Source organism: Brassica rapa, chromosome A03 (genome assembly GCF_000309985.2).
Source record: "Brassica rapa cultivar Chiifu-401-42 chromosome A03, CAAS_Brap_v3.01, whole genome shotgun sequence".
Classification (NCBI taxonomy): Eukaryota; Viridiplantae; Streptophyta; class Magnoliopsida; order Brassicales; family Brassicaceae; genus Brassica; species Brassica rapa.
This window is the reverse complement of record NC_024797.2, coordinates 34936415-35079875: the sequence shown is the minus strand read 5'-3', so window position 1 is coordinate 35079875 and position 143461 is coordinate 34936415. Positions and strand designations below refer to the sequence as shown.

General features: G+C 37.2%; 6 protein-coding genes, 5 long non-coding RNA genes, 2 other non-coding genes and 1 pseudogene across 21 annotated transcripts; 6 read left to right on the top strand and 8 right to left on the bottom strand.

Moving 5' to 3' along the window:
• Positions 1-1125: 1125 nt before the first annotated feature.
• On the bottom strand, positions 1126-8162 carry LOC103848270. Its single transcript, XR_004456533.1, has 2 exons — positions 3352-8162; positions 1126-3120 (listed from the first exon to the last, which is right to left on the bottom strand). It is a non-coding gene; the product is annotated as an uncharacterized LOC103848270 (long non-coding RNA).
• Positions 8163-18283: 10121 nt separating this feature from the next.
• LOC103848272 lies at positions 18284-20367 on the top strand. Of its 5 annotated transcripts, none has more exons than XR_001956930.2 (9): positions 18286-18531; positions 18610-18674; positions 18765-18889; positions 18999-19080; positions 19158-19276; positions 19388-19523; positions 19607-19723; positions 19805-19967; positions 20038-20367. It is a non-coding gene; the product is annotated as an uncharacterized LOC103848272 (long non-coding RNA). The 5 variants fall into 5 exon arrangements; XR_001956929.2 differs by having other exon boundaries at positions 18287-18531; positions 19364-19523; XR_004456517.1 differs by having other exon boundaries at positions 18284-18531; positions 18793-18889; positions 19158-19523.
• Positions 20368-23617: 3250 nt separating this feature from the next.
• LOC103848274 (F-box protein At1g55000) lies at positions 23618-25862 on the bottom strand. Its single transcript, XM_009125213.3, has 2 exons — positions 24935-25862; positions 23618-24297 (listed from the first exon to the last, which is right to left on the bottom strand). Exons 1-2 carry the CDS (start codon positions 25331-25333, stop codon positions 23914-23916), a joined length of 783 nt encoding a protein of 260 aa, XP_009123461.1. The 5' UTR covers positions 25334-25862; the 3' UTR covers positions 23618-23913.
• A 3875-nt stretch (positions 25863-29737) lies between these two features.
• On the top strand, positions 29738-33475 carry LOC117132694. The gene is made up of 3 exons (XM_033287509.1): positions 29738-31370; positions 31431-31507; positions 31658-33475. The coding sequence occupies exons 1-3, from the start codon at positions 29738-29740 to the stop codon at positions 33473-33475; spliced, it is 3528 nt and encodes a 1175-aa protein (XP_033143400.1).
• Positions 33476-34948: 1473 nt separating this feature from the next.
• On the bottom strand, positions 34949-42862 carry LOC117132861. The gene is made up of 2 exons (XR_004456543.1): positions 35940-42862; positions 34949-35805 (listed from the first exon to the last, which is right to left on the bottom strand). It is a non-coding gene; the product is annotated as an uncharacterized LOC117132861 (long non-coding RNA).
• Positions 42863-62015: 19153 nt separating this feature from the next.
• LOC108870391 (serine/arginine repetitive matrix protein 1-like) lies at positions 62016-74422 on the top strand. Of its 3 annotated transcripts, none has more exons than XR_004456506.1 (3): positions 62016-67042; positions 67560-67689; positions 67775-74216. XR_004456506.1 is itself a non-coding variant. In XM_018655874.2 (3 exons), the coding sequence occupies exons 1-3, from the start codon at positions 66453-66455 to the stop codon at positions 68165-68167; spliced, it is 1113 nt and encodes a 370-aa protein (XP_018511390.2). In that variant the 5' UTR covers positions 66396-66452; the 3' UTR covers positions 68168-74422. The 3 variants fall into 3 exon arrangements, 1 of the variants encoding a protein (XP_018511390.2); XM_018655874.2 differs by having other exon boundaries at positions 66396-67042; positions 67775-74422; XR_004456505.1 differs by having other exon boundaries at positions 67560-74216.
• A 1109-nt stretch (positions 74423-75531) lies between these two features.
• LOC103848277 lies at positions 75532-114459 on the bottom strand. Its single transcript, XM_033288221.1, has 14 exons — positions 114169-114459; positions 97930-98028; positions 97283-97391; positions 96761-96833; positions 89634-93967; positions 89216-89555; positions 89099-89149; positions 88754-88835; positions 83276-88674; positions 83107-83205; positions 82890-82962; positions 76089-82800; positions 75730-75845; positions 75532-75628 (listed from the first exon to the last, which is right to left on the bottom strand). Exons 3-5 carry the CDS (start codon positions 97297-97299, stop codon positions 92810-92812), a joined length of 1248 nt encoding a protein of 415 aa, XP_033144112.1. The 5' UTR covers positions 97300-97391; positions 97930-98028; positions 114169-114459; the 3' UTR covers positions 75532-75628; positions 75730-75845; positions 76089-82800; positions 82890-82962; positions 83107-83205; positions 83276-88674; positions 88754-88835; positions 89099-89149; positions 89216-89555; positions 89634-92809.
• LOC103849472 (protein FAR-RED ELONGATED HYPOCOTYL 3-like) lies at positions 91389-92567 on the bottom strand. The gene has a single exon (XM_009126225.2). It carries the CDS (start codon positions 92565-92567, stop codon positions 91389-91391), a length of 1179 nt encoding a protein of 392 aa, XP_009124473.2.
• On the top strand, positions 95431-96309 carry LOC117132860. The gene is made up of 2 exons (XR_004456542.1): positions 95431-95966; positions 96049-96309. It is a non-coding gene; the product is annotated as an uncharacterized LOC117132860 (long non-coding RNA).
• Positions 98018-125652, top strand: LOC117132693 (annotated as a pseudogene).
• LOC117133164 lies at positions 105141-105247 on the bottom strand. Its single transcript, XR_004457005.1, has one exon. It is a non-coding gene; the product is annotated as a small nucleolar RNA R71 (small nucleolar RNA).
• Positions 114350-126705, bottom strand: LOC103848275. 3 transcript variants are annotated; one of them, XM_033288232.1, is made up of 5 exons: positions 126446-126698; positions 125905-126135; positions 125664-125743; positions 122324-122459; positions 114350-115870 (listed from the first exon to the last, which is right to left on the bottom strand). In XM_033288232.1, the coding sequence occupies exon 5, from the start codon at positions 115526-115528 to the stop codon at positions 114467-114469; it is 1062 nt and encodes a 353-aa protein (XP_033144123.1). In that variant the 5' UTR covers positions 115529-115870; positions 122324-122459; positions 125664-125743; positions 125905-126135; positions 126446-126698; the 3' UTR covers positions 114350-114466. The 3 variants fall into 3 exon arrangements, with proteins under 3 accessions (XP_033144123.1, XP_033144125.1, XP_033144124.1); XM_033288234.1 differs by lacking the exon at positions 122324-122459 and having other exon boundaries at positions 125883-126135; positions 126446-126705; XM_033288233.1 differs by lacking the exon at positions 122324-122459.
• A 2635-nt stretch (positions 126706-129340) lies between these two features.
• LOC117132858 lies at positions 129341-131547 on the top strand. The gene is made up of 2 exons (XR_004456538.1): positions 129341-129477; positions 129582-131547. It is a non-coding gene; the product is annotated as an uncharacterized LOC117132858 (long non-coding RNA).
• A 5585-nt stretch (positions 131548-137132) lies between these two features.
• Positions 137133-137239, bottom strand: LOC117133163. The gene has a single exon (XR_004457004.1). It is a non-coding gene; the product is annotated as a small nucleolar RNA R71 (small nucleolar RNA).
• Positions 137240-143461: the final 6222 nt, after the last annotated feature.

The window sequence follows — 143461 nt, the reverse complement described above, 5'->3', positions numbered from 1 at the left end:
GCCTAGCGGGGAAATAAATATAACCATCGTCTCCATTAGATATTCCAAGATCAAACATCTGCATGCAGTTACACGGCCTCCAGGGTGCGGTCCCATCATCGTGTCTTCATAATCTTGTTCTGTATCGCAGGAAAAATTCACGGTAATGCAGAAACTTTCGGGAGATTGAGTATACAATAAGACTTCACATGATTTATACTTACATATTCAATACTATACATATGTATTAGTACTTGAGAACAAGTACTAAGGTTTGGAATAAACCTCTATGATCATTCATAAATATTTATTAAGTGTTTACACTAAGTAAACACCTCACCGATTAAATATTGATCAAGAGACAAAGCCTATAAATCATCTACATCCAGTACGTTCAATCAAGAAATATTTATTCACTACTCATTACTCATCTATCTAGACTCACCTTTGATTCCATGAGATTGGCTAGGAAAGACTAGACTCGAGCTCAACTAATAACACTCCATTTCACTCCTGATTCAGAATGTGTGGATACAAGATCAGTCATGTTGATTTCAACAGAAACTCTACTCAGATTAGTTCAAAGCAGTTCAGTTCGGTTGAAGGATAATTCAGTTTAGCTAAGCCTTTAAAAAAAATATCTAAGAGACATAACTGAACCAAAATCAATCTACATACAAGTTTAAAAACAAATCAGAACAGGAAGCTTAACAAATCAGTCCACTTGTTCCAAACAAAACTTCTCTGAACTAGTAGCTATGGCTTACCGATTTCCTCAAGCTTTAAGATGAACTAGGTTGATATAAACTTCAAGCTGAACACACGTCTAACCTGATCAGGACAATATACCCATGATAGGTTCAAGATCAGAAACAGACCAAATCGTTTTGGTTACCTAACAAGAACTGAATGTCAAGCAAAACTGATCTCATCAAACCCATATGTTCTTACCGATAAAATCCAAGGCTAAAGAACTTGGGTGATTCTAAACTCTTGGACACCAAACTTTCAGCTCTTAACCACACCAGAACACACTGGATAAAGTCACAGGATGGTGAGAAAGGATCGTCCAAGCTCACCTCTCTTCCCTGATTTTTTTCTAAATTTTTCAACTAATTTTTCTCACAGATTTTTATCTCTTCTTTCTCTCTTTCTCTCTGAATTTTTCTCTGGTTTTTCTTGCAGTAACAGGACGTCCAGAGGAGAGAAGAAGATGTTTTATACCATATGGGGTTGCTTCAGCTCAGGGTTTTCTCTTTACACAAAGTGGTAGTTTGGAGAAACATGTGGCAACCAGCTTCAGCACAAGCAGTTCACCTTTCCCTTACTAGAAGAAAGCTGCAAGCAGCTGAAGCAAACAGCTTGTGACCAGCATGTGACTTCTAATGAGCAAGCAGGTAAGCAAGTAGGTACATGTCATGTGACCTAATTACTGAGAAAGCAAGTAGGCTAGAAGGGGCAAGGCATGTGACTGTTCAGAAATAATTTTAAGTTTTGTCGATATTTTTATGACTGTTTCGACTAAATATTTTTTATCATTCGAATCTCATCCTGCTCTGAATAAACTCGCCTAGCATGAATAAAAATCGACAATAATAATTAACACTCGACCAGAACCTTCAAGAGATGGTTTTTCGACCAAAAGACAGCCCGTCGAGAGATTAATTCACCGTGTCGATTTTTATTTAAATTCTGATCGATCAATCTTCAAATTGATCTGAAAGAATTTTCTCGACCAATATTCTATCTGCTCGTGAGGGTTATTATACTGTGTCTCACGACACACATGGAAATTCAATGCCCTTCAAACAACATGGCATATAAATTTCTCAGGATCCCTCGTCTTCTTCAGTTTAATCCTCCGCTTCATCTTTTCTCTAACCTGGTTGAATATCCTATATATGTCATGTTCAGTCTCCTTGATTTCTCTGAAGAACATCTACAACCTGTGGGTAAAGTAAGCCTCCTCAAATGGCTTTGTGAAGCTTTCCATCTCCATCTCATTTACTCCTCTTTTGAGATGCTTAGGAACCTTTTCCTTTCTTCTCCTCAAGGTTCTCCTCTCAGAAGTCTGATAAACTTGCATAGGCTCTGGTGCATCATCTGAATGTTGATCAAAGTTGTCTGCAATATGTTCTGAAGGTTGAAATGTATTTCTTAGTGCATTCAGGCGTGCTACATCTATCTTTGGTAACTGCACTCGGTAGGTCAGAGGTGGTCATCGATTTACGCTGGGTGAGTTGTATCAATCGTCAGTTGAGTCTGGCTGTCGATCGCGGCTGACTCTTGGTGTCGATAGATGTCCGACTTCTTGATGCGTAAGGATTTTCGTGGATGAGGGTGTTTAGCTGCGAACTCCTCGTGAGTCATAATTCTCACGGTTGCACATGATGCAACTTCCTCAATCGATCGATGTGGAGAACCTGATGTCAATCGATGTTTGTCTGTCTCCGTCAGTCGATGTTTGTAGCTTGGCATCGGCTTACACCAATGTGAACCGCCGAAACTCATGGAGCTTTCAACCTGGAAATCTCCCTCTTGAAGCTTCTCCTCCTTAACCACTTGCCAGAAATCATCATCCATGATGGCATTCACGTGGTGCTTCAAGATTCCTCCCCTTTACCTTTCATGAAAGCCTCCTGCCTTTTAATAGTGTCTCCTATCTGAACCACTTGTGTAACACCCCCGAACCATTTTAAACATTGGTCAGTCAGTCGGGCAACAATCAAATAAGAACATGCCCGAACGACCTTCCTCTGCTAAGTCCGGAAGTGTCACAACGGGTTTAGAATAGACTTTCCAAGTCACAAAACATAATTCTGTAACCCAGAATATCCATTCAAAACTCGTTTCCTCTAATCTTCGGCATGAGGCTTTGCAACCCGTACCGAGTCATAGAGTTGTGTTAGGTTGGAGTAACCTAATATCAGACTCAACACGTCACGAATATTAAACATACTTTATTCCATATATATAAAACATGAAGTTCACGAGCCCAAAATATTATACATATGGTCCATGGACGCAGTCGAAAGTAAAACATACATTCATATATCTTGAAAACGAGTCTTTAGCAAAAGATGTCCAATCTACACCAGCTCCTACAGTTCCGCGAGTGCTACGGTCTTTTCTACTGGTCACCTGCAAAAGGATGTGAGGAGTGAGTGAACTAGTTTCACTCAGTGAGCCAGGGTTCCCTATCTAGCATATATAACTACCCGTCATTCTAAACCCAACCCCAAACACAAGCAAGACGGGTAGTTCAACAATCAGTATTCAAGATCATAAAGCAATACTGATTTAAGCAATAAAGCTTTAAACCATATTAAATGAAAACACTCTTTATGAGTGTCATTTCAATAAACCATATACATGTACTCCTAGGGCCCAACAGAATCATTCTTCCTCCACATAAGGGACACCGGCAATCCCTTTACTATTACACCACACAGGCGTAGGCGCTCGGGAATCGCCTGGTCACGGTCCTCAATCGGAATCGCCGTGCCCCGGTCCTCTATCGGACTCACCGGGGGCTGTCACATCCACATGTGACACTCGGCCTTGGTGATCAAGCCAAGTTAAACCGAGCCCACCACTGTCCGGACCACGACCGGCTTAGTGGTACCATTTGAGGAAGCAATGACCTGCAAACTACTACTAGAACCACCACGAGGTTCTCACACAACAGTACCAACACGAGGTACCCACTATAATAACATATAATAATTACACAATCGTAATAATCCGGGTGCTTAGACTAGTCTTGCTATCCACTTAGCCTAGACATCGTCTCAAGCCTCGGATCCACAAACTGACACCTAGCCCGGTCCAACTATCCTAGCTCGGAAACCGTCTCTGATGTCAGGAACCTGCATTAAAAATTTGTTAACAAACAATTAACCGTGACTCACAGTGATTAACCGATGTGGCTTGACTTTCTGATTCCGGAAGCTGACCAAACCCTTTTTATTCTTCCAAATCCTCGTCTTGATTCTGTACCGTTAATTCCGCAATTTTGTAACACGTCTTGCCTTTCCAAGCAGCTCCTTAAATTATTTATTATTATTATTATTTTTAACTAAGTAGTTGAGCTTTACATTATCATGCATGCAACTCATTGGGAATCTGTAGGATTATAATCCCAAGTTTCCTGAATCAAAATCATAAGTCTAACTATTTCCTTTTTAAGCACCAAAACCTCAATCAATCTATTGAACAAACACTTGTTCAATATAAAACTGCAATTTACTTTTAAATCTCTTAAACCATCTAGCTTAACAAATCATATTAGACTTCTTAGGTTCCATAGCTTCCTGTGAATTCGATCCTTAAGTACTACAACTCGACCTCTTATTTGAGATAGTATAAATCACTCCTTAGGGTAATTTGAGTTGTATCACCTTCCTCTTGTGCTCTGTCACAAAGACCCGAGAGCACTTCACTACACAAGATAATTATATAGGGAGAGAGGGGGTCGCCTTGGTGGATCCCTCTGCTCGGTGTAACCAATCCTCTAGGCGAACCATTAATGAGGAAGGTGTATGTAACTGTTGAGATACACTGCATGATCAAGCCAATCCAGGTATGGCTAAATCCGAGTCTCTCAAGCACATGAGAAATAAAGTCTCATTCAAGTCTATCGTAGGCTTTACTCATATTCGTCTTTACCGCCATCGACACTCTTTGCTCAGCCTTTGACGTCTTTAGAGTGTGGAGAACTTCGTGGGGGATAAGGATATTATCCCTGATCGCTCTTCCTGGGACGAAGGAGGATTGATTTTCAGAAATAATCTTCTCCAGAAGTGGTTGTAGGCAATGTTGGAGAATCTTGGAATATATCTTGTAGTAGACATTGCACAAGGCAATTGGTCTATACTCTGAGATACTGATAGACCATGGATTTTACCCACTTTTAGCCATGGTCTATAAGTGTTTTAATATATATATTTACTACTATATAAAAAGTATATTTAGAGTATTTACAGGTTCAGGTACGTTCTGGGGAAATATGGTTATTTTGGAGTCTTTTGAGGTGCAGAACTGCACAAACGTGTCCGATGTCTAGCCATGGATGGAGCCTTCCGACCGTTAGATTGAGCTCAAATTTTGACACAAAATATATATTTGAGTTAGCTTTCCAATGCCACCGGTTTGAGGTCAATCCGCATCATGTAGCAAACGTTATGTCCATTTTACTGAAGAGTGGTCAGTCTGCCTCGCAAGAGAAAGCTGTCGAGAAGAGGAACATATGTCGATCGATGCAGATCTCTTGACATCGATCGGTATGGATGCCAGAATGCGGGCCGAGCATATTTTATGACCGACTGAAGCACATAAGAAATCCCAAATTACCAGAATACCCTTGGACGACCAGAAACCCTATTTATGTTATTTCTAAGCCATTGTTGACGGCTACACCCTATCTAAGCTTTCTTTGATTCTTGTTCTTAGTTAGGAGAGAAAGGATGAACTCCTTCAGAGTCCTCCTGGAACTCCATTGTTTTGGTTTTATTTATATTTTATGTTATTCATCTATGATTTCTGTGACAAACTTTATGTCTGAATAGATCCACCTGTTAGGTTTAGGGTTCAAATAGATTAGAGGGATTAGCCCCAACTATAAATTTGCTAAGTTGTGGTATTCATTATTAGATTTTTTTTTTACTGCTTGTTTTAGCCTTGTTAACTAGAACATGAACCTAGGAATTTGCATGTGTCAAGCATCCTTGATCATCCTGTCCTGAATCTAGTCAATCATACTAGGAGTGCTAGAAAAAGGCTAACCGCTGATCTAGGAGACTAGTGAGCATTATCAGCCTGCGCCTAGGGCTTAGCTAAAAGCATCGATCAATATTGTCTTCTAATAATCGATCGTTATTGCAAAAGGTGTATCGATCGATATCTCTGTAGGATCATCGATCGACACTTTCTTGTGATCAAAAGACTAACCGTTGAGATCCAAGATCTAGTTAGTTTACCAGTGAAACATTGCCATCGCTGATCACTGTGATTAAGGAATTGAGCTCTAATATATCATGCATGTAAATGTTAGGCATCTATAGGATTATAATCTCCAACACCTGAATAAAAACCCTAGATCTAGCAACCATCATTCCATCAAACAAATGCCTGCCAATCTGAACAATTGTATTGTTCAACTTGTTTACTGTTTACTGCTTTAAACTTATTAACCTTACTTAATCAAACTGATTAGATCTAGCTCCCTGTGAATTTGATTCCTAAGTACTACAACTCGACCTCTTATTTGAGAGAGTATAAATCACTCCTTAGGGTAATTTGAGTGATATCAAATTTGGCCCCGTTGCCGGGGAGTTTTGATCGCCATTAGATCTTGTTTAGTTAGATTTAATTTAGGTTTTACTATTGTTCAAAAAAACTGATAAAAAATTTTCTCTTGTTTCAGGTACATCCATATGAGCACCAGAAGAAATAAAGGGGATAGAGCTCTTACTAGCAGAGCTACTGGATTTGGAACGCGTAATCCATAAGTCTAAGAGGGCAGTCGACACCCTCCAAGAAATCGATTGGCAGCGTAGAAATCCTAACGTCGATCGACATTGCTCACCTGACGTCGATCGACATTGCTCACCTGACGTCGATCGACATTGCTCACCTGACGTCGATCGACACTGCTTAGATGAATGGTATCGTGAACCAAGTATCGTACGACACTATTCAACTTGTGTCGGACAACATTGTTCATCACGATACTGTTCACTCCAGTACTATTCATCACGGTACTGTCCACTCCGGTACTGTTCATCGAAGTACTGTTCGTCGAGGTATTGTTCATCTCGACACTATTCATCCCACGTCGATCAACGTTGTTCATCTCCCGTCGATCGACACTATTCATCCTGTGTTGATCGATACTAATCATTCCGCGTCGATCGATACTGTTCATGTGAACACTGTTCATCATGACACTGTTCATCCGGGCACTGTTCATTCGAACACTGTTCACCTCGACACTGTTCATCCAGTGAAAAACAACACCACCCACTTAATATCGATCGATTCTCAATGCTAGACGTTCCGCCAGGTTGCATAATTGAGATGGAACCAATTGAGGAAAGGATGTACATGTCTAAGGCCTCACACCTTGATGTCCCTAAACATCAAAGACCACCTATCTGGACAGAAGAAGCTGTTCATATGGTTTCGTTCTCATTTTCATCCGGACTAAATCAGATCTCCAAAGTCAAGCTAAATGACTATAACAAAGCGCTGAGTGGGAGGCAACCCACTATTAGGTTTGTTTTAAATTTAATTTTTTTTTCATTTATTATTGATTCTTTGTTTTCTAATGATTTCATGTTTTAAAAAAAAAAACCATATGAACAGTCACAACGGTACTGTAGCAACCGCACTGTAGAAAAGGCACTGTAGCATCGATCGACACTATAGCAAATAAATCGATCGACACTGTAGCAGAAAATCGGGAGTTACTGTAGCAGCGGCACTGCAGCTAGACATGTCCAATATGGTAAAACCAAACCGTACCAAACCAAACCAGATCCAAATAGACAATATCGTGTGGTTTTGGTATATACCATATAAACCGAATGGATATGATTTTATAAAAACCGTAGGATTTGAATATGGTTTGGTTTATAACCGATTAAACCGAATAAACCGAATAAAACCGATCAAAAGTAAAAACATGTAAATATGTACATATTTTAAAACATCACATGAAAATCTATTTGTTATATAAGTTATTATTTTGTTAATAATTATTACCATATTTTTTATATTAATAAAGAATCATAATTTGAAAAACACTTAAAATATAATTAAATAACAATTCATACCAACTGAGGCTTTTTATTTTCTAGTCTTCTTCTTTCAATCATTTTGCTTTCTTTTAGTATTGATTAAATTGAAGTGAAAGTTATAAATTTGATGGATAATAACTAGAAAAAAATCTTCACAACTTTTTTCTTATTTATAAACGAACAAAGTTTCACTCGAAGAAGCATGACTTTGATGAACACTAAATATGAAAGAGTGGAAAAACTTTTCGTTCATACTTCTATTTTGTTTTTTATTTTTATTTTCAAAATTTTGAGTTTTGATTTTAATTATATATTTGATTATTTCATCCGAAGGTATAAGCGTTTTTATTTTTTTTTGTTTTATTTAAAAATATAATATCTTTTTAATAAATGACTGCGATGACAATATGACTCTAAAATTTATATAATATGTTCTCAAACTAAATAATTATGTTTTGGTATAAAACCGAATAAACCAAAAACCGATGGCATATAAACCGAACCGAACCAAAGTAAATATGGATTTAGAATGCTAGTTATATTTTATTAACCGAAATACCAAAAAACCAAAAATACCGAACCGATATCTGGATTGAACACCCCTAACTGCAGCAGTCACTGTTCATCGGAAAAAATATTGAATTGGTTTTATTAGTTATCTATTACTAACTGTAGTGTTTTATTTATGTTAGGTAAAAGGAAAAGATCCGAGGAAGATGAGTTTGCAAGAGGATCGACGATGGTTGCGCAACATCGATCGACAAAGCATCACTAGCATCGATCGATCGCCACTTAAATGTGTCCATTGACAGAGCTTCAACAGTATTGATCGCCACTTAAATGTGTTGGTCGACACTTATATCAAAATTAGGTATACTGTTTTTCCTTGCTAAATATTATCTTTATGATTTATTTCCCCACCAATCTTAGACTGTGTAACACTGGAGATAGTGTTATTTAAGTCTAGGAGAGGTTCAACTAATATTGTGTTTCAGGTAGATATATATATATTAAAAAAAAACAGATCCCAGTGGACGAATGCTCAGTACATCGACCGATGAGACCAGCTCGATATCGATCGACATCACTTCAGATCCAACGATCGATTGTCTCTTCATTGTGTCGAATGATTGCTTTAGCCATCGACCAATGAGACCATGTCGCTATCAGTCGACAGCGCTTCATCAACAACGATCGATTGTCACTTCGTTGTCTCGATCGACACTGAGCAGGTCATCGTTCTTACTTGTTAAAATATGTACTTATGATTAATTATTACCATAACTCCGACTAGATATACACTCAGGACAGTGTAATTTAAGTTTGGGGGGATGTTTACTGATATTAGTGTGTTCATGAGTCTTATCAAAATGTTTTCAAAAGATTTTATTAAGTCAAGAAGGGGATAATGAACTTATTAGATTTTTACTTATTAGCTAACCACTTTTTAGCATCATTCTAGACATATTGATTGCAGATAGTACTAAATATACTAAAGTGGATCAACCTGTCAACTATTCACACTTGCTGAGATTGTTTGAAGGAACCAAAGCTAACCTCCAACACTACACCTGACACAACTGCTTGTCTTGGGACTTGGTATACATGGGATCGGATTCTTCAAACAAGTCTGGAAGGTAAAGCCTTGTGTAGATTTATCACCTTTTCTCTCTCTAGTTCGACCCTAGATTTATAGGTAGAGATATTTATTTTCAAAAAAAAAACAAAAAAAAAAAAAAAAAAAAGAAAAAAAGAAAAGAAAAGAAAAAAATATATATATATAATATGTGTTAGTTAAGTGGAATCCGAACATGATTTGGTGGCTACAACCATTAAGGCTTGGTTCATAAGGATTCCAACAAAAAAGAATTCGAACGGGACTTGGTGGCGGCAATCATGAAGGTTCGATTCATATGAATTTTTGGATATAGGTAAAAAAGAAGTGAACATGATTTGGTGACAACCACCATTAAGGCTTGATTCATGGAAGCCTGTCCAATCTTGGTCAATGATCTTGCAATATAACCAGACTATGACTAAAGAGAGAAATTAATAGAGAGAAAAGATAGGAACTAACTTTTACCTGCAGATCCATATACTTGTTTGAAAATCCTAGCATCATGTGATCGATATTTCCAAGGTAAAGCATGCACTTTTATTTATGTTAAGAAATAAGGTTGGTAGAGGGGAATGTCAGACAAGATTTGCTAAGTTGTTGGCTAGGTGAATTTGGTTGCTAAGCTAGGATATAGTATAATGTGCTTTTATGATTAGGAATTTTTAGATGTAAATCGCAATATTGTAGAGATGATGATTCTAAGTTTTAAATCATGTGATTCTCTGCTGTTTTCAAACCTCTTTCAGAGAGACTGCCCGTTTGTTTTGCTTGAGGACAAGCAAAAGGTTAAGTCTGGGGAGTTGATAGACTATGTATTTAACCAACTTTTAGCCATGGTCTATAAGTGTTTTAATATATATATACTACTATATAGAGTCTATCTAGAGTATTTACAGGTTCAGGTACGTTCTGGAGATATATGGTGATTTTGGAGTCTTTTGAGGTGCAAAACTGTACAGACGCGTCCGATGTCTAACTATGGATGGAGATCTTCCGACCATTAAATTGAGCTCATCTTTTGACACAACATATAGTTTTTCGTTAGCTTTCTAATGCCACTGGTTTGAGGTCAATCAGCATCCTGTAACAGAGGTTATGCCCGTTTTACTGAAGAGTGGTCAGTCTACCTCGCGAGAGAAAGCTGTTGAGAAGAGGAACGTTTGTCGATCGATGCAGAACTCTTGAAATCGATCGATATGGATTCCAGAATGCGGGCCGAGCATATTTTATGACCGACTGAAGCCCAGAAGCAACCTCAAATTACCAGAATACCCTTGGACGACCAGAAATCCTATTTATGTTATTTCTAAGCCATTGTTGACGGCTACACGCTATCTAAGCTTTCTTTGATTCTTGTTCTTAGTTAGGAGAGAGAGGAGGAACTCCTTCAGAGTTCTCCTGGAACTCCATTGTTTTGGTTTTATTTATATTTTATGTTATCCATCTATGATTTCTGTGACAAACTTCATGTCTGAATAGATCCATCTGTTAGGTTTAGGGTTCAAATAGGTTAGAGGAATTAGCCCCAACTATAGATTTGCTAAGTTGTGGTATTCGTTGATAGATTTTTCTTTCTGCTTGTTTTAGCCTTGCTAACTAGAACATGAACCTAGGAATTTGCATGTGTCAAGCATCCTTGAACATTCTGTCTTGAATCTAGTCTATCATACTAGGACTGCTAGAAAAAGGCTAATCGCTGATCTAGGAGACTAGTGAGCATTATCAACCTGCGCCTAGGGCTTAGCTAGAAGCATCGATCGATATTGTCTTCTGATAATCGATCGATATTGCGAAAAGTGTATCGATCGATATCCCTATAGGATCATCGATCAACACTTTCTTGTGATCAAAAGACTAACCGTTGAGATTCAAGATCTACTTAGTTAACCAGTGAAATATTGCCATCGCTGATCACTATGATTAAGGAGTTGAGCTCTAATATATCATGCATGCAACTGTTAGGCATCTATAAGATTATAATCTCCAACACCTGAATAGAAACCCTAGATCTAGCAACCATCTTTCCATCAAACAAATCTCTGCCAAGCTGAACAATTGTATTGTTCAACTTGTTTACTGTTTACTGCTTTCCATATATTTATTTACTGCTTTAAACCTATTAGCCTTGCTTAATCAAACTGGTTAGATTTAATTGGTTCCCTAGCTCCCAGTGAATTCAATCACTAAGTACTACAACTCGAACTCTTATTTGAGAGATATCAGATATGTTGCGGGCTCTTGAGCTTTGGTATGAGGCAGACATGAGTCGCGTTAATTCCTCTAGGGAGAATCCTTGTCCGAAAAGAGTTCTGTACCAATCCGGCCCCGGTGCTTTCTCCCCCTTTACTGCCATTACTGCTTCCTTTATCTCAAAGGCTGAGGGGATTGCTATTAATGTTTCATTATTCTCCGGAGTGATGATCGGGCATAAGGCGTATCGGACCGTGTCCTCTCTATCTCCAGGCTCAGTGGAATAAATCTTTTTCGAAGTAGTCGACCACGGTCGTTGAAATCTCCTCTTCCTTATACACCACATTCCCCTCACTATTTTCTAGAACCGAAAACGGGTTTGCCCGGCGTCTATTCTTTGTTGTCGCATGGAAGAAACCTGAGTTCATGTCCCCAAGTTGAAGCCAGAGCAAGCGACTCCGTTGTTTCCAAAAAGCTTCCTCCGCCAGATATGCACAGTTGAGTTTGCCGTTAATATCATGGATCAACGCCGTATCATTGCGAGTACTGATCATCGCATCTTTTAGTTCACCCTTCAGCTGTTTGATGAGAACTTTGCTGTTATGTTGTTGCGATCTATTCCATTCTGATATTGCTCGCCTTGTGGACGCTAATTTTTCCATGACGAGCGCATCTGAACCTTGTGCCCAAGAGTCCCGGATGACTTGCTTAGCTTCGTCCCTTACGTTTCATTATTGTCGGGTCTATGAAGGACATTAATGGTTTATGATCTGATCCTTCATACTCAAGATATTGGCATCGTGCCGGTAGTTTTCCGCCCAAGAACTATTTGCCACAGCCCGATCCAGTCTACACCGAACAAGATGGGTTCCTCTCTGTCCTCTCCATGACAGTGGATCACCCTTGTGGTGAAGATCATAGAGGTCACCTTCCGAGAAGAAAGTACGAAGGTCAGAAAAAGATCCTTCTGATCTGTCCGTACCTCCTGTCTTCTCTTCGCTGTTAAGTATATCATTGAAATCCGCAGTCACAAACCATGGCTCATATCTAGTCTCTGCGGTCACAAGGAGAGAGTCCCACAGTTGGTTTTGTTTAGTTTTGTTTGTGCTGGCATTTACGAAACTACCATAAAATGAATTTCCTTCATGCTCAATCATTGTATCTATTACATCTGCGTTAGAAGACAACACCGAGAGTTTCAAAGGTTGATTCCAAAAAAGAGCCAGCCCTCCCACTCTTTGGCCTGTCGGAGTGACGAGGTGATGATCCTCGTATCTAAGCTGATCACACTTTTGACGTACCACTTCATCAGGATTTTTGGTCTCACATAGGAACAAAATGTCAGGCCGAAAATTATTAGAGAATTCCTTGAGACGACGAACTGTCCGGGGATTCCCCCGGACGGGATTCGAAAATCCGTATTCCTCATACTAGGCTTAGGAACGTTCTGCTGAGGGGTACATGATCTGGTGAATGTGAATTTCTCCCTGAGGCCATTGGCCTTGACGTTTCCCCCCTTCGCATTTCTTGAGGCTTTTTTGTTGCTGCTCGAACTTCCTCCGTATTCAATTGCTTCCTGCAAGAATGAGCAGTTTCAGATTTCCTCTTCTTTGCTCCCGTGCTCCGGACTGGTTTCGGGCTAGCTGTTACCTTTCTCCTTCCCGGTGGACGTTCAGGTCTCCTCTTAACAATCGCAGCTTCCTCTACGGGTGTAGCATTAACCAGACTTTCCACTGGTCCTAATCTTGACGTTACTGGCCCTCTTGGCAGGCTTGTAGGAGACTTCCTTTCTCCCAGTCGGGATGAATCAGGGAGTCTTTCTCGGGAGTTCGAGTTATGTTCAGAAATGCTATGTTCTGGCCTAACAGTTTCATCATGGGTGATGGGGCCTAGCCTTTGGGAAGCTGGAACTCTCTTAGGGGTACCCTTAGGAGCTACCTCCTGCTCTACAACGTTCATCAATAGGGAGGATCTAGCTAGTTGCAGAGCCGCATCTTCTATCTAACCCCTTTCCTCAACCTGTCTCACTCGTTCTTTACGCGCTTCTCGCTCAGTAGGGTCAGCACACTTGGTATATTGGAGCATGACATCACCCACTTCTACTCTAGCTTCATTTAGTGTCTCATGTGGAATTGTTGGGAAATCATCTTCGAGAAGGGGAGCCCCTTTTATCATTTTCCGGATTGTTCTTAGAGATACTAGACCCATAATCTCTCACCTCTGGTATCCGTCCTTGAACTTCTCGATAGTTGCTTCTTGCAGGGGGGCCTGGGAGATTTCTTTGATACGGGTGAGAGTGCTCGCGAGAGGGACGAGATGATCTTATGTTATCATGTCTCGATTTCTCACTAGAATTGTATGTCCTACGCATTGTTCCTCTTTCTTGCCAAGTTTTGGACTGCGGTTTATACTCTCTGTGTTGCTGCCTATGTTGAGGTTCGTTGTTGTATCTTCTAGGTTGTTCAGGCGCATTTTTTATTGCTGAGAATTGGAAAGCCCCCGGCTTCTCATCTCCCCTTCTCCTCTCCTCTGATTGTAAGGGGCCGATGCTAAAGATGCTCCTCTAATGGACCCAGATTCCTGAACTGATTTGTAAGCGGGTCTGTCTTCAATGGCTTCTTGGGAAGCCTTTAGCGCTTTTGCTTCCGCTCTTACCACCAGGCATTCCTTCAGCTCGTGGTCTAGCCGTAAGCATTTTGTACAATGCTTATCCAAGCGTTCGTAGGCCAACCTTGTTATGACCTCATCACCATTATGATACTCAACAATTGAGGTAATGATCCATGGTAGTAAGCCATTGACATGAACACGCATCCTAGCTGAGAGACTGGTGATTTCCGCTTTCTCATATAGACTGTGAAGAAAGGGATTAGTGACCATACTTTTTGGACTGATTTATTTGTGACTCTCCCTATAAGAGTCAAAGAGTGTTTGCGCAGTAGTTCCGTATTGTCTGCTTGTGGGACTCTGACGCGGGCTGTACGGGGAGGTTGGTGCTCTCCCAGTTCCATGCCCTTTCCTTTCTCAGCAGCCGAAAGTCTTCGGTGTGCCATAACTGAGAGGACCTTATCTTCTTACTAGGCGGTCAAGTTGTTATAGCTTTTGGTTTCCCCTTTTACCTTCCGTTGAGGGATTCCCCTGAGAAACGTGGTAAATGATGCCTAAGTGTGACTTGTGAAAAACTCCCTAAGCATAGTACAAGGAACCAGTTATCTGATACAAGGATTCCCAAGTATACAGATTTGACGATGTGGTGGATTGCTTCGGTGTAGTTATTTCCCCTGTTGCCCGAACAACCCGAACGCAAGAGATCCAACACCAGCTTCAATATGCGACGGCAAAGCAGCTCCGGTGTGAAGTTGAGGCAGAACGGCGGTCCCTCCGACCATAGTCGGAGGAAGAACCCGGTGGATTTTCCGGCAAGGCTATGTTCGGACCAGCAGATACTCCCAAACAGGAATGGGCCGTTTTTCGACTTAAACATTTTTACGAGTTCTTCAAAAGAAAGTTTCTTGATACGATGTCGATTTAACGAGGAAGTTCACACTTCTCGTATAGTTTAGACAATTGTGGTGGTAAGTTAACCGTTTCCGTTTATATGATAACCATGAACTTCATTTGGGAAAAACGAGTCTTCGCGGTTCTTATTGTAAAGCTCCAATGGTAACTCCGATAGAGACGAAACGAGGGATTGATCCGTTGAGGTTCAACGGAAGGCATAAGGTCCGGTCCACGTCGCCTTACGGCGAGTCGGGAGGAGTTGGTCCAACTAGCCCATTCAGCGAGTTGGACGGCGCGTTAGGTCCAACTCGCCCGTTCAGCGCGGTCGGTCCAACTCCCCCGTTCGACGAGTTGGACAGTGTGTTCAGTGTGTTTGGTGAGTTGAACAGCATGTTCGGCGAGTTGGAATGCTTGTTTGGTTCTGTTATCCATTTCTCTCGAGTCTTTTGCTCGGGAACTTTTGTCGAGAGTGTGTCGAGAAATCTTTCGTACAAAAACGAAACTTTTGGACGTCGATTTCGAGATAATTGTTTTCGACCCCATCATAGCGCGTGCGACTCACATCCTCGTTATCTTCCCTTGGTTCTCTGCATGATTAAGAAGGCTAACAAGCGCTTCCGTGCATAGAATTAATATGAAAGGAGACAGAGGATCTTCTTGACGTAAACCTCTTCATGGACAGTATTTTTTCTTGGTTCTCCATTCATGAGAAATTTGTACTTGACCGAGGTGATGCATCTTATAATCCAGTCAATCCATATCTCTGAAAAACCCATCTTCCGCATGACAGCCTTAATGAATGATCATTCCATCCTATCATATGTTTTACTCATATCCGTTTTTATGGTCATTCTATTAACTCTTCCACCTGGCTTGGTTCTCAGTGCGTGGAACATCTCCTGAGCTATCACGATGTTATCTATGATCTGTCTTCCAACAACAAAGGTTGACTGGATTTCAGATATCCATTGTGGAAGAACCTTCTTCAATCTTTGTCATAAGACCTTAGATATTATTTAATAGGTGACATTGCATAGACTGATAGGTCTAAACTGTGTCATCTCATTTGGCTTACTCGTCTTAGGGATTAAGCAGATACTGGTCTCATTTACCACATGCGCAAGTGTTCCTTCAAAAAGAAACTGATTAGGCATACGAGTTAAGTCTTTTTTGACAATATCCCAAAACTTCGTGTAGAATAGGGCTGTTATTCCATCTGGCCCTGAGGCTTTTCCTGGGTACATAGCGAACAGCTAGTTTAACCTCCCATTCAGTTACTGATGCTGTAAGATCCTCATTTATTTCCCCAGTAATCGTTGTTCAGACCTCTGCTAATCCATCAGCTATAGCCTCCGGGTTGGAAGACTCAAATATTTGCCTAAAATAGCTAGTAGCAATGGCTACTAGTCCTTCCTCGTCCTCCACCACATTTCCATTTTCATCTTTGAGTTGTGTGATCCTATTCCTTGCCCTTCTTTGCTTCACTAGCGCGTGGAAGTATTTTGAGTTCCTATCATCTTCCCTTAACCATATAACCCTACTTTTCTTTTTCCAAAACATCTATTCTGCCTTAAGAGCAGTAGATAGTTCCGTTATAACATCTTTTATTTTCTCGAAAGTAGCATCATCATTCGAATATATATCCTCCACCTTCATCTTAAGCTACTCCCCTAGCTTTTCTGAATTCACATTGTTTTGTCTCCTCCATTGGCTCAAAGCTTTTCGACAACTAGCAATATGTTCCATTATATTTGCATCAGAAGGCAGATCATCCATAAATAAAAGATCAAGTGGCTCAACACTAAAAAAGTGATCAAATCCTAAGTCGGACTGAATGTTTTGCAACAGCAGCATCCTGTTTTTCGTATCAGAAAGAAACACAAATCCTAGACGATGCTTCTGACACATCTCTGTAAGGCATCGAATTGTGAGGTCGTTTCTAATACACAATAAATGGAAATTCATCCATGTCAATCCTCATTACCCATTGCTTTATCCAATCGGCATCTAACAGTTGTCCCTCCTTATCTTTTCCCAATCCAAGAAAGCATATTCCTAGTAAATGGAAATTCCAGCATGCCACAATCACTCAGCATCTGCTTAAAATGCAAGAAGGAGCTATCAGAACGCCTTATGCCTCCCTCCTTTTCGCTATGATCAGTAATTTCAGTAAAATCACCTATCATGAACAAAGATCAATTTCGTGTTGTTGCGAAACGCAAGACGTTCTCAAACCTAATCCCTATGTTTTATATTCAACCTTCCTTGAAAACTTTAATGGCCGTCTTAAGTCAACATCTATGAGCATACGGCCCTCTGTTAACTCCATAGTGTCAATATGGCCAATTCTTCTGCCTATAGTTTTCAGGTTTGTGTTTCTCCACAGATGAAGAGGAAAACCAATCAACTGGACCAAAATGGAATAATCCATGGGTAATCATCATGAACGATGGGTTCCCAGCGAACCAACACAAACATGCAAAAGTTAAAGTGGAATGGGCCCTGCCTCAGAACATAGTTTAGATCCTCCTCAGTCGTGAAGTTGAACAAGAACTTCTCATTCCTTAGATCATTAGTCGTGATTCAGTCTGCCATACCCCATTGAGAAGGCATCATTTAAAGTAGCTTTTCCACGTTCTGTTTTTTCGGGTTAAGGATCTTGGCGATCAAAGTGAGACCAAATTCGTTAATGACAGAAGAATCATCCTGATCTACCAGCTTAATTGGCTCATCATCATCTTTGTATAGAATCCCCTTGCCTTCAACATCCGCTTGATGAGCAGATTTCATACGGAACGATGACCCCATACAAAGATATGGAGCCAAATCACAGTAACAAAAGATATGAACAACTTGAAATGTTAACAATGACTAAGATCTGAGAATTGAAATCACCAATAAAGAATGTGATGGTAGATGGATAATACATCCGATGCACCAAAGAGTGTAATTGTATATGATCGGTCTCGAGCGAGAAGCTTGTATAGAGAATTCAATAGCTTCTGTTGATTATACATCAAGGAATCTATACTATATTAAAAGGGATATATGAGCTACATACAGCATGTCCACGTAGGACAATTAAATCGACCTATCATAATACAATATTTTGCCACGTAATCAGTGGTTGCCTAAGTTGGGCTTTCCGATTTTTTTTATCTGTCGTGTTATATTATTGGCCCATGTAGCCCATCAGATTCGTGAGATGGACATCGGATACCTCGCCTCTTCATCTCTCCCTTTCTCATTTCTACGAACCCTAATTTCCAGATCGATTCGTTACCCCTTTTGCTCTTCGTCTTCTTTGTTCTGTTCCTTTGCTCTTCCTCTTCTTTGTTTCGTTTCACGATCTGACACACGAACAATCCCCTTCCTCCATCAGAACATGCTTGGAAGTTCGACCATCTCCAATCTCTTGAACAAACACTAACTTAGAACTCTCTGGTATTTTTAAGATTTACTATTCCAGCTTAATGTCTTTATATTTGGTTTAGAATCGTAAAGCTCTTCATCAACTTTCAGATGTTGTTGGCCAAGGGTCTGACCTGAACAACGTGTAGGATTGTGGTCAGTTTTTTCATTACCCCGTAAGCCAAAAAAACTCACCCATTTTTTTCCAAGTGCTTATCTGTAGTTCATCATCTATATGATATAACTTTTCAAATCTCATGTAACAGTACGGTGGTGGGGTATGTGCCTTTATAGGATGACGCAGCAGCAATGTTTAGGAGTCTCCTAAACTCAGATGATAAGACCCAGTCTGTCATGGTGGTCATAACTGTCAATACAAATATATTTGGAGGTCTGGTCATCTTTATCTATAATTATTCACCACAGTACTTTTCATACATATATATTTCACTTATATTTTACTTAATACCATAGTCTATGAAACCCACTTGATTCTGCAGATAACCTCTATCTGATCTCCATACTAGCAATCAAGTTTTATTTTGACACTGGCCTTCCCGCCATTAAGGAGTTCACAACAAGGTTACAACTCATTCTGAGTTGTGCTTAAACTCAAATATAAATGTCACTAATCGTTTGATAATATATGTTGTCTACAGCTTGGGAGGTGCTGCAGGAGAAGTTTTCCAGTGTGCTGATACTATGGACGAGATCAAAAAAGAACGAACATGTCTCAATTCAAGATCTACACCCTTTCATTTCCATCTCTAACGAGCAGGTAACACAGGATTCCAACATATTTTGAAATTTCTTTTTCAGCTTGAAAATATCATTAGTAAATGGTTACTCTTTTATTGTCGTTAAGACACAAGCTGATTTTATTTGCAAGCTCGGTTTGTCGAGGTCCTCCACCAAACTGGCTGGTCGTTCGTCTCATGGACCGGATGCAGCAGTAAGTCGGACAAATCTGGCACTTCTCTCTGTCACAACAAAAATGTTTCTCCCAATGATACCGGGGTGATCAGGTATAAAGATACCATACTCAACCCATATATAAGGGAACACCCTATAGTTAGATATACGTTAACATTTTCCACCTTTTTAACAGGTACCGTCTCGAACTATCAATTGACAATGACAACGGCATAGTGCTACGTTTGTGGTCTTCGACGGGGAGATGACCAAGCTCACTAAGCAACATGGAACGGCTCTGGCTCTTGAGGAGGTTCGTTTTTAGTTTTACACTTCATTTCACCTACATTAGAATTGTAGAAAACACTCTAAATATCTCTCAAACCTACTACAGATAAATGGCGGTGGGGGCGGGAACTACCAAGATGTCTTGAAGAGCTTGCTAGCAAGGAGTACGTTTTTCAGAGCTGTGTTACTCTATACAATTTCACCCGAACTACCGTACCTTCACAGTGTCTATTGTCAGTGACAATAGCTTCTTAGACCCCCACTCCGAGGTTGATTAATTTAGGATTTCCAAAAAAATTTCTTCTAACTAATTTAAATTGACACGTACAACTGTCTCAGAGTTGCTTCATCAACCAAACTCCAGTTGTTGAAGTGGAAGGTCGACAACCAACAACTTCTGTAAGCAACACAGTTGCAGCAGCGAAGATAGAAATTGGAGGCGATGAATCAAGTCCAACAGGTTTTGAAGGCAAAGAGAAAAGCTGCAAACGCCCAGTGAGTGATCGTCTCAAGTCCATCAACCGTCCAGCATGTCCCCCTTTTAAATTTTCTAAATTCCTATGTTTTACCTATTTTGAACTTTGTTTATTTTCCTTTTATTTTTGAAAACTACTTCTCAATAGGAAGACGACCAATATCTTATATAATAAAGGCATTATTTACAGAATATTGCATATTATGAAAGTTCAACCTAAATGCATCAGTTCATGGTTACGTAGAAACATTGAAGTCACGTAAACATTGCATAAACTTCAAATTAGGAACACCAATTACACAACACATGGATTCCTCCTTCTCAAATATAGACAACGCAACAACACCGTGAAAGATACCCCACGAAAATTAGGTTTTGTCTTAATGGGGTATGATCCCATTTATATTGCTTTATACCATGGTTAAGGAAACAATTAAGTAATCAGACTAACTTAATTGTAACGACAAATCCATTTATACACAACTGTAATATTTCTAACTACATAAATTGTTTTTATATTTCAATGTAACTTTATATTTATTAGATATTGTGTAGCCAATTAAATTATGTAAATTATTGTGTAATTGATTAAATTTATATATTAAATTACAGTTTTCTAAAGTAATAACTTTTAAATATTACAGATTTTAATTAAAATTGGAGGATATATGCCTAAGATAGAGTGTCCACATAGGCGAAAATAATCGGCCAATGAGAAACTATATTTTGCCATGTCACCTCCTCTATTTGTTTTTACAAAATGATTCTTTAACTTTTTACTTAAACAATTATAACCAAAAATATTTTTTAGTAAAATATATTATTTATATAAATATAATTATATTTTTTATTTACATAATAGTTTGCAAAACAATATTTAGTGTAAATAATATCATAATTTTATAAAATACTAAAATAATTTGGACTGGTTCAACTTTCACAAATAAAAAATATTTAAACTTAGAAAAGAATATATCAAGAATATTCTTTTTAGGAGAGAAAAAAATACATCGGAGACAAATCCATCTCTATTATGAAATCCCTCTATTTTAGAGAAAAAATAGAGGAGTACATTAGAGATGGTCTAAGGCATTGTCGGCGTAAATGATCGACGTTGAAATTTCAGCTTTTCTTATTTTTATATTCTAATGTTTCAATATAATTTGAATATTCCCTTTGTTTTATAATATAATGGTTTAAAAGTATTTTTTGTTTCACTATATAAATTGTTTTTATATTTCAGTGTAACTTTATATTTATTGGATATTGTGTGGCCAGTTGAATTATGTAAATTACTGTGTAATTGATTAAATTTATATATTAAATGACAGTTTTATAAAGTAATAACTTTTAAATATTACAGATTTTAATTAAAACTGATTACATTTTGAAACAAATAGAGTAATATATAAACTAACTCTACATAGATATGAGGACAAAATTGTAAAATGGTCTCACCTTGAAATTTTCTCATTCAGTGCATTCCTAATTGGAAGGAGATAATCAACATCTAATATTATGTTATTCTCAGTATATTAGAAATGGTTGAACCGGAGAACAACAAATTAATTATGCCAAGCATAGAACAACAGAGAAGAGTTTTCATACCATTTAATATTATAATATTTCACTATATTAGTGGCTAAATAAGTTTTTTCTAGCACAAATACTCACTCAATTCTTAGAGTTTAAGCTTTTCTATCTGGTGATATTAGTAGTTTTATCCCAAAAAAAAAAGAAACGGTCGAACTGTACATTGTAATTGGAGAAAGAAAACAAACAAAAATCAACCGAAGACTTTTAAGGTATATGAAACAAAAATTAGAAATATCAATTCTCTGCAATTAAAGAATAAGGCAATAAAATTGTAAAAATACAAAATAAAACAAAAAATATACACAGAAAGAAAGATTTAGTAAAATAAAATCATAATATAATTTCCATAATTGATAGTGCTCAGTTACAGTAAAAAGTCTAAATTTACAAATACACAGTTGTCATACGCTTATTCTGAGTAATCTCTGGCTACAAGGTTCTGAAATCGTAACTCGAAACTCCATGGTATAGACCCAAAACAATGTGTACGTCAAAAGCTAATGTGTCACATAATTTTTTTTGTTATGTTTGGTGTAAAACACACTTTTTTTCTTACTTACATTATCTCTAAATTTGTCTGGTTGATACATAGCTTACATAGTTTCTCAAAATTTGGCATTCGTTTTACTACTTATATGAATGATATGTAACTCGCTAAAAGCATATATTATTGCAACAAAAAAACCCACATATTCATATATTTTACCCCGAAAATAACCGAATTAGCAATGTATCTTAAACATGTTCAGATATTTGTACTAAAAGTAACCATATTATCCAATTTAGTTCAAGTATTTTGTACTAAACTATCCAAATGTACCAATAATAACCAAAAAAAATTCATTATATACACTTTTTGAGCATTTTTATTCACACTATCCTATTTTAAATGAGAACACACAAAATATTGAAATTAACTAATATAATTAACTTATGATTTTAAATTAAATTATTAAAATACTTATATGTACAATTGTAACTTATATTTTTAGATATATATATATATATATATATATATAAATTTTGGATTTTTTCGGTTACTCATTTGGTTCTTGGTTTAGACCATATTGGGTTCTGGATCTTCGGATACATCAATTTAGGACCCATTCGGTTATTTACCACAGATCGGATCGAGTTCGGAAGTCTGATTTTCGGGTTGATTTAGGTCGGATCTTTAGGTCTGGATATTTTGCGTAGCCCTAATTTTACTATTAAAATATTTGAGTTATGACTTCATATAATTCATTTTCTTTCAAATGTTAAAAATTTGAATTATTTTGCTTAATAATTCATTATTTTTCAAATAAATATATTTTTTTACATAACTCTAAAATCTCGGACTTGATTCTTCATATTTTATTAGTTAATTGTGTTACATATAATATAAATACTTACTTCAAGTTAAAGATAAAAAAAAATCAAATTTAAAAATTAGTTATATATAATTTAATATACAAAAATTTACTTACAAATAAAAATGATAAATGTAACAAATTTAAATATATTATCAAGGATCTAGTGTAAGTAATAAGAGAAGGATTGATATTTCGAAGAAAATAATCAATCTAGGAAGCCAGAATCTCAAACAGGGGGTTGGTACTTGTAGAAGAAGACGCCAGCGAAACTGCTTCTCCGTTGCTGCAAATCCAAGGAGGCCACAAGGAGTGTGAGGTAGTCTCCCTTGTACAGAAGAGAAAGCTGTCGAGGGTGAGTGAAGACTGGATCGACATCGAGATCAATCAGATCTTAAAATCGCCATATCTGTCGCCGAAAGCTCTAGCCACTCTATCAATGGTTACTACCAATTGACTTCTCAACTCAATGGTTACCGATAAGACTTCTATCAAATACCAAACATAAAATATATTCTTCTTTCTTGGAAAAACATTATATTGATAGGCTCATGCTTATATACGAACATAATTGAATGTATATATGTACTTATTAGTACTAACATGGTTTAATGTATCTTGTTTATAGGAAGACAAAGTATTTCAAGGTACCAAACAGCTACTATATATCTGGACTTGAGTGAGGTTCGGAACTGATCTAAGTCACCAAACCCACAAATGACGAAATTATATCAATCTTCTTTTGACTCTCACCCTATATACTGGAGCTACAAGAGCTTTACTTTGCCAAGCCTAGTTGAGACCTGCTTGCCTCTCCCACGTGAGATCAGCCGAGAACTCAGACAATGCGGATCTTGGATTTCCTTCAGCGATAGCCAAGTAATACAGGGCAGTTTCATCATCGACTTGCATGCTTCTCCTTAGAGATTCAATTAGCTTCCGCTTTCCATGGGCTGATACAGTGGACAGATGATTCATACCAGATGCAGATTGTTCTCTTTTTGGTCCACCTTCGAGGTAAAGTACGGCTACTTCACGTTTGGCGTACTTGTCTACCTCAATGTAGCAAGTGGTGTCAACGAGAATTTCAGAATTGCTTATTGGAATAAGCAGTCTGTCTCTTGAGTAAATCCCATGGTCGCTCATCATGTTGTTTAGTCGCTTTATGTCCATAACCTACATTGTTCAAGGAAAATCTCAACTTATGCTCATAATTCTAGCCATGGTAGACAAAAGTTTTAGAGCCAGAACCATATGAGATAAAATCCCTACAGGTCAGATAGGGGAACTTTAATGTGCTCAGAAAACTTATAAAGAAGGACAAAGTAATGAGATGGTAAAAAGCTTTTCAGGCCTAATAAATCCATATAATATAATATAGCACTTTATGTTACAAACTTCCTTCAACGTGAAAGCCTAAACGTGCCTGCAAGGTAAAAAGGGTTGATGACAAACTTCTTAATATGAGAGCAGATATTCAAAATGAACTGTTTGTATAAGTGTTACCTGTATTACAGCAGCAGAGTAGCCTTAAACTAAATCAGTCAAAAACAATTCATGTAGCTCAAATTTCTAAATAATCTTTTTTGTCACAAAAAAAAACAAAAAAAAAAGTACAGATACATTGTAAATTCACAAGAAATTTCCACAGGGTAAGAATACAAGATTGAAATTACATCTTATTAATTCATGCAATTATCCAAGGGGAAGATTGGATTCAGCAGAAAAGTGGCGAAATCTAAGAGATTCGAAAGTATTATCAAGAAGACAAAATTGAGATTCTCACTTACGCAATCGAAGACGAAAGAGATACCTGAACGGAATACTTAACGGCGAGGCTAGTCACGCTATCACCACGAGAGATGCGATGAGAGATGGCGAATTTCCAGATTCCGTTATCTCTCCAGAACGCACCTGAAGCCGGTTTTCCCACAAGGTCCTTGATCCGCCATGGCGCCGTGAAAGCAGACGCCACCAGATCGTTCTCTGTGGCAACGGAGTTCCAAACTCTGCAAACGCAGCTCGCACGCGCTAGATCGGCGACGGTGAGCCTCTGGAAGATAAGGCGTAGTGTGTCACGGCATGTAAGTGCCATGAAGTGAGAATTCAATGGCGAGATGGTGGTTGTTGATTGATCGGAAGATCCGACGACAATGAGAGATTCGGTGAGGAAATCGTTTCCGTCGCTTTGATCGCAGCAACAGCAAACCATAGAGAGCAAACGTGGAAGGATGTATGTCCACCGTCTACTAACTCAATCTCCCGGACCAGGTCTATTTTTTTAATAAATTAATTTATTTTTAATGTCAAAATTAAAACATTTACTGTTTTTTTCTCTTTTATTTTATAACTAGATTTTGTGAAAGAACGGATATATTTTTTATTTTTATTTTTTTAGAAATTTAATTTTTATATTTATATTTTTTTTTGTAATCATATTTGTGTTTTTCTTTCTAATCATATTTTTTTTATAAAATTTTTAATCAAAATATATTTTATAAGATAATAGCAATTTAAAAGTTGATTTGGCATAAGTTCAGTTCTTTGTAATCATATGCTTGTATACCCGTTTTTTGGTAATTATATTTGTCTGTTTTATCTCGATCCGCAGGTATAATGTTGGTTTGTAATTTTTTTGTATTTTATGTTTCTATAAATAAGTAACAAAATTTTTCTGTAATTTAAAAGATACCCATGCTATATCACCTATTTAAAAGATTAAGGAGTCGACTATATATTTAAATTACTGAAAACTAGGTGTTTTGTCCGCGATGCAGGCTTAAACATTTTCATAATTTTTGAAAAGTTTTTTGTACACTATATTCATAATATATTAAAATAAATCATAAAATAACTTAATATTATATTTTTAAGTATATAATTAAAAAAATATGTTGTTCAAAAAAAATTAAAAAAAATTAAAAAAATATTTGATTATAATTTAATTATGTAATTTATGTTTTTAACTTTTTACTAAAATAATTTTTCAGATAACAATACAATATATATAGAGAAATTATTTTTTTTTTTAATTTTATTTTTAGATTTCAGATAATTTAATATTCTATTTTCAATTATATAATTAAGAATTTAATTTGATTAATATTTAGGTATATAATTCATGTTTTTAAATTTTTACTAAAATAATTTTTCAGATAACAGTACAATATATACATAAATTATCTCTTTTTTAAATTATATTTTCAGATTTTGGATAATTCTTACTATTATTAATTTTAATCAATTATCTAATCAAATAAATTAAAATTTCGTTTTTATTTTTTAATTTAGTTATAAATTTTATTTGATTAATATTTAGTTATATAATTCATGCTTTTAACTTTTTACTACAAGACTTTTTCAGATAACAATACAATATATACAGAAACTATCTTTTTTTTTTTAAATCATATTTTCAGATTTTGGATAATTCTTACTATTATTAATTTTTAATCTATTATCTAATCAAATAAATTAAAATTTCGTTTTTATTTTTTTAATTTAGTTATACATTTTATTCATTAAGGGTATAAACATTATTAACCACTCTAACTTTTAACGTGAGAGCTCGATTCCAAAAATTTACTTAAATTATCTTTTTTTAATTATATTTTTAAATTTTGGATAATTCAATATTCTATTTTTAATTATATAATTAAGAATTTTATTTGTTTAATATTTAGTTATATAATTCATGTTTTTAACTTTTAACTAAAAGACATTTTGGGATAACAATACAATATATACAGAAATTATCTCTTTTTTAAATCATATTTTCAAATTTTAGATAATTTTTACTATTATTAATTTTAATCAACTACCTAATCAAATAAATTAAAATTTTGTTTTTATTTTTTAATTTAGTTATATATTTTATTCATTAAGGGTATAAACGTTATTAACCACTCTAACTTTTAACGTGAGAGCTCGATTCCAAAAATTTACTTAGCAAATAATAGTATAGATCTTGAATTTTTAAGTAGCACGTATCAGTTTAATAATACTTTGATTTTATCAAGTTTTTGGATATTTTTTTGTTGCCAACTCGATGTTTTAGTTATGTATATATTCTAAAAGTTATTAGTAGTTTTCACTAAACATAAAAACTGCTATGTTTATATCGAAGATTCGATATGTAATAGATATTGGTGATTTTCATTAATAATCTGATTACATATATATATATATATATACTTAAACCTACTAAGCTCAATTAATCCACACAAAAAAAAACCCTAGCCGCTCTAAGGCGATCTGAAGGCGACGGCGAGACCTAAGGTCGAGACCTTCTTTGGGTGTCGATCTCCCTCTGATCTATACGTTCTTTGACGTTAGATTGGCCATCATCTTCTTCTCTCTCGTCTGTGGAAGCTTTTCATTCGAAGTGGAGCTGTTTTCATCGTGACGTCTTTCGCAAGGTAGCTGCTCTGGTTTCATACGAACCTGGATCCTGCACTCGCCGGGCTCTGCATCGTCACTTCCGATATATAAATCGTTTTCACGATCATTTGAATCAAATCTGATCATTTGAATCACGGATCTCTTTTAGACCTGTGAACCAACCTCCATATCATCGTATGGGGTCATCTTACATAACGCGTTCTAGCCATAAGGCGGCCATGAAAGGCAAGGGTATCCTCTACGAGGATGACGACGCACCGATCAAACTGATGGACCAGGATGATACACTGATTGCTAGCGAATTTAGTTTATCACTTATTGGGAAGGTGCTCAATCCAAAGAAACAAAATGTCGAGAAGTTACTTCGGAAAATGCCATCACAATCGGGTATGGAAGATCGCATTACGGCCAATGATTTGGGCAATGGGAAGTTCCTGCTTAATTTTACGTCGGAAGAGGATCTCAACTCTGTTCTTCGACAGGGCCCTTTTCATTTCAACTTTTGTATGTTTGTGCTGGTAAGATGGGAACCCATTGTTCATGATGATTATCCGTGGATTGTTCCTTTTATGGTTCAAGTGATTGGTATCCCTTTGCATCTCTGGACGGACATAAATCTCAAAAACATTGGTGCGTGATTAGGCCATGTTCATGTTGATACTCTGGAAGTAGCTGAGGGCCGTATGCTTGTTGATGTGGATTCTCGAAAACCACTAAAATTTTCAAGGAAAGTGGAGTCGAAAGATGGAGATGAAGTCACTATCGAGATCAAATATGAGAAGTTATTTAAACAGTGCTCTACATGTGGTATGCTTACGCATGAGAAGGATCATTGTCCTTCTGTGGATATGCGATCGCGCCTTCAGCCTCAATCAGACCGTCCTGGTATCTTTACGAGAATGCAAGCTCCACAGGAGATAGCACAGCATCATACCTTCCACAGAGAGCAGGGGCTAAAGCTACATGAACGCCAGCCCTATGCTCCACGTCTGGAGTCCTCCGCCAGACAAGCTGCTCCTTCAAGGTATTATGAGGACGAGAGGAAATATGCGCAGCGGAGACATCATCCTGCTGATCTTCATGCTACACATTCAGATAGGATAATGCGACGTCGCAATGATCCTACTCGGGGTGATCGATATGGAGGTTCGAGAGCTTCTAAGGGTCCATATGACCGCAACAAGAGGCAGACGTGGCGAGAGAAAGCTGAGACTAATATGCGTCTAGTTACAACGTCACAACCCTCAGCGGCAACTGCAACAAGTTCTCGTCAGATTGTTCCATGTGAGCAATCTTCCAGTATGAGTAACAATGATATAAATGGGATGGTGGAACAGACTGCGAGGGTAGGAGAGAGCAACAGCGCTAGAGGCGCTAAGAGATTGGCTAGCACCATCGTAACGCCGTCCCGAATTAACCTTAGTGATCATAACGATATGGAGGAGAATGTCACAAAGCGGGCAAAGGAGCTTACTCGTTCTCTCTCTTTCACGGACCTTAGTGACCATGAACCGGTAACCGCTGCTGGGGATAATCAGATTATTGGTGCACTGAATGATATGGAGATTGAGGATAATCAGGATGATGGAATGATGGAATGTGAAGGGATGGATGAGGACTTACTTGGTATAGACCTCAAAGATATGGAGGAGAGAGAGGCGCTCCAGGTTGTGAGCAAGGCAACGTCGGGGCATGTAACCTCAGGGACTGACACTAAAGTGTTGAAGAGCAGTCGACAAGGTACTAAGGTGAATGTCCCATTGGGCCTTCAGAATAAGAAGTTTGAGATTCTCCGTCGGGGATCTCCTCGGAAGCCTTCCTCTTCGTCTCAAGGAGCTCATACGGCTAGAGACTCGACTAGATCAAGGAAACATAGTCAGAGCTCGAAGAAACAGAGAGGTAGTGTGTCCAAAGGTGATGGGTTGATGGGTACCAAAAACTCATCACAGGATTATAGATGAGGACGCTCAGTTGGAACTGTCGGGGGATTGGAAACGACCTCACAGTTCGACGCCTTACGGAGATGTGTCAGAAGCATCGCCCAGGATTTGTGTTTCTTTCTGAGACGAAGAATAAAAGGCCGCTGTTGCAGAACATTCAGGCCAATTTAGGATTTGATCATTTATTTACTGTTGAGCCACTTGGTCTCAGCGGAGGTTTAGCTTTATTTTTTATGGATGAATTTCAAGTTAATGTTTTATTTTCGAATAACCGAATGATTGACATTGAGGCAGTCATTGATGGAATAAAAGTTTTTATGACGTTTGTTTATGGTGACCCTGTTTTGGAACGAAGAGATCAAGTTTGGGAACGTCTTACGCGTTTCTCAACAACTAGGACTGGACCTTGGTTCATGATTGGAGACTTTAATGAAATCACGGGGCATAATGAGAAGGAAGGAGGGAGACAGCGTTCAGATAGCTCGTTCCTATCCTTTAAGCAAATGCTTACAGATTGTGGGATGTTAGAGTTTTCTTTTACGGGGGACATGCTTTCATGGGTAGGGAAGAGAGCAGGACGTGTAACTGTTCGATGTCGTCTAGACAGAGCAGTAGGCAATGCTGATTGGCATGAGAAGTTCCCGCACTCTAATGTCAAGTACTTGAGACTATGGGGATCGGATCATCGTCCGATTCTTGCAGACATACTGACAAAGCCAACGAGAAGATCAAAGAAATTCAAATTTGATAGGAGATGGCTAGACAATGAGGAACTGAGGCAAGTCATTCTTGAGGGATGGAAATCTCCTGATTTACCCCCCGATGCGAATATAATGGAACATATCTCTAGTTGTCGAAAAGCTTTGAGTGAGTGGAGGAGACAACACAATATCAATTCGGCAAAGCTAGTGGAGGAGTTAAAGGAGAAAGTTGAGGGTTTATATGCAGACGACAATGCGACGACGGAGGAAATTGCAGCAGCGTTGAAGGAACTATCTGATGCTCTTAAGGCAGAAGAAATGTTCTGGAAACAAAAGAGTAGAGTATTCTGGCTGAGAGAGGGAGATAAAAATACCAAATTTTTTCATGCCTTAACGAAGCAAAGGAGAGCAAGGAACAAAATCACGCAGCTTCTGGATGCTAATGGTAATATAGTTGAGGATGAGGAAGGACTGGTAGCCATTGCTACTAGTTATTTTCGACAAATCTTTGAGTCATCTATACCAGAAGGCATTGAAGAGGCGTTATCTGAAGTTCCTACGACGATCACAGGAACAATGAATGACAGTCTCACAGCTCCTGTTTCAGAATGGGAGATTAAATTAGCTCTCTTTGCTATGCATCCAGATAAGGCACCAGGACCTGATGGGATGACTGCGCTTTTTTACCAACAGTTTTGGGATATAGTCAAACAGGATTTAACTCTTATGGTGAATAAATTCCTGTTTGAAGGACATGTCGCCAATGGTCTGAATGATACAAACATATGCCTTATCCCAAAAACAACTAAGCCTAATGATATGGCTCAGTTCCGACCCATAAGCTTGTGCAATGTTAGCTACAAGATCGTCTCCAAGGTCTTATGCCAGAGACTAAAGAAAGTCTTGCCAGGTTTGATATCAGAAACCCAGTCAGCCTTTGTTGCTGGAAGACAGATTTCAGATAATATCATGATTGCTCAAGAGATGTTTCATGCCCTACGAACAAAACCGAGTGGACATAATAGGAGGATGGCCATCAAGACAGATATGAGTAAGGCATATGATAGGATGGAATGGTCGTTTATCGAAGCTGTGATGCGTAAGATGGGATTCTCTGAGACATGGATCACCTGGATTATGAGGTGCATTACGTCGGTCAGATACAAAGTTCTCATGAATGGGCAGCCGAGAGGAAATATTGTTCCAGGTAGAGGCCTGCGTCAAGGAGATCCTTTGTCTCCTTTCATTTTTATTCTGTGCACGGAAGCGCTCGTTAGCCTTCTCAATCATGCAGAGAACCAAGGGAAGATAACGGGGATGCGTATTACACGCGCATGTCCTTCGGTATCCCACCTTCTCTTTGCTGATGATAGCCTTTTCTTCTGTAAGGCGGAGCCCCGTGAATGTGAAGAAGTAATGAAAGTGGTCAGGAAATATGGTAAAGCATCTGGCCAATGTATAAACTTTGATAAGTCTTCCTTACTCTTTGGTAAGAGGATTAATGCAGCGACCCGGCAAGAGGTTAAAGATACACTTGGAATACACAATGATGGAGGGATGGGAAAGTATTTAGGGATCTCAGAGGATATTAGTGGCTCTAAATGTAAACTTTTTGCATTTCTAAAGGAAAATCTGATGCACAGAGTCAATGGATGGACTGGTCGATGGCTCTCAAAAGGAGGAAAGGAAGTAATGATCAAATCCATTTTACTAGCTCTTCCGACATACGTTATGTCAACGTTTCTGCTCCCACTGGAGATCTGTGAAAACCTCGCTAGTGCCATTGCACAATTTTGGTGGAGCTCGAATCCTCCAAAAAGAGGAATACACTGGGCAAAATGGGACAAGGTTTGTTTACCCAAAGAAGAGGGCGGTATTGGCTTCCGGCTAATTCATGAGTTCAATCTAGCACTACTGGCAAAGCAATTATGGAGACTGGTCCAATACCCTGATTCACTGGTTGCCCGAGTATTAAGGGGGCGATATTATAGGATGACCTCGCCATTGAGAGCGACCTCTACTAGCAGCCCATCATATGTGTGGACAAGTATCTCCGCAGCAAGGAAGCTCTTACTGCTAGGGATCAGACAGAAGATTCACTCTGGTTACGATGTCAGGGTGTGGGAGGATCCGTGGATTCCGACGACACCTGCTAGACCGGCTAGACCTATAGCCCCAGTGATGAACCTAAACATGAGAGTCAGTGACATCATTAATCAGGAATCAAAGGAGTGGGCTGTAGGACTACTAGATGATTATGTCCATCCTGATGATATACCTCTCATCCGCAGTATGGCTATAAACTCTACTCACCGTCGAGATACTTTTTGTTGGAACTACACGAGAAATGGCCAATACACAGTCAAGTCTGGATACTGGGTTGCTCAGAACCTATTGGAGCAAGAAGAGGAAAAGGAAATATTAGAGCCAAGTATCACTAAACTTCAAGCCTTTGCTTGGAAGTTGAAAGCGCCAGGGAAGATATGCCATCTTATATGGCAATTGATCACGGGTCAGGTAGCAGTAACGAGGAATCTAGTAAGGCGTAATATGAGGTGCGATAATTATTGCCCAAGGTGTGGGGAAATAGAGGAATCTGTAACTCATGCAATATTTGAATGCCCTCCAGCCTTGCAAGTATGGTCTTTATCGGTAACTCCTACATGTCCAGGTACATTCCCAGTGGCGAGCGTCTACACAAACATGGACTATCTTTTTTGGAGGAAAAATAATATCATTGTACCAGACCAAGACAGGGATCCTTATCCCTGGATAATATGGTATATTTTGAAGGCTCGCAATGATAAGCTTTTCACGGGTATAGATAGAGATCCTTTGGAACTCGTCCGATACACAGAGAGTGAATGCCAAGCCTGGTTTAACGCAAATGAGATGATACCACAACAAGTCCGGGCCAGCAATAATGATGTAAACCAAGTCTTAAGCTTGGGTAATATCTGCTTGCTCGATGGATCTTGGACAGCTTCTGATCGTTTTAGTGGATGTGGATGGATCTGGATGGATAGTAGGGAGGACATACAACTTATGGGAACACGAAACTTCACTCGATGTGAATCAGCGTTGCATTCGGAGGTAGAAGCGCTGCAATGGGCGATGGAGAACATGCTTCAACACTCGCCGTGCCAGAGCTTTGGGACGGACTGCAAAGAGCTGATCGCAATGATAAATGAACCCCAGAAGTGGCCAAGATTTGCGACAGAGCTGGAGAAGATAGAGACGCTGCAGATTTTTTTCCGGACTTCAAAATCACCCATGTACCACGTCTGCGCAATCAGTTTCCTGACTTTTTAGCTAAGACTGCTAGGAGCTTTCATAGGGAGTTACTTTTTACCCATCGGACGTCCGCTTCCCGCTTCGGAACCGGAATCGGAATCAGAACCTTGTGGAAGCTTGCGGAATCTCGCTTCCAAAACGTTTCTAAAATATTCTCTTTAAAAACTTGTTGGAAGCTTACGATTCCGTTTTGGAATCACGCTTCCGTTTTAAAAAAAAAATGTAATGTATATCAATAAAATATAAAACCATAGTTTTAATCTATATAAAATAAAAAAAATTAATAGTAACGAATATTGAGTTATAAATATACAAATATTAAAAATAATACTATAAATCATCTTTATGCATTGAGATTTTTTATTAAAGATATAGCACAAATTGAAATATATTGTGTCAATTATTTATGAAATAATAAAAATAATTAATATAATATTTTTTGTAAACTTCATTTATGTGTATTTTTACAGTTTTAATATAAAATCATTTCAAAATTACTATAAATGAATAAATGCATTATTTCAAATTTAAATCATATAATTTTTAGTCCTATTTTTTTAAAAATTAATATATATATTTATATATATATATTTATATATGGATATACGCATCCAACACGTACCCGCTTCCTAATATTTTAAAAAATCTCGTTTCTACGCTTCCTTATGTTTCCGCTTCCACGTACCCGCTTCCGTTTCCATGTAACATAGCTCAGGTCTTTTCTCATGTCTTCTGACATCGTGTGTGCATGGTCAAGAAATGGACCTTTGCTGTCGACTATTCATAATTTGGTCGGACAAACTAAACATACTTATGGACAATATATACTGAGCATGGTACCATGAACTTATAATCTCAAGTCATAAACCTATGTTCCGGTGTATCTTCTACACGGATGTGTACCAATGTCTTTGTCCATAGACCTTTCTTTATTATCATCATCAACCATATTCTAATTTGATCGATTCATGTTGAGTCATGGACTTCTTCTATACATGTTCATAATTTGTCTCATGAGTTTCTAAGATCATGACATGATCAATGATCATTGTTGTAATGAGTTTTATAATCTCTATCAAGCTATGGCTCTTCGGCCAAATACACTCATGGATCTCACATGTGGTCATCGATCTCTCTTGCCTTAGGCAATGCCATATTCGTTATTCATTTTAGTCGTATCCTTATATTGATGGCGCCCCATGACCTCTGTTGCCGTGTGTCATACCATGCATATTAGGTCATGGACCTCGGCCACATGTGTTTATGGACTACAATCATGATGGCTGATCTTTCTTTTTCACTAGCCATGAGGCCGGACACCCACACAGATTTTAATAGATAATCTGTATCAACCAATTAACCTTTCTTTAGGCTGGTCTAGTATAAAGTAAACACAAGGAATTCAAATTTCTTTTATAAGTATATGGACTGAATTGGATTGTTCTTATACAAATCCTTTACATAATATATGCAGCTGCTTTGTTTCAGTCCATGAACAGCTTAGGAACAATGATGTTCTTTATCCAGTGATCCATATGCTGCTTACTACATCATTATATGTCAATCTAATTTCTTTCTTATGACCAGACCTTTGTCAATTTCAAAAATATGCAGCAGCACCCACCACATAGGAGTTTATCTCCATATAATCTGTTCCATGGTCTCTGTGAGTATCCTTGTGTAACAAGCTATGATCTAATGCTGTTAGTAGGAAACATGAACACCTTTAGACCACGTGATCATGTATCATATCTCACGGTTTCTTTTCCCTCACAAGACCCATCTATTTCACTGGTTTATATCAGATGGCGTTTCTATGGCCAATACGCCTATCTCTTCTATAGATACTTTAAACCCCACGTTTATCTTTTCTTTAATCTTTATAAGTACTCTTTCGTGGGCTCATGATCCTCGCTTATATCTTTAAACTCAAGTCCTACTTTCTTATGTATCTTTATACAAATATATCTTTTATGTGTCAACACTTATGTATATATATATATATATATATATATATATGTGTGGTTCCATTTTGTTCCAGACATGATCTAATCGATTTGAGATCTTATTATCCAGGACCTTTATTACCTAGCAGCTTGGCGTCCCAAGCTAAATGGTTTGGTACCTTAGATGTTCAGCTGCGCAGCCTTATCTCAATGTCTGGTCTGGTTTCCTTATGACCTCGGATTTGTCTTATCTTTCTATGCATATTTTCTTTCCGAGGTTCCTTATCTTATGGAACACTTTGGTCTATCTTGTATAGACTCTGTAGCAACTTGATTGTGTCTCTAGGACATCAGATTTCGTTTGGTGCTAAGCTGGTTATGACTTAGTCATTCTTTTCTTTTCTTTTCGGGTCAGTATGTCTGGCATCTCGATTAGCTAGCTTTGTATAATTTTCTTTTCTTTGGACGTCATAAATCATATTCTCTAGTCCGAGGATCTTGCCAAGACAATGATGGTTAATACCATTCTATTTTACTTATCATTCTTTACCAGCTTATTACTTTCTCCTTCTAATGTTGGATAGTCGGATTTATTGACTCATGCAATCCGGGTACCTGGCCTCAATCTGATCACCCATATTTGGCTCAAGGTCTCTTAAAACTCGTGGGAGAAAGTCATACTTTTATCCAACATATATTCCCAATCCTCTTCTGAGGTTCCATCTTAGACGGCACATATATGTCTGTGGTGGTTATTTCAAAGTCTCTTAAGATGGTATATGTCTGGCTCATGACCCGAATTCAATTTGAGATGGGAATATCTATGCTCACTTATATGGCCTGATGCAGCTTAACTTTATATACATGTAAAACTCGTGATGTTCCCAAGCTTATAGACTTTAGAGTCTGAACCTTATAGGTAATATCCTGTATGGCCAAGCTGTTATCAAGCTGTTATATCTGTGTTTATAGTATGGTCATGGACCACGGGTTTTGTCCTCACTCCCCCTCATGATCATACTATAATCTGCAGATGCTTGGGACATTATCGCCTAATGATTTTCCCTTGTGTACATGTTACACAACGTGAGATACTATGGGATAACTCTGTGTGCCCTTTTAATATCAATCTTTGCATCAAGTTTAGAGTAGGATGGCTAATCCGGTCATGCCATAAAGTGTATAATTTCATGGGTAAACCATTGTGGTTACCATGGCTTTTGCCTCTTATCATACTGATCTTTGCATAGTCTAGATCAGTAGAGAATGCATGTATAGTTTTGACCACTCTTTGTTTCCTTTGCCCATTGTTTCTATATGGAAACCATTCTTATATCATATATCTTATAAACTCAATGGGCTTCTATGGGTGGATATAGAGCATTAGATCTTTCAAGCCTGTGTGCTTTTTCTTTAGGCACCAATGTTCCTAGCCTCTTTAGGCGCCAATGTACTTAGTCTAGCTGTAGCCCTTTCGGCAATTCTTTACTGGTCGCAGGCCCTTATCTGACTGACTATACCCGCAACATTGTCTTCTATATTGGCATTTTCTGAGTCATATCTAAAATCATTCATTCATCTTATAATATAAGTTCTTAATTCAAGAAAATCACAAACATAAAGCAAAGCAAACACAGAAGTCAAAATCAACATTATTCTTTTAGTCAATCAGATGTTTTAGCCTAATGATTCCCCATTACATTTCTTATGGCACACTGACTTGGTCGAGTGTGGTGGCTTAGAAATGCCACGGCCTCCTCTCCCTTAACCATGGCCAAAACTGGGTCCACAACCATGGTTATAGTGATTCCCATGTCAATGGTCGTATAAGGTAGTTTGGCTATGCCCACGTCCTTTCCATCCATCACGGTTACAGCCGTATGGTTTATCATGATGGACGTGGTTGCTTTCTTTAGATTTTTTTTCTTCTGCAGCCTCATTGGCTTGGGGTTGGCAAGTAATCATTATTTCCCTGTTTCTATTACTTTCACTTGCATTATTGTCCTCGATGATACATTCACAGAGGCCCTTTGATTTCAGGACAATCTCTGTGTCTAATGCCCATTGTAAATAATTACCTCCAAAGAGATTTAGGGTAGCATAATCTAGATTGCTGATTTTTGACAACTGTAATCATATATCACTCAATCTTTATAAGAAAATAAATCGTGTTACCAAGCAAACAATCGAGTTAATGCATTCCTAATAAACAAGCCACACGGCTATAGGGTTTAATGCAATACAATCAAGGCCACATGACCATACAGTCATGATGCAAGCAAAGAGGCCACACGGCTAGATAGATATATGATGCATACGATCCTAGCTTTCGGATTCTATATATGATCAAGGTGATATGATGTATGCAAGCCAGACGGCTATGATAGTAAGGTGCAATAAAGGCCACGCGGCCAAGCCATGATCCAAACAATCTATGTTGATCCAATTAGGGTTTATCATCTTAGCAATACAAAATGTGGCTAGGGTTTCCGATTTTATAAGAATCAAAATAATCTAGCACCTTAGCTTTCAAGATATCAATTAGATCAGTCAAAATAACAAGAATCAAACCTAAACTCAATTTGGATCAATATCATGCGATTTAGGGTTTCGAGGACCTTAGGGATTCAAATTCGAGATTTAGGGCTTCAGATTCAATATGCAATCAATCTAGCTGACTTAACTCACAATCAATAGAATCAATCAAGCAAGCAAACCTTATGACTAAGGTTTATGCCTCACGGCCAAGAAGAAGCCACATGTCATGAGGAAGTCACACGGCCAAAACAGGAAAACAAGCCACACGGCTAATGATTCAATTCAGGATCAATGCATATAGTTTGTTGTGTAATTGCAATCCTAGCATAGATGCATTCTATCAGTTTATACAATGTACTCAACACAAGCAAGCTAATCGGCCAAGCAAAGAACAATCATACTTGATTTCAATTTCAATTTCAATACCTTCCTAACATGAGATTCTAAGTGCAATTGCAATCAATTAATGTGATTAGGTTTAGGTATGAATGCAACAAGGCCACACGGCCACAAGTATGATTATGTCTAGAACAGTTTATCCTAATGATATAGTTTCAGATTTCGATTTTAAACAATCAGATCATTAGCGTTTTGATTTAAACAAGCCAATTAATTCATATTCAAGATTCAAGTTTAAACAATCCTAATCATAGTTCTAGGAGATCAATCAATCAAATACCATTCAATTTCAAATAATCAAAATCGATTTTTAATTTAGGGTTTTAGGGTTTCGATTTTATTAATCAAATAATTTTGATTTCAAGGTGATCAATTTCAATCTCAATCAATCAATAAGTTTTAATAGTTTTCGAATTAGGGTTTTAGGGATTTCGAAAACTTTGATCTTTGATCAAAGGGATTTGATTTGAGATTCAAAACCTTTAAAGTTCTGATTTTATTTGATCAATGGATCAATCTCGTTTTAGGGTTTAGATCGAACCTATAGAGCTTCGATTTACTCATAGGGGATTGATCTATTATCCTATTGCTTTAGTTTTAGAGATTATATTTTAGGGTTTTAATCTTTACAAAACAACCAGATTCGATTCATGTTTTCAGAATTCGAATTACCTTTAGGTTTTGAAGATTGTAGTACCGGACCACCAAGAGAACCTCGAGCTGGACGGGACGCAAGCTGTAGCTGTCCGGGATGCAAGCTGAGAACGGATGGAGCTGAGGCTGAGTTCGTCTAGTATCAGAACCCCTTAGGGCTGGGGCTGATCGGATGAACACGAGCTGGAACACTTGTAAGAACAGATTAGGGTTCGTCGGGTTCGGATTAGGGTTCTAAAGCAAATTGGCACGCACTGTATCGGTGCGTGACGGCGCGTCGGTGGTCAGATCGACAAACGGTTGCACTGACTGATTCGTCTTGGCAAGAGCTTCGATTTGATATCTTGATCGTTTTCTGGGTCCTAACGGTTTGGGAGAACGACCTCTTTGAAGTTCCGAGGTAGATTCCTTTCGTTTAGCGTTTTAGGGGTTTGGTTTTAAGCTCAAGGTGTTAGAGGCTATCGTGCTGATAACGTGTTGTAAATAGAAGGTTTGAGAACTGAATGTTTCTGTGTATTATTAATGATCAATGGAGGTTCCTTTATATAAGGATTACAAGATAGAGATAAATGGAAAGTATACAAATCTTAATACATCTAGATTTAGGATACAAATATAAGGAAAATGAAATAAAGTTTTCTTTTCTCCTAATCTAGTAGCCGCCTCTCTCTCTCTCTCCAAAGTCGGCCGTCTCTCTCTTCTAGGGTTTGGGCCGGTTATGGACATCCACCAATGGATTTATAACAGAAATTAAAATGAAACTGTCGACCGTGTTAGTTAATTGAGAGAAATGGGTCCCTAGAATCATGGAATTAAGATGGAGATTAATAGTAAAATGATAAGAGGGCTTTTAAATAAAAAGTTAGATAGTTGGACTACACATATATCAATAGGTCATGTTCCTAATTTAATAGTATTGATCTAATTTAATAATATAAAGCCACCGACAGTTTTTCTTTTCATTTTCTTATCTCCTCTTTTTTCTTTTGGTCCTTCTCTTTCTTTTCTCTGCGTTTTTCTTGTTCTTCTATGCGAAAATCACTTCTCTTCCTTCTTCTTTTTCATAACCTATTGTCCCTCCATGGATACCGAACAAAACCTTCACTTTTTCATAGATACCGAGCAGAAGATATCAAGAACGGCGATGGCTCAACCTGATTTTATGAGAGATTCTGAGGTTTTTTCGATTTAGGGTTGTAAATTAAGATTCTGGATTTTGTATGATTAGGGTTCTTCTTGTTCTCTATAGATCTGAGTTTTAATTTTGGGATTTTATTGTTCTTTTTTCCCTTTGCAAAGTATGTTTCGTGTTTTTTATTTATTTTCTTCAGATCTGGATCCAGTATAACTCGGTATTACTAATTCAGTCAAATTTGGTATAACTAACCCAGTAGTACTTACTATTATGCAGTATAACAAGTAGAACTTAGTCGAACTCACTTAGTCGAACTCGGTATAACTAACTTATTAGTAGTACTAGTAATACTTAGTAGTACTCAGTACAATCGGTATAACTCGGTATAACTACACTCGGTAGTACTTAGTATAACTAATTATAATCTGGTATAATTACACTCGGCAGTATTCAGTATAACTAAATATAACTCGGTATAACTACATTCAGTAGTACTCAATATAACTTAACATCAATATTACCCAGTAGAACGAAGTATAACCCGCTACAACAAAGTAAAACTATAAAGTATAATGTAGTATCCGAAATTTGGAAAATTTTGAAAATTTGATAATATGATAATTTTAAAATTTTAAAATTTGAAAATTTTAAAATTTGAAAATTTAAAAATATGAAAATTTCAAAATTTCAAAATTTCAAAATTTCAAAATTTCAAAATTTCAAAATTTCAATTTCAAATTTTTTATGATTTAAATTAATCATTTCGAAAATGCAAATGAGCAAAATCGGATATTCATATTTCATTAAAGCAATAGAGGTGTATAAGGAATTTGAGAAGCCCATAGGAGATTGGCTCACCACAAATAGGGGCATGAGAGGAGTTGGCTTGTAAAATGGTTTAACTTCAATTAAATTACTTCAAAAATAAATTAAACTAGACATTGATTCGTGCGGATGTTTTTTATATTTTTTATAAATAATATTTAATTTTATAAATAATAATATATATTTTTATAATTTATCCATATAAAATAATTGATTAATAAAATATTTTAAAACACATTAATTTATTATTTACATTGAGTAATTTTATTTTGTCTTGTAAACCATCATATCATCTACATTTTAGAATGTAATCCGTGCATTGACACAAATATATTTTTATTTTTATGAATCAAAATTTATGATTATTTATGATAAATTTTTTATATACTGTTTAAAATATTGGGCTATATATTTTTATTTTTCAACATTTATCAATTTACATTGGGTTATTATTTATATGAAAATTTACGTAAAAAATATATATATTAATATATATATATATATATTATATATTGTATAAATGATTCTTTTTAAATTTAAGTATGTTTAATATTTTTAATTTGATAAAAAAATGTTAATTGTTAGAATTATGTAGTTTTTTAGTTGACCAAAATGCCATTAAATAGTTGTTTTAGGTTAGGAAATTTAGTAAATGATTTATTAAATTAGGAAAATATAAATCATACTTAAATATATGTTTAATAATTACTCAGTGGCGTTATAATATAAATAATTTAGAAAATTAAGAGACATTTCTATTTTGTACTTTTGTTTTAATAATATAGACAGATGAAATAGTATTTCTGAAATGAGGTAAAACTATAAAAAAGATTTGCAAAGTATGCTAATTGATTTACTGTGAAGTGACGACAAAAAAAAAGTGCTGTCAAGTTTAATAATAATCCATTACAGATACATTAATTTAAACTAGATCTTAAACCCGCACAATCATGGAGTGATTATTTTTAATTTTATACATATAAATATCAGATTTACATGATTACTGGTATATAATTTTAAAAGTTATCATATTACTAATATTTAAATATAATATTTTCAAACACAAAAATTTTACAGTATGCATGTAGTAATTTAATTTATTGTTTCAAATTATTAGTGCTATCTCTCTTATTAAAAAAATGAACATTAACTAAAACTCTATATTATGTGATTTTTATGACAAATTTTGTTCAGTTTAATATTAACTTAGATATTAATTTCCTTACGATTGTATTTGTATTTTAGGTTTTGGTCATGGATATATGTTTAATCGAATTAATTGTATGAATTAAATCTTTGACTAAATAACCTATATTAAGTGTAATTTTTAAATCGTCCGCTTCATTTAAATTATTAAAACTGGAAATTATAATGCAATGTGTTTGTTTCTGTTCCTTTAAAACTGATTTTTTTATTATTATCTATGTTTTTATGTTTCTTATGCTGTCTATTTGTGATTTAAAATTTTCAACCCAAAAACGTTTTGATTATTTACAGTGAATCTTTCAATGTTAAACTTGTATTTGCTTCTTCATGTATCATACATTTGATAATAACCACACTGAAAATAAAAATATTCACATGAAGTATATTTTTTCAATCAATCATCTGTCATTTATGTTAATGCCATAAATTGGTACAATACATATTGGGAAATTGTCACAAATAACACATTTATAGTACGACTTTTCATGTTTACACTAACCATTTTTACTATCACTTTTAATGAAGGGTAAAAGACGATTATACCCTTAGGGTTAACTAATCTAGACTTAGGGTTTAGAGTTGTGGGGTGGGGTATGGTTTTTGAAATGTGAAATTTAGGATTCTAATAAATATATATATAAATACTTTAAAAATATATAAAAAATAGTTTCAAACATAATTTTTGTTTTTCAAAAAGAAATTTGAAAAAAAATAAAAAAAAAATCAAAAAAAAAATTTCCAAAAAAAAAAATTTATAAAAAAGTTTGAATTTGAAAAAGTATAATTCGAAAACATAAAAAATTTTACTTTTTATTTTTTTTTATTTTTTTATTTTTCTTATTTAAATAATAATTTTTTATATATATAAATAACAAGAGCATAAGAGTCTTTTGTCACTTAATGAAGAATATATTTTTGAAAATGTTTCTTTAATGGTGGTAAAAATGAAAAGTGGTACCATGCAAATGGTAAACATGTAATTTCCCCATACCTATTGCACATTCAAAATTGCACAAGATAAAAAAAAATTACATTAATGAATAATATATGAATATAGTCTATATAAAAAAAATAAGCTTGATTATCTTTTTGTAAACAAAGATGACATATACTTCTATTATTGAAAAATAAAATTTAATAACTAAATTGAATACATTTTCAAAATAGCTTTTGTAGATAGATAATTTCTATTGATAACATATTTTCAACAGTATGGTACAAAATTTTAAATTAGCAAATCCTAAATGTTAGAGATGAAAGATTTAATTGAAATATATTATGTTAAATTAATATCACAAATTTAATACAAAAGTGTACATGAGTTTAATATAATTACAAAATTAATTAGGTACTTAAAAATTTTTTTAATAAAAATGAAATATACATTTATATTTTAATAATAAAAATGAAATGTAAATTTATATTTTAAATAAATACGAAAGTAATTAAATATTTTAAAATGTTTTCTTTAATTAAAAATAAAATATATATTTATATTGTAAAAAAAAGATATGACAATGTTTTATTCAGATGTATTTGAGGGAAAATATAGTAATATCTATTTGACTTTTTAAGAATATTTAAAATAATTCAAACATGTATATAAAAAGGGGAAATTGCCACAAATACCACATTCATAGTACCATTTTTCATGTTTACACTAATCACTTTTACCCTCACTTTTAGTGAAGGGTAAAAAACACTTATACTCCTAGGGTTAACTAATTTAGACTTAGGGTTTAAAGTTGAGGGGTGGGGTAGGGTTTTTCGAATGTGAAATTTAGGATTCTAACAAATATATAAATAAATACTAAAAATATATATAAATAAATACTAAAAATATATAAAAATATTTTTTTAAAATAGTTTCAAACATAATTTTAGAATTCAAAAAGAAATTTTGAAAAAAAATAAAAACAAAATTCGAAAAAACAAAAATTAAAAAACAAATTAAAAAAAAATCGAATTTGAAAAAGTATAATTCGAAATCATAAAAAATTATTTATTTATTTATTTTTATTTATTTTTTATTTTTATTTATTTAAATAATAATTTATTATATATATAGATAACAAGTGTATAAGAGTCTTTTGCCACTTAATAAAAAATGTATTTTTGAAAATGTCTTTTTAGTGGTGGGTAAAGATGAAAAGTGGTACCATAAAAGTGGTAAACATAAAATTTCGCCTACAAAAAATCATTTATGTGATTTTCTAATTTCTAAGGATAGTCCTAACTTAAAAAATCACACATGAGGCTGCGACTTCTATTTTAATAGAATAGGTATGAACAAAATGAAAGTATTACTTTTTTGATATAGGCAATAATATTATTATTGTTCGTGATGCATAGGAAAGTGAGTGAGATGAATACGATAGAATTTTTACTTACTGTAAAATGAGTGAAGAGTATAGAAAAAATAGCTGGTGTTATTTAAAGAAAATAATTAAATAATTTTCAATTAATTTAATTAACAAAACTTTATTTTTTGTACTTATAAATGACAAATATATTATATCTCAATAGTAAATATTTTTTTTTGGTAAAATAGAATAGTAAATAATTGACAGTAATAGTATATAATCTTTCATTCAATACGCACCCGTGATAGTTTATATACATCGATCAATGTTTAATGATACAGATTTTTTCATTTGTCGAAATGTTTGTGAACTCCCGTTGCAAACCTCACAATAAAAATAAAATAAAGTAAGAATATATTTTGTAAAAATTACAATGAAGATAAGAAATATTTTTGTTTTCGAGAATATGAAAATATATCTTTTGAAAAAATATTATTATATTTTATAAATACTTTTGTTTTCGTCAACTATAAATACTTATTTAATTTTTTTTTTATTGTAAGAGGATCTACAATTTTAACAAACAGGAGTTTATTTAATTGTATACCTTTTGAATGTTTGTTTCGGACAAACTCAACACCATGTTTGTACGGCTTAAACTTTAAAGAAATTATTTACGTAGAAGTCATCGCAACACGTTTCCATCTTATCTGAATAAGAAATAAAATCATTGTATCCAACATGCAAAACAGATTAAGAAAATAAGTTAGTTCTGAAAATACAATATTTAAAAGAGATATGGATGAAGAAGAGAAAAGAAAATAATAATGGATTTACCTTTTAGGGATCGGATGAAGTGTTACTTTCGGAAATCACCATCTTCTTCAGTTCTTCTCTTTAACCAAGAGGAACCGACAGCTGAGAGAGTGAAATGTTTTTAATGAAACCTGAAAAAACACATGTTTGTCGGTTCCTTTAATGGGCTTTAGATTAAAAAAATCTCAAGGCCCAAACTAAAAACACATCTTTAATATATAACCACTACATTATATTTATAATAATTATTTTAATTGAATTTATCTAATTTTTTAATTTATTTAAAATAAATATTTAATTGAAATGATCGAATTTTATTTAGTTAATTAATTAAATATCATAAAAACTAAGTGTAAATATATTACTAACATTATATTTAAAACACAAACAAGCCTATTAACCGAAAACAAAAATAACTATATTTGAAGAAAATATAATTTTATAAACTAACATAATATTTTTTCTTGATATCGAATATTAGTAAACAAAATTAAAATTTTCTAAGTTCCTTAACAAGAAAAAAAAGGATCCAAATCGCTGAAGGTACCAAATGGATGTACAAGCAAATGAACACAAACCTTTGGAGTTTTTGTCTATTGAATCACCAAATCGAATGAGCTCACCAAGGTCTTTCTTTCAATGCATCCGACCAACTTCTATTTCATCGGATCTATTATATTATTTAAGTCATCGGAGGGACATGCAAAACAAATAAAATAAGCTTTGTGTAAGAATTGATTTGAGTTCAACTCTCTACCGAGGATGAAGAAAATAGATAAAAGGTTTACCTTGGAGATGAGTTCGATTCGTGGAAAACACAACTCATTGCTTGCTTCAATCGCCTTTTGAGAGTTTGATTTTTTTTTTGTAACCTTCGCAACTCATTGCTTGCTTCAATCGCCTTTTGAGAGTTTGATTTTATTTTTGTAACCCGAAAGTTGTCTGAAAATGGCAAAAATATCTGGAGTCTATCGGGTAGAAGCTACAATTAGTGTGAGCTTGGGCCGATTTTGATGAAATCCTTATGTAAAAGAATTTGCTTAAGAAAAAAAAAACATTACAGCACATCTTGATAATTTTATGAGCTAAATTATAATCAAGCCATATTCTGGCCCATTTTAAAAAAATAACAATCACATATCAAATAAAAAGAATTAAATTATAATTAATTCAACATTTATAATGTACTAATAATATAAACATTCAAAGTTTTTTTTTTAAAAAAAACTATAACATTTTTTCAATTTTATTGTAATTAATAGTTAAGATAAATATATGTTATCCTATATCCTACAAAGGAATATTGATCAAACTCTATTCCCAAGTAAAACTTTACCACAAATAAATATTATATGTGAACAATATAATTTATTCATAATTTAAAATCTGAAAGGCATAGAAATCATAATTTACCTTGACTTTAAGTAAACAAATAAAAAATCAATACTATTATAGTAGATTGATATATTGTTATTATGTGAAAAATTTAGACAACTTTCTCAATTGTGTAGTTCGAAATAACATTAAACATGTAGAAATTTAATCTCTTATAAAATACAAGCAAAATATACATATTTGGATATGTTAATATAACTGAAACAATCGTCGCACTTTCATAATATATATGCTATTGTTTGCTATCTTATTATACCCTATTTAAAGAAAAAAAATGAAAAACAAAATTCAAAATGTTTTATTTTACTTTATTGGAAACAATAAATCTGAAGAGAAATGTAACCAGAACCAAAATACTCGAAACCATATCAGCTTCATATTATATCCAGATCCAAACGTAAAACTAAACAATTCAAACACTCTAACCAAACACAACTTTATACATAAACAAATGGTTCATATATTTTAAACGACAAAACCCAAAACAACAATTAAAACTAAAATTAAAAATCAATATAAATAGATCAGAATTATACTGAAAACCGAATGTCTTGCCAAAACATATGAATCAACAAACATTCATGTTAATAAAATTGTCAAAAAAAGTTCTCCCGCGCTTTGAAAGCGCGGGTCACTATCTAGTGAATATATTTAAAATGTTCTAACAAAATCTTTTTAAAATCTTCTTAGAATCTTTTTAAATTTATTTTCAAAAATTAGTTAGTTTTAATTTAAATTATCATAAAATATAATTAGAAATTAAATTAGAATATAGTTTTGGTTTATAAACAAAAATTTAAATAAAATGAAATTAATTAATTTCACAAATACATTTATTAATAATTTTTAAAGATTTTGTTAGAAATAAATATTTATTTTTATTTTAATTTAATTTTTTTCAAATTTGTTTTCTAATTAAATAAAAATCATAATTTTTTGATGAGTGATATTTTTATTTGGACCATCATTTAAATCTAATATATTAAAACAAAAGTCATGACTTCTTTTCATGTGTGATTTTGTTTTAGTTTGGACAATTCCTAAAAAATATCATATTTTACATAAGTATATTATTATATCTTTTAATATCTATATATTTTTATTTGAAATACAAATGAATATATTTAAAATATTCTAAAAAAATCTTTTTAAAATCTTTCTAGAATCTTTTTAAATTAACTTTCAAAAATTAGTTAGTTTTAATTTAAATTATCATAAAATATAATTAGAAATTAAAATTGAATATAGTTTTGGTTTATAAACGAAAATTTAAATAAAATGAAATTAATTAATTTCAAAAATACATTTACTAATAATTTTTAAAGATTTTGTTAGAAATAAATATTTATTTCTATTTTATTTTTTTTCAAAAAAAATTTCAAATAAAATAAAAATAATGATTTTTTGATGAGTGATATTTTTATTTGGACCATCATTTAAATTTTCTTTTAAATGAAAATCACTAATGCTAATATATATAATATTTTTTAATACTTTAATCATAATATCTTTTATATCTTTTAATTTTTTAAATTTTTAAAAAATTCTAACAAATCTTCTTGAAAAATATTATAATAAGATCTTAATTGTCATATATTGAATATAAATATTTTCAACTAATTTTGTAATTAGTAATGAAATGTTACTAAAAGAATAAAATTATATCCTATTTTATCAATTTTATAATAATATCTATCATTTTAAAATAAAAACGTTATATTGAACAAAATATGATAAAATTATTTTAAATTGATAAGTTAACATATCTTATTTTCATAAATATAAATTATTTATGCTAAAAATATAATTTGTTGGTAGAACGGATTAATATTAGTAAACTATATAATACATATATAAAAATTAAATTATCTTAAACTTTTTAATATACAGTAATTTATTATATAAAATTAATAAACATTAAAAAAATTACTAAAAAAAATCTAGCGATTTGAATTACGGATCATGATTATAATAAATTAAATAAAAAATTGTTTTCATATATGTTATTTCATGCATTAAAAAATTTAGTTTAGTAATCAAACGCAAATTCAATAAGACAAATATATAATAAGTAACATATATATGTGATGATCTTAATTTACAGCATGAAAACTATAAAATTATTATATTTGGCATAATTATACAAACATTTAAATATGTGAGTAACACTAAAAATATATAATAATTATGTAAAACAAATATCTATATATATAAATGCGAAAATATATACCCGCACGGTTGTGCGGGTGGAAATCTAGTTGTGTCTTAAAACTCTAACATCCCTTAACATATCTGAACTATACCAAACTTCACTTTCTCTTTCTTCTTATCTTCTAATTCATTACAATACCTAACGAGTTTATCTTCTCTCCAAACTCAATTTTTTTTGTCAACTCAATTATACTTCTCAAATACTCAAACCTTAATACTAAACGTTTCAAACAAAATCAAGAGAGGAACGATGGGTGTGATGAAACTATAGCTTGTAATGAAATTGATATTTTCATGTGGTTATGGATGGTGTGTTAGGTTTTTATAGTTTAATCATTGTTGTCATCATCAGTATTATCTTGTCCTTCATCTCCTTCGTCCAAGTCATCTCAGTCGTGGATGAGCTCGGGATCCGTTGTGGGTGAGAAGGTTCAGAGAGTGGGTAATATCGGGATTGTCCATGGATAAGCTCAGGATCCGCCGTGGGTGAGCTCGGGGTAGCTGCGGTGGAGTTTCAGAGAGTGGACGAGCTTGGGATCCGCCGTGGGTGAGCTCGGGGTAGCTGCGGTGGAGTTTCAGAGAGTGTGTGAGCTTGGGATCCACCGTGGATGAGCTAGAGATCCTCTGTGTATGAGCTCGGGAAAGCTGCGATGGGGGTTCAGAGAGTGTTTGAGCTCGGAATTTACCGTGGGTGAGCTCGGGATCCACCGTGTGTAAGCTTAAGGTAGCTACGATTGAGTTTAAGAGTGGATGGGTTTCGGGATTTTCCATGGGTGACCTCAGGGTAGCTGCAGTGGAGTTTCAGAGAGTGGATGGGCTCAGAATCCGCAGTGGGTGAGCTCGGGATCCGCCGTGGATGAGCTCGATGTAGCTGCTGTTGACTTTCAGAGTGGATGAGCTTGGGGTTCGCCGTGGGTGAGCTCAAAACCCGCTGTGGGTGAGTTTGGAGTAGCTGCGGTGGAGTTTCAGAGAGTGGATGAGCTCAGAATTCGCTATGATCTCCTATCCACGATTTCACCATCCATAAATATCAATATATATAAACATTATAATTTTTATAAAAAAATATACATTATAAATATCAAAGTGTAGAAGAGAAAAAATTATAATTTGTTTTACACATAAATATAAAAACATTTATACATTAGAATTTGCAATAATGACCAACAAAATATGTTGGGGAATACAAAACCAATTAAGAGACCAACTAAACTAATAAACATCTAAGTAACTATTACTTAATTAGCTGCCCCAACGTCAGCAAAATTGTTTTTTCAGCAGAAGGTTATTCTGTTCTCAATACTGCATCGAAACCAACAATTGTGTCCCACCAGAAAAAAAAGTGTCTAACTGAGTAAGAAAAAGACAAAAATGTCTATCACTCTAAAGCCTATAATCAAATCTAGAGACAACTTAACAATAAAGTAATAGAGAAGTGGTTAGAGATTAAATTTAATAAATTATTACATAAATTATTATACATGTTTGAATTCTAGAGATTAAAAGAACATGTAGTAACTGAGCTAAGAACTAGTAGTCAAATAATACAAGGATAAATCAAATAACATGTTTCAGTTAACAAATTCAAGCACATTCATGGCTCAACAACTTATCATTCATCGACATCACATAACATGTTCATCTTTAACATCCTAACACATTCTAGGTTCTTTCAATTAACATGCCTTTCATCACATCAACACAACTCAACAACTAGATCTAGGTCAACATTAAAAATGATTAAGCCCCCATGTATTATACAACATGAGAGCAGTTCACGAATGGGTTCTCACCTTAACCTTTCTCGACGTAACAGATCCAGATCCAAAAGAAGAAGAACGCAGCAACACAACCACAAATATGTACTCTCACGCTCAATAGACGATGAGAAATTGAATTAGAAATCAGATCTATCACACCCAATGACAAACCATAGGGAGAAAGAAGGGGATGAAGGAGATCTGAGGCTTACCTTTCAGATCTAACTAACAAAGGAGAACGATGACGAAGAAGAAGGACATCAGCGGTGGTAACTAATCAGAGATGGCGGTCGACGACTCAAGCAAGGATTAAGGCAACTCAGGTCTTGACACCTCAGGTGTTCGGAATCTCTACAGGGCTTCCCTTCTATTCTCTCTGAAGAGAAATAGAGGAGAAGGCCCCTCCTCTTATAGGAAAACATGGAGTACCCTAGGGTTTTAATTCTAATGTACTTTATTATACATAATGGGCTTCATTTTATAAAAATGAGAAATTTTAAGGATTGGGTTTGGGGATTTTACAATTCTCACTCACTTACTAGGAATTCGTCTCCGAATTCTGCATCTCGAAACTTCAAAATAAAACATATCAAACCCGAATTCTCATAAACAACTTGGCATAATTCACAGGTTTTTGTAACCAACTCGGTTCACTAATCCTAATAAAGACCCAAATGTCCTCTTGGATCCCATCCCTTTCTCATTAACTACTGCTTTCTTGCAGTCTTCAACTACATATGCTTGATGTACATTGATACACTATGACACATAACAACCAATGGTCTTTAAAAAATTATCTTATGTCTTTATCAACTCTGCATAAAACTGACACATTAACATTTAATAAAATGAGACCTCCGTTATGGCATTCCAACCGACATGCCACCACGTCAGTCTTCTCATAATCAGGAACGATCCCATGTACAATAACCTTAATGTCTTTAACTTACATTCCAGATCACTTTTCTCAACATTATCATCTTAGGATACTTTATTGTTCATGAAAATTCTAGATAATTATGGTGCTTATCGACACAATCTTATGGTCATGTACTCCTTTTAGCATTTCATAAAGAAACTCCTCTTCAAGCAATTTCACTTACTTAGCGGTTTCTAGGATCATCCTCGACTTTAGATCCTTGTTCTCCCCCACTTTGATCCAGCATAAGGGGTTATATACCATAGATCTTACCACTTTTTGACCATGGTATATGATATATTTAGAGTCTATTATATATGTTTGGAGTCTGTTTTAGAGTATTTTGAGGTCCAAGTTCGTTTTGGAGAACTATGGTGATTCTGGAGCTTTTAAGGTACATAACTGCACAAACGCGTCAGAAGTTTAGCTATGAATGAAGACCTTCCCATGGTGCATTATGCCCATCTTTTAACAATTGATGTGTCTTCTTGTAAAGTAGAGAAAGAGATGGAGCTTCTCCTTCCTCAGCGGCCTATACAAAATTTTTTAAAATTTATCATGCGCGTTCATTAATAAACCATTTATTAATTATCTAAAAATAAATAAAAAATTAACACTTACCATATTTAGGGAAACCCCGGCGTGTGAAATTTTTTCGGAAGTATGGGTAATGGTAAATTGCCTTCGGCATCCGACGTCAACTGGGCTACCGAGCAATTGTAGGACCTGCGAACCGAGCGAGGAAAATTCCAATAGGCCTTCAGGCCTATCCAAGTCGTCTCGCTGATGAAGGTGGATTTTGCAGCATCCCCTTGATACCTCCACTTCTCTTTCCAAACCGTTTCACTACGAGCACACTTGGTATTCTTGCACATACGACAGGGACATAACATTTTACTTGTTTCCTACGCGAGAGGTGTGTTCCCGGCTTGGTACATGAATATCTCTGCCCTGTTGAGAATTTTGTTTCTGAAAACTTCCGCAGAATCTTTATGTTCATACATCCAACTCCGAACCTCATAGATGTTGCCACCATGAGACATTTTTTAGTTCTTTTTCGTTTTTGTGCATCTTTGAAAGGGAGAGGAAATCATATTTATAGGAAAATTTCGATTTTGGTAGGTGGGAATATTGCAGCGAATTTACTGCATCATCAAATTTACTACTACTTAACAACTACATTGCTCGTATTTTAGTCTTTATTTAGATGCAAAGTTTTCGATGTAAATTAGTTGTAATTTAACGACTACTTTATGACAACATGTACAAATCGTCGTATTTTTTTTGTAAATTTACAACTTATTTACGACAAAATAATATCGTTGTAATTTTACGTCTACGTTACGACGATTGGTAATTTTGTTGTAACGTAGTTGTAACATCGTCATAAAATTACGACTACACTTTTGTAGTCATAACATAACGTGCAGTCGTTATGAACACGTTTTCTTGTAGTGTGAAAACCAACATTGGAAACACCTTATGGAGCGTTCAATGGGTTAACTAGATCTGGATTTGGATGATACAAAAATATAAAACAGTATTAACACAAGGATGGAAGAGAGAGATTGTCTGAGAAAGAAACATATGCTCATTTGGAATATGATTTGGAGGAAAATAATTGTTAGGTTAATGAACACCAACAGGAACTAGATCATGATCTTGTATTTGCTTAGGGATGGCAAACATAGATCTGGATCGCGAGCCTGGCCCGTAAAGAACTGTCGTGGGACGGTATTGGGCCGGGATATTCTAGGCTCGCAAATTAGCGGGACAGGTTGTTATGGGACTGGGTTTTTTGGGATGGGCCGAAGGGGGCTATGTGGGATTACAAGGACCTGCTTTTTTTTCTTCTTCATTTTTTTTTTGTTTTACCTTAAGAAAAAGAGAGAGGGAGTGAGAAGAAGGTGATTCGTGTGACTTCCCCCAGAGAAAATGAAAGGAGATCCGACGGTGACAATTTGAGCTTCGGCGATGATGATTCGAGTTCCGATGATGACAATTTGAGCTCTGGTGGTGTTTTAGTTTGGTGTTCTTTTTAATTTATTTTTTGGATTCATCAAACTAAAAACATTGGTTATGAAGTTATGAGTTATAAGCTAATGAAAAACATCATATGCAATATCTTTAATTGGTATGTTAATATGTTTGGAGTGTGAAAACATTAACTACAACCATTTTTTGAATAACAAATACGCAAATAAATGAATGATGAATCATGTAGAGTTCAATCGACGACATGAATCATGTTCTAGAGTGGCCTAAAGGGTCCTGGAGTGGCCTGAAGCATCCTATTGCATGTATTATCATATGTCCTGCGGGCCGGCCCGCAAAGGCTTGTACATATAGCGGGACGGGTTTGGGCAGCTATTCCAGAGACCGCCCACGTGGACCTGACCCGCCATGACTCGCTTGAAGAAAATCCCACTGCGGTCTGGGACGGATGGGACAGGACAACCTGTTTGCCATCTCTATATTTTCTGATCTGGTTGGGACCTTATGGAGTGTTCCTTGGGTTAACTAGGATCTGGATTTGGAAGAAACAAAATTATAGAAACAGTATTAACACAAGGATGGATGAAAGAGATTGACTGAGAAAGAAACACAAGCTCACTCGGAATATGATTTGGAAGAAAAGTATTGCTAGGTTGAGGAACACCAACAAGAACTTTTGGATCGTTCACTGGGTTACTGGATCTGGATTTGGAAGAAACGCGAACAGCTCTGAGATTGATCACGATTCCATGGTCTTCGATGTAGAATCCGGAAAACCGGACTGACATAAACGATATAATAAAACAATGTTAAGGAAATAAACGATTGTAAAAACAAATACAAGAACGATAAGAAATTGTATTCGCAAACGGACATGGAGTCAAGATATAAGCTCTTTCCTTAACTCTAAATATTCGCTCCGTCAGTGAGACAGTAATGTATGAATATCGAGTCCCAGGATACAACCATGGCAGAGGAATCACACTTCACTCGTGATCGTCCTATCGAACTATAAACTCTATGAAAAACTCTCTCGTATTTAAGACTTACGCTAAGGAAATTTTTGCTGTTGGTTTCGATGTGAAACAGTTTAGAAATGAATGAAGAGGAGAGGCGATATTTAAAGGGACGGAGAAGACCCACTTCCCGCAACAGCTGCTGCACATGGCGGAGAATCTCACGGAGATCGAGGGAAGTTGAGTTGCGAAACTTATTCCCCAAAACTCTCTCTTTCTTATCTCTTATCTCGTTTAACAATTTCGAGAGGATAAAATGCATGACGTTTTTATTTTCTAGACAAACTACTTGTCGTTTTAAATAAAATTGCATGCTGTTTTTTCCCGAATTGAATGGCAAAACGATGAGCTTAACTTGGTACAAAAAGAATCTAATTGGGCGGTGGCCCTCCACCAAGACCCAAGATCCAAGACCCAAGACCCAAGCCCAAGTCCAAGCCCACGCTCAAGCCCACGCCCACAACGAGCCGAGTCGAGCCGGCCAGGCGGTGGCGCGCGCATGGAGAGCCTTTCTCTCTCTCCAAGCCGTTTACACCTCATGTCATTAACACATATATAAACATCTATTATTTTCTCTTCTTCCCCGATGTGGGACATTTCTGATACACAAGATGACTTGATTTTTGGGCTTAATAACATTTAGCCCAAGTTTTATATTCACATTTTAAATAAAAGCCATTGGACTATTTATTTGATCCAACAATCCTCCACATTAATAGAAATGACTCTAAACATATGCAGACTTGATAGACTCTAAAAACTATACTTATTTTAATCATGACTAGACTAGACAGACTTATCGAGAATGTTTGCGAAAATTCACTGTGTTTGAGTTGGTGGCATTTTTAAGCCTTGAACCACTCATAGTCAATATATGTTGGGTTTACTTTACCAGAGGGTGAACATGATGTCTTGAATCAACCGGTATTTTATGTAGACCGAGACAACATGCATAATGCAGGTTCATTTTCTCGTAGAACTTAGTTCTCTATTGTGTTCATTGTGGCCCTGAACGATTCCTGGTTTTCATGAGTGAACTTATAGAATATAGCCTTGCATTCATTCTCCTAGAAACTGCCCCATTTCACACTCATTAGGTGATTGACCATGCAAAGTATTGAGTAATACTCCGCTTTGGAAGCTATGGAATCATTAAAAGCTTATGCTTATCCTTCTCACATTTTGTTTGCACTTTTATCATCTTAGGGGCTGGGAAGAGACTAGTTTGTCTAAAGTGCTTTGGTTAGATTCAGTTTGATTTTGTTTTTCCTTTGAACCTACATCTTGGGATCTCCAGTCATGATAGGTAGGGTTGCAATCAAGCATCCTCATTCATTATAGACTTTAAACCCATTCTTTTTGATGATTTAGCAACAACATCTCGTGGCAAACCTTTAGTAAATGGATCCGCTAGGTTGTCAGCAGATTTGATGTAGTCTATTATGATTACACCAGTTGAGATAAGTAGTCTAATGGTTTTATGTCGTCTTCTGGTGTGATGAGATTTACCATTGTAAAGATTACTCTGAGGCCGAGCTATAGCTGATTGACTATCACAATGTATACGTATAGCTGGCACAGGTTTCTCCCACATAAGAATATCTTCCAAAAAATTTCTAAGCCATTCAGCTTCTTCTGCTGTTTTGTCTAAGGCTATGAACTCATATTTGATGGTGGATCTGGCTAGCACTGTTTGTTTGGTAGATTCCCATGATATTGCTTTTCCTAGTATTAATACATATCCACTTGTGGATTTTGAGTTTTTAGAATCTGATATCCAGTTAGCATCATTGTATCCTTCTAAAACTGATGGTTCTTTACCATAGTGAAGGCCAAAATCTTTGGTGTAGCGCAAGTAATTAAATACTCTCGTTATAACTTTCTAGTGTGTATGACATGGATTACTTGTATATCGACCAAGTAAATTTACTACATGCGCTAGATCTGGTCTCGTACAATTACTCAAATACATGAGACTTCCGATCACACGTGCATACTCGTTTTGTGAAACCGCTTCACTTGAATTCTTTGTCAAGTGCATTTGGGGATCTAACAGAGTTTTTGTCGTACTTTTAGAGTAATTTTTAAATCTCTCCAATATTGTTTGAGGATAATGAGATTGTGTTTTGGTAATTAATTCCATTTGAATTTCTTGTAACTTTAACCCCGAAAATTACATCTGCTAATCTCAAGTCTTTCATCTCAAATGTCCCTTTGAGCATGTTATTTGTTTGATTGATAATGTCTTTATTACTTCCAATAATGAGCATATCATCTACATATAGACATAGCAAAACATACGCATTTTTTGTTGTTTTGTAGTATATGCATTTGTCACATTCATTTATTTTTAAACCATTTGACATCATTGTATTGTCAAATTTTTTCGTGCCATTGTTTAGGAGCTTCTTTAAGCCCATAAAGTGACTTCACAAGTCGGCATACATTTTCTTCCTGTCCGGGAAGGACAAAACCTTCAGGTTGTTTTATGTAAATTTCATCTTCTAAATCACCATTTAGAAAAGCGGTTTTTACATCCATTTGATGGATTTCTAGGTCTCTTAAGGCTGCGATTGCTATCATCAGTCTTATTGATGTTATTCTAGTCAATGAAGAATATGTATCAAAATATTTAAAGCCTTCATTTTGTCGGAATCCTTTAACTACAAGCCTAGATTTGTATTTTCCACTAGGTTTTCGTGTCATTATCCATTTATTTCCTAATGCTTTGCAGCCAGGTGGTAAATATGTTATGTACCATGTATAATTTTGCATGATAGAATTAAATTCACTCCTGACAGGTTCGTTTCAAAATGGAGCTTCTGGTGAAGCCATGGTTTCTGCCAAAGTTTTTGGAACATTTTCGACTAAAAATACCATTAGGAAATCTTTACCAAAAGATTTTTCCTTTTGAGCTCTTTTGCTTCTTCGAGGTTCATCTTTTTTCTTCATTTTCTGAAATATCATTTATAGAAATCTGGATGTTTGTCTCAGTTTTTGAGTTCTTGTCATTGTCTCTTTTTTCCCGAGTTCATCCATGACTGTTTTTTCATGAATCTCTGATATTTCACATTTATGTACCAAAAATCGATACGCATTACTATTATGTGCATATCCGATGAAAATGCAATCCACAATTTTAAGTCCAATACTGACCATTTTTGGTGGCGGTACCGCAACTTTTGCCAAGCATCCCCACCCTTTAAGGTATTTATACGAGGGTAAATTACCTTTCCATGAATTTTGTTGAGGACATAAATAGTGGTAACCACGCTTCCCCACCCCCCCCCCCCCACATGTTTTGGGGTAACCCAGATTCCTGTAACATTGCGTTCAGCATCTCTTTTAGAGTTTGACTGTTGCGTTCAGCAACTCCATTAGATTCTGGTGAGTAAGGAGATGTAGTTTGATGGATTATTCGATGTTCTTTACAGAATGCATTGAATGGACCATCATACTCGCCTCCTCTGTCGCTTCTAACTACTTTAATAGTTGTTTTAAGCTGATTTTCAACCTCGAGTTTAAATTCTTTGAATTTTTCTAAGGTTTCATCCTTGCTATGTAACAACTATACATAACAATATTTTGTGCAGTTATCTGTGAAGGTCACAAAGTACTTTTACCACCTCTAGTTTGTATGTATTTTAAATCACATAAATCAGTGTGAATTAAATCTAACGGTTTCTTTGTTCTTTCAACACGAGATGATGGCATTTTTGTGAGCTTAGCCTGTACGCATACATAACATTTTTGTTTACTTATTTTGCATTTAGGAATTAGATTTAAATTCATTAATCTTTGTATAGATTTGTAGTTTACATGGCCTAATCTTTCATGTCATGCATTAAAAGACTCAACCAAATAAGCAACTGAATTCTTATTCATTGAAACATTTGGAACTACAACTTTCGGAGGGACTGTCATTACATTCATCTTGACAAGTCCATCATTACCCCTTTCCCAAATACATTCTTACTGAACAAGATTCCCGAGACCAAGTTCTTCCTCATATCAGGCAGATGCTGCACATTTCGTCAGAGTGACTTCAAGTCAAGATGGCATCTTAAAAACCACATTGTCGCGGCCTTCAATCTTGGAGACTGCAGTGTTTCCCATGAACAACTTCTCCCGAGTCTTGCTTTTCTGCTAAGTGCTGAACATCGCCCTATCAGTGCAAATGTTGGTGGTTGCTCCTGTTTCATACCACCATTCCTTGGGGTTGCTGCCTTCAACCATGTTGACCTCAGTCACCATTTCAACGAGATCCTCCTCAGTGAGATTTGCTTGATGCTTCTCATCTCTGATCTTGCTGTGACACTCAACAGTCTTATGTCCCATTTTGTGGTAGTAGTGACACTTCCCCTTGAAATTCTCCACATTCGCATTGGTTTCAATTCCTTTGTTCTTGAAGTTTTTTTCAGAAGCCTTCAGGGCTGCAGCAGTTTTGTAAGGCTTGGCAGGAGAATGGGCGTGTGCCTTTCCTTTTCCTTTGTGCTCAGCCATGTTGACACTATGCGCCTTAGCAGTGACCTTGTCAGCTGTTCAGTTTATGGATTCCATCTGACGCCTCATGATGAGGTCCTCGAGCCCCATCTTCTTCTCCTTGTGCTTCAAGTAGTTCTTGAAATCTGCATAGCTTGGAGGAAGCTTTTCAATGAAGTTGAGAGTTGTGAATGTCTCGCAGATGGACATTCCTTCAGTAGCGATTTCATTGCAAATGAGCTGAAACGCTTCCACCTGATCCATGATGGGTTTTGAATCCACCATTTTGAAGTCGTGGAATTTTGAAACCACATACTTCTGGCAGCCAGCGTCCTCACCTCTGTACTTCTTGTCTAGGGATCTCCACAGCTCTTTCGCAGTGGGAATCTCACAGTAGACTCGGTACAATGGGTCAATGAGGCGACCCAAGATGTATCATTTGCAGACAAAGTCGGAATGCACCCAGATGTCAAAACTTGCGAGAGTGTGCACATCATCAATCCCGTAAGGGACAAGGGGCTTGTCCTCCTAGATGAATTTGTTAAGCTTCAGTGTTGTGAGGAAGAACAACATCTTCTTCTGCCATGTTTTGAAGCCTTTGCTATCAACCTTGTTTAGCATCAGTCCTTGAGTGAACACGCTAGGTACAGACGGAGGAGTTTGAACTGCCATTGGACCACTTGTGGTTCCTGAAACTGAACCTGTCTGATAAAGACCAGCACCGAATAGGCTACGGTGCGTGGTTTCATTAGCAGCATTACTGATGGAGAGCAGAAGCTATGAATCTTCAAGATCAAGGGTTTGACCGAGAAGATGGTAATGTGTTCCCGAAGGTATCTTTGAAAACGCTAGAAAGATGGTGCGAATACTCTTTGCAGTGTTCGTGAGAACTCTTAGGATCGCAAATACTCTTTGCAGTGCTCAAACGCTCTTTAAAACAAAATCAATAACTTTATTAATCAAATCGTGTCTTTCAAAGCTTGGATGAGGTCTCCTTATATACCAGCTAAGAAAACCATAAACCTAAAGGATTTAGTAAAAAAAGTCCTATCTCTAAAAGGAAAACACAAACACTTAAAAGGAAAGCAAAGCCCTTTGACTAAAATGAAAATCCTATACGGGAGAGGAGTTGTGATTGTCTGTAACCTCGTGTTGCTTGTCAACCACAGGTGTAGTTGCATCAGGTCCCGACGGGTTAGAAGGATTCGACCACGAATCCGAAGTGTCATTTTCGCCATGATAAGGAAATATATGTTTTAACGTTAAAGACATTCGACGTACGCAAGTGTGAAGGAAGTTGAACCCGGTAGGAATTAGGATTAGTACACTCGAGAACTGCAACCGGCCCTATCTTGCGAGATTTAAGCTTGTTGTACTCTCTAATGGGAAAACGATCCTTGGTGAGGACGACCCAAACCAAATCCCCCGGCTGAAAAATAAGCTTGCGCCGCTTCTTATCGGCATCACGCTTGTAACGAGCTGTGGAGGTGGTCAAATTTTCATTAGCACGACGATGAACATCGTGTAGATCAGCAACAAAGTCCTCTGCTTCACCATGAACGCGTGTCCTATCTGGGAGTGTTGCAAGGTCCAGCGGAGCACGAGGAATGACGCCAAACACTACTTGAAAGGGACAAAAACCTAGACTTCGGTCGAAAGCATGGTTATGGGCGAACTCTGGCTGACATAGCTTGTTATCCCAACTCTTGATGTTATCACCAACCAAACAGCGCAGCAAATTGCCAAGGGACCTATTAGTTACTTCATTTTGACCATCCGTCTGCGGATGATATGCCAAACTCATATCCAAACTAGTTCCAAGCAATTTCCAAAGAGAACGCCAGAAGTGACCTATGGAATCACGGTAAGACACAATAGACAGAGGTACTCCGTGCAATTTATAGATCTCACGGAAGAAGAGGACGGCAATATTAACAGCATCCGAGGTCTTCTTACAAGGGACAAAATGAGCCATCTTGGAGAATCTGTCAACAACGACGAAGATAGAGTCGTGTCCTCGTTGAGTTCGCGGGAGGCGAAGAACAAAATCCATGCTAATGTCCGTCCAAGGCTGAGTAGGGATAGGCAAAGGAAGATATAAACCCGCATTAGAAACTTTGCCTTTAGACAGTTGACAAACATGACACCTCTCCACCAACCGTTCCACATCTCGTCGAATTGTCGGCCAAAAATAGGATCTAGTGGCGAGCTCGAGAGAATGGTCACGTCCTGCATGACCCTGTTGTGTAACTCTTGAATTATCTTTATACGCAGACTGCATGCAGTAATGCAGAGTCGTAACCCGCGAAAAAGGAACCCATCATGTAACGTATAATCCTTAGATACACCGTTAGTAGCTTCCACAAACGCCCGACCGAAAAAACTGTCTGTGGGGTACAGGTCAGCCAAAACAGAGAAACCAGTGACGGACGTGTGCATGACCGAGAGGAGGCTATCACTACAAGAACACCTGCATTTTCCGACTGCATTTTTCGACTAAAATAGTAGTCACAAAAAAAACCGACTAATTTCCGACTACCATGCGACAGAATAGCGACGACAAAAAATTAATCGTACATCAGTCGAAAAATAGGGACTCAGATGTTTAGTCGGATAATAGTCGCTAAGTTTACGAAAACTTAGCGACTGATTTCTGACCAGAGACTCGGTCGCACAATAGTCGCTAAATTTACGACTAATATACGACTATTACGCAGTCGGGGAACATTAGTCGTTGATCAGTCATAAATGTAGCGACTAATTTGCGACTGAATCTCTGGTCATAAATCAGTCGCTAAGTAGTCGGGAAAAACCGGTACAACACGTGGTAAACATTTTTCGCCGGTGTACCTAATTTTTATCTGCAGTCGGAATTTAGTCGCTAATTAGTCAGAATATTTTCTATATATAGGCTCTTACCGTTTTCTTCTCCTCACTCGTACAAAGCACAAAAAAAAGTAGCAAGAAAAAAACGAAAGTTAAAAAAAAACTAACGTTTGTCGTATAATGTCTGGAAATTACAATTATTCAAATTTCCGAGAGTGGATGTACAAGAGGATCGATGAGGAGACAGGAAAACTTTCGGAAGAGTTCATAGCGGGGGTGGAACAATTTATGACATTCGCAAACAGTCAGTCTCTAACACAAAGTAATAGTGGTAAGTTTTTATGCCCGTGTACTGTTTGTCAGAACGATAAATTTCTCGCGGGAACAAAAATTTGGAGACATATATATAATAGAGGATTTATGCCAGACTATTATGTTTGGTATAAACATGGAGAAGAAATTGATATTGCATTAGTAAAGAGTTATGTTGACCCGACGCATTTAAGTGGTAGTGATCAAGAAGTTGGTAATGAGGATAATTATATAGATATGGTGAATGATGCATTTCGTGATAATGTGAGTTTTGATAACTATCAACATGATGATAGTTATCAAAATGTAGTAGACCCGCAATGCAACCATTCGAAGAAGTTCTACGATTTGTTAGAAGGAGCACAAAATCCTTTGTATGATGGTTGTCGTGAAGGGCAGTCACGGTTATCCTTAGCTGCTCGGGTCTTGCAAAACAAGGCAGATTATAATCTGAGCGAAAAATGTGTGGATTCAGTATGTCAAATGTTGACAGACTATTTACCTGAAGGAAACACAGCAATCGATTCACACTACGAGACCAAGAAGTTGATGCGCAATTTAGGGCTCCCATATCATACAATTGATGTTTGTATTAACAATTGTATGATCTTCTGGAAAGAAAATGAAAGGTGGGAAGAGTGCCAATTTTGTGGTGCAGCAAGATGGAAGCCTAGGGACAAAAGACGCAGAACCAAAGTACCATATAGTTGTATGTGGTATCTACCTATAGCTGACAGGCTGAAAAGAATGTATCAGAGCAAGAAGACAGCAGCGGCAATGAGATGGCATGCTGAGCACCAAGCAAAGGAGGGGGAAATGTGTCATCCATCTGATGCGGCGGAATGGAAACATTTTCAAGATATATATCCCCAGTTTGCCGAAGAACCTCGTAACGTTTATCTTGGATTATGTACTGATGGGTTCAATCCGTTTGGGATGTCTCGTAATCATTCATTGTGGCCCGTGATCCTGACTCCATATAATCTACCTCCTCATATGTGCATGAGTACAGAGTATTTGTTTCTTACAATTCTGAATTCTGGGCCAAATCATCCGCGAGCTAGTTTTGATATCTTCCTCAAACCTTTGATCGAGGAGTTAAAAGAATTGTGGTCAACTGGGGTTGAAGCGTACGATGTGTCCTTAAATCAAAATTTTAATCTAAAAGCTGTGTTACTATGGACGATAAGCGATTTTCCAGCGTATGGCATGTTATCAGGATGGACGACCCATGGTAAATTGGCTTGTCCAATTTGCATGGAAGATACGAACGCTTTTTATCTACATAATGGAAGAAAGACGTGTTGGTTTGATTGTCACTGCAGATTTCTTCCTCGTGATCATCCACTGAGGAAGAATAGAAAGGACTTCTTGAAGGGAAAAAGCGCGGTAAATGAATTTCCACCTAAATCTTTGACTGGTGAGCAAGTTTACTCAGAGCTATCGGGTGTCAATCCACTGAAAACGTCTGTTTGCGGTGGAAATGGCAATGAAAAGAAGAACCCTGGTTATGAGAAATATCATGACTGGCACAAGGAAAGCATTTTTTGGGAGTTGCCATACTGGAAGGACCTGATACTCCGACATAATCTTGATGTGATGCATATAGGGAAGAATTTTTTTGACAACATCATCAATACTCTTATGAATGTCAAAGGCAAATCGAAAGACACAATCAATTCAAGATTGGATATGGCAATATTCTGTGATCGGCCACACTTACATGTTGATACTGCTGGTCAAGCTCCATTTCCTCCTTACATGCTGGACGAAGATGAAAAAAACGTTATTGGAATGTGTGAAACACGCTGTTAAATTCCCAGACGGATATGCTTCAGACTTAGCTAATTGTGTCGATTTAGAGAACAACAAATTTTCTGGTATGAAGAGTCATGACTGCCATGTTTTTATGGAGCGGCTACTTCCATTTATATTTTCAGAACTCCTAGACCAAAACGTCCATCTTGCGCTATCAGGTACTAATTAGCTACTGTTTTATTTATTTTGAAATGATAAACCTTTATAATTATAGTAAATATTACTAAGAAATGCATTTTGAATATTGTAGTGGTTGGTGTATCTTCCGAGACCTTTGCTCGAGAACCTTACAGAAAAATCACGTCCAAATGCTTAAACGGAATATTGTTTTGATCATCTGCAATTTGGAGAAGAATTTTCCACCATCGTTTTTCGACGTCATGTAGCACTTGCCTATACATCTCCCCTACGAAGCTGAGCTAGAAGGATCTGTGCAATATAGGTGGATGTATGTTTTTGAAAGGAATTTTAAAAAATTGAAAACGAAAGCATAGAACAAAAGATTTGCGGCCGGCTCGATTGTTGAATCATATATCAACGATGAGATAGCTTACTTCTCAGAGCACTACTTTGCTGACCATATACAAACGAAATCAAGGTAAACGCTATCATTATTCCTCGGTTTCAGTTTTTATGTCTATGTGCATGCTTTTTATTTAAAAATGTGCATTAATAATTTTCATAATCTTTTGGACAGGTTCACAAGATTTCATGAAGGTGAAGTTGCCGTATATCATGTTCCTGGAGTGCCAGATATATTTACACATGTAGGTAGTCCAAGTGGAGAAATGCAAGAAATATGGCTTTCCGAGAAAGACTACAGATGCGCACATGCATATGTTTTACGAATTGTGATTATTTTCAGTCATTTGAGAGGTATAATTTGATAATATTATCATCTTCCTTATTGATTTACCCAGCTATAATTGCCCATATTAATATTTGTTTGACTAATTTAGGATGTTTGAAGATTTCTTTACTGCCAAATAGACAGACCTCTCTAAAAAAGACCTCTCTGCGAAGAGAGCTGACGAATATCATATATGGGTGAAAGATTATGTACGTCTGACTAATACTTTTATTTAACTATGTGTATATAATAATATATAAATATATATTGATTTAATTATATATATATGTTGCAGGTTAGCTATTGGAGCAACACACATCATTTTCCTCAGTGGGTTAAAGATATTGCGAATGGACCCATGAATAAGGCCAGAACATGGCCCATCTATTTCACAAGAGGCTTTTTGTTCCATACACAGAAGCATGGCGAGGGAAGAAAGACATGTAATTACGGTGTGAGTGTTAAAGGGGAGAGCTACACAAATGCATCCGATGAAGCTGATTACTATGGGATCTTGACTGATATCATACAAATTCAGTATGAGGGGTCGGTCGATTTGAAAATCACACTTTTTAAATGTAAGTGGTATGATCCGTTAGTTGGTAGAGGCACTCGGCGGAGAAATGGTGGCATCGTCGATGTTCTTTCATTGAGGAAATACCATAAATACGAACCATTTATTCTAGGTACGTATTTTATATTGAAATTATACTTTTATGATTTGATACTTAATTTAATTATACTTTTATTATTTGATATTGCATGCACAGCATCTCAAGCAGATCAAGTTTGTTATATCCCGTATCCGTACGTTAAGAAACCAAAGCAGTCGTGGCTCAATGTTTTGAAAGTGAATCCGAGGGGAATCATTTCTGGAGAATATGAAAATAAAGAACCGACATTGTTGCAACAAGAAAATGATGATGCTGTTTTAATGACTACGGTTGAAGATCTAGAATTTGATCATTTGGTTCATGCTCGGGTACAACCTATAAATCTCGATGTTGATGTGGAAGATGTTGAACAAGATGATGAATTTCAATGTAATATATCGTCATCCGACGAAGATGGAGAAGTACCCTACTAAAATATAGTATAATTTTCTAAACTTTGTTTAAATATGTATTGTAATATAATTTTGTAAACTTTGTTTTAATGTGTATTGTAATATAATTTTGCAACTTTGTTTGTTGTGTATTGTAATATATTTTTGTTTAAAAAAATATTTAATCAACTCATAAACAAAGTAAAATTATTTCTTTGAACCCTAAACCAACACATTCTAGATCACTACCCTATACCCTAAATTATATTAACCTTAAACTAAAACCAAAAAGACCCGGCCAAATTTTCATTTGGTGATTGCGTTGTTAATTTTCATTTGGTGACTTATGTAAATTCGGTGAAATTTTCACTCCCCGCCAAGCCTAAATTAATTCCCACCCAAATTAATTTAACCCTCCAAGGCCCAAAATAATTACTCTTATAATCGAAAAAGAACAGAAACCCTAATCACTTGTGTTCTCTCTGCCTTCGACACATCTCACCCCTTTCTATCTATCTAAACTCTCTGTTAATCACTGAAGACGATGTCGGGAAAGAAGAAACAGAAGAAGATGCTCACCTCCAGTGCGAAAACACCATCTCCCCTTCCCTCGCAGTACGAATTCGTTCCAAGAACTCAAGCGCCTCCGCCTGTCCCGAACCGCCAACCTCCACCATCTGTGTCTGACTATCCACCTCCGGCACAGCTTTTCCAGGACTCGATGGTCCAATCCCGAAGAGCTTCAACTCCATCGCCAAAACCTCGAGGGTCTCAGACTTCACAGCCTCGAGGGTCTCAGACTTCACAGCCTCGAGGGTCTCAGACTTCACAGCCTCGAGCGTCTCAGACTTCACAGCCTCGAGCGTCTCAGACTTCACAACCTCGAGCATCTCAGACTTCCTTACCTCGAGGATCTCAGACTTCAGCGACTCGACAACCACAATCGCCACAATCTCAGAGCACTTCTGAAGCTCAGAACTCACAGACTGCAGAAGATTCAGAAGATGAAGAATTTCCTCATGTAGAACCGACTCTCTCCAAAGACCAGATGGATGTTGTCAATGCTCTTCTCTCCCAGCCAGGCAGGGAGCGCTTAACTACCCTTTCTCCCTACTTGGAGCCTGGAACCACTTGGTACTTTCTTATCTTGAAGCTTAATTTTGATTGGGTTTGGAAATGATGAGCTTTCTTGTACTGGTGAATATATTTTTTCCTCTAAATGTTTCGTCTTTTATTCATTACGGTTTAAAGGGTAAGTACTTGTTTCTTTTGTCTTGTAAATGAGTTGTTTGTTTTGTCTTGTAAAGGTTTAGTCTTTTGCTCATTATGGGTCTTGTAAAGGTTTAGTCTTTTGACTAAAGCTTAAAGCTGCAAGCTGTAATGAACAAAAAGACTAAAGCTTAAACCTTCAATGACTTGTTCATAACGAGTTGTTTGTCTGTCTTGTGAATGAGTAGTCTTTTTTGTTCTTTACGGGTTTTAGCTTTAGGACTTGTGATTGTTTTCAGTTTTATCATTTACGGGTTTAAACTTTAGTCCTTTGAATGTTTGTAAATTTTATTTGATTACTAATTGTGATTAATGTTTGTTAAATATCGATGAATGTATTTTATATCACTCTCAGCCTAATATGATGTTTCTGTGTTTCTAGGTTTGGTTCGGACAAGGGTAAACTGACTCGGAAGATCACTAAGATCTTTAAAAACAAGTTTAACGGTCAATACTACAGCGGGACTGTTGTGCCTCGGCGAAGACAAGAAAGATGGTTTGTAGAGTTTGCAGTTGAGTTCTTTTCTTCTAGACTTCGCATTTCTACTTTCTTTAGTTTAATTTGCTTTTTAATATCAACTTTCTCTTCTGTTGTAGAAAACTCATACATGGCGTTCTACACTAACCGGTTTAGTTCAGGAGAAGTTTGAGAGGATAGGTCAGCGCCGTCTCAAAGACATTGTTAGCAATCGCAGGACTTCTCGAAAGAGACCAAACTGGATTAAGAAAACTTTGTGGAGAAAAATATGTGCTTTTTGGGACACTGCTGAAGCCAAAGAAAAGAGTTTGACGACTTCAGCTGCTCGGATGTCTGACCGTAAATGTCTTGGTCCTCAAAAGCACAACTCAGGGCAGAAGTCTTTCCAACAAATCGAACAAGAAATGGTAACTTCCTTTTCTTTGACCAAACTAAAAAAAAATTATGTCTTAATACCCTTTACTTTGTTTACCATTTCGGGTAGAGGAATCGGGCAGACCGGTGACTCTTAGTGAAGTCTTCATTAGGACTAATACAAAAAGGATGGGACCTTTGTGGATATGAAAGCACAGGAGGTTGTTGAGGTGTATCGGCGGAACAAACAGTCAAAGTTGGATGACCTTGAGGCTGAAAACGCAGACCCTTCAGAGTCTAGTTCACAAGCTCCAGAGCTCTCTATAGATGATGCTAATGAGATATTCCTCCTGGTAATTTTTTTCTCTTAAGTTTAGTTTGTTTTTGATATATAATCTGTTTTCTTTGGTTTTATATTTTATCTTTTATACTTGATGCTTGTTTCTTCTCGTTTTTGGTAGATGATACATACTGTTTCCTCTGCTTTTATTATTTATTTTTCCTTATGGGATACTTGTTTCTATGGGTTTATACTTGTTTCTCTTGTTTCTCTGATACATGATACTTTTTTCTTCTTGTTTTTGATACATCATACTTGGTTCTTCTCTTTTTTTTGTAGTCCACTTACACAGACAAAAGAGGAAAACATTATGGAATTGGAAGCGTGGAGAGTACTCTCGTCAATGGAAAGCGGAAGTACAGTGCATCCTCTTCAATCCTGGACCTGCAAACACAGCTTGATGAAGCTCACCGCATGATCGAGGAGCAGGCTGCCCAGAATGCAATCGCTCTCCGCAAAATCGAGGAGCAGGCTGCCCAAAACGCAAACAATCTCCGCATAATCAAGGAGCAGGCTGCTCATAGCGCAGAGCAAGGAAAACAGCTCAAGGAGTTATCTAGAGTGGACAAGTTTTTGACTGCAACAAATCCTCAGTACGTTGAATACGTTGCAGCTAACAAGTCGGATGATTAGGTTCTCTTATGATCAGGTGTTAAAATATTTTGTGTACCTTGAAACTTATGATCAGGTGTTAAAATATTTTCAGCTTGTTAAACTCCTATAAGAGGAGTTCTTTTGTATCAAACTTGTTAAACTCCTATAAGAGGAATTATTTTGTATCAAATGTTTTAGCTTGTTAACATTTTCAGTTTTTTATTATCAATTGTTCCAAACAATAAAAAAAACAGGAAATCAAGCAAAATAAAATTAAAATCACAAAATTTGGAAATAAATCTCGTTGTATAGCCGCTTATCAGTCAGTATTTAGTGCATAAATAAACCATTTGGCCCAAAAAACAGTAGCAATGTAGTCGCTAACTAGTAGCAAAATCGTAAAATTTAACGACTGATGACCGACTAAATATAACGACTGATTCCCGACTAATGTTTTACGACTGATTCCCGACCACTATATTACGACTGATTTTACGACTGATATTTTCCAACTGATCTGCGGCGACAATACATGACCTTATGACAGCAAAAATGTCGCAGACTGGTCGTAAGAGATGTCGCAGACTGGTCGTAAGAGATGTCGCAAAATCGTCGCCAAAAGTTACGACTGAATTAAGACTGTTCTATGACTATGTACTGTACTCGTAAAACAGTCGTAAATCAGTCGCTCATTTCCGATTGATTTACGACCGTTTGTTTTTTGCGACGCGTTGGTTTCCGACCTCATGTTCAGTCGCTAATCAGTCGTAAAGTGTGATTTTGTGACTAATTTGCTACCAATTGTGTAGTCGGAAGATACATGTTTTCTTGTAGTGTATGGCGGCGGCTTAAAGCATCAGCCACCCGATATTTTTTACCAGACTGATGCTTAATAGCGAAAGTAAACTGCTGGAGAAAGGTGATCCAGGACGCATGTCGAGCCGAAACTTTGGCTTGACTATCGAGATGGCGCAATGCATCATGATTGGTGAATAAAATAAATTATTGATGAACAAGGTAATGGCGCCAGTGTTTGATAGCTTGGACGATGGCATAAAATTCCACATTATAAGTGCTATAACGAGACCTTGCACCGGCCAGCTTCTCGCTATAATAGGCTATAGGACGTCCCCGTTGACTGAGCACTGCACCGATCCCTAATTTAGATGCATCACTATGTAACTCGAAGGTTTCAAAGAAATCTGGCAAAACGAGAACGGGTGCAGTGGTGAGTTTAGTTTTGATCAGCTCAAACGCGGCTGTAGCCTCCGGAGTGCAATTAAATCTACCCTCCTTCATGCAACTGGTGATCGGAGCCAAACCATGGAAGCTTCGAACCTCCGTATCTGTCGTAGGAAGTGGCCTAGAATGCACCGCTTCTACTTTGTTTTGGTCCATCGCCAGCCCTTTTCCAGACACAATGTAACCGAGGAACAAAACCTCAGGCACGCCGAACTCGCACTTATGTTTGGCTGCAAAAAGTTGATCTCTCTGAAGCATACTCAGAACATCATGAATGTGAGACAGATGATCGGTAATGGAAGAGCTGAATATCAGGATATCGTGAAAGTATACGAGGACAAACTTTCCAATGAAAGGGTTAACTGACTGATTCATAATACGCATGAAGGTGCTAGGCGCATTGGACAGCCCGAAAGGCATTACTAACCACTCAAATAAACCTTCACGGGTTTTAAATGCTGTCTTCCACCATCACCCGGTCTGATTCGTATCTGATGATAACCGCTCTTAAGATCAATTTTAGAAAAAATAAAAGCAGAACCCACTTGGTCTAAGAGGTCATCAAGATGCGGAATCGGGAATTGGTAGCACACCGTAATTTTATTTTTTGTTCTACTATCAACGCACATACGCCATGTTTTGGAATAAGGAGAGCGGGACCGCAACGGGGAAAGGCTTTCGCGAATATGAGCATTGCGTAACAAATCCTCCACTTGTCTGCGCAGTTTCTCATGCTCGTCCGGGCTCATACGGTAATGCAGACAGTTGGGGAGCGTTGCACCTGGCATGAGGTCAATCTGGTGTTGAATATCTCTCAGTGGCGGTAATGAAGTTGGTAAGTCTGTTGGGCAGACACCGCGGAATTCTTCAAGGATGGCTTCAATGTTGTTGTGTAAAGGTGATGGAAGAGACGGAGGAGTCGGTGCTGTAACTAACGCAAACGCTATACCCTCTTCATGAAGTTCGGTTTTAAATGTCCTATAAGAACATATGAGTGATGGTTGTTTTGCTGGTAAAACAGAACTAGGCTGAGCTTCTAGTACCAGAGGTGGATCTTTTGAAGGACGCAGGAGGATCTTGTGTGTATCCCAAGTAAATTGATACGTATCGACGCCATAATGTATGATCTAACGATCATACTCCCACGGTCTTCCTAGCAAAAGATGGCTGATATCCATAGGAGCTATATCACAGTAAATTCGATCTTTGTAATATGGCCCAACGGAAAACGGAATGAGGGCACGTTGAGAGACACGTAAGTTGACGCTGTCGTTAAGCCATCCTAGAGTGTATGGCACAGTATGGGCTTCACGAGTAAAGCCAAGTTTGTCGACTGCTTCTTCAGAGATCATGTTCTTACTGCTACCCGAATCAATAACAAAAGTGCAAACTCGTCCCTTGATGGTACAAGTAGACAAAATATATTAGTGCGAAGCCACTTGTCGTCTTGAAGGTGTGGTGGGAGGCAGGTTTGTCGCACAACCATAAGATGCCATGTATCGCCCGTGGGGGGAAAAATGTCCTCCGTTTCCTGGTCATCCTCTTGCAAATCATAGACATCAAGCCCGTTTGCTGTCTCCTCCATAATTAACCCGCGTTTCGTAGCATGAGGACAGGCTGTCTGTCTATGCCCTAGTTCGCCACAAGTGTAGCATCTCAGCACGTTAGGATGTGTAGATCATCGTAGTTGTTGTTCTTCTTGGTTTGCCGGTTTGGTTGTAGAGTTTGCGGTTTCACTGGCTTCTTTTGCCGACGTCGCAGGAGCATTGCTTCCTGTGTGTTCTTGACTGCGTGCGCGATTGGACGGTGTAGACCAATTTGACGCTTTTGATTGTTGTTCAAAGGACGCTGCACGTCTATGAGCTCCTCAATTGTAGACGAATCGAAATGAGCCATAGCCATTTGTAGTTGGGGACGTAGGCCTCCAGTAAAACGAGATACTATTTTAACTTACCTGTCATTAATCTCATTACGAGTCAATAACAGTGAAAATTCTTCTGCATACTCGTCGACGGTGCCGTTGCCTTGACGCAAATTCTTCAGTTTTGTGTACATGGTGTGTTCGTAGTTATATGGGAGGAAGGTTTGACGTAGATGTTTGGTCAGTTTCTCCAATGAGTTGATAGGCTCTTTACCCGTACGAGAACGTGTTGTTTTTAATTGTTTCCACCATGTAGCAGCATGACCACGGAAGCGCATAACCACGAGAGGAACACGATGATTAGGTGAGACTTCCTTGAACTCCATGATTTCCTCAACGGATATTAACCAATCGATAAGGTCACCGCCTTTCAGCCCTCCTTGGAATTCGGGTATATCCACTTTAAAACTCTGCTCCCATCGATTATTAATAAAATCTCGCTACCGCAGGTCCTCCCGATAAACCCTTCGATGATCTTCTTCTTCTTCTTCCTCGTATAAGTCATGTGCCCGAGCATCATTAAATTGGTGACGATGTTGCTGTTGTTGCTGGTGATGATGAGGAGGTTGATGGATAGGTGGAATCTGTTGTTGTGGTTGATGAGGTTGTGGTCGTGGTGGTAGTGGCTGATTATGTGTGGCCTGGCGTTGAGGATCAACGACCGGTTGGGCCTGTGGGTCCACGCGAATTGTCAAGGCCGTCGTTAGGGCGTTAAGACGATCTGTTACAGCCGCGAATGCTGTGGTGAACGCCTCACTTTGCTGTTGGATGGTTTTTTGAGTCATTGTCTGCATCCCTACGAGGAGGTCTCGTAGATCCGTCATATCAATACCAGTTCCTTCTGCCGTCTTTTTTGTCATGATAACGCAAGAAGAAATCCAGAAACGTACTGGCTCTGATACCAACTAATGGAGAGCGGAAGCTATGAATCTTCAAGATCAAGGGTTTGAATGAGAAGATGGTAATGTTTCCCGAAGGTATCTTCGAAAACGCTAGAAAGATGGTGCAAATACTCTTTGCAGTGTTCGTGAGAACTCTTAGGACCACGAATACTCTTCGCAGTGCTCGAAAGCTCTTTAAAACCAAATCAATAACTTTATTAATCAAATCGTGTCTTACAAAGCTTTGATGTAACCGAGAAAACCATAAACCTGAAGGATTTAGTAAAAAAACTCATATCTCTAAAAGGAAACCACAAACACTTAAAAGGAAAGCAAAGCCCTTTGACTAAAAAAGGAAATCCTATATGGGAGAGGAGTTGTGATCGTCTGTAACCTTGTGTTGCTTGTCAACCACGGGTTTAGCTGCATCAATTACCCACTGGAAGGGTAGTTGTTGTTGTTGCTGCAATCATGTCCGTTTATACCACAAACGGAAGAACAAAAGGAACAACGATCAACTTCAACCAATCTCACACCTAAAGTTCTTGGCGCCGTCATATATTAATGCAGAGCTGATGCAAACAGCCGACTCTACATTAATCACCTACTGGCTTTATTTAAATCTATTTTTTCAGAAAACATCGATATGCCGTTTGGTTCATCTTAATTTACTGATTATTAATGACTAGAAACTTTTTCCGGGCTACGCCCGGGTTCTCGTATAATCGTATAAGTGTTTAATTTAACTAAATTTTTTTGGATCAATTTATTTTAACTTAATTATTTTTTTTTGCACTTATATATGATAAAAATTGTGTATATATATTGCAATCGATTTTAAACTATCAAATTGGTAGAATAATAAAATTGGTTTTTATCTATTCATTATCTTGTGACTACCGAATTAAACATAATTAAAACTCACAATTTTTTTGAAATCAAATATAGGATATACATAAGATGGATTAATAACTAATTAAACTTAGTTAGGATTTAAATACTTTTATCTTATGTTTTAGGTTTGGAATAAAGCAATACTAAAATTTACAAACTAATTTGAACTTTGTTTTTACTTTAGAATCATTGAGTTTGAACACCATAAAATGAATCAAAATCAATTCATACCTAAAATAATATTATTTCCAAACCAGCTCATGAAAACATATTATAGATAAAAAAATAAATAAAACAGACCAAGCCAAATTAAATAAAAAACTTTTTAAACAAACCATCACCAAAACTTGAAATTTAAATCATACAAACCAAAAATGACTCTCCAATTAATAATTTTGGCTTTGTCTCGAAAACATTACTCTTTTCTTTATGTTAGTTTGTAATTTTAATGATTCCTTTTCATAAAAACTCTAATGATTAAATTAATATGTTATTTTAGAGTTGAGTGGGATTAATAGATCTGAGAACGTTACAAACCAAACAAAAACATATGACCAACTAAATTAAATTAAGCTGTTTTCCAACTAAACACCAAGTTGCTTGCAGCCTCATAGTATAAATAACACCGTTTATACGTTACAATCCCTGAACGAATTACTACGATTAGACTATGCAAACAAATATTCTCACACAATATATAAGTTTTAAATAGGTTTTTTTGAGTGCACATTCAAGAAGGAAACCATAAAAAAAAGAACAGCATATAAAATCAACAGGGAGAGTATCCCTACTTAGGAATAATGTGAATACAACTCTTGTTTGTAGGAACTACTTAGGAATAATGTGTTCATTACTTATGAAAAATGCAAGACGAATATAGCCTTAGTGGTTTTTCTTGTGTGACATTAGGTCATGGTTTCATTATCCAGATTGAAAAAAAAATTAGAATCTATAATCACAATAGTAAGATTGCAGCATTTACGAACATAAACCTTCAGTCATTCATTGCAGAGATGCTTGGCTGTTTTGCCCTTACTTCTCTTGCTTGATTTCAAAGAAACCGGCCGGATTCATGCACGTCCATGAATTTTAAGCAGACATCCTATGACATCGATGAAGCAGAACATGAGATAGCTAAGTCTACTCAGAGATTCTTTTAAACTTGAACACCTGGATTTGAGCTTCTTGGTTATGGAACAATGAAATGATAGGTGAAAAGATTAAATCTTCATGCATCAAACTTTATACTCCAAAGATTTGGCGAAAGATGTAAGAGGCATCATATCATCAAATCCGAAGTATCCATCATCTCATCATCTCGTAATGGCTCCATTTCAATGGATTTGGTATAATCCGAAGACACAAACTGAAAAACTTTTTTCCATGGTGGAGCGATCTCCTCTTGTGCCGAAAATTAGTTTCTCCGGAATGACTCAATGCCTCAGGTTGATCTGTTACACCGCCTGTGTATACGTTGTGCCATTCAGATAAAACAAATAAACCATTAATGTCACAAAACCTAATGCTTATGTTTTTTTTTCTAAGGTAAATGGCAAACCTGGCTTACTGTGCCATTCTTCTGGTTCTTTCTCGTCATATTTTTCTTCATGATCAAGACTGTTCCTGATCTTAGATTTTTCTCTCACTTTCTTGAACACTTTATTTGCTCCAATATCTTGATCCTCTTCTTCTTCTTCTTTCCATGACTCTTGTCCTAATTTCTGCATGAACCTTGCGTGATTCGCACCTGTTTCTATCACATTGACTAAACTCCAGTCCAATTCACGTTTTTTTAACTCTTTAAGATAGAATATAGATACATGATGAAGAGATTAGTTAAGAAATTACCTAATAGCATCTTCACGATGGGTTTCACTCTGAAAGTATCAAGATTCGTGTGTCTTTGTTATTGTTCTTTTTGAAACACAGTTGTCCTTGTCTCCAAAACTATCATGCATTGAACCCTGATAAACAATTACACATTACCAATTAGATACTTAACTCTAATGTTTCTTAAACAAACGTAAAAAATATATTTTATGCAAACGGGTATACCTTTCATGAGATGACGTAGAACAATTTGCTAGCTTTGGGTGTGAATCAGACTGTCAAAAGATAGAAGAAGATATATTTAGTGTTTTCTCAAGAGAGAAAAATATGAGAAGAAAATCCTTTTCATTATAAAAACTATTTTGGTTCTATGTAACCTCATAACAGACAATGACTTTCTCCTTATTGAGATGTAGCAATGCCTTCCTACCTGATTCACGTTCTCAGATATTGGTTAAACTGTACGATCAAGGGCCAAGAGGCAAACACAATCTTAGATATTGGCATCTAAAAAACATTGAATCATTATAGTATACCAATCAACGTATATATAAAAATCAAAGTTCACTTACAACAGTTAATGCCTACTCAAAGTTGTTTGGATGCCAATTGCTTCCTTAATCTGCATGATCTCTCTGTTTATAAAGTGTAAACACGTTCAAAGAAGTCTGGATTGCTCAGAAATCAAACAACCTAATGAGTAATGATATCAAAGAAGAGGAAAAGGTCTCAGTTTCGATCATGGTATCCAACCCCAAAAGTTCCGTTTTAAGACAATTTCTTTTGGTATAAAACCTCTGAATTTATGAAAGACTATATTGAAAGCAGTGTATACATCAACATTGAGTTCCATTCTCGGCAGCTCAAAGAAAGAGCAGCAAGAGACAATAGGTTGTTTGCTAAGTTTATGTTTAGCAAACAAAAAATATAGATAAATAGCAAAGACAGTAGTTTATAGTGTGAAGAGAGAAGAGAAAGAGACGGTTACTACCTCCACTATAGGTGACTCTGCTTGAATCTTGGTCAACAGCCATACCACTAAAATTTTTTTGATCATATAAAAGACAGAACAAAACACTATCAGAAGACAAAAGCACCCTAAATCAAGAACACTAATGTACGCTAAACCCTATATCAAGAACACACAAAGACACGTTAAACCATAAATCAAAAACAGAAAGATACGCTAAACCGTAAATGAAGAAACGATGACCTAGCAGAAGGAGGGCTCCCGATTCTGACATTCGTCGAGGTATTACGAAACGGCGGCACTTTACTGAAGACGTCATGCATCGTATCGGCCGATCCTTCATTCCCTTAGAACCCGTGCAGATACCACGGCTCAGTATGACTACCATCGTGTGATAATGGCACCGGCTTCGACTTCTTCTCAGGTTTATCATAGCGGTGTTCACAGAAAGCACGGGCGGCGTGCTCTAGTCTCCAATTGTTGTCGCTGAGGTACTTTGTTGACGATCCATGAGAAAGTTCTATGAATCTCACGATCTTCTCGTTTCTTCTTTGTTCCTCCGCCGCGGTTCTCTGGTTCCAGACAGAGGTTGAGCCGGCGACGGCAAGGTTTTCTGCGGCAAGCCTCCATCGCTGCGTTTAGATCTCATCGGAATCTTTCGAGATAGAATAACACTTCTTTCAGGATCACCGGATAACGTGGATTAAGAGAGGAAAAGCAAAGGGTTTCACGATTGGATCTAGCAAAACGGGATCTGGAGAAATGAAAAAAAGAAACGTCGAATCTATCGCCTCTCGGATCGCGAAAGGCGTGAAGAAGAACCAAAGCAACGGAGCTGGGCTTGATGACGTGTCAAAAAGGGATCTCTTGATTGGATGATTTTAATGTCCTACGTGGACAGTCTCCCTGTTGATTATATATCCCTTTTAATATAGTATATATATTATATTATATTTAAGTTATTTTGGCTAGACTACGTGAACCAATGTAATACTTTATTAATTTATAACACTTTTTTTCTATAAAAGTATTTTCAAATAGCATGAGCAAAATTTCCTACAAATAATTTTGTTATAAAACAAAGTTCGACAAATGTTATAATAATTTACAAACATAATTAGTAAAACACTAAAAATTAAAGAAAAAATTATTATCAATTGAAAATATAATATAAACTGAAACAAACATATATTATAAAACATCATTCATTGTTAAACAATATATATATTAACTATTATTTTTGACGTCATTGAAATTATTTACATATTACTGTAAAATATAACTTTTTTATGATTTTATCACATTATATTGTATTTTCAACTGATTTAGCTTGGATTTGGATTAATTTATTATCGTGATGAAATTAATTATTGTAATAGTATTTAAATTTTGCTCTTAAAAATAAAATAAAAATATTAATTGCTCTTACTTTAGATTTTTCTTAGCTTTTTAATTTCATAATTTTGTATTACGTAACAAAAGAAATATTAGTGGTCCTTTCAAATCAAACTTAAAAAATTAATAAAATTTACAATTTGATTTAAGAATAAAAACATATTATATTTACTATTATGATTTAAAGTAAATTTTCAAAAAACAATTAGTGTAAACTCTCCCGTCTGTAGGGTGGGCCAACCACTAATTTGAATATAAAAATAAGCTTGGTTAAATATATATATTTATATATAATATAACATATTTAAAGAATATATTTTAATGATTGTATATAAATAAAGAAACATATTAATCGACAAAATGGGCCAAGTCCTTCATGTGTTGGTTGGAAGAATGTTTAACCCGTATAACAAAAAAGTTAAATGGGCCAAGTCCTTCAAAAGTGATTTGTACGATTAAAAAAGACATAAGTATCCTGAAGTATTAATAACATTTTTTTTATTTTGGAAACTTAACAATTCAATTTTACTAGGGGCATAATTCCCGCGCAAGCGTGGAGACGGGTAAGTTGTGTAGTTTTGTGTACGAAATTTTGTTGTTTTTTTAATTTTTGTTTTTCCATGTTGTCTATAATGGTGACGAATGGAACATTGAAAGTCACACAGCAAGATTAGGTTAATTTATGAATAACCGACGAATTCATATGTGTTGATATTTTCATATCTTATCTTCGTAATGATTTGATCGACCATTAGCATTATTAGCGTTTTCATATACAAAAGATGAGGTTTATGGAGTTGGTTAGTGTTTACTTAGGTCGTTGTTAGTATATAGATAAAATAGGGAAAGGAAAAAGATATAAAATTTGGATTTAAAAATTTAACAATTTATATGAATAATAAATTAAATTATTTTTCTTATTTTACCAAAAATTAATTTCAAAAATATAGAATTGTCATAAAATATTTTTTTTTAAAAAATTAATAACTCAAAAAATTTTTAAAATTATATAGTTACAAAATTATTTATTTTTAGTTTTTTTACTGGACTTTGTTAAAAATGATTTGTGGTAAAAAAAATCTGAAAGAGATCAATCAAAAAATAGAATTTGATATAGTTTTATGGCCCAATATAATGATAAAGTAAAAGCTGGGTTTTAAATGTTTGGGATTCAAAAAACCAGGCCTTGAATCTAAAGTTTTGTCTGATTCTTAGTTAAACTGTTAGGTCGTAAACTCCTGTTTTTTTTTTCGTTGTCGGGAAAGTCTACACAGTTTCCTCTGATTTCGGTCGGTATTTAACATTTTTCGTTTTGTGAGATTGAATGACGAAAATTGTTTTTAAGTGTGATTGATGAGAGATTTGCTTACATCAGCTTCGTCTGTCTCGGATGTAGTCATTGATCTTGGGCGGTTTCATCGGCGTCAGATGTTAGACTTGCAAGAGAGAAGGTTTGAATATGTTAATTTGGTTGTTCAGTTTTGTTTTTCGTCTGGGTTAGTTAAATGTCAACTGAAACCGTGGCTTTCGATTTATGATTTGATGTTGTATTTGTTAATTTGCTTGGTTTCGTTTTTCTAAGCTTAAATTTTGAGAGTTATGATTTGTTTGCAGTTAGATTGTTTCAGGCGGACTTCCTAGGTTTCTGATTTCTTTTAAAGTTCAAAACCAATAGAATTTTGTCATACGCTTAGCTGGAAATAGTAGATAACATACTCATTGATTGTGGCAGACAATCATAGGCCCTCTTTGTACATGTTGTTGGCTATCGTCCTTCTTCGCTCCCCATTTCTGCTCATGTCTAAAATCTTGAGGCCCTTGGGTGTAGTGAATCTTGACAGTGCCACGTATAGCTGATCATGGCTGAAGACTGATTTAGGCAAGTATAGAGCAACGTTTGACAAAGTCTATCCTTGGATTTTATTTACTATCATTGCATAACAAACCCGGATTGGAAACTGTCGTCGTGTCAAGGTGAATGGATGGTTGGATTTTGGTGGTGACAGTATAATCCATGGTTGCATGATAGGATCCGTCTTGGTTGTAGTTGTAAGCAGTTAGGTTTTAATAACTAATTGTTTTGTTCCATTTTATTTTAGTTTAACATTTGTTCTTAGCTTAAATGATTTTAATTTATGTATAAAATGTTTTTTTTTTGTTTGTTATGGAGTCATTTTACATTATTTCTTTTATTGGAATATACAAGTATATTTTTTTTTTTTTTTATATCAATATTAAAATTATGGTTGAGATTTTTATTTTAATATTTTATTAAAAAACAAAATAACTTAACGTTTTATGTTCACAATACTTACAAAATATACTTATTTTATCATTAAAAACAAAAGTAATTTTTTTCTTAAAAAAATAATTTATTCTCAGTTATATGTGACATTAATTTTAAACTATTATATATGATAGTATTTTGGGTTTTTTTGGATATTTGAGTTTATAAATTGTATTTTAAAAATTTTTATTGTTCAAAAACCTGATATAATTAATATTTATAAATATATTAATTATATTATTGAAATTGGATATCCATTCGGTTGTTGATTCAGTTTCAATTCAATTCCCGTTCTATTCCAATTTTTTTGGTTCTACAAGTGTTTTGGTTACACCCGGACCAATTCTCTTTTTCGGTTCTGTTTGGATAAATGTGCCCTGAGTGATTTTATCTATGAGAAAACTTATTAGGCCTTTTTGAATGTATGTAAAACATCATTCAAGTGACGATGAAGTTTTCTATTGTCACTTCAAACTAAAACAACCCAATAATTAAAAATATAAGAAGTGTTATGGAGTGATTTGTTTGTTTAATTATGAAGCTACCAGAGGAGATTTAGATTCGAAGGATTTATATAGGTGGAGTCAAGGGGGAAGATGAACAGTATGGATGAACAGTCACGGTGGTGGACGATGTTACACAATCGAAGTCTCGGCTCTTTGGTTTTGTTTTATGTTGAAGAAACAAAATTACTGTTGGACACGTGAATACAGTTTTAGTTAATTTGACTAACTGTATTTAAAGGGAAAACCATATATGAACATGTTTCTTGCGGATAGATTGGAAGTATATAACTAAATGAGAGAAAATTCTTTTATATATACACGTTACAACTCATACTAACGGTAGAAACTTGATATTGGCTTGTTAATTATGTTTGTTTCTTACGTCCTACTCTTGAAGAAAATTGAAGGTTATATATAACACTTGCATCGCCTTTTAATATTTCCTAAAGCTCATATAACTTTTTAAAATATCGCTTGATGCATGTTTACTTGATTATACAGTCTACATATGTATTGTCCAACTCATAGAATCTTAGTTTCAATACATGTTCATGTTGTAAATAGGCGCCAACGTTCCCTTGAATGTGGCTGCATCTTTTTTTTGGTGAATACTGTCATGTTCCCTTTAGTTTGGATCATATCAGTGTCGAAAACCACATACGGAGCACTGTCATGTCCATTGTCAACAATCAACTCAACTCGATACTTGAGACATGGTGTGTGTTGTGTGAATTGTGATTTGAACTTAGATATTTCTTGAGTTGTGATTAGTTATGACTATTGGTGCCTTATGATACCAGTGACGTTTAGTGATACACATTTGCTGCAGCACAATGCAATCCTGGATTTATTTAAACCGGTGCAAGAAACGTAAGACCACCCATTTTGGTACAGGACGCAGACGAGCTAAGCTTTATAGTTTACACAGGAAGTCCGCTTTTTGGTTCTCACACAGGAGGTTAAAAGAAAAATTAGTAAGGACATGATTAATTTAAACATTTTGGCCGTAATAGGAATAAAGAGTTATGGACACCTGGTCACTGGACTTAGATAGGTTGGTGTGAAGATCTGCAATCAACACCAATTATTTCTTCTGAATTGCCACCCATTCTCTCAACATGTGTAAAGGCCACATCGCTGTAACTCCCAGGCTGCGTCCAAACCCACTCTACTTGAAGAATCTCAATTGGTTTTGAAAAATTTTGTGGCAATGCGTAGAGCTTTGTGATGCAACCAGACTGCACTCCCCAGTTCTCAAGAACTTCCATTACTTTCTTCTTCCCTGGGTAAAGCTAAACGGCAAGACAAGCGCGGGGGCCCTGGAAAACTTAAACACATGCTTAGTATGGATGTTTTTGGGACACTAATTGGATGAGGCTACTCAGACTTATTATTTGGCAATAAGACATTATGGACTTTACTTTTCTGATGATGCAATACAATATTTCCTCTATGAAGAAGCAGGAATAAGTTCTTTTATGACAAAGTCTTCACACGGCAAAGCTAAAAAATCAATGAACATCAAATTTTAAATGATAGGCAATTTGACACATAATGTCTTATTGCCAAATAGCAACATTGTTGAGTGATAGGCAATTTGACACAGGCAACCTAATCCACGTAGCAACATTGTTGAGTGTTTTCACTTCTCTTAGTTTTATTTCTTTAATCTAATTTCACAGGTGAGGCGGTTTTGTTAAACCATGAACCACATATTATTCACTACTGTAGCTTTTATGTACCTGTCCTCCTTGCTGTTTTTTCAACTTGACCTCTGTTTCTTTCTCTGATCTCTTTGGTTTCTCTTGGCGAAGTTGTTGGCAACGTCTCTCGCATCTCTATTTATCTCTATTCACCTGAATTATTGGCGTCTAATTTTTGGATTTTGATTTCCATGTGGATCCACTCGCTCTCCAATCCAGCATTCTAGCCTGACAACCAAAACCAGAAGAAAATATTAAACCAACCTAAATTATATTCAAGGACGTAAAAATATAAAGATCACATTCACTTTAGATACCATCTTCCGTATCTTGATTCTCAGTCATGTCTCCTCTTAGTTCCCTCAACAATTTCCAATCCGGTGTTCTACCCTGAGAAACAAAATCGACAGAAAACGTTAAACCAAACTAAAATGGTCATGACTTCTAACACTCAAATCTGAGATGATAATAACAGAAATCTAAGAAAAATAACATAAACCTTTGACCAAACCAAATTAAGGTTTTTTTTTTTACCTCATCTTTTTCTAGAAGCATAACTCTATTCTATGGTTTCTCTTAAGTCCCATCTCAGTATCTCCTAGAGTCTGTTCTTGCAAATTATCTCACATGTATCTAAATTTTTTTTGAAAAACTTACTTATATTTGTTCCAAAAAGAGACAAAGGAGATCAATCTAAACTTACTTGTACTCCTTTGTCTTCACAATATAGACTTGTGGCTAAAGAAAAAAGTGAATTGGTGATAGCTGACTTATGTCCTTGTTCTTTGTTGCCAAGAAGTTTGTGAGGCTGTAGGTGAAGCGATACTTCAGGAGAAGCTCATATCAGCAGCCTTCACAGTTTGGATCGATAAATCTTGAAAAACATAACAATATCGGGAGATGTGGTTGATGTGTAGAGTATGTACCTTTTCGTCGACAAATCCGATACCTTTTCTGTATCAACAATTGCTGACGGCCGATGAGCATCGAAGAATACAGAGGGGTAACGTCAGTGGAGGTGAAACCCAGTACTATGGTGGTATTTGATTCGTATTGAGTGTCGCCATCAGCGTATAAATGGAGAAGCAGAAGCCGAAGCAGCAGCGTTTGATTTCGATATCTGGCTCGCAGGAATGTTAACAGTCAAAGAATGGTCTCTAATAGAAGAACAAACGGGCCGAAATGAAAACCTAAAGCCCATGCAAAACACAAAACTTCAGGCAGGAAGAAAACGTCACGCGAGGTAACAAAAAACGGCACGCAAGTTGAGAAAAAACGGAGATGGGTCCCACAAAATGATGATGTGTTGCTTCAGGAAAGAATGAACTGAACTAAAAACATTTAATCAGTTATGGTTTGTTAATATAAGAGATTTAAATCGGTAACTAGAAAATATCATACAGCTATGATGTTGTTTTAAAAAGGAATATCCGTATATTTAGTCAAATGTGATTTACACATTTTGAAAGGTGAATACTCATATTTTGAAGTAACACTGAGAAATGTATTTTTACATTTCCATATTTATTTAAATTGCATTTGAAAGTTTGAAAGTAGTATGCAAAGTGTGTTAGTAAGACATATATCGATTTGTTTAATGTGATAGCTTAAAAATAGGAATCGTATTTGGAATGTCCTTGATTTTAAGATTCTGCAAAATTAATGATTTAGATTGTGTGCATCGTAAATTTTGTGAGTATAACATTCCAAAAGTAGTATTTAAAAATATTTTGTTCAGCTAAATAATATTAATAACATGTTTTTTTTTGTCATTTTAAGAACGTGGTTATACAAAATATGTATGTATGAAGTTTGTTATGAAAATCTTTTACGAAATCCGGATACAAATTCCACAGATTAAAATACATGGTTGAATATTTACATTTTGTGTGGAATATCAAAAACATTGTTATACAAACCAAATGTTTTTTTTTGACAGCAAACATTCACAGACTCATGTTGACTCTGTAAACCAAAGTGGTAACTCTGCATCCATATGTATGACGAAAGACGGTTGTTTCCTAGCACTGCGTGCTAAGCTATCCGCCTTGAGGTTCGCCATTCGAGAAACATGAATGATTTCTGAGTTGAGGAAACTTCTTCTGATAAGCTTAATGTCTTCCAGGTAGCCTTCAAATACTGGCCATTCTTCAGGTTCCGAAACCATCTTCACCAATTGAGAACAATCCGTAGCAAACGTGACCTGGAACTGTCTTAAATTCTTCATGCATTCCATTGCCCATATTAATGCCTCTAACTCCGAATGGAGAGGAGATAGACATGCCCGTACATTTCTTGCCCCTAACAAACCATCAAAACCCGGGAGAGTACTATACCAGCCTTGCCCTGAAAAATGGTCATTATCCTTCCATGAACCATCTGTAAAACACCATCTTCCTGCAGTTACTTGAGTGGATATGGTCTGTATTTCCTGTACCAAACTCTGATTCCTTGATACATGCGCCTCAGCCTAAAGTGTTGATTCCAATTCTGCTAATTTAAGAGTGTCCCTCGGATCAACATCAATGTTGCTAAACACTTTGTTATTCCGACTTTTCCAGATATACCATATTATCCATGCAAACGGATGATCCTCCATTTTTGGATTAACTCTCTAAAAGAGATGATCCATATTGGCATAAAAAGAACTTGTAGGAAAGAAATTTGGATTTGATGGTATCTTTGATAGCGCCCACACTTGTCGTGCTGGGAGACATTCAAAGAAAACATGGTTAATTGATTCCTCCTGATTTCCACACCGTACACAACAAGTGTCTCCATGTATACCTCTTGCCTTTAAATTTTTCATCACCGCTATACATCCTGAAATTAATTTCCGTTAAAAATGCTTTACCTTTGGAGGACACTTTATTTTCCAGCAATAGGCTTTAAGTATATCCACTGTTGGTCCATAAAATTCCAGTGGTTTTTCCTTGTCTGGATAGACTCTTTCCACTTGATACCCAGATTGTACAATATATCTGCCGTTGTTAGTGAAGTGCCAACCATTCCTATCTGATATCTGATTCCTACTTAAAGGAATACTTTCAATAATTTTGACATCATCAGGGTCCACCAAAGTCCTAATTACCGATAAGTTCCATGTTCGAGATTCCACATTAATGAGAGAATCCATAGTAATATCCGGGTAACAGTGAAGAGGGTTTTTGTTTGCTTGTCTCGGGCGAGTGGATGGGATCCAAGGGTCATTCCACACAGAACCCTGTTCCCATCCTTTTAATTAGTCCTTTACAAACCAAAGATCTAGCAGAAGTAATACTCCTCCAGCCATATGACGGGGAGTATGATCGGATCGGTTCCAGAGGTGAAGCATTCCTGTAATACCGTCCTTTAAAGACTCGAGAAAAAAAAGTATTCGGCTTCTCGATCAGCCACGACAATTGCTTTTCAAGCATCGCCGTATTAAAGTCTGTGAGGTTTTTAAACCCTAATCCACCATTATCTTTACGAACACATAATTTATCCCATGATTTTCAGTGCATACCTCTTGTACTTCCACCTGGGCTCCACCAAAATTGAGCTACTGTGCTCGTCAGCTTTTTTACCGTAGCATTTGGTAACTTATAAACAGACATCACATGGTTTGGTAAAGCCGTAACCACCGATATTATAATCACCTCTTCCCTCCCCCCCCCCCTAGTAAAAAATCTAAACGTCCATCCATTAACTGTTATTTAACATGGATTGTACGAAACCAAATACTTGTACCTTAGATCCTCTCAGACTTTCCGGCAATCCCAAATAAGATTCTATTCCTCCTAAATTTTGAATTCCTAAAGCATCCCTCCATTCTTGACGACTAGATTCTTCAATCTTATGCCCAGATTGAATTGAAGATTTCTGAAAGTTAATTTGTTGTCCTGAGACAATCTTGTATTCCTTTAGAATCCTGAGAATAGTTTGACATTCTTCTTTCTTTGCCTGACAAAAGAAAAGACTATCATCCGCAAACAACAGATGAGGTATTGCCGGACAAGCTCTTGCTACCTTCATACCCGTTAATTGTTTCAGTCTCTCTGCCTTCTTTATACTCACTATTAAAGCCTCAGTACACATAATAAATAGGTAAGGGGATAAAGGATCCCCTTGACGTAATCCACGCTGAGGAATTATCAGTCCTCTTGGCTGACCATTAAGAAGTATCCTATATTGAACCGAAAATATACACTCCCGCATTAATTTGATCCAACGAGGGTCAAAACCCATTTTGTGAAGAAGAGCCTCAATAAAATTCCTTTCTATTCGGTCATACGCTTTACTCATATCCATTTTGATCGCCATAAATTTATTTTGACCAAATGTATGTATGCAGTTTTATATGAAAACTAGGATAAACCTGCCCTACGGGCGGGTGAGTAAAAGACAAATAATATAAATTTATGTTACATGTTTAATTTACTTTTAACTAAAAAATAGTACTAACCTTCATAATTTATATAACAATTTAAACTATTCATTTTAGAAATTATATACTTGTCTAATTATTATAAAATTGTAAAAATAAACTTTTTTCTTTATACGTTTTTTAAAAAATTAATGATTTTCACGATATAAAAAATAACTTATTCATATAACTAAAAATATATAAAGATAAATAAATAGATAATATCATAATGTTAAACTATTGCTACTCTATACATATACATGATCTTTTTTGAGAAACATAATACATATGCATTTTTGTTAGAATCGTATATGTACTATATATATGAAAATGAAGTTAGCCATTTTATAAAAATAATTGAATAGATTTTTTGAAATAAATATTCTTGGCTAACTTAAAATGATAAACAAAAAATTGATTATAGCTTATTATGTGTTGACTATATTGATTGTATTTTGTTATTGGATACAATTATTTCTTTTGTTTATAAGAAGTTTGCAATTCAGGTTTGAAATATTTGTTATTTTTTTTTATTCTCAATCTAAATTTTAAATTTTTTTTGTTTGATCATATTTGTTGGTTGTGGTTTTCATTTTTTTTAATGACATACATGCACTTGTTACATAATTAAAGGTTTATCAGGACTTCCCTCCTTAAGGTTAAAAGTTCAAAAAATTACAATATTTCCCTCAGGGGATCTACACAAAATGCAAACAGTAAGTGGGTAATTTATAGCATACCTACAGTGTGTGTACAAAATTTCATATATTTTATTTATTTTATTTTATTTTCAGAAAAATTAATATATTTGGGTTTAAATATTGTTCTTTGTTAATTTTTATTCAACATTAATTTTTTGCAATTTTTTATTTATTTCGTTACATTTCTATAATTACAACACTTTGAAACGTAATATGATTCTAATTAAACTTTTAGATGAGCTAAAATGAAGTGTTAAGTCTTAAATCGTACGAAACAAACTATTGCTTACGGTTGTTAAATAATGTATGATATGAATTATTTTAACAGTAATTTTATTTGGTAGTTTAAAAGGTAGTTTAAATTTGGCTAATGGACGCATAAATCATCGTTTGTAAAAAATAATTGAGTATTTTTTTAAAAAAAATGCCTTTGATTGGTCTACCAGATCAAACATGTTTTATTACGTTGAGACATATATGCATTGAGAAAAAAGGACATATTATGGTTTTGTAATTGCAAAACAAATTCAAATTGTTTACAGGAAAATTCAACAGAGATGATAATATAACGGCTTCAGCAAAGGTGTGAAAAAGAGACTCAATATTATGTTAAAATGATTCACTTCGAGGTCATACTGAACGGTACTGAACCACCGGTTCTCCAGCTATAATAACAAACCTCAATTTCTTTCCACACGCTAACTCCATCATTGCATTGACCGAACACAACAACCGTTCAGTGCTGAAACATAGGAAGCGTTCAGAGGACCCGGAAAATGGATCTGCTTTCTATAACGTAAGCAAACACTTTCCACGATTCCGGAACGTCATGGTGGAGCTGGGCTCCCGGATCGAGAGCAAATTCGAGGAACAGTGTTGGTGTACAAAACAGGGATTGAATTCCCATTGGTTCCCCTGCGATGACCAACTTGGACACCATTTTCTTTTGCTTTTGGTACGTCAACAACCAGCAGTTTTTGGTAGTTTGTTTATTTTCTGTCAGATTCATAACCAAAGTAGTCAACATTCCTGTTTAGAAACTTAAAAATGTGGATTTAGTAAATGGGTTTGTTACATTTTCTCGTCAGATGGAAGATTGATCCAAAGTTGTAAACCTTTGTTCAGATCTTCTTCAAGCATGTCAGAATGAATGATAACTGTTCATGCAAAAGTATACACTGTAAACCAAACATTTAGAAGCTTCTATGGTAAACATGAATCAGATACTAATAGTAAAAGATGTTTATTTTAGAAAAAAAAAAAAGGTATTTCTTTTACTTCTAGTACGTATTTTAACAGTTTCAAAACCTGATCATTGTATTTTCACCAAATGTTTGAGAAAAAGTACATAAAACAGGTTTTCTAATCATCTATGTAAAAATGTAACGTTTATATATTTATGCTACTTCAAAAAACTTACCAGAGAATTCATCTTAGCATCAACAAAGAATCAAACAACTTCCGCTGACTCCTGAATTTATAAAAGACTTTAATAAGCGAAGTATAAGAATTGGGTGTCAAAGAAAAGAGAACTTACATGTGTAGCATCAGGTCCTTTCTCAGATCCGTCAAGATGAAGTGCGTGTTCTTGCCTCATTATTCTCAGTCTAGCAGCTTCTCTCTCTCTCTCACTGCAGCTTGACGCTCTGTTCTCTCTCGGGCCTTCTTATTCTTCTATGTGATTCCTTTCTGTCTCAGCAGCCTCCCTTTTTAAACGCTTCACCTCGTCCCGTTTTACACCAGGAGATTGTAAGGGTTTGGTGATTTGCTTTGAAGTTGTAGGAACTAACTCTCACCTGGAATATGTAGGTTTTACCTTCCATTGCTGCAACAAAGGGAGGAGCCTGAGTTTCTTCCAGTTTCACTCCTTCGCCAGCCTGAGTAAATAAGAGATGAATGCATTATCATGACAAAATAAGGTAAAAGGGAGCATGGAAGGTGAACCGAAGACATACCAGAAGATGGCCAGCTTCATTGGCTCTAATTAGGGATGTTAAGGTAGGGTAAAATAACCCAGCCCAGCCCAACCCACAGATAACCCAACCCAGTTTATACCCAACCCGCAAAAACTCATAAATATCAATCTTGAAATCCAGACCCAAAAAATAACCCAATATGGTATAGGTTTACCCATGGGTACCCAAAGTATTATCTTATTTATTTTTAAAAAATCATGTAAAATATTAATATCATTAATGTGAGCTTTAATATATAAACAAGATTTCGCAATTTTATAGAAAAACTTGTTTAACCGTAAAAACTCGTTCACGATTTTGGCGGAAAAACCTGTTTTCGATTTTGGCGGAAAAAGTCGGTTTTGCGATTTCGGCAGAAAATTTTGATTTTCCAGTTTTGGCGGAAAAACTCGATTTTTTGGTTTCGGCGGGAAAACTTGATTTTTCGGTTTCGGCGGGAAAACTCGGTTTTTCGGTTTCGGCGGGAAAACTCGGTTTTTCGGTTTCGGCGGGAAAACTCGATTTTTCGGTTTCGGCGGGAAAACTCGGTTTTTTCGGTTTCGGCGAAAAAACTTGCTTGCAGTTTTGGCGAGAAAACTCTGTCTTACGGTTTCGGCGGGAAAACTCGGTTTTTTGGTTTCGGCGAGAACACGATTTTTCGATTTCGGCGGAAATTTGAGTTTTGCAATTTTGGCGGGAAAATTGGATTTTGCGGTTTTTGCCGTGAAAATTGGGATTTGCGGTTTTGGCGAAAAAACTTGGTTTTGCGGTTTTGGCGGGAAAACTCGGTTTTACGGTTTTCAATCGGAAACTCGGTTTTGCGGTTTTGACGGGAACACTCGGTTTTGCGGTGTTGACGGGAAAACTTGGTTTTATGGTTTTGGCGGAAAAAGTCAGTTATGCGATTTCGGCAAAAAAACTCGATTTTTCGGTTTTGCCGTGAAAACTCGATTTTTCGGTTTTGACGGAAAACTCGATTTTTCGGTTTTGGCGGAAAACTCGATTTTTCGGTTTTGGCGTGAAAACTCATATTTTGGTTTCTGTGAGATAATTTATTTGTACGGTTTTGGCGGAAATTTTTTTTTTTTGATTTTGACGGAAAAAATGTTTTTGCAAATTTTATATAATTTAATTAAAAAATGGTGAAAATATAATAATATAATTGAAAACCCATGGGTACACCATTACCCTTTTATATTTACCCAACATAAATATGAGTTTTAAAATTAATACCCATGATTGACCCACTAAATCTTAGACGGGTAAAAACCCAACCCATAGGTAATTACCCATGTTAACATCCCTATTAGTGCTCATGTAGAATAAAATTTGATTTCGTGACATATGTAACTTTTCTAATCCCACGAGGTAGTGTATACAAAAAATATAGCTAACAATGATGTATTCCCTTCCCATTCGACAGAAAATGTATTCCAGATTATAATTTTTTCACTCGAAGTTTTTCGGATTTCACAACATGTTGAATACGTCACGTCATCATCCTAGAACATGGATAAGTTATGTCATCGCAACTGTAATAAAAATCATCAACTAACGAAAGGTTACATAACGAAAGTTTCACCAAGTTTTACAAACATAAAACGAAATCACTTTACTCAGGTTTCACTAAGGTTCACATTCATATAACACTTCAGTTCCTTCTGTTCCTTCAGGTCCTTCAGTTCCTTGAGTGCTTTGTGTTCCTTGAGTCCCTTCAGGTCCTTCAGTTCCTTCTATTCCTTCAGTTCCTTCAGTTCATTCAGCTCCTTCAGTTCCTTCAGCTCCTTCAGTTCCTTCAGCTCCTTCAGTTCCTTCAGCTCCTTCAGTTCCTTCAGTTCCCTGCGAGCAGTTGAAATAGCTAGCCAGACCCCTATTCGGGATATACTTATTAGGACGGGGACGGGGCCAACTTTCTCCCGCCGAAGGATGCCTTTTTTCCTGATGTCTTTCCTTTCTTTTCTTGTAGTCTGGAGGTAGAGGACACTTCGCCGCCGCGACTTCTTTTGGAACCATCCAATGAGTTATATGAGGGAGTGGATATATAGTCCTTCGATACGCTTTGGCCCACAGTGTAATGAAGTAATATTTCGAAATGAAATCGTACATGTCACTCAACTGTAATGGTCTATCATGCTTCAAACACTTAATGATAGCGCCTATTGCATGTCTACATGGGTATTTATCTATATCAAACTTCCTGCAACTGCACGTTTTATGTTGCAAATCCACGGAATAAGTCATTCCGTCTGCTCCAATAACACTGTATTCAAGCTGAAAAATGTTCAGCGGAGTCACTGTAAGTTTAGAACCTTTCGGTGTTCTGTTATGCAATTTGTTCTCCACCAAAGGAACCAATTTTCGAGATGATGGTCCTTCTGCTGCATCATTCCTATGTCTGTTGAACCACTCAGACATTTTCTCAATAACTGTATCAATCATAGGCAATAAAGACATCCTTCGCGCCTTTTCAAATACCGCATTCAAAGACTCCGCACAATTAGAGGTGTCTATGTTGTACCTAGCACCGGGGAAATGACACTTCGCCCACCGTTCGACTTCGACACTTTTATCAAGATACCTAGCACACGATGGATACCTCTCCCTAAAATCGTCATACTGCTTTTTAAACTCAGGCTCTGAATAAAGACATGCAACCTTTCGGAATAGTAGTGCAACCTCGTCCCTGCCATGATTGACATGACCTTTCACATTGTGCGATATATGCCAGATACAATACCCATGTTTAGACATCGGATACACTTCAGCAACAGCTTTTATCAGACTTGGATTTCTGTCTGAAACAAACACCAATTCCGTCGAATCCGGTATAACAGTTTTCAGCGTCGTGAAAAACCACTTCCAGCTTTCGTTTTTCTCCCCATCAACCACAACAAAGGCTATTGGATAATGGTGAAGGTTTGGATCCTGAGCCATGGCAATAATTAAACAACCACCTTAAATAGTCTTCAGGAAAGTTGCATCCACAGTGATGACTTTCCTCATGTATTCAAACCCTTCAATGGAGGCTCCCAGCGCAACAAATAGGTATCTGAACCGGTTGTCTTTATCCACTACCAAACTTGTTTTTGTATCCGGGTTCGCCTTCTCTAACATATACAAATAAGAAGGCAATATTCTATATCCCTTCTCGGGATCACCACGAATATCCGCAACAGCTAGTTTTTTCCTCTCAAACATGTCGTATACGACACTTCCACACCCACTTTCCTTTGCACCAGACCGGCCAGGATTTTCGCTTTTGGTGTCTCATATAGTCCCGGATAATCCTTGTGCACTATAGCTGCAACACATCTTGGTGTAACTTTCCTTTTCTTTCTAGTACTTGAAGTTACGCGAGAGCATGAATGCATATTCTTGTATGTTCTAATCGAGAACGCTTCAGAATTATTTATCTTTGTTGCTCTCACACTCCATTTACAACCTTCATCAGCTCCCCGACATTTCACCACATATCGACCCCTGTCCGAGTTGCAAATACTGATTCCGAAACAGTTCTCCTGTGATGCTCTATCAATAATATCTTTCACAGCTTCTTTACTCTCAAATTCTTGAAACAACTGAAGACCCAAACCATCTTCCCACTCTTTAACCACTGGATTTTCTTTTGCAACACGTGGGAGCTCAACATAGTACGAACTAGGACGAACACCCATAGAGTTATCCACGTCGCCCTCACTGTCCACGCCTCCTTCGCCGGCTTGTCCATTAACAATATTAATGCCCCCTTCGCCGGCTTCTCCATTAACAACATTAATGCCCCTTTCGTCGGCTTCTCCATTTATAACAACATTCTCCACCCGTTCAGCCCCCGGCAGATATAGTTCTGCTTTTTCAATGCGAGGAAATAGAGTGAGTGCACCCTGATTACCTTCAACTTCGGGTAATCCACTCGCAAGCTCACTATAGTTCCCACCATATGAGCTTTCTTTCTCAACTACTGATTGTTGCTCCATTACTGGAACTATTTCCATATCTTCGATGACCTCTACATGCAAAATACTTCTTCTTCCCTCTTTATACACTGATGTCAGATACACATACACATCTTCATCATCCAAAATATATGATTGCCTCTTATGTTCTACTACCAGTGGAATGTAACTCAGATTCATCCTCTTTAAACACGGATCTATGCTCTTCTTCTTGCATATCCTCTCCTTCAAACAAGAATAAGTGATCTCATCCAATGATGATGTCTTAAAGGATATACCATACAAACGACCATCGCTTGGAATCCATTCATAATCATCTCCAGATTTCGCATATTGTCCATCATAGTCAAAGTGTATGTTTGTAGAAGAATAACCCATTATCTGTTGTACCAAATAAAAGTATACAATTAAGGATAATCCTAGTTATACAGTTTTGCTATTAAAGTCCTACTAAATTATACTTGTTTACACTTTTTCTCAACAGTAAAGTTTTACCTATTTACACTTTTATAGTCTACCAGTTTCACCCTTTTAATTCCGGATTTCAGCTTTGATTCCCGACATTTCTTGTTGACTTTGATTACAAACACACCATACAACTCTCAATTAACAACACAAAGACCCATATATTCGAAATCTACTGTCTAAAAATCCCAACCTAACGAGCCGCATTGAGTTCATTCATTCGAGTCCACTATGATGGGATTGAGTTATAAGATACAGAGCAAGACAATGTTTTAACTGAAGTTTATCTGACCTGGGTTGGGGGTCAATTACAGCACCCACGCTCGCCGCAATCTCCTTTACAATAGAAACTCCGAACGATCGCTCTAGCTTTCATTCGCTTTCTTCGCCGTCCGTCGAGAGAGACAATTAGGGAGGAGAGAGAAAAATTAAAACTAATTAAAAAAATCCACCTGGTCAGGAGAGAGAGATAAGCCACGCTTTTTTTTTATTGGTCAAGTAAAGGAGCGTTTTGATTGGTCAAGTAGAGAGGGTTTTCATTGGTCAAGTAGAGAGGGGCACTTTCGACTTTGACCATCGAGTTGAAGAGTAGGAAAACAGATAAGAGTATGGCAGATTACATGAGAGTACGCTAGATCACTTTTTCCCTCATTAAGAGTACCTGAGCACTTGACTCAATTTTCTTATTGGTATTTCATAATTGCTTTCGTTGAAAATGTATATGCTTCTCTTTATATAAACTAATCTTACGGTTTTGTTCATATGTTTGTAGATGTTATTGGTCAAGCCATAGATATTGGGGAAATGAAGGTCGTGCCAGTGTAAGGTAAAGAAACCAAGAAGCTGGAGCTTACCTTGACAGATACAAAGTAAATTTATTTGAATCACCTCTCCACACACAGACATTTCATATATATCAAAACATGGTGTAGTAATCTTTATATTTTTCATATACTATCAGTAATCACCAAATCGCATGTTGTTTTTGGGGTCGTTTTGCTGAGCACCTTTTGTATGCATACAAAGTTGGTCAAGTGAATCAAAATTTTCTCGGCTTACTGAGGTTTGCTAAAATCAATGTTTACAAGGGTAAGATATTTACTAAACATATGAAAAGTATACATTTAAAATAGGATTTTCATTCATTGCGATAATTTATTTGGTTTGATGTAGGACAAGTTCAGATAACAAATTCATTTGAAACTTCAACTCTGGAGATCAATCCACCTGGATTTGATGTGCAAGATTATCAAAGACTGTACGTTTTATTCTAATCTCATAACTACCTTTTTTAAACGTCCTTATGCAAAGTTTTTTTTTGTGATTTAGGATGCCAAATGATGAGCTTGCTCTCACAACTAGTACTGGTGAGGTTGTAAAACCTAAAGGGAACAAACGCCAACAAGATAAGTGGTTTGTTTATCTAGATAGAACAGTCTTGGATATCATAATGGCAACTGAGGTTCATTTTTTAATCCCTAAATTTAGCAAACCAGTCTAGGCATTTACTAACACTAATATTATTTCTATAGATTGAAAAATGCATTGTTGAGGGAACATTGTATGCAATAGATACATACTGGACATGATATTATTTTGGTTGTGTTAAGTGTCACTTCAAGAAGGTGACCAACATTGCTAAGAAGGATATTTTGCCTGTGAAATATTTGTGGTATTGCGATTCATGCAAACATGAAGTTACCAATGTTGCACCTAAATATATTCCTTACATCTTAAAAGCCCGAAAATGCTTATAATCTATTTGACTTACCTATTTTATTTATGATTTCGGTTTCAGGTGCATCTATTAATAAAGGATGACACTGGTGAAACTAAGGTGATATTGCTTGATACTATTGTTGAACCTGTTGTTGGAGTAAGTGCTGAAGTGCTCTTAGATAGTTCTCTAGAAGAGGTATCAATAAGGTATCTTTACACTGTTATATTATTGTTTTTGTTTTTTGTTTTTATAATGTTGTATATATATTACTATTTAGGTTGAGGATCCTGAAGATATACCTGACTCTATTAACGAGTTAATTGGAAAGATTTTCAAATTTGGTGTCTATGTGAGCAAAGACAATGTTGACTATGGATCTCATATATTTAGCATTGGCAAGACTTGGTCTGCTGATGAAATAATATCTGAGTCTGACGAAGAGAATACTGAAGATACATTGACTAATGTTGTTTCATATAATCGTTCATCAGGAAAGGTTTGTAATTTTTTGTTTTCTGTTTTTTAATATATAAGATTAAGCATTTTTGTATTGGTGAACTTAATGTTCTTATATGATATTTGTTTCAGGTATCTTACATCACCATTGAAAGTGAAGATAACACATGTTTATCTTCTACTCCACTGTCTAAACGAAAAGGAGACAATGAAGTTGATGACCTGTCTTCTACTTCAAAGAAACAATGCTCTAAGATAATCAAAGTGGAAAAGAATGTGGAGGAGTAGTTAAAGGATGCGTGGGTTTATGGATATGGTTGCATGTTTTCTTATTTTTCTATTATATGTTTCTTTTCAGTCTGGGATTTTAGTGGTTTTTCAATAATCATGAGTTCTAATAAAGATGATTTTTAATAAATATGAGTCTTTATAGAGATGTCATTCATTTCTTAAGTGTATTCAAAGTGATCAAGCTCTTATTCATATTTAAATGTGTTTACTATACAACGCGTGAGAGAGAGGTGGAAACTTACTTGACATGTGCTGTAGTTGGAATCCATTTTTGAAACCCAATGAGCATTTTTTACTTCATGATACACCAATATCCTGTACAGAAAAAAAATAACTTAAAGTTTATAGCACTATAAAATATTAAACAAACATTTATAGAAATATTTTTTAAACGTAAAGAATATTACAAAATTTAAAAAAATAGTAAACAATTTTGTTAAGATAGATTATTTACTGTAATATTGTATCTACAATTATATGTTTTTGCGATCTAAAAAGATATTATATTATTAATTATGTAAAGAATCTTAACTGAAGTAATTCTCATTTTAATTTACCATCATCCCGCCTATACATTTACTTCAGAACATTTCGTTTATCAACCCACGAAGAGAAATTTTTCATTTTAGAAACATAATTGGCAGCAGTCACTGAACAATTGTAAACCTATCAGAATTGAAGTTAAGGTGATCTACTAATTTCTCAGAGCCGTAAACCTTATTTTATTGTATAGTATAGTTAAATACAAAGAGTTTTCTGCATACCTATGAAAAGAAAGCATGTTGCTCCACTTGGAGCTGATGGTCGTTGGAAACCTTCACAGTCATGGTCTAAACAAAGAACCCGCGTTTCCTCCCATACTAAAGATGTCTCCTTGAGTACAGTTTTTGCAAGACTATTGAATGATGTTACCAGTAAAAACTACCCATAAATGTCTCACTCACGAGTAACAATGTCTAAACCTAAAAACAAGCTAGGTAGATATCTATGCTAAACTATGCCTATGTTGATGTTCTAAGTTTATTATTCCATTCAACTAATATATGCGTTGTTAAATGTGTAGTGTTTCCTTATAAAGAAAGCAAAGATAGTCCTAATCAAAAGAAAAGAAGCCAGTTAACTAAATGTACATCTTCTTTACTACCAGAGTATTCAAAGATAAAACAAAAGAGTGTCTTCTATGCCTATACGTTTTTACTTTCATCAACTAATTCATTTTATTATGCAGGAATCTCAACTATCTACACTGTATCATGTCCAAGTCAGCTCACATTTGAAATACAACACACACCAATCTCTAATATGCCAAACTCAAATAATAGAGATATGCCAAGAGATTCAGAAATGTCCACTTTTGATAGACAACATAGATGTATATCTTATATACTGCCATAGTGATAAAAATACTAACCAAATAGTCTGTGATTTTACCATGACGTGTCTTATATACTGCTACAATTCTATCTCCCTTAGAGCTTCTGTTGTTTTACGATGCAGGAATGTCGGGTACCTACATTGAATCATGCCCAAGTCAGCTTACATTTGAAAGACAACAAACACCAATTCATAAAATACCAAACACAAATACCAAGGAAACGCCAAGAGATTCATCAATGTCAAAAATGATCAATTAGAACATAACGGTCCACATGATGATTCGTTTAATGAAGGTATTTCCTACTAATATGTTTAAACCACAATTTCATGTCTGATACTATGGCTATTTTATATATGTTTTGCAGATTTACTCGCGCAAGTGGAAGATATAGAATTCATCGAGTGTAGTAGTCAGGAAAGCTCTGGTACTGATCATTCAGATGGCAAACAATCTATTGATGAGGAACCAGAGGTAGACAACCAATATGAACGAGTTAGTTTACTGGCAGCCATGTTTAGAAAAGCTTTCTCTGAAGTGAAGAAAAAAGTCAAAACAGTGCCGTCCAAAGAAGATGGTTAGTTTAATTACTGAAGTTATATTTTGACTGTGGAAGACGTTTTCCTAACCTACGTTCTTATAATTTAACAGATTATGTTGATGAGGGTGACACAGAGCACACTTGTGTTCATTGTGGATATATCATGTGATATGGTGAACGCATAAACAAGAGTAAATCTAGACAAAAACGTATATTTACTTTGTGTTGCATGCCAGGACAAGTTCAGTTGCCATATTTAAAGAAACCCCTTGAGCTTCTAATGAACCTTCTAACAGGAAGTGATAAGCTTAGCAAACTTTTTCAAAGGAATACTAGAGCATACAATATGGTTTTTTCTTTCACTTCTCTTGGTGGAAAGGTAGAGAAATCTCTAAACAAGGGAAAATGACCACAAATGTTTCAGCTTCACGGTGAAAACTATCATCTAATGGGAAGTTTAACACCACCTGAAGGAGGCTATGCCAAGTTTGGATAGCTATACATTGTTGACACAGAGAATAAAGTTGAAAATAGATTTAATGCTCTGAGGTAACTAATTTTTTCACTAATAATATATGTTCTTTTTGTCTATAGTTCTGATGTATGATTAAATGGTTGTTGTTTTTTGTCTGCTACCAGCATATCAAAAAAGACCTCCTCGGACAGTAAGAAAGATGGGTTGAAGAAGGATATTATTCAACCTATTATGAAGATGTTGAATGATGTTAATCCATATGTTATGCAGTTTCGATCAGCTAGAGAGACATTTGTGGAGAATCCTGAACAGAATTTCCATATGCGAATTGTCAGTAAAAGTGACAAGGATGGTAGGACATATAAAATGGCAACAACATCAGAGGTTGCTGCATTGATTCCTGGAGATTTTAATTTAGGAATGGATAAGCGTGATATTGTTCTACAGCATAAGTCTGGACGACTTACCAGGATTGATGAGGTTCACATCTCCTATCTAGCACTACAATATCCTCTAATATTTGTTTATGGTGAGGATGGTTTCAGGATTAGTATAAAAAAGGTGTCACAGAAGCTTCAAAGAAACTCAAAAAAGATACTATCAGTATGAGGCGGTTTTTTTGCTTTTCGGATGCAAGAGCGTGAAAATGAGTCACACATTCTACTTTATTCAAGGAGGTTATTTCAACAATTCATAGTGGATGCTTATACTACTATCGAGTCCAACAGACTGAGGTATTTGAAGCTTAATCAGACATGTTTGCGTTCGGATAGTTATGACTCTATTAAACAGTCTGAGAATGCTGGGAACTTGGACATGAATGAACAAGGACAACAATTTGTTCTACCAGGTACTTTCACAGGGGGTCCAAGATACATGAAGAATATGTACTTGGATGCTATGGCCATTTGCAGACATTTTGGTTTTCCAGACCTTTTCATCACATTTACATGCAATCCGAAATGGCCAGAAATTACAAGATTCCTTCAGAAAAGGGGCTTGAATTCAGATGACATAACGGAAATTATTTGTCGAATCTTTAAGATGAAACTTGATTCTTTGATGAATGATTTGACAAAAAAATATTCTCGGAAAGACATCTACATGTAAATTGAATTTCGACTCATTTTTAATATAGTTATAATATTAGTATGTCTGGTTATATGAGAATTTCAGAATAAACTTTATATTGATTGGATCATGTGCAAACAATTAATATTCTTATTGTGTTTTTTTTATTTCAGCTACGTATACTGTTGAATTTCAAAAGAGAGGCTTGCCACATGCTCACATTCTCCTCTTTATGCATCCTTCCTCCAAATTTCCAAAACAGAAGATATTGATAGAATCATATCAGCTGAGATCCCAGGTAAATCATCTGATCCAGATCTTTACAATGTTGTAAGGATATGATGATTCATGGTCTGTGTGGAACTGCTAATATGAACTCTCCCTGTATGGAAAATGGGCAGTGTTCGAAAATGTTTCCTAAGCCATTTGCAGAGAATACTAAAGTGAAAAAGGATGGGTTTCCGGTTTATAGAAGACGCGAGCAGTCGATTATTAGCAGTTCTATTAATGTAGAGTGGTGCAACCAAGTTGGTTCTATTAAGTATTTATTTAAATACATTAATAAAGGAGCGGACCGTGTTACGGTAGTTGTTGAACCACCAGGCCCACAAGTCTCAGCCTCAATATGTACGAATCATACAATACCGAGTTCAGCAACATCGTTCTCAGCTACAGGGAATGATGGAGAGATTAAAAAAAATGAAATAAAGGATTTCTTTGATTGCAGGTAAATTACTAATTCATGATGTCTAACGTGATGACATTAATAGATTATTATACTTTTGTTCTGATATCCTAACTTCTATATCTATGTTTTTTGTAGATATGTTTCTACTTGTGAAGGATCATAGATGATTTTTACATTTCCAATACATTATAGATCCACATCAGTTGAGATACTTCAATGGCATCTACCAGGGAAACAAAACATTATCTTCAGAGGGAAGGACAAACTGAAGGATGTTGGTCAAAAACTAATATAGAACACTATGTTTTTGGCTTGGTTTAAGCTGAATGAAGTTGATGCATTCGCTCGGACTCTTACTTATATTCAGATTCCCAACTATTACACCTATTCCAAAAGTCAGAAGAAGTTCACTAAAAGGAAACAAGGCTTCAGCGTTGGAAGAATTAACTATGGCCCACGTAAGCAAGAAAATGCTTATTATCTGAGAGTATTGTTAAACTATGTCAGAGGTCCGACCAGCTATGATGATATTAAAACCTACAATGGGGTGGTTTATGAGACGTACAAAGAGACATGTTATGCCCGAGGAATCTTAGATGATGACCAGGAGTATATAGATGACTTAGTGAGGCGTAGTTATGATAGTTCTGCAGCTGTTGTTCGTGGTCTTTTTGTTCTAATGCTTCTGTCAGATAGTCTGTCTCAACCAGATGTTGTTTGGAAACAAACTTGGGAACTGTTATCTGAAGATATAGAGTATAATCGAAGTATGCTTTTTGAATAGGCCAGGTACAATATCATATATTCATATACATTGTGATATTTATATCTTTTTCTATAAGTTTAACTTTATGTTCTTCCTTCATCTACATGTAATTTGAAACTGGTATATGTAGATGGTTCATATTCATTAACATAAAGTTTTGTGTGTTCAATTTTTTGCAGGACTTATACTCAGTGACAGTGACAAGAAACTATATGCTCTTATAGAGATCAAGAAGCTTATGAAAAGGAATGGGAGTTCACTATCAGTATATGAGTCTATGCCTAAGCTGCCTCCCAAATTCAAACCGATTGAAAATCTTTTGATCTTGGATGAACTAAATTACGATCTTGATGAATTGCAAACCACTCATGATAGAGATATTCTGAAGATGACTGTCGAACAAAGATTAATATATGATGAGATCATTGGTGCTATTTCTGAAGATAGAGGTGGAATGTTCTTTGTTTATGGGTTTGGTGGCTCTGTAAAAACCTTTCTTTGGCAAATTTTATCAGCTGCGGTTAGGTGTAGGGGAGATATAGTTCTTAATACCGCATCTAGTGGAATTGCTTATTTATTGTTACAAGTTGGTAGGACTGCTCATTCACGTTTCAGCATTCCAATCAATCCGGATGAGTTTACTACATGTTCATTTCCTCATGGATCAGATAAAGCTAATTTGATAAAGGAGGCGTGATATCACTCAAATTACCCTAAAGAGTGTTACTCTCATCAAAAGAGGTTCAGATGTAGTACTTAGGGATCGAATCCACAGAGACTCTAGGATTACTCAACAGACTTAAATAATTAGAAATCAAGATAGACTAAAAGATTTTAATAGTTGTAAAAGCAGTAAATGATAAATCGAAAACAATAGTGATTCAATAGATTGAATTGAAGTGGTTTCAAGATTGGGAAAGCAGCTAGATTCAGGCAATTATCAAGGATATAAAATGTATGCACTTAGTTTAGACTAAAGGGTTTAATGGTTCTTGAACTAAACATTGATTTAACCGGATAAGTTATCTTCGCTAGATCTCGGATCTCAACTGTCGTGTTTTGATCTTGAGAGAGTGTCGATCGATGTGACATTATGTACATCGACCGATACATCTTTGTAACGATCGACCGACATAACGATAGTTGCGTCGATCGACGGTTATTCTAGCGAGCTTTGCAAACGGGTTTAACTTGTTCTCTAACCTTCTCAGACCAACTGTCGTTGCGCCTGAGTTAGTTAGATCACGCAAATGGGTTCAGGTATTGAGGGGAGACGGTTAGTTGGACTCAATTAATCCTAAGATCTAAAATGAAGGTGATCAATCTTAATTTTAGCATTAAGTTCATAAGCAATGAAAGAACAATCAAAACACCTTTTTAATAGTCATATTAGCAGTACATAATTTCAACCATGGTGAGAAACCTAAATCTAACAATTGGTTTACTCAAACATATTCATGAGAGACAAAGTCATGATGGTGTGAAATAAACTCAAATGAAACATAGAACACTGATATACCCTGGATTTGACCCATTTTTATCCATGGTATATTACTATTTTACTATATATATATCTATGTTTTCTACTCTTCTAGGTATGTTTTCAGGTTCAGGTACATATCGGAGTAAAGCTATGACTTTGGAGCATTTTGGAGCATAAAGGACATTTCACCCGAGCTGGCCACTTAGAGGTCGACGAGAGGAAGAATAATCGATCGATTCGCATCAGTGCTGACGATCGATATCAGGAAATGCCTCGACAGATGAAGATCAATATCGATCGATGTACACATGTACCGTCGACCGATGTCGAGACACCAGACGCGACATTTTGGATTCAGCAGACTTAAAAACCAAGGCCAAGCCAAATTACCAAAATGCCCTGACGAGTTTTTAACCTAGTAGAATATATACTGCCTAAGTGTTTGACGGCAGAGAGAGCTTTTTCTTTTCTAGACCTAGTTTTGTTACAAGTTTCATTTGGGAGAGAAGATCACTTGTGATTGGAACTCCTTGTTTCATTTCTTTATCATCAATTCTATGAGTTTTTATTTACCCATTGATATGAATTGATTCGCTATGTCTGAGTAGTTCAACTGTTAGATCCAGGGTTCAGATAGGTTTGTGGGATTAGCCCCAAACTATAGATCTGCCTTGTTGTCATATTCATGATAGATTTGTACGCATTGCTTGTTTTAGCCTAGCTAACTAGAACATGATCATAGGATTGCATATTCAAGCACCCTTGTTATCCCATCCTGACATCTATCTATCATACTAGGATTGCTAGAGAGGGCTAACGGCCAATTTAGAATCTTAGTAGAGAATTTTCATACTCGTGCATAGGCCTGGCTAGAACCCATCGATCGACGTCCTCAACTGACAATCGATCGATGTTGGCAAAAGTGTATCGGTCGACATCTTAATAGACTATCGATCGACACTCTCATGTGTCTGCATCTAACCGGTGAGACACAAGATCTAGTCTGTTAACCAGTGGTACATGCGACAGCTGATCACTGAGTTAAGCGAATGAGCTCTAATATATCATGCATGCCACAGTTAGGCATCTATAGGAATTATAATCTCCAACACCTGAATAGTGGTCCTGCATCTAATATCATTTCCAACCTAAGTTACATTTATCATTTACTCGCTAGTTACTATTGCTATTTTATTTAAAACATTACAACCTTTAGAATTAATAAACACTAGATTTTATTGTTCCCTAGCTCCTTGTGGATTCGATCCCTAAGTACTATATCTGAACCTCTTTTGATGAGAGTAACACTCCTTAGGGTAATTTGAGTGGTATCAAATTTGGCGCCGTTACCGGGGAGCTTTGATCGCCATTAGATTTAGTTTTATTAGTTCTTATTCTTTTCTTTACCCCCTTTTCTAATAATCTTTCTTTTCCTTGTCTTTTCAGGTGCATGCCCAGCGGTACCATAAGCAACAAGGAGAAAGACTTGCTGTTCTCAGACGATCCTGTTCATTTGGAACGCACCATCCGTAGAGGTCAACGTTCACATCGCTCGACGCAACCACTTCGTCGTCGATCGATACGCACAACCAACCGTCGACCGACACCAAACCGTCGTCGTCGATCAATCCCAGTCGTCCGACAACGATCGATACTACACCGTGTACGTCGATCGATAACGTGTCGTCAAAAATGGTAAACATTATTATTCTAACTCAGGATGAGAACGGAAACCTGTATGACCAGGCCGGTCATCTGCGTAATGCAACAGGTCAGAAAATAGATGCTCAGGGAACTGTAATCCCTGATGCTGATGCTACAGGAGCTGCTTAACCTGTAGATGAGGAGGCTCGATCGAAACCACTGGCCGACTACAATCGCCCAGATGAGTACTATTCCAACAGATCAGCGATTCGACTTCCGGAGATCCAGAAGCAGAATTTCGAGCTGAAGCCTCAATACTACACTCTCGTGTCGCAGATACCCTACTCTGGGTTACCGCACGAGCATCCTATGGACCATTTGGAACGGTTCGAGGATCTGATTGCTGCCATTCGAATGGAAGGAGTCCCCGAAGATTACCTGCTATGCAAGCTCTTCAGATACACGCTGAATGGAGAAGCGATGCACTGGCTTAGGCAGCAACCCACAGGATCTTTAACATCCTGGAGCGACATCAAGAATGATTTCTTACGAAACTTCTTCGATGAGGCACGCACTGAAGAACTTTGGAACAAAATTTCCACATTCTCGCAGAAGGCTGGAGAGTCCTTCAAAGATGCGTGGATTAGATTTAGGTTTTTCCAGCGAGACTGTCCACACCATGGATTTAATGAAGTGCAGCTGCTAAGCACTTTCTTCCGAGGTCTCGCCTTATAGTATCAAATGGCTCTTGATACGGCGAGTGAAGGAAACTTCACTACTCGGAACCCGTTGGAAGCTGTGAGACTTATCAAAAACCTTGCTAACAGCAGCAGCACCAAAAACACTGACTCTGAACGGAAGAAGTCTGTAGCCTCTATCGGGAAGGAACAAATGGACGAAGTAAGAGCTAAGTAAGATGTGGTGCACGAACTTCGTAGGAAGCAAGTATGTTCAGCTGAAGGAGAAGTAGCAGATACCGAAGGAGAAGAAGATGTGAACTACATCGGAGGTACCGGATTCCAAAAATTTGGAAACCAGGGCGGAAACATAAACTTCTTTGGAAATGGCCAAAGAAGTAACCAAAGTTCACAATTTCAAAAACCCTTCAACAACAGCAAGAGCTACTCGAACTTTTACTATCAAAATCCACGACCCCAAACTCAGGAAAGCAAGATCGAAGAAATGTTTAATCGAGTATTGTTGGGACAACAACAAATCACTGTGGATTTCAACGGTAAGATAGACTCTGCCTACAACAATCTGAACACCAAAATCGAGACCTTAGGGACTCAGGTGAGAAAACTTGAAACCCAAGTAATTCAGACGGGCGAGACTATTAAGAGGAAAGAAGCTTTTGCTAGAGAAGCAGGAGCCGACAAAGGGAAACACCACGTAAATGCCATCATAGATGATGAATTTTGGCAAGTGGTGAGAAATGAAAACCTTGAGGAAGGGGATTTCGAAGTCGAAAGCTCCATGAGTCTCGGCGGATCCCAATGGTGTCGACCGATGTCGATGAACTCGCATCGATCGACAGACCATGATGAAGATCGATAGACGGATTACTCCAGACATCGATCGACGTCGTCTGCCGATTCGACTGAATGCAATGCGGTTCGAATTCTAACTCATGAAGAATTCGCAGCTAAGCATCCTCACCCACCCTCCCCTTTCTATGAAAAAATCGATCGATCGGTTAACTCAACCATCGATCGACAGAGTGAGTCCGACGTCGCCCGTCACAACACACCTCCCATCGATCGACATGCACCTCTAACATACCGAGTGCGGTTGCCCTCAATCGATAATGATTACATCAATGCACTCAAACCACCACCTAAACCATTAGCAAACCCACCCGAACCAACACCCAACCCTTTAAATAGTTCAACAAAACCTGTTCAAGAGGAACAAGAATCTGAAGGGAGAAGGTTAAGGAAAAGGAAGGAGAAGATTCCTAAAAACCTTAAGAGGGAAGCTAACGGTAAGGAGATGGATGGTTTCACTAAACGAGTCCTCAGAATCCCAATCGAAAAACCTTTTGATGAAGCTTATTTCACACACCGGTTGTGGATATTCTTCAGAGAAACAAAGGTAACTGAGGAGGACATTAGGAGAATGTTTCATCAAGTCAGAGGAAAGATGAAACACATGATCACATTGACGAAGAAGAGTGATCTTGGGAAGTTTGCAATACCATGCATAGTCAAGGGTGTTGAATTTCCCCATTCAATGTGTGACACATGAGCATCGGTTAGTATCCTCCCTCGGATCATGGCGGACCAGCTTGGTTTGACCATCGAACCCTCAACAGAATCCTTCACCTTCGTGGATCTTTAAGAGAAACGATCCGGAGGCATCATAAGAGATCTGGAGGTGCTGATTGGTAATGCCCTTGTCCCTGTAGATTTTCATGTTTTAGACATCGAGATTAACTGGAACTCTTCACTTCTGCTTGGAAGATCCTTCCTAGCTACAGTAGGAGCTGTATGTGACATGAACAAAAACAAATTGTGTCTAACGCTCATAGACCCAAACATCCACTACGATCCCATCCGACCTAAGAGAAAGGTAATTAATTCTGTGGATTATGGGAAAGAACTCGGCTTCATTGGCGCATGCCACTGTGGAGCAGAGTATGAATCGGAGTACGAAACAGAGTACTCGGGATCGATCGACACCACAACCTTTCCATCAATCGATTCCAATGTGTCAATGGTGACCGATGACCACAACAATACATAACTCGACGTAATGCACCCACTTGACCATTTCGCTTCACCTAATCATTGCTACCAACATTTTGCCTTCCAACCTCCAACCAGGAGAGGACATGATGATTATTCCATAGGCAGTTGGGCAGACAGTGGTTTCCACGAAAGTTTTGCAGTTGACACTGTAATTACTTCACCTCATGAGGAACATACCGAGGAATACGATGAGGATTACTGGAAAGAACGTGCAATAGAAATGTCTTTGCAGGATGAAAGACTTGAAACACACAACTTCACCAACACTTTTCCAACATCGTTCGACGCTGTGAAATCCACATCGGTCGATCCCCACCCTCGTCCAGCAAAACAACCGCTCACATCGATCGACACCAGTAAAGGAACATCGATCGATATTCGCACCGCAGCGAAAACTCAGGAGCAGGAGAATATTCCCTCCCTAACTAGGTTTACAGATACCTATATAAATCGTTTTGCACCCCCAAAACCACCTACACATATTAGAGCAAACACACAAGCAAATAAGATGAACACTCTTCCTTCTACATCAACAGAAAAATCCATGAAGAGCAATCATCTCAAGAACACAAATTCTGCAGAAATTACTCTGCCATCGATCGATGTATCTGTATCTACGTCGATCAATACTACTCTAGACCCTAATCTCTCTATTTCTAAAAAGAATAATTATGCAAACATTGATTACGGTTTTCTAACACCTGATGAATTTGGTATTTTCGGGGATACAGATGGCAACGCACATGCAATGGATGGAAGGATTTTACAAGTGTCCAGAGAGGACATAGCAGACATCCTTCAAGTAACCAATGGACCCGACAACCTATTCTCACAGCAACGTGGCACTCCAGACGTCATTCTAACAGATCCCAATAACCACGCAGGAGTCACCACAACAGAAACCAACCCAGATCTATCACGCCACCCAAAAGGGCAAGCATCGATCAACAGTATCATGGAGACATCGATCGACAGGGTAACACCAACGTCGATCGATATGGACAATCCGACGTTGATCGACAGACACTATGAATGTGGGAGGCGCGCTTTCGACATGTATGGAGCCAGAAAGTTCACTTGGGAACAAAGGGACGAATATGGAGTCTACAGAGATGAGCGTGGACACGCACGAAGCGCAGCTGGTGAGATGATACCTGTCACAAAGGACAACATCAGAAAAATACTGGAAAGAACATTTCTTTTTGAAGAGAGCCACATCTGTCTTCCAGAACATGCCACTTCCTTCACACTCGCAAGACTGGCACCAGAATTCTACACCAAAGAAGAAATCGATGAAATGGTGTTTGGTATTTGTGGAGCTCAGGAGAAACTGGGAGAGGAGCTCAAAACACTGATAGATGAAACACATCAGCCTTTAAATAGAGGCTACAATGAGCTTTTCAGATTTATGGCAGAAATGAGGACATAAATTGATAGTTTACGTCAGCAATTTGAGAAGGAAGCTACGACCTCAGCATCGATCGACGCACCATGTGCAAAATCGATCGACGTCAGTCTTACCACAGCTCAAACCCTTGCAGAACCGCGATGTTCAACACAACACAGGGATGAATGGGAAGTCTCATACATCGACACAAGAATAAACGACGTTTACTGCCCTCTCAACAACAACGTGGACTGGCTAAGCACCAAAATCGAGCTACTACAGCAAGACCTGGACACCATTTGCAAGAAGGACCAACATCCAGCCACATCGATCGACATGTGCACCTTCACATCGCTCGACGCCAAAGTCACAGCAATGAATGAGAGGCTGAGGACTTACGAGGATATGCATGACCGTTTTATATCACCAGTCAGGATAGATTTAAACAAATTGTCTAGTCAATTACTTGTGGAGTTAAGAGGACCCTGGATCGATGGCAGGAAACCTGTGGAGTTACTTCCTTACACAGCAGCAGAAGTTGACAAGATCACATCCAAGATCTACACTGCTCTAGACAACATGGAGGAACGACTTGACAAACGCTGCGATGACATCTACTTCCCATTCGACAACAAAATCAGTGGACTAGACAACCACGCAGAATGGCTACAGAAAGAAGTGTAAGCCATTCAGAGGCAACTCGCAGCTCAACATCAGATATCAGCATCGTTCGACAGGACAAAGGCAAAATTGATCAACGACAACTCACTGAGAATCACATAATCGCATCGATCGCCGAGTCTACAACAATCGGCGAGCAGCTGATACACAAGACAGTGGAGTCAATGCAAAAGGAACTGACAGATCTTTCAGCTTACGCCTATGACAACATAGGCTGGCACCAGGTCAGCATTGACAACATTCAAGAAAGGCTACAGAACATCTACAATGTACTTGGGAAGATGGATGACAAATGGACGAGAAATGATGAGGCCACAAGAAGTTTCATTGCATCTTGGTCCAGAATGCGCAGAGATGACGTGGATGCTTGCTTTCCAAGAAGCAACTGCTTCTCCACCCAATAGCCAATCACTACCACATTCAAACTAAATGACTATAACCAAGCGCTGAGTGGGAGGCAACCCACTATTAGGTATTTTACTTTGGTTTTATTAGCTAGCATTTAATTTCTTTCGTCTTATTTCTTTCAGATTTAGGAGACCCAAGTAGGAAGACCTTTATATCGACCGACGACGAGACGTCGACATCGTTCGACATAGGCAACCACACGACGATCAATGTAACACTTACCCATCGATCGATATCTAACACGGTCAGATGTATCCTACCTACTTGTTACATTTCGTACATTATACACTTTTCATCATAACTCCGGCTGAGTTACACTGGGACAGTGTAATTTCAGTCTGGGGGAGATTTACTGATATAATTTATTTTATTCTTACGTAAAAAGGAATTTCAAATAAATTATGCTTAGCTATCGAAAATAGGGACTATAATCTTATACTGGTTTAAACATGAATATCTAACCAATCTTTAGCACCATTTTAGATTTACTGATTGCAGATAGCACTAAAGATGCTAAAGCAGATCAACCTATCAACTACACACTTGCCTTGAACCGTATGAAGTAACCAAAGCTGATTTCCAACACTAAACCTGACATAACCGCTTATCTTGGGGCTTGGTATACAAGGGATCGGATTCTTCAGATAGGTCTGGAAGGTAACGCCTGGTTTTAGATTATTTATCACATTTTCTCTCTCTAGATTTCGACCCTAGATTAGTTCTATTATTAAAAAAATATATATATATATATAATAATAAATAATAAAAAAATATAAGAAAGATCTATTGTTTAATTAGGATGAGTCTGAACAGGACTTGGTGGCTAAAATCATTAAGGCTTGATTCATAAAGACTCAAATAAAAGAGTTCGAAACGGGACTTGGAGGCGGCAATCTTCAAGGCTCGCTTTCGCAAAGAACTCTTGGTTATAGGTCAAAAAGAAGTGAACAGAACTTGGTGGCAACTACCATTAAGTTTTGATTCATGGAAGCCTGTCCAATCTTGGTCACTGATCCTGCAATCGAAGCAGACTTTGACTCAAGAGAGAAATTTAGAGAGAGAGAAACTAGGAACTAACTTTTACCTGCAGCTCCAGAAACCTGTCTGAAATCCTTGCATCCTGTGATCGATACTCCCAAGGTAAAGCATTCACTTTATATTTATGCTAAGAAATGAAATCAGTAGAGGGGATGTCAGACGTGAATTGATGAGTTGTGTTATGTTAGAAATGGTTGGTAAGCTAGGATATTGCATAGTGTGCTTTTGTGATTAGGACTGTTTAAATGTGGTTGCAAAATTGTTGAGGAAAGATTTCTATGTTTTTTAAATCTTAAGTTCCCAAATATTTTCAAACCTCTTTCAGAGAGACTGCCTGTTTGTTTTGCTTGAGGACAAGCAAAAGGGTAAGTCTGGGGGAGTTGATATACCCTGGATTTGACCTATTTTTATCCATGGGTATATTACTATTTTACTATATATATATCTATGTTTTCTACTCTTCTAGGTATGTTTTCAGGTTCAGGTGCATTTCGGAGTAAAGCTATGACTTTGGAGCATTTTGGAGCATAAAGGACATTTCACCCGAGCTGACCACTTAGAGGTCGACGAGAGGAAGAATAATCGATCGATTCGCATCAGTGCTGACGATCGATATCAGGAAATGCCTTGACAGATGAAGATCAATATCGATCGATGTACACATGTACCGTTGATCGATGTCGAGACACCAGACGCAACATTTTGGATTCAGCAGACTTAAAAACCAAGGCCAAGCCAAATTACCAAAATGCCCTGACGAGTTTTTAACCTAGTAGAATATATACTGCCTAAGTGTTTGAGCGCAGAGAGAGCTTTTTCTTTTCTAGACCTAGTTTTGTTACAAGTTTCATTTGGGAGAGAAGATCACTTGTGATTGGACTCCTTGTTTCATTTCTTTATCATCTATTCTATGAGTTTCTATTTACCCATTGATATGAATTGCTTCGCTATGTCTGAGTAGTTCAACTGTTAGATCCAGGGTTCAGATAGGTTTGTGGGATTAGCCCCAAACTATAGATCTGGCTTGTTGTGATATTCATGATAGATTTGTACTCATTGCTTGTTTTAGCCTAGCTAACTAGAACATGATCATAGGATTGCATATTCAAGCACCCTTGTTATCCCATCCTGACATCTATCTATCATACTAGGATTGCTAGAGGGGGCTAACCGCCAATTTAGAATCTAAGTAGAGCATTTTCATACTCGCGCATAGGCCTGGCTAGAACCCATCGATCGATGTCCTCAACTGACAATCGATTGATGTTGGCAAAAGTGTATTGGTCGACGTCTTAATAGACTATCGATCGACACTCTCTTGTGTCTGCATCTAACCGGTTAGACACAAGATCTAGTCTGTTAACCAGTGGTACATGCGACAGCTTATCACTGAGTTAAGCGAATGAGCTTTAATATATCATGCATGCAACAGTAAGACATCTATAGGAATTATAATCTCCAACACCTTAATAGTGGCCCTGCATCTAATATCATTTCCAACCTAAGTTACATTTATCATTTACTCGCTAGTTACTATTGCTATTTTATTTAAAACATTACAACCTTTAGAATTAATAAACACTAGATTTAATTGTTCTCTACCTCCTTGTGGATTCGATCCCTAAGTACTACATCTGAACCTCTTTTGATGACAGTAACACTCCTTAGGGTAATTTGAGTGGTATCAAACACAAATAGATAGAGTAATAGAAATAAAGGAGTTCAAGATCTTCTCTGTTTTGCAGTCTCAGATCTATCTCTCCAATCCTAAGCGCTCCTAATGGTAGCCAAAATGCTCCTACTCCAACACTAGGTCTTTTGCAAGTGTCTGCCTAGAAATGATACAAAACCCTAGTACATATAGCCTAACAGGTGGCTAGGGACTTAAGTTGTAAATAATAGATCTTCTGGGAAATGAAATCTTTTAATTTGCGATTTCATCCGTGTGACTGGGTATCGATCGATGCACATATATTTATGTCGATCGATGGTAAGTGATTATGATCGACCGATATTTCTCTTCAAGCGTCGATCGATTTTCTTTGCGTAAAAGCATTCCAAAATGTCCCAAAAGTATCATTTCCTTCCATCAGGTGAATAAACCTGTATTAGCTTTGAAAAGACTCTAAAACATGATTAATACATCTTAAAACCTTTATATACCATGTATAAAAACGGGTGGAAATCATGGCATATCAACTCCTCCAGACTTATCTTTTGACTTGTCCTCAAGTTAAACCAACGGACAATCTCTCTGGAAGAGGGTTGAAAACATCAGGGACTCACAAATTTGAAACATTGAAATTATCACCTCTATAATATTGCATTCCACATCTAAGGTTCCTTCTTACAGATATACATTATGCATTATGCAGTATCCTAACTTAGCAACCAAAATCATCTAGCCAACAATCTTAACTAATCTTATTATCAATCTCCTCAACCAACCTCATTTCTTAATGTAAAAAGTGTAGGCTTTACCTTGGGAGTATCGATCACAGGATGCAAGGATTTCAGACAAGTATCTGGAGCTGGAGGTAAAAGTTAGTTCCTAGTTTCTCTCTCTCTAAATTTCTCTATTGAGTCAAAATCTGCTTCCATTGCAGGATCAGTGACCAAGATTGGACAGGCTTCCATGAATCAAAACTTAATGGTGGTTGCCACCAAGTTCTGTTCATTTCTTTTTGACCTATATCCAAGAGTTCCTTGCGAAAGCGAGCCTTGAAGATTGCGTCCAAGTCCCGTTTCGAACTCTTTTATTGGAGTCTTTTATGAATCAAGCCTTAATGGTTTTAGCCACCAAGTCCTGTTCAGACTCATCCTAATTAAACAATGGATCTTATATTATTATTATTATTATTTTTTGGTGTACTCACTAACTAATCTAGGGTCGAAATTTAGAGAGAGAAAATGTGATAAATAATCTAAACCAGGCGTTACCTTCCAGACTTGTCTGAAAAATCCTATCCCATGTATACCAAGCCCCAAGACAAGTAGTGAAGTCAGGTTAGTGTTGGAGGTTAGCTTCGGTTCTTTCTAACAAGCTAGCAAGTGTGTATAGTTGACTGGTTGATCCACTTTAGCATCTATAGTATTATCTGCAGTCAGTAAATCTAGAATGGTGCTAGAAAGTGGTTAGACATTCAAGTAGAAATCATTAGTTCATAATCCCCTTCTTGACTCAATAAAATTATTTTTGAAAAGATTTTTGACAAAAACTTAAGACAGTGGTGTTAGTAACTACCTCCCCCAGACTTAAATTGCACCGACTCGGTGCAAAGTGTCCAGGGGTAGGTTAAAATCAAGTTAGATGTTTGAGAATGTTAGAGTGAGAATGAAGTACCTATCCGTACTACACATCGATCGATGTAATCCTCTCCATATCGATCGATGTTACTCGCCCAGAATCGACCGATGTAATACTCTCCATATCGATCGATGGCGAAGCACAAAATTTTTTGCATGTGCTTGGAGTCAAACTCGAAGTTCGTTGCCTAATGTTAGCTCTGTTAGACAACCAAGCATAAGAAATAATAAGCATCCTCAAACATAAAATATAAGTTTAAAAACATAAATCCTACAAGTTCAGAAAATAAATAAACAAGTTCATAATAAGAGGAGAAGAGATAGAGATGTGAGGACTAGTCGGTGTCCTCATCAGTCGCCTCATCGTCCTCTGGGGAAGGGTCTCTGCGTGCTACTGGTGCTGGTGCCTGCGCTCCTGTGGCTCTCCTGCTCCGACAAGACACTCTAGCCCAGATGGCCTGAAGAGCGTCCACCACGAACCTCTGAAAGTCTCCCTGGTCGTGCATAGGGATGTCCGGTATGTTCGGGAAGTTGGGGAGAGGAGGTGCCTGTGGGTCCTGAGCTCTGGTATGGCGAATGCTGGGAGGTCGGCGTGACATGTTCCGCGGGTTGCGGAGGAATGCCTCGTCTGGCATGCATCGAAGCTGCTCCACGTTGTTGCCGAAGTCAGTGATCATCCTATCTGGTAGGGGTAGAAGGCGATGCTCATCGCGGATCCTGAAGCGCCAGAGTTTCCCTTCCTCGAGCCATAGCGAGTGCACCAAGTGCTGCTCGTCGAGGAAGGCGTGGTCGCGGTCGGCAGAGTGAGAGTCGAGGCGGATGCCGAGATACTGAAAAATCGGGGTCAGAAGACTCCCAACTGTCTCCTTCTTGTTCTTACCCTTGTTGGTGAAGGGCTTCTTCTTCAGCTCCACCAAGTGCGCGGCAAAGACAGCTCCGAGGTTCGGCGGGCTTACCTCGCCGTCCTCGTCCAACTCAACCAAATCCACCATGCCGTTCACTGTGCAGAAAAGTAGTGTGAGCTCCTTTATCCTGACCTTGTTGGGCTCCATCTTGCAAACCAGTGTGTTTGCAAGGAGCCGTAGGAAGTAGCGAAGTGCAGGATGGCGGATGTCTGATAGCACGGCCCTGTTCGTGTCCCAAACTCCTGTGCCGACGATGTCCCAGAATCCGTCGAGGTGTGTGAAGGGTGGGACCGTGTAGGAGGCGATGCTCTCATCGAAACCGTAGATGCGGCAGAGCTCGGAGATAGGGATCCTGTAGCGTGTCCCTCTGGCGAAGAAGGTCAAAGTGCCATCTCCTGCTACCCTCGCAGCTGAAGTCCTGTAGGTGACCTTGACGGTGGCCATGAACTGGCGGACGACATCGGGGTAGAGGTCGTAAGCGCGAGAGGGCATGGTACATAGTCCTAGCTGTGTGATAATGTCCTTAACATCTCCCTCGATCCCGAGCTTCTTCAGGATGGGTCGGTCGAGGAATTTGGTGGGCTCGATAGAGACTCCTAGCCAGGCATTGTAGAAGAGGCTGTCGTAATCGTCCCAATTATCGGGCAGAGGACGCTGACGGCACTCGTTGCTGTTGATCGCTGCCTGAGGATCATTATAGCCCGGGACATCGAATGGTGTGTTTTCGGCGCAAGGACATGTGTGACGCTGTGGGTTGGAGGAGCTGCTAGTCTCGTCGAACCTCCTTTTCGACCTAAGTTATCTGTTTCGTGCGTCTGTCTCTGAGCTGCTCATCTGAAACCAAGAAGAAAAGAAGGTTAGCATTGTCGATAAAATGTAATATCGATCGATGGGTTGTACTGAACATCGATCGATATCGTCGTGTCGGAATAATCGGACAAGAGAGCATCGGTCGATGCGAACAAGTTCATATCGACCGATGTCGAATCGCAAAACCTGCAAAATCACTCAACTCCGAATCGCGTTTATACGAATCAAAAGGCATGGAAATCACAAACCGAACTTTAGATAAGCAATATGAACTACAAAAACATCTCTCAATCACACTAAATCAAGCGTTCTAATCCAACTCAAAACGAAAACCCTAATTTTTTGAAAAATTGAAAATTTCGAGTGCATACCGTGAATGTTGATTTCGGGAGTGGATTTAACAATTACAAAGTGAAAAATCGAGTGGAATTAGGCGAAGAACGGACAAAATCCGTCAAGAATCGAGAGAGAAAATGGGTGTTTTTGTTTTCGGTTTCGTTTGTGAGTGTGGAAGAGGAAGTGGGCTGATATCGAGTGAAATTAGTGTTAAAACCGTCGATATGCCCGCATCGATCGATGGCAGTAATGCCTCGTCGATCGACGTCTTCTTTAAAGACAGATTCTAATTTCTAATTTTTCTAAATAATGCTAATATTAAGAAATACGGAAATTACTATTACTTACTAGTAAATATAATTTATTAATTTTAACTAATGATTTAAATTATTATATTTATTTTTTATAAACAAAAAAATGGGTTGCCTCCCATTCAGCGCTTAATTTTTAAGTCTTTAGCTCGACTTCCTGATTAAACTAATTATCAGGTTCATACAACACCATGGGCATCTTCGCTGGTGGTTTTGCCCAATAATGCTTAACTCGTTGGCCATTCACTGTAAATTCCTGGCCTTTATCATTTTGTAAGTTGATAGCACTGGAGGGTTGAACGTCCGTTACGGTGAAGGGTCCAGACCAACGAGATTTTAGCTTTCCAGGAAATAAAGTTAATCGACAGTTATAAAGGAGGACTTGATCATCCGGCTCGAAGTGCCGGGATATGATCTTTTTATCATGATAAGCTTTAGTCCTTTCTTTATAGATTTTTGAATTTTCGAAAGTTAAATGTCTGATTTCATCAAGCTCGTTAAGCTGGATGAGTCTCCTTTCTCCAGCTGGTTTGATATCAAAGTTCAAAAGTTTGGTAGTCCAAGCTGCTTTTTGTTCCAGTTCGAGTGGTAGATGACATGATTTGCCATAAAGGAGGTGGAATGGTGTCGTTCCTAACGGCATTTTGTAGGCGGTCCTGTAGGCCCAAAGTGCATTATCTAGTTTCCTAGACCAATCTTTTCTAGAGGTTCCTACGGTTTTCTCTAAGATTTCCTTAATTTGCCGGTGAGAGACTTCTACTTGTCCACTAGTTTGTGGGTGGTAAGGTGTAGCTACTCTATGATGAACACCATTCTTTTTAAGAAATCTATCAAAGATTTTGTTAATGAAATGAGTTCCACCGTCACTAATGACTACTCTTGGAACTCCAAATCTTGGAAAGATTATACTCTTGAAGAGTTTACTAACAACAGATGCATCATTGGTAGGTGAAGCTACTGTTTCGACCCATTTGGATACGTGGTCTACAGCGACTAGTATATATTTGCTTCCATATGAAGACGGGAAAGGTCCCATAAAATCGATACCCCATCAATCAAAGACTTCAACTTCAAGAATGAACTTCTGTTTCATTTCATGTCTTTTGCTGATTTTTCCACGTCTTTGGCATCTGTCATATTGGATTATAAATGCATGGACATCGCGAAAAATGGTTGGCCACCAAAATCCTGCTTGGAGAATTTTCGAAACCGTTTTAAAGGTAGCGAAATGTCCTGCATAATCAGCTCCGTGACATTGGTAAATAATGTCTCGAATTTCAGCTTCGGATACGCATCGTCTGTATTTGCTATCAGAACAATGCTTATAGAGGTAAGGTTCGTCCCAATGATAGCGTTACTTCTCTGAAAAATTTCTTCCTCATATATCCCTTGAGTTCGTCTGGCTCGACCTCAGCTGCCAAATAGTTAACTATGTCGGCATACCAGGGTCAGTTATCCGAGTTTCTACCGATCGCGTTTACCTCCCGTTGTGATAATTCCTCAGGTGTGAGATTAATCTCATCACCGGAAACATTAACTTGTAAACCGAAGTTGATTTTAATAAACGGGGGTTCGTGATTTTGGTTATCGGGGAGATGAGAAATTACACCAGTCTCGTCATCGATCGATATATCACAAAGTGAATCGACCGATATGCCATCTCTCTCATCGATCGATAGATCTTCAGATGTGAGAGATATTTGACCGACAAAGGATGTATCTATGTGTGAAACATTCTCTGTGGGAAAGAAATCGTCTATAGGGACATCATCCTCTATCCTTATCCGGAAAAGATGGTCAGCGACTCCATTATCTACTCCTCTCTTATCGTTGATCTCAATGTCAAACTCTTGGAGTAGTAGAATCCAGCGTATGAGTCGAGGTTTAGCATCTTTCTTTTGCATTAAATATTTGATGGCAGCGTGATCAGTGTGAACTATCACTCGTGAGCCAATCAAGTATTGACGGAATTTTTCAAAAGCGTAAACTACAGCTAATAGTTCCTTTTCTGTTGTTGCGTAATTCCGTTGTGCTTCATCAAGCGTGCGGCTGGCGTAGTAAATGGCATGTAGCTTTTTATCTTTCCTTTGGCCTAATACTGCTCCAATTGCAAAATCACTCGCATCGCACATGATTTCAAAAGGAAGATTCCAGTCGGGGGCTTGTACGACGGGGGCAGTAATAAGGGATTTCTTTAAATCTTCAAAAGCTTTCATGCATTCGGGGGTAAAATCGAATTTAATATCCTTGCATAGTAGGTTATTTAAAGGTCTAGCCATTTTGCTGAAGTCCAGTATAAATCTCCTGTAAAATCCGGCGTGTCCGAGAAAACTTTGTACGTCCTTAAAAGTTTTGGGTGGAGGTAAACTGGTCACAATCTTAGCTCTATCGACATCTATTCCAGCAGCGGAAACCCTATGTCCTAACACTATTCCATCATTTACCATGAAATGGCATTTTTCCCAGTTTAGGACAAGGTTCTTTTCTTCGCATCTTTCCAATACTTTGCATATATTGCCGAGGCAACTCTTAAAATCTGATTCATAGACTGAAAAATCATCCATGAATACCTCCATGAAGTCCTCGATCATATCCGTAAAGATTGACATCATACAACGTTGGAAAGTAGCGGGGGCGTTACATAGACCAAATGGCATTCTGCGATATGCGAAAGTTCTATAGGGGCATGTAAACGTTGTCTTTTCTTGATCATCCGGGTGTATAGGAATTTGGAAAAATCCGGAATATCCATCAAGAAAACAGTAATACTGGTGATTAGCTAATCTCTCCAGCATCTGATCAATAAAGGGAAGGGGAAAATGGTCTTTCCTAGTAGCGGCATTCAATTTTCTATAATCAATGAACAGCCGATGACCAGTAACGGTACGAGTCGGAATGAGTTCGTCCTTTTCATTCTTTACTACAGTGATACCTCCCTTTTTGGGTACAACATGTACGGGGCTTACCCATTTGCTATCCGAAATAGGGTAAATAACTCCAGCATCAAGGAGTTTTATAATTTCCTTTTTAACTACTTCTTTTAGATTCGGATTCAATCTCCTTTGCTGTTCTATTGACGGTTTAGCGTCATCTTCCAAGTTAATCTGATGCATGCAAAGATCGAGAGAGATTCCAGGAATGTGATCAAGAGAATACCCGATCGCTTTCCTGTACTTGCGTAATTTATTCAGCAATAAAGCAAGTTCTCCGCTAGTGAGATTGGCGTTAATAATAACAGGGTAGGACTGGTCATAAAGGTAAGCGTACTTAAGACCGCTGGGTAGAGGTTTTAATTCTACCTTTGGTGCTTTATCTTTAGACCAATTTGATTGCGAGGGAGGTTTTCGATCGACGGTATCTTGAAGGTATCGATCGATGACAACTTCGGAATCGTCATTTTCTTCTACGTTCGCAACTTCGATGCTAGCGTCCATTAGTCGCATGTAATCGTCTCTCCTATCTGATATGCTGAAAACTTCATTTTCCACGTGGTTAAGGGTATCTTCTAAGGGGTTGTCTGAACACATGTTTATGAAAGAGTCTCTTTCATCCTCAGAAACTTTTTCCACGTAGAAGGCCTGGTCATCTATTAGGGGTCGCTTACTCAGTTTTCCATATCAAAAGTCATCGAGATATCCCCTATGTTCAAATTAATTCGTCTTTCTTTGACGTCAATGATTGCTCCAGCTGTAGCTAGGAATGGCCGACCCAGAATGAGGGGGTCTTTGGGTTCTTGTCTGTATTTCAACACAAGAAAATCCGTAGGCACGATGCAATCGTTAATCTTTATGGGAACATCTTCGAGAATTCCTTTGGGTACCCTAATAGATCTATCAGCTAAAACCAGGGTGATCGGAGTTGGCATAAACTCTTTATATCCTAACGTCACTGCAACAGAGTAAGGCATAAGGTTCACGCTAGAGCCGAGGTCACATAATGATCTAGGGAAGCGCTTGTTTTTCTATTTTACAATCTAGGACGAAACTACCAGGATCTGATCTCTTCGTTGGAGTTTCTCCTTTAATCATAGCACTTACTTCTTCTGAAATCATCGTCACACTATGTTCTGCAATTGGATAGTTTGGAGATGTCATATCCTTTATATACTTCTTAATCGAAGGTGCTATTTTTGTAGCATCACTAAGGGACATCTCGACAGTAATCCTATCTAAGGCTTTCTTGCAGATTGCATTTTCTAATGATTTCTTAGTTTGCATTTTAGGAGGAAAAGGGGGTAAAGTTCTATAGACTCTTTCAATTATGGGCTCGGGTTGAGTAGACCATCGATCGACGGGTTTTTCAGGTTGTCGATCGATGGTAGGTGTTTTGGGGCGATCGACGTCAGTTCTGTACTGTCGATCGATTTCAACCTCAATCTCCGTATCTTCTTCTAGTTCTAAGTCTATTGCCTTTTCCTTAGCCTTTTCGGCGGTGGTTTTCCGGTTCTTTTGAGATGGATTTGGGTCAAGATCGTTAAGAAGAATAGGATGAGAGTTGCTTTTCCCGGTCTTGTCGGCGTCGTCAGGCTTTCCAACATCTGAGTTATTCCTCGTATCTGCTGCGAGGTTTTTCCCGCTACACAGCATTACGGCACTGACTTGACGTCTTGGGTTTAGATCAGTTCTTCCGGGAAGACATCCAGCGTCTCTCTTTATGGCCGTTGCAATCTAAGCTACTTGACCTTCTAATTTTCGGATTAGTTCTCCTAAAGAATCTGGTTTCTCCATCAATTCTCCGTAAACCATATTTATCTTTCGGTAAAACTCCGATTTTGTCTTACGGTTGCCAGTAAGAGCTTGTCTGATATTGAACCTCTCTCTTCCGGTACGTGATTTTAAAGCAGTGTCATAAGCTTGGGTAAAGCTCTCGATATGAAGCACATAGTAGGGATCAGAGCAGTTCGTTTCTTCGTCCGAATAATCATCGGTGTCAGAAAAAGCGTTGTCGTCGATCTGGGCTATATCACATCGGTGTTTGTTTTGAAGAAAGGAATGAAGGGATTTAAGGGAATTCTTAATTTCTATTATATCAGAATTGTCTTTTGGACTTGTAGTTTTTTCTATCTCTTCATCCATCTTTTCATAGGATCTTCCCGTTGTCATATTCTTGATAAGGCGTCTAGCTCCTTCGGGATTCCTAGTGATGAAATTTACATCACTCGCTGTATCGAGTGTGGTTTTATAGCTCAAATTAACACCTCCATAAAAGATGTTAAGAAGCTGTGGTTCTGAATAACCATGATGGGGACATTCAAGTTCATAGCCTCTGAATCTTCCCCAAGCGTTTTTAAATGATTCTCGTGGACCTTGGCGAAATGTAGAAATTTGCTTTCTTACTTCCCACTAGCGTTCACCAGTGAAAAATTCTCTAAGGAAAGCTCTTCTAATCTCTTTCCAACAAGTGAGTGATCCTGTTGCTAAACAGTTTAACCAAATGAGGGCTTCTCCTTCTAGGGAGAATGAAAATAGTTTGCAACGATCATATTCATCTGGTATTAATTCTTCCAAAGTTTCAATGTGATCTTGTGGGGGTTCTGGGAGGGATCCACGGAATGGGTTTTGACGAACCATACGGTAGTAATCTGCGTTAAACTTAGATTTCTTGGTATCGTCTCCTGGTATTTTAATAGCGGACCTATTGGAATAGGTCCTACCAGGATCAAGGTAGTCTTGTATGGACAATTTTATAGCTTCACCTTTAGTTAAGGTGGAATTTTCCTTAACAGGGATTTCAGTCCCCTGTTCAGTTTGGCCAGTTTCATTGCTCGTTTGACCATTTAGTTCAGTTTGAACTACTTTCTCATTAGCGGGCTTGGTAAGAGAAAACTTACCTGCTTCCGGCTGGGCGGTATTGATCGATGTTGGCAGCTCTGTATCGGTCGATTCTTCTGACTCATCGTCGCTTGATGGAAACGTGTCTCCGTCGATCGATGGTTGGTCGCGCTCTATGTTCTCCATTCTTTGTGTCTGAGTAAAAGATTAAAAAAGAAAACTTTAGCAAGATTTTCGTAACAAGTCTATACTAAATTCTAAATTAAATCTAATGGTAATAAGAAAGAGTCCCCGGCAACGGCGCCAAATTTGATATCACTCAAATTATCCTAAAGAGTGTTACTCTCATCAAAAGAGGTTCAGATGTAGTACTTAGGGATCGAATCCACAGAGACTCTAGGATTACTCAACAGACTTAAATAATTAGAAATGAAGACAGACTAAAAGATTTTAATAGTTTTAAAAGCAGTAAATGATAAATCGAAAACAATAGTGATTCAATAGATTGAATTGAAGTGGTTTCAAGATTGGGAAAGCAGCTAGATTCATGCAATTCTCAGGTATAAAATGTATGCACTTAGTTTAGAGTAAAAGGGTTTAATGGTTCTTGAACTAAACACTGATTTAACCGGATAAGTTATCTTCACTAGATCTCGGATCTCAACTGTCGTATTTTGATCTCGAGAGAGTGTCGATCGATGTGACATTATGTACATCGACCGATACACCTTTGTAACGATCAACCGACAGAACGATAGTTGCGTCGATCGACGGTTATTCTAGCGAGCTTTGCGAACGGGTTTAACTTGTTCTCTAACCTTCTCAGACCAATTGTCGTTGCGCCTGAGTTAGTTAGATCATGCAAATGGGTTCAGGTATTGAGGGGAAACGGTTAGTTGGACTCAATTGATCCTAAGATCTAAAATGGAGGTGATCAATCTTAATTTTAGCATTAAGTTCATAAGCAATGAAAGAACAATCAAAACACCTTTTTAATAGTCATATTAGCAGTACATAATTTCAACCATGGTGAGAAACCTAAATCTAACAATTGATTTACTCAAACATATTCATGAGAGACAAAGTCATGATGGTGTGAAATAAACTCAAATGAAACATAGAACACAAATAGATAGAGTAATAGAAATAAAGGAGTTCAAGATCTTCTCTGTTTTGCAGTCTCAGATCTATCTCTCCAATCCAAAGCTCTCTTAATGGTAGCCAAAATGCTCCTTCTCCAAAACTAGGTCTTTTGCAAGTGTCTGCCTAGAAATGATACAAAACCCTAGTGCATATAGCCTAACAGGCGGCTAGGGACTTAAGTTGTAAATAATAGATCTTCTGGGAAATGAAATCTTTTAATTTGCGATTTCATCCGTGTGATTGGGTATCGATCGATGCACATATATGTATGTCGATCGATGGTAAGTGATTATGATCGACCGATATTGCTCTTCAAGCGTCGATCGATTTTCCTTGCGTAAAAGAATTCCAAAATGTCCCAAAAGTTTTATTTCCTTCCATCAGGTGAATAAACCTGTATTTGCTTTGAAAAGACTCTAAAACATGATTAATACATCTTAAAACCTTTATATACCATGTATAAAAACAGGTGAAAATCATGGTATATCAAGGCGTCTCTAATCATTTGGGATGAAGTACCAATGATGAGCAAGTATTGTTTTGAATCTTTGGACAGAAGTTTAAGGGATCTGATGGGGAATCACCATAATAAGCCTTTTGGTGGGAAGGTTATTGTGTTTGATGGTGATTTTCGACAAGTTCTTTCTGTGATTACTGGAGGTAGTAGGGCTGAGATTGTGTTGGCTGCCATGAATTCATCATATCTCTGGGAACATTGCAAGGTTCTGAAACTTACTAAGAATATGCGATTCTCTGCAAACAACATCACTGATGAAGAGGCAAAAGATTTGAAAGAGTTTTCTGACTGGATTCTGGCTGTTGGAGATGACAAAATAGCAGAGGCTAATGATGGGGAGGCCTTAATTGATATTCTAGAAGAGTTTCTAATTATGGACCCAAAGGATCCTACATAAACTATTTGTCATGCCATTTATGGAGAAACTGATTCACTATGAGGAATTAAAGATCCTAAGTTTTTCCAATTGAGAGCAATCTTATGTCCAACTAATGAAGATGTGAATATGATTAACGATCATATGCTATCTACACTTGATGGTAAGGCAAATGTTTTATTTAATTACATGTATGTTCATTATTTTTTTATGGACACTAATTCCATCCTAATTTCGCTATTTTTCACCAGGAGAAGAAATGATTTATACTTCTTCTGACAGTATAGATCCATCTGATACTGCTTCAGACAACAAGAGGCCCTCAGTTCGGACTTCCTAAACATCATTAAAGTTTCTGGTCTACCAAACCATAGTCTAAGATTGAAGACTGGCTGTCGTGTTATGATGCTTAGGAATATTAATCCTAACGAAGGTTTAATGAATGGAACAATAATGCAAATAACTCAACTTATGGATTTTATGGTGGAAGCTAGGATCTTAACTGGTAATAAGGTTGGTGAAATCGCTTATATTCCAAGATTGTTGATCACTCCAACAGATAAAAGACTTCATTTTAAGAAGCGTAGAAGACAATTGACTTTAGCAGTGGCTTTTGCAATAACCATCAACAAAAGTCAAGGACAATCATTGTCTGAGGTGGGATTATTTCTTCCTAGGCTAGTATTTTCTCACCGACAGCTTTATGTTGTCATTTCAAGGGTTACCTCGAAGAAAGGTTTGAAAGTTTTGATTGTGGATAAAGAGGGGAAGCCACAAAGGAAAACTACTAATGTTGTTTTCAAAGAAGTTTTCAGTAACCTTGAAAACAGAGAGGAGTGATGGAAGTGTGCTAAAGCGAGTTTGTTCTGTTTCATTAGTTTGCAGAGTGCTACTGTTTTGTTTGAGTTTGGTTTTGTTTCATTAGGTTGCAGCGTGCTACTGTTTTGTTTTGGCTCGACTACATTTGATTTTATTTTTCATAGTAATTTCCTACTTGAAGCCTAAATAAATTCAGTTTGTTTTTTTGTTTTACCGGACACAAGCAGCTCTACTTTATTCTATGAACCTAATAGATGTCTTAAATCAAATAACATGTTTCTGATAGACATGTTTTGATCCCAAAGAAAATATTGTTTATCATCAACTCAAACTAATCCTTAATCAAAGAGATTTCAAAAAATCATCCAATACTAAATCATCAAACCAACACCAGATATGCAACAATCACTATCTTTTAATATCAAAGCAGTCAATTCCATAATTAAATCTAAGTATTTGGACCTACCTAAACCAATAACCCTATAATGATTCTACTGTTTATTTCACGGTTCCTCAATTCATGTACATTGAAGATAGTACTAACCTTAATTTTTGAACTTGGTTTTGTGTACTATTCCAATAAATAATTTGCAGTATCTCCTTTATCCAATCTTCTGCAATAACCTAACCAATATTTTACGAAATATGAGTTTGATCTGTTAGCGTAAGTTGAGAAGAATACATAATTTAAAACAAAAACAGAACAAGAGGAAAATCATGAGTGTTTGTAAGAAATATATTGATGTAACGTGGAAGGGTATACATATTTGGTGAAAGCACTTTACTTTTTGATTATGTTTTCTCAGGTTTGTTTTCTACCCTGATTATGTCTTTATAAGATTAAACTTATTGCTACCTGTCCAGAAAAAATAAAAACTCCATTATTCAATAACATAAACAAAGGGTTCTCAATGCTGATTATACAAGTTAATAGAACGACCTAATTTTTTAAAAATATATATAAAAGCGAGTAAACTTATCTTTTCCATTGCAATCCCTTCTCCCCTCGGTGATATCTGTTGACAATCACTCAAATATATGACATAGGCACATAATAACAAATATATTAGAACTCTGAGATGACTACAACCTCAATAGAATTTTAGTTACATCTTATACTACCAAACAACTGCAATTTTGTCTCAGGCTACAAAACCCAAACTTTATATCCATCTACTGTCTAAACTTTTTTTGTAAACATCAAACAGAAGGAATCTATAAGTAGAGGTGAGAGATCTATCAATACGAGAAAGATATAGAAACAGATTTAGATTTGACTGATCGGAGAATATTAAGGTTTACAATCAAAAATCTAAAGAGTCTAACCTCAAAATAGAAGATCGATTGACTTTGGTGATAGATTGAACGGTTTTGATTCGGTGAATTGATCCCTTGATGTCGATTTTTCATTCACAAAAAAGAAGAAGAAAGGAAGAAAAAACTTTGCAGAATGGCGTTTGCATCCCTTGATGGAGAGCTCAAATTTGATGTTGTATTCGACGGATCATCGAAACCTTGATAAAATTAAAAGGATGGATAAATATTGATGCCAATTTTGTTTTGATTCCACAGAACGACCGAAAGAGAAGACGAAAATAAATTATAGTGGTTAATTTATTTTAGACACGTTAAAGTAGTTGACCTCCCGGAAAACAAATGTGGGCTTAATTTTGTTATTGAGCAAACTATATTGTTTTTAACTAATGGGCCAATTCCATAGACATTTTTTGACTAATTTAACGTGTCTTTAACTTTTTAAATGAACCAAGTATAATTATTTTGCAAATATATGGATCCCAAACATCTATTTCTTCGCAATTGTGTTTGATAAAAAAAATTAAACTTCAAACGTTATATACAACTCAAAAACAAAACAAAAGTCAATTATAAAAGAAGTTCTATTATAAAAAAATAATTTAATCTAATCTCAAAACTTATTACGAAAATTGTTCAAATATTATCCGCGCACAGCACGGATCTCGATCTAATTATAATTTGGTTGATGGTTGTAGGATGCAATTCCCCTACATCTAATCCTATTTTTTTTATTAAACCGTTATTTATATTGGCTAATGATTTGTATTACTATATTACTAATTCCAGTTATCTTTCATTTTAAAACGATCTCAGCCAAATAATTGATTACCGAAATCATGAACATATACTTATTATTTTGTTCCATAATCCTGCAGATTACCGAAAACTTCTGATAATGATAATATTATTGTTAAAGTAAAGCTTCGTTAAAGTTTTGATCAATAAAGTGAAGTCCAGTCCATCATGTATATATATTTTCTCTTTGAGAAACAGTGACACACAGTGATTAAATTTCGAACACTATATAGTATATTTATTATATGTGATAGAGTTTCACTAATTAAAACCTTTTACAGATTGATTGATGTATATTATGTTATATATTTATAGCAAATATGATTTTAAACATTTACTCGAGCAAAATAGTTAGATGTATATCATAATTATGTTTTCTACATATTTAATTAAGTTCAATTAATAAGATAAATTTAAATTGATGATTCCAAAGACAATATCATATCCTAAGAACATGACAAATAAATAAATTTTTCTATAATCACGCAGAACTTGACAAATTAACAAATTCACTTCAAAAATAAATTAACAAATAAATTTTTCTAAAATCACGCAGAACTTGACAAATTAACAAATTCACTTCTCAAATAATAGTATAAATATAATATTTTTGAAATAATCACAATATTTTTAATATAAGCCTTAACCCTATTGTTCATTTCCAAACCTTAATTTATATATGAACCCCATTAATATGATAATTGGCATTTTGCAATTAAAACTTCTAATTCTTGAAATTAAATATCACTTTAATATTTAACCATTAGTCATTCCAAAATTTGAACTTCTAGTTATTGACATAAAGTATAAACTTAAAAATTTAAACATTAATTATTGTAAAATCTAAACAATAAGTCATCCAAAAAATTTATTGGCTAATATGGAAAAGCATGAAGGACCATACTTACCATTCCATTGACTAAGCTTGATCCCAGAAAAACAGTTTGAGACCTAATTTTCTCTCACGAAAAGTTTCGTAGCCGCCGAAACCTTTGCTTAGATCCACCACAGCTTCCTCGGTGGTTTGGCTTCCGCCACCACCGGGGAAGGCTATTCCTCCTCGATCTCTTCTTTCAGTGGTGTATCCTTCTTTTTTCTCTAAAGTCGTCTATTCTCTCTCTGTATGGCCTCCTTTGCAGCGGTCGTTGATGGTCTTCGTGTAGCTTTATGATGTTCTACATGGAGTTAGAGCAAGGAAGGTGTGTTTGGAGTGTATATGGTGGTGACAGTGGCGGATTTCCTTGTGTGATGGTTTTGGTGGTGTTGGTAGACCTTTGTTGCTGATCTTCCCAATGGTCTTTACAATTAGCTGTTGGGTAGCCTGATTCTTTTGCAATGGAATCTTGTATGGCTTGTCATGTGCGACGATTTTAGTTCTTTGTTGCCATTCATTTGTGTTTGGGCTTTGCTATGGTAGTTGGTTCAGTTTGTCCTGGTTTTTGTTAGAGGAGTTACGCCTTGCTCCCTGTTACAAGATGGTTTTCAGTTAGGGTGTATTGAAGACACAACAATACCTAGATGCATGTTGGGCTGTCATTGATCTGAATTGATAGGGATTCATCATTTGGAGTTGGACTTTGAATCATGTTGGGTTCTTCTCAAGCCACTATTGTGGATAAAAGCAGAGCTTACAATACTCATGGTTTTAATTCATGAATTTTCATTGATCCCTCAAGTTCAGATTAACGCTTTGGTTTTTATCCTCTTTTCATGTCATCATCTTTAAGGCTAAGTCTCTCATCTGAGCTTCTACTTGCATATCTATTGGCTCAGTTCTTTATTGCGATCAGAAGCAGAGGTGGCTGTCCTGTAAGTTGATTGGATCGTGGAGTATTGATCCTCCTTCTACTGATGGCTAAGAAGACATTCATTATTTCTTCTTTTCCCTGTTGGGCTTAGTAATTGTGGCATCTACTGATGTCGTTAGTTTAATTCCTTTCAAGCTTTCTTTTGTATGAACTCCTTGTGGCCATGTCTTAGTACTGGTTTTATTGCAATCAAATGATTTTTTGACAAAAAAAAAAAAGCTTGATCCCAGGGTCACTATTAATTGATTTGTTTATTTTTATTTTTATTTTTCATCTTCTCCTCTATCTTTTCTTCTTCATTCTTTTCTTCATCCTTCTTGTTTGCATATTTCTTTATCTCGGCTCATAGATAATTTTTTCGTTTTTATCTCTCACTCTCAGATTTTTCGTCACAGTAGTAAGGTATCCAAGAAGGGTCTGGATTGGGTTACTCCAAAGGTATGTCTAACTTTCTGATTTAGTTTCATTTTCCATTTAATATATATTGATTTGGTTCACAAGAAAGAATATACTGATTTGGAAGAGTTTGACAACTGAAAAAGATAGAAGATGGAGGAGGACAACAGATGAGTAGAGCGTGACGACGAAGGACATGGCTGAGGGAATGGCTGAAGCGCCGAGGGTGGAGGAAGACGGCATATGAGGACCAGATCCGGCGGAGACTGTTAGAGAGAATAAAATCCCACATCGAAAATATGTAAGGGATTTGAATAATATATATAAGGGACCTGGGCCATTCTACTTATCGCCAATTGGTTTTAAGTTGAAACTTAAATTGGTATCAAAGTGGACCCAAACCCTGACCCATCAATCCGTCCCGGAAAATAGTCCGATCATCCCACAAATTGATGGCATAAAGAAGGCTCGGTGTCTTAAAGATTGTTAGAAAATAAAGCAATTTCTCGGAGTCTATGATGGATTATGCGAAATTAATGGTTATACGCACCATTGTCTTAAGAGAGGATATTAGAGAAGATCTCACATTATGTAACGGATTTGAATAACATCTAAGAGATTTGGCCCACTCCACTTACTGCCAATTGGTTTTAAGTTGAACTTAACAAAGAGTGTGACATGATAAGTCACAAAGCTTATTCATCATTATCTGAACTTATTTTGATTTTTCTTTTTCTTGTTGGTTTTGTCTCTTTTATTTTCCTAATTAGTTTTAATATTTCTTCTCTTTTATAATGTAGCCATACAACAGTTTAAGAATACACAATCAATAAACTATTTCTTCAAGTTCTTACTTTTCTTTAGAGTTACTTTGGTAACTTCATACAAGAGCTTCGCATTACGAATCAAGTCTTTCAACTTGATCCTTCTAAAATTTGAGATCATCTTGTACGTCTGTGTTTGATATCTATATAGGTTTCCTGTCACAGTGGTATCAGAGCAGTGACAATTTTCTCAGGACCGAATCATGGACACCAGACAAACAACCGCTATCAAAGAGATGAACAAAAAAACTCGAAGAACTTCACTCATCGGAATCTCAACAATCATAGGGACATCTGAAATGATCTAGGTGGAGAAATCGCATAAATCAAAGCGATGATCTCATAAATCCTAAACACTTCACCGATTACACCGACTTCCCCAAGGATAACAAAGTCAATCCACTGGTACCTCCCATCTTCTGCACACAACAAGCGTATCTTCATCGGACCAGACAAATAAAAATGCTCCACCAGATTTAGAACACCACCTGCCTCTTCCCATTGTGTTATCATCTCACTTAACAAAGGTCGGGTTTCCAATGTTGACGGAACAATACGTATGGAATGGAGTTACCGATGTGAAAAATTCTTCTCCAACAATAATAATTCACCAAAATGAAAGGTTCGTCTGGTCTCTCTTCACATGAAGGGAAAAGCTCTCCAGTGGCACCACTGATATCATCGATGAAGAAAACATAAAATACAATTGCAATAAAATAACAAATATGATTCATTGATTCTTCTCTAATAAATAGAGAGAGAGAGAGAGAGAGAGAGAGAGAGAGAGAGAGAGAGAGAGAGAGAGAGAGAGAGAGAGAGAGAGAGAGAGAGAGAGAGAGAGAGAGAGAGAGAGAGAGAGAGAGAGAGTTGATCCTTCTCCCTTTCATGGTAGCTAATTGCAAAGATGAAATCCTCTAGAGTCTCGTTTTTCTGAATAAAAATTGCGTAGCTAAGAAAAGAAAAGAAGAAAAGAATATATAGGACAAAGTCGCATGCAGCTCAAGGAGAGATGGGATCCCTAGGGTAAATTCAGGATGTTTTGGAACTTTCCACAAGAATCTCCGGTGATGGAGTGTGGGGGAGTTGATAGACCATGGATTTCACCCATTTTCATTCATTGATTATAGGTGTTTTTACTATAGAGTTTATTTATTATATTTACAAGATCAGGAGTGATTTGGAGATAAGTGATGATTTTAGAGTATTTTGGAGATATTTAGAGCAAGCACCCGAGATGACCATCAAGCTCGACCATCGGTCGATATTAGAGGAGGAATATTGATCAATGTTCACACCTGAACATCGATCGACAGCGAAACGCGCAGAAAGCCCGTTTGGTCACAGCCGACTTGAAGCCCAAGTCTCCACCAATTTACAAGATTACCCCTAATGAGTTTAAACCTAAATGTATAAGTGTTGCCACCATGTTAGAGGCAAAGTGTTTTGTTTTTAGTTTTATTACTTTCAGCAAAAGGTTTTAGGATTGTGATAGCTTGGAGAGAAGATCCAAAGTTATAATTTGTGATTGAAACTCCATTAATATCTATTTTACTATTCTATGAAGTTTCCTAACCTAATTGCTTTCATGAATTGCTTGGCCATGTGTGAGTAGTTTCACTGTTCTATTTAGGGTTTAAATAGGTTATGAGGGATTAGCCCCAACTATAGATTCCTGAGTTGTGGTAATTTTCATTAGGATTTTTCATTAATGCATGTTTCTAGATTAGCTACCGAAAACTTGTCCTAGGATTGATAGATAAAAGCAAGAGCTTCATTCTCATCCTGAAAACATTATAACTGAGTTAAGTTTCTTGCTAAGAGTAAGGCGAGAGCTGATCTAGTGAGCTTAGTAAGCATTATTCAACCTGCACATAAAGCTTAACTAGAAGCGCGTCGATCGACATTCATATTGGATAATCAATCGACGGAGCAAAAGGTGTATCAATCGATATCCCTTTAGGATCATCGATCGATACTACGATTGATTGAACACATTTGTTTGGGTTATTAGATCTAGTTAATAGACAAGTTCAAACATGCGATAGCTGATGGACTTGTTGAATTGATAGTTGAGCTTTACATTATCATGCATGCAACTCATTAGGCATTTGCAGGATTATAATTCTAAGTTTCATGAATAGAAACCCTAAGTCTAGTTAATTCCTTTTAAGCACCAAAACCTCAACCAATTAATCGAGCAATTACTTGCTCAACCAAAACTGAAAATTTACATTTTAAATCTTAAAAACTTCCTATTTAACAAATCATATTAGATCCATTAGGTTCCCGAGCTCCCTGTGAATTTGATCCCTAAGTACTACAACTCGACCTCTTATTTGAGAGAGTATAAATCACTCCTTAGGGTAATTTGAGTGATATCAAATTTGGCGCCGTTGCCGGGAGGTTTGATCGCATATTGATTTAATTTTGTTTAAGTTTCTGACATAATTTTTTTTTTCTTGGATTTTCAGGTACATGCCCAACAGTACTAGAAGCAACAAGGAAACTCAACTACTTTTCTCACCAGATCCTGCAAGCTTAGAGCGTTCAATCCGCAAAGAAGCTCGCTCCTCAACGATCGATAACACCACCTATTCATCTGTCGATTTCTGGCAACCACCGTCGACCCAGACACTAGTCCTGTCGACCGATAGTCGCTCACCACTATCCACCAAAGACACTCATCTTCCGTTGACTAACATCTTCCATCCGACATCAATCGATACTTCAGTCCGAACATCGATCGATACTGAGCCGTGGGACATGGTTGCCACTTTGATACTTGTACGAGATGATAGAGGAAACCTGTATGACCAGGAGGGTCATCTACATAATGCAGAAGGTTAGAGGATAAATGCTCAAGGGGCTGCAATCCCTGAGTCCGATACTGATGCTACAGGAGCTACTCTACCTGTAGGCTACTCTACCTGTAGATGAGGCTGCACGAACCATAACGTTGGCTGACTACATTCGTCCAGATCAGTTCTACACCAACCGATCAGCCATTCGTCCTCCCACTATTCAGAGGGATTTCGAGTTGAAGCCACAGTACTATACACTCGTGGGACAAACACCCTACTATGGGTTATCTCACGAGCATCCTATGGACCATCTGGAGAGGTTCGAGGATCTTATATCAGCAATTAAAGTCGAAGGAGTCTCTGAAGACTACCAGCTCTTCAAGTACTCACTTGCTGGAAATGCTTTGCATTGACTTAAGCAGTTACCACCAGGATCTCTGACATCCTGGGGAGCCATCAAGAATGCATTCTTGTGCAACTTCTTCGATGAAGCGCGTGCTGAATACTTGAAAAGAAAGATTGCTACATTCACTCAGGAGTCTGCAAAGTCATTCAAAAGCTCTTGGATCAGATTCGAGTCTTATCAGAGAGACTGTCCACACCATGGATTCAATGAAGTACATCTGCTCATTACTTCCTACGGAATCAACCGCATCTTGCAAAGCCGTGAGGATCATGACTCACGAGAAGTTCGCAGTAAAATACCCACATCCGCCATGTCATGTCTACGTAAACATCGGTCGACATTCTGACCCCACCATCGATCGACATCAGGAGACCGTCATCGATCGATAACCTCCAGCACCTATCGATCGACGAGCACCTATTACGTACCGAGTGCAGATGCCAGAGATAGATGTTGCACGTCTTAATGCACTCAGGCCCAAACCCAAACCTTCAGAAAACCCATCGGACCTTCAGATGATGAAGTGGATGCTATGGAAGTTGATAGGGTTCCTAAGGGAAGAACCCTAACGAAAAGAAAGGAAAAAGTGGCGAAACATCTGAAGAGAGGGGGTAATGAAAAGGAAAAGGAAAGTTTCCAAAAAATAGTCTTTAGAATTCCTCTAGATAAGCCATTCGATGAAACTTATTTTACCCACAGATTGTGGATGTTCTTCAAAGAAACCAGAGAGACAGAAGAAGACATTAGGAGAATGTTCTGTGAAGCTAGAGAAAAGATGAGGATGAGGATTACATTGAAGAAGAAGAGAGATCCTAGGCAATTTGCAATACCTTGCATGGTGAAGGGTATTGAATTCCCACATGCCTTGTGCGACACAGGAGCATCAGTCTGCATCCCACCTAAGATTATGGCAGACCATATGGGTCTGCAACTGGAGCCTTCACAGGAATTATTCACTTTTGTGGATTGTTCCCAGAGGAACTCAGGATGACTTGTGAGAGACCTAGAGGTGCATAATGGTAATGCCCTAAATCCAGTAGATTTCCATGTCTTGGACATCAAGCTGAAATGAAACTCTTCTCTATTACTTGGGAAAGCCTTCTTGTGAACAGTGGGAGCAGTGTGCAACTTGCAAACCAACCGGTTTGCATCTAACACTCATCGATCCTAATGCACACTACGACCCTATCCCAGTCAAGAAGCCACAGAAGACCTCCAGAAGAATCAATAATCCCGGAATCATTGGAGCTTGCCACTGTGGAGCCGAGTACGAGACAGAATACTCAGTGTTGATCAAAACTCACACTGCAACATCGATCGACAGTGCCCAACCAAAATCGACCGACGCAGAAGCAGAAAAATCGGTCAATATTTGTCAAGGAGAATGGGAAAACGACTACTACATTCCCTCTATGGCAACACACACCATGCATACAGAGGAGTATGATGAAGATTATGAGGAAGAACGAGATTGATATACCTTGGATTTGACCCATTTTTATCCATGGTATATTATTATTTTACTATATATATATCTATGTTTTCTACTCTTCTAGGTATGTTTTCAGGTTCAGGTGCATTTCGGAGTAAAGCTATGACTTTGGAGCATTTTGGAGCATAAAGGACATTTCACCCGAGCTGACCACTTAGAGGTCGACGAGAGGAAGAATAATCGATCGATACGCATCAGTGCTGACGATCGATATCAGGAAATGCCTCGACAGATGAAGATTAATATCGATCGATGTACACAAGTACCGTCAATCGATGTCGAGACACCAGACGCGACATTTTGGATTCAGCAGACTTAAAAACCAAGGCCAAGCCAAATTACCAAAATGCCCTGACGATTTTTTAACCTAGTAGAATATATACTGCCTAAGTTTTTGACGGCAAAAAGAGCTTTTTCTTTTCTAGACCTAGTTTTGTTACAAGTTTCATTTGGGAGAGAAGATCACTTGTGATTGGAACTCCTTGTTTCATTTTCTTATCATCTATTCTATGAGTTTCTATTTATCCATTGATATGAATTGCTTTGCTATGTCTGAGTAGTTCAACTGTTAGATCCAGGGTTCAGATAGGTTTGTGGGATTAGCCCCAAACTATAGATCTGCCTTGTTGTGATATTCATGATAGATTTGTATTCATTGCTTGTTTTAGCCTAGCTAACTAGAACATGATCATAGGATTGCATATTCAAGCACCCTTGTTATCCCATCCTGACATCTATCTATCATATTAGGATTACTAGAGAGGGCTAACCGCCAATTTAAGATCTTAGTAGAGCATTTTCACACTCGCGCATAGGCTTGGCTAGAACCCGTCGATCGATGTCCTCAACTGACAATCGATCGATGTTGGCAAAAGTGTATCGGTCGACGTCTTAATAGACTATCGATCAACACTCTCTTGTGTCTGCATCTAACCGGTGAGACACAAGATCTAGTCTGTTAACCAATGGTACATGCGACAGCTGATCACTGAGTTAAGCGAATGAGCTCTAATATATCATGCATGCAACAGTTAGGCATCTATAGGAATTATAAACTCCAACACCTGAATAGTGGCCCTGCATCTAATATCGTTTCCAACCTAAGTTACATTTATCATTTACTCGCTAGTTACTATTGCTATTTTATTTAAAACATTACAACCTTTAGAATTAATAAACACTAGATTTAATTGTTCCCTAGCTCCTTGTGGATTCGATCCCTAAGTACTACATCTGAACCTCTTTTGATGAGAGTAACACTCTTTAGGGTAATTTGAGTGGTATCAAATTTGGCGCCGTTGCCGGGGAGCTTTGATCGCCATTAGATTTAGTTTTATTAGTTCTTATTCTTTTCTTTACCCCCTTTTCTAATAATTTTTCTTTTTTTTGTCTTTTCAAGTGCATGCCCAGCGGTACCAGAAGCAACAAGGAGAAAGACTTGCTGTTCAGACGATCCTGCTCATTTGGAACGCACCATCCGTAGAGGTCAACGTTCCACATCGCTCGACGCAACCACTTCGTCGTCGATCGATACGCACAACCAACCGTCGACCGCCACCAGACCGTCATCGTCGATCGATCCCAGTCGTTCGACAACGATCGATACTACACAGCGTACGTCGATCGATAACGTGTTGTCAAAAATGGTAAACATTATTATTCTAACTCAGGATGAGAACGGAAACCTGTGTGACCAGGCCGGTCATCTGCGTAATGCAACAGGTCAGAAAATAGATGCTCAGGGAACTGTAATCCCTGATGCTGATGCTACAGGAGTTGCTCAACCTGTAGATGAGGACGCTCGATCGAAACCACTGGCCGACTACAATCACCCAGATGAGCACTATTCCAACAGATCAGCGATTCGACTTCCGGAGATCCAGAAGCAGAATTTCGAGCTGAAGCCTCAATACTACACTCTCGTGTCGCAGATACCCTACTCTGGGTTACCGCACGAGCATCCTATGGACCATTTGGAACGATTCGAGGATCTAATCGCTGCCATTCGGATGGAAGGAGTCCCCGAAGATTACTTGTTGTGCAAGCTTTTCAGATACACGCTGAATGGAGAAGCGATGCACTGGCTTAGGCAGCAACCCACAGGATCTTTAACATCCTGGAGCGACATCAAGAATGATTTCTTACGAAACTTCTTCGATGAGGCACGCACTGAAGAACTTTGGAACAAAATTTCCACATTCTCGCAGAAGGCTGGAGAGTCCTTCAAAGATGCGTGGATTAGATTTAGGTTTTTCCAGCGAGACTGTCCACACCATGGATTTAATGAAGTGCAGCTGCTAAGCACTTTCTTCCGAGGTCTCGCCTTATAGTATCAAATGGCTCTTCATACGGCGAGTGAAGGAAACTTCACTACTCGGAATCCGTTGGAAGCTGTGAGACTTATCGAAAACCTTGCTAACAGCAGCATCACCAAAAACACTGACTCTGAACGGAAGAAGTCTGTAGCCTCTATCGGGAAGGAACAGATGGACGAAGTAAGAGCTAAGTTAGATGTGGTGCACGAACTTATTAGGAAGCAAGTATGTTCAGCTGAAGGAGAAGTAGCAGATACTGAAGGAGAAGAAGATGTGAACTACATCGAAGGTACCGAATTCCAAAAATTTGGAAACCAGGGCGGAAACAGAAACTTCTTTGGAAATGGCCAAAGAAGTAACCAAAGTTCACAATTTCAAAAACCCTTCAACAACAGCAAGAGCTACTCGAACTCTTACTATCAAAATCCACCATCCCAAACTCAGGAAAGCAAGATCGAAGAAATGTTTAATCGAGTATTGTTGGGACAACAACAAATCACCGTGGATTTCAACGGTAAGATAGACTCTGCCTACAACAATCTGAACACCAAAATCGAGACCTTAGGGACTCAGGTGAGAAAACTTGAAACCCAAGTAATTCAGACGGGCGAGACTATTAAGAGGAAAGAAGCTTTTGCTAGAGAAGCAGGAGCCGACAAAGGGAAACACCACGTAAATGCCATCATAGATGATGAATTCTGGCAAGTGGTGAGAAACGAAAACCTTGAGGAAGGAGATTTCAAAATCGAAAGCTCCATGAGTCTCGGCGGATCCCAATGGTATCGACCGATGTCGATGAACTCGCATCGATCAACAGACCATGATGAAGATCGATGGACGGATTACTCCAGACATCGATCGACGTCATCTGGCGATTCGACTGAATGCAATACGGTTCGAATTCTAACTCATGAAGAATTCGCAGCTAAGCATCCTTACCCACCCTCCCCTTTCTATGAAAAAATCGATCGGATATTTTAACTCAACCATCGATCGACAGAGTGAGTCCGACGTCGATCGTCACAACACACCTCCCATCGATCGACAGGTACCTCTGACATACCGAGTGCGGTTACCCTCAATCGATAATGATTACATCAATGCACTCAGACCACCACCTAAACCATTAGCAAACCCACCCGAACCAACACCCAACCTTTTAATAGTTCAACAGAACCTATTCAAGAAGAACAAGAATCTGAAGGGAGAAGGTTAAGGAAAAGGAAGGAGAAGATTCCTAAAAACCTTAAGAGGGAAGCTAACGACAAGGAGATGGATGGTTTCACTAAACGAGTCCTCAGAATCCCAATCGAAAAACCTTTTGATGAAGCTTACTTCACACACCGGTTGTGGATGTTCTTCAGAGAAACAAAGGTAACTGAGGAGGACATTAGGAGAATGTTTCGTCAAGTCAGAGGAAAGATGAAACACAGGATCACATTGACGAAGAAGAGTGATCCTGGGAAGTTTGCAATACCATGCATAGTCAAGGGTGTTGAATTTTCCCATTCAATGTGTGACACAGGAGCATCGGTTAGTATCCTCCCTAGGATCATGGCGGACCAGCTTGGTTGGACCATCGAACCCTCAACAGAATCCTTCACCTTCGTGGATCTTTCAGAGAAACGATCTGGAGGCATCATAAAAGATCTGGAGGTACTGATTGGTAATGCCCTTGTCCCTGTAGATTTTCATGTCTTAGACATCGAGCTTAACTAGAACTCTTCACTTCTGCTTGGAAGATCCTTCCTAGCTACAGTAGGAGCTGTATGTGACATGAACAAAAACAAATTGTGTCTAACGCTCATAGACCCAAACATCCACTACGATCCCATCCGACCTAAGAGAAAGGTAATTAATTCTGTGGATTATGGGAAAGAACTTGGCTTCATTGGCGCATGCCATTGTGGAGCAGAGTATGAATCGGAGTACGAAACAGAGTACTCGGAATCGATCGACACCCCAACCTTTTCATCGATCAATTCCAATGTGTCAATGGTGACCGATGACCACAACAACACGTCACTCGACGTAATGCACCCACTTGACCATTTTGCTTCACCTAATCATTGCTACCAACATTTTGCCTTCCAACCTCCAACAGGAGAGGACATGATGATTATTCCATAGGCAGTTGGGCAGACAGTGGTTTCCATGAAAGTTTTGCAGTTGACAATGTAATTACTTCACCTCATGAGGAACATACCGAGGAATACGATGAGGATTACTGGAAAGAACGTGCAATAGAAATGTCTTTGCAGGATGAAAGACTAGAAATACACAATTTCACCAACACGTTTCCAACATCGTTCGACGCTGTGCACTCCACATCGGTCGATACCCACCCTCGTCCAGCAAAACAACCGCTCACATCGATCGACACACCAAAAGGAACATCGATCGATATTCGCGCCGCAGCGAAAATTCAGGAGCAGGAGAATACTATGATACCTATATAAATCGTTTTGCACCCGAAACCACCTACACACATCAGAGCAAACACACAAGCAAATAAGATGAACACTCTTCCTTCTACATCAACAGAAAAATCCATGAAGAGCAATCATCTCAAGAACACAAGTTCTGCAGAAATTACTCTGCCATCGATCGATGTAACTGTATCTACATCGATCGATACTACTCTAAACCCTAATCTCTCTATTTCTAAAAAAATAATTATGCAAACATTGATTACGGTTTTCTAACACCTGATGAATTTGGTATTTTCAGGGATCCAGATGGCAACGCACGTGCAATGGATGGAAGGATTTTACAAGTGTCCAGAGAGGACATAGCAGACATCCTTCAAGTAACCAATGGACCCGACAACCTGTTCTCACAGCAACGTGGCACTCCAGACGTCATTCTAACAAATCCCAACAACCACGCAGGAGTCACCACAACAGAGACCAACCCAGATCTATTACGCCAACCAAAAGGGCAAGTATCAATCGACGGTATAATGGAGACATCGATCGACATGGTAACATCAACGTCGATCGATATGGATAACACCCGACGTTGATCGACAGACGCTATGATTGTGGGAGCCGCGTTTTCGACATGTATGAAGCCAGAAAGTTCACTTGGGAACAAAGGGACGAATATGGAGTCTACAGAGATGAGCGTGGACACGCACGAAGCGCAGCTGGTGAGATGATACCTGTCACAAAGGACAACATCAGGAAAATACTGGAAAGAGCATCTCTTTTTGAAGAGAGCCACATCTGTCTTCCAGAACATGCCACTTCCTTCACACTCACAAGACTGGCACCAGAACTCTACACCAAAGAAGAAATCGATGAAATGGTGTTTGGTATTTGTGGAGCTCAGGAGAAAGTGGGAGAGGAGCTCAAAACACTGGTAGATGAAACACATCAGCCTTTGGATAGAGGCTACAATGAGCTTTTCAGATGTATGGCAGAAATGAGGACAAAAATTGATAGTTTACGTCAGCAACTTGAGAAGGAAGCTACGACCTCAGCATCGATCGACGCACCATTTGCAACATCGATCGACGTTAGTCTTCCTACAGCTCAGACCCTTGTAGAACCGCGATGCTCAACACAACACAAGGATGAATGGGAAGTCTCATACATCGACACAAGGATAAACGACGTTTACTGCCCTCTCAACAACAACGTGGACTGGCTAAGCACCAAAATCGAGCTACTACAGCAAGACCTGGACACCATTCGCAAGAAGGACCAACATCCAGCCACATCGATCGACATGTGCACCTTCACATCGCTCGACGCCAAAGTCTCAGCAATGAATGAGAGGCTGAGGACTTACGAGGATATGCATGACCGTTTTATATCACCAGTCATGATAGATTTAAACAAATTGTCTAGTCAATTACTTGATGCCCAAAAGGATATTGAGAACATTACTAATCAAAGTTTTTTGCAGGAAAAATCAGCATCGATCGACAGGCTAAGAGGACCCTGGATCGATGGCAAGAAACCTGTGGAGTTACTTCCTTACACAGCAGCAGAAGTTGACAAGATCACATCCAAGATCTACACTGCTCTAGACACATGGAGGAACGACTTGACAAACGCTGCGATGACATCTACTTTCCATTCGACAACAAAATCAGTGGACTAGACAACCACGCAGAATGGCTACAGAAAGAAGTCAAAGCCATTCAGAGGCAACTCGCAGCTCAACATCAGATATCAGCATCGATCGACAGGACAAAGCAAAAATCGATACCAAGATCGACCAACGAACACATAATCGCATCGATCGACGCCGAGTCTACAACAATCGAGCAGCTGATACACAAGACAGTGGAGTCAATGCAAAAGGAACTGACAGATCTTTCAGCATACGCCTATGACAACATAGGCTGGCACCAGGTCAGCATTGACAACATTCAAGAAAGGCTACAGAACATCTCCAATGTACTTGGGAAGATGGATGACAAATGGACACGAAATGATGAGGCCACAAGAAGTTTCATTGCATCTTGGTCCAGAATGCGCAGAGATGACGTGGATGCTTGCTTTCCAACAAGCAGCTGCTTCTCCACCCAATAGCCAATCACTACCACAGTCAAGCTAAATGACTATAACCAAGCGCTGAGTGGGAGGCAACCCACTATTAGGTATTTTACTTTGGTTTTATTAGCTAGCATTTAATTTCTTTCATTTTACTTCTTTCAGATTTAGGAGACCCAAGTAGGAAGACCTGTATATCGACCGACGACGAGACGTCGACATCGTTCGACATAGGTAACCACACGACGATCGATGTAACACTTACCCATCGATCGATATCTAACACGGTCAGATGTATCCTACCTACTTGTTACATTTCGTACATCATACACTTTTCATCATAACTCCGGCTGAGTTACACTGGGACAGTGTAATTTAAGTCTGGGGGGAGATTTACTGATATAATTTATTTTATTCTTACGTAAAAAGGAATTTCAAATAAATTATGCTTAGCTATCGAAAATAGGGACTATAATCTTATACTGGTTTAAACATGAATATCTAACCAATCTTTAGCACCATTTTAGATTTACTGATTGCAGATAGCACTAAAGATGCTAAAGCAGATCAACCTATCAACTACACACTTGCCTTGAACCGTATGAAGTAACCAAAGCTGATTTCCAACACTAAACCTGACATAACCGCTTGTCTTGGGGCTTGGTATACATGGGATCGGATTCTTCAGATAGGTCTGGAAGGTAACGCCTGGTTTAGATTATTTATCACATTTTCTCTCTCTAGATTTCGACCCTAGATTAGTTTATAAAAAAAAATAATAATAATAATAAATAATAATAAATAAAAAAATATAAGAAAGATCTATTGTTTAATTAGGATGAGTCTGAACAGGACTTGGTGGCTAAAACCATTAAGGCTTGATTCATAAAGACTCAAATAAAAGAGTTCGAAACGGGACTTGGAGGCGGCAATCTTCAAGGCTCGCTTTCGCAAAGAACTCTTGGATATAGGTCAAAAAGAAGTGAACAGAACTTGGTGGCAACCACCATTAAGCTTTGATTCATGGAAGCCTGTCCAATCTTGGTCACTGATCCTGCAATGGAAGCAGACTTTAACTCAAGAGAGAAATTTAGAGAGAGAGAAACTAGGAACTAACTTTTACCTGCAGCTCCAGATACCTGTCTGAAATCCTTGCATCCTGTGATCGATACTCCCAAGGTAAAGCATTCACTTTATATTTATGCTAAGAAATGAAATCAGTAGAGGGGATGTCAGACGTGAATTGATGAGTTGTGTTATGTTAGAAATGGTTGCTAAGCTAGGATATTGCATAGTGTGCTTTTGTGATTAGGACTTTTTAAATGTGGTTGCAAAATTGTTGAGGAAAGATTTCTATGTTTTTAAAATCTTAAGTTCCCAAATATTTTAAACCTCTTTCAGAGAGACTGCCTGTATGTTTTGCTTGAGGACAAGCAAAAGGGTAAGTCTGGGGGAGTTGATATACCTTGGATTTGACCCATTTTTATCCATGGTATATTATTATTTTACTATATATATATATATCTATGTTTTCTACTCTTCTAGGTATGTTTTCAGGTTCAGGTGCATTTCGGAGTAAGCTATGACTTTGGAGCATTTTGGAGCATAAAGGACATTTCACCCGAGCTGACCACTTAGAGGTCGACGAGAGGAAGAATAATCGATCGATACGCATCAGTGCTG

Excerpts from the sequence above, each read along its gene's own strand:
- LOC103848274 (XM_009125213.3), bottom strand. The coding sequence starts at position 25,333 with ATGGTTTGCTGTTGCTGCGATCAAAGCGACGGAAACGATTTCCTCACC. Across the intron at positions 24,298-24,934 it reads CCGTTAAGTATTCCGTTCAG|GTTATGGACATAAAGCGACT; the intron begins GTATCTCTTTCG and ends TGAACAATGTAG.
- LOC117132694 (XM_033287509.1), top strand. The coding sequence starts at position 29,738 with ATGATTGACATTGAGGCAGTCATTGATGGAATAAAAGTTTTTATGACG. Across the intron at positions 31,371-31,430 it reads GAGAGGAAATATTGTTCCAG|CGCTCGTTAGCCTTCTCAAT; the intron begins GTAGAGGCCTGC and ends TGTGCACGGAAG. Across the intron at positions 31,508-31,657 it reads TTACACGCGCATGTCCTTCG|AGGATTAATGCAGCGACCCG; the intron begins GTATCCCACCTT and ends CTCTTTGGTAAG.
- LOC108870391 (XM_018655874.2), top strand. The coding sequence starts at position 66,453 with ATGTCGGGAAAGAAGAAACAGAAGAAGATGCTCACCTCCAGTGCGAAA. Across the intron at positions 67,043-67,559 it reads TTGGAGCCTGGAACCACTTG|GTTTGGTTCGGACAAGGGTA; the intron begins GTACTTTCTTAT and ends CTGTGTTTCTAG. Across the intron at positions 67,690-67,774 it reads GATGGTTTGTAGAGTTTGCA|AAAACTCATACATGGCGTTC; the intron begins GTTGAGTTCTTT and ends CTTCTGTTGTAG.
- LOC103849472 (XM_009126225.2), bottom strand. The coding sequence starts at position 92,567 with ATGGCTCAGGATCCAAACCTTCACCATTATCCAATAGCCTTTGTTGTG.
- LOC103848277 (XM_033288221.1), bottom strand. Across the intron at positions 93,968-96,760 it reads CCAACTACAGCACATGTCAA|ATAATGGGTTATTCTTCTAC; the intron begins GTAAGTTTCCAC and ends TTGGTACAACAG.
- LOC103848275 (XM_033288234.1), bottom strand. The coding sequence starts at position 115,528 with ATGCCCTCTCGCGCTTACGACCTCTACCCCGATGTCGTCCGCCAGTTC.